Source organism: Cyprinus carpio, chromosome A7, assembly GCF_018340385.1.
Source record: "Cyprinus carpio isolate SPL01 chromosome A7, ASM1834038v1, whole genome shotgun sequence".
Taxonomy (NCBI): Eukaryota; Metazoa; Chordata; class Actinopteri; order Cypriniformes; family Cyprinidae; genus Cyprinus; species Cyprinus carpio.
The window spans coordinates 41,169,474-41,313,652 of NC_056578.1; the positions used below are offsets into that span (position 1 = coordinate 41,169,474).

General features: G+C 35.3%; 6 protein-coding genes across 8 annotated transcripts in view; 4 read left to right on the forward strand and 2 right to left on the reverse strand.

The window, feature by feature from the left end:
- Positions 1-9,446: 9,446 nt before the first annotated feature.
- Positions 9,447-29,364, reverse strand: LOC109092686 (rabphilin-3A-like). Its single transcript, XM_042761203.1, has 16 exons — positions 29,087-29,364; positions 25,530-25,695; positions 24,377-24,506; positions 24,006-24,089; positions 23,774-23,924; positions 22,431-22,616; positions 22,029-22,214; positions 20,620-20,699; positions 20,164-20,238; positions 19,523-19,632; positions 17,918-18,044; positions 17,772-17,828; positions 13,475-13,629; positions 12,688-12,769; positions 11,554-11,650; positions 9,447-10,208 (listed from the first exon to the last, which is right to left on the reverse strand). The coding sequence occupies exons 2-16, from the start codon at positions 25,676-25,678 to the stop codon at positions 10,078-10,080; spliced, it is 1,800 nt and encodes a 599-aa protein (XP_042617137.1). The 5' UTR covers positions 25,679-25,695; positions 29,087-29,364; the 3' UTR covers positions 9,447-10,077.
- A 1,051-nt stretch (positions 29,365-30,415) lies between these two features.
- LOC122145802 (group 3 secretory phospholipase A2-like) lies at positions 30,416-32,829 on the forward strand. The gene is made up of 2 exons (XM_042761399.1): positions 30,416-31,609; positions 32,693-32,829. Exons 1-2 carry the CDS (start codon positions 31,087-31,089, stop codon positions 32,827-32,829), a joined length of 660 nt encoding a protein of 219 aa, XP_042617333.1. The 5' UTR covers positions 30,416-31,086.
- Positions 32,830-33,760: 931 nt separating this feature from the next.
- LOC122145484 lies at positions 33,761-35,894 on the forward strand. Its single transcript, XM_042759243.1, has 2 exons — positions 33,761-33,888; positions 34,954-35,894. Exons 1-2 carry the CDS (start codon positions 33,797-33,799, stop codon positions 35,537-35,539), a joined length of 678 nt encoding a protein of 225 aa, XP_042615177.1. The 5' UTR covers positions 33,761-33,796; the 3' UTR covers positions 35,540-35,894.
- Positions 35,895-40,694: 4,800 nt separating this feature from the next.
- Positions 40,695-117,095, forward strand: LOC109065520 (probable E3 ubiquitin-protein ligase HECTD4). The gene is given in 84 exon segments (XM_042761204.1): positions 40,695-41,250; positions 44,516-45,117; positions 46,332-46,421; positions 46,878-47,005; positions 48,457-48,565; positions 53,659-53,797; positions 54,489-54,659; positions 55,637-55,829; positions 57,470-57,628; positions 57,935-58,048; positions 59,024-59,164; positions 60,146-60,375; positions 60,635-60,777; positions 60,881-60,951; positions 61,076-61,181; positions 61,407-61,527; positions 62,670-62,798; positions 64,583-64,707; positions 64,838-64,991; positions 65,732-65,820; positions 65,928-66,000; positions 66,002-66,133; positions 66,219-66,338; positions 66,801-66,905; positions 67,945-68,108; positions 69,967-70,212; positions 70,243-70,255; positions 71,207-71,386; positions 71,467-71,571; positions 72,359-72,447; positions 73,095-73,264; positions 73,349-73,495; positions 74,411-74,538; positions 74,618-74,784; positions 76,209-76,355; positions 77,777-77,961; positions 78,038-78,191; positions 79,650-79,930; positions 81,183-81,372; positions 81,465-81,546; positions 81,623-81,825; positions 82,960-83,095; positions 83,206-83,382; positions 84,263-84,362; positions 84,365-84,414; positions 85,172-85,341; positions 85,460-85,575; positions 87,126-87,229; positions 87,434-87,595; positions 89,418-89,566; positions 89,696-89,775; positions 90,991-91,154; positions 92,377-92,614; positions 93,343-93,479; positions 93,612-93,738; positions 94,506-94,643; positions 94,817-94,944; positions 96,014-96,174; positions 96,311-96,492; positions 96,872-97,077; positions 98,325-98,455; positions 98,674-98,867; positions 99,810-99,989; positions 100,098-100,361; positions 100,396-100,775; positions 100,777-101,448; positions 102,648-102,701; positions 102,704-102,860; positions 102,973-103,196; positions 103,534-103,679; positions 104,122-104,225; positions 104,350-104,473; positions 104,619-104,809; positions 106,993-107,064; positions 107,067-107,138; positions 108,449-108,568; positions 108,644-108,799; positions 110,389-110,492; positions 110,703-110,924; positions 112,149-112,315; positions 112,694-112,898; positions 113,935-114,087; positions 114,090-114,201; positions 114,524-117,095. Coding segments are annotated over 84 exon segments (13,308 nt in total). The 5' UTR covers positions 40,695-41,103; the 3' UTR covers positions 114,661-117,095.
- A 3,296-nt stretch (positions 117,096-120,391) lies between these two features.
- On the reverse strand, positions 120,392-137,515 carry LOC109065551 (C-Jun-amino-terminal kinase-interacting protein 1-like). The gene is made up of 12 exons (XM_019082511.2): positions 137,090-137,515; positions 135,329-135,440; positions 133,765-134,004; positions 130,755-130,836; positions 128,453-129,307; positions 126,770-126,845; positions 126,158-126,333; positions 125,731-125,834; positions 124,914-125,021; positions 123,188-123,258; positions 122,763-122,861; positions 120,392-121,469 (listed from the first exon to the last, which is right to left on the reverse strand). The coding sequence occupies exons 1-12, from the start codon at positions 137,143-137,145 to the stop codon at positions 121,397-121,399; spliced, it is 2,052 nt and encodes a 683-aa protein (XP_018938056.2). The 5' UTR covers positions 137,146-137,515; the 3' UTR covers positions 120,392-121,396.
- A 4,222-nt stretch (positions 137,516-141,737) lies between these two features.
- The window catches only part of LOC109045923 (equilibrative nucleoside transporter 2-like), a 19,226-nt gene continuing 16,784 nt past the window's right edge, over positions 141,738-144,179 (forward strand). For 2 of the 3 annotated variants that reach the window (XM_042761208.1, XM_042761205.1), the window contains exon 1: positions 141,739-142,116. The gene's annotated coding sequence lies outside the window, so the exon portion shown is untranslated. Of the gene's footprint in view, positions 142,117-144,179 lie in introns of all 3 variants that reach the window. The other variant, XM_042761207.1, reaches the window with a different exon arrangement.

The window sequence follows — 144,179 nt, forward strand, 5'->3', positions numbered from 1 at the left end:
TTATATGTTTTCTAAAATTATATATATATATACAGATTCAACTTACATTTTTAGTTAAAGAAACATAAATTTTAACCCTAGTTGAAATAATTTTAATATCCCAATATACTAAAAAATTTTAACCTGCTGTATACAGTATACTTGCTGTATTTATGTATGCTGTTAGAGATTATAAAATGATTAGTGAAAGTTAAGTGATGGTTTATTTTTCAGAAGATGTGTCTTTTCCACAAGCTGTGTCATAAACACACATATAAAACACAATCATTATAACACACTTAACTCTAAAATAGTGCAATAAACTTTAATTTAACAGTAAAATGTAACATACAACCCTAAAACTAAGAAGAAACAACAATTATTGAAATTATGAAAACGCATCAAATGTAAAGCGTCACATAGGGAATTCTGGGAATGTCATTTTTTACTTTTTCACTATAAATCTTACTTGTTCCTTTTCACTTCCTAAAACTGTAAATTTAACAGTATTTTCTATAAAATTACATCCAATGTCCCATAAGATCTATGACAGTATTTTCATAAGGGAACTTGCCAGGATTTTACTGTACTGTTTTTAGTCTTTTACTGTCATTTTAAAATGACAAAAAAAAAAAAAAATTACAGCATAAAAATATTCAATGTTGTAAAGAAAACAAAGGTTATTAGATTTTTTTTTTCAAGAAAACTATTCTATTCTAGTCTTTTACTTGAAAATTTCATATTAAATTTAATGTGTTACTTACCAATTATTTGCAATTCTGAATGAATTATGTTTACACCAATTTTTTCATATATATAATCTCAAGACATCTCTTAAAAATTCCTACTAGTGACAATGTGTGATATGCATTTTGGGTCAGACTTTATTTTAAGGTGCAATTCTCGTTATTAAAAAACCATTAACTATGACTTTTGACTCAATAAACTCCTAATTTGCTGCTTATTAATAGTTAGTAAGGTTGTTGTTAAGTTTAGGTATTGGGTAGGATTATTATAAATACAAATAAACTTATACAGTTATAAATACTAATAAACAGCCAATATGTTGATAATACACATGCTAATAAGCAACTAGTTAATAGTGAGAATTGGTCCCTATACTAAAATGCTAAATGTAAATTAATTAAATAATGAATAGAATAATAATATAATGAATAACACTTATTGTGCTCACTTGGTGAATAATGTCAGGCTGACATCATTGATCAATGTCAAACTGAGATTATCTAACACAATGCCTTCTTACTATTTAATGGAAATCCTATAATGCCTTTCTTAAGGATTGCTTAACCCGTCACAATAGAAGGCGTAAAACTGGAAAAGAAGGGCAGGGGATTTAAAAAGATCCCATTCTGATCAAACAATCAAGTTCACATGACAGAGTCTGTATTTTCATTTACTTCAGTTAACATATAATACGATATAAGAAAAAGTTGTTGTTTTTTTACCTGTCTGTGTAGCATTTAATCCAAAGTATAGGACTATCCAGTCAAGCATCCATATGACTATTCTGGTGCGTCTCCCCATGCTTGTCCTGTGGATTTGTGGATCCTCCAGGTGTTTGAGGATGGAAAGCGCTTGTGTTTTCTATTTTATACCACCCTCTTTTGTGTGTAGCATAGGAGGGGCTGAACAAGGATATGAGTCAAAATGTCTCTAACCCTCTGAATGCATGAACTCTATAACAATTTACTAGAAATTTCTGAGTGAAAATAGTTTCTTTCTACACACATTTTTTTTTTTTTTTTATTTACTTTTTTTTTTTCAGTGTAGGATTTTATTATTCTCGTTAGGGAAATTACCAAATATCAAATGTGTAGTTAAAGTACAGTGTAATATAACCAAATTGACATTTGTCTGATTTTTCTGACTATGGAGGTTAAAAATAAAAAATTCCACTTGAAAGAATTCACACAAAATCGTAATTAATTAGGTTCTTTCAAAACGATTCACCGGACATTTCTACATGAAAAATCTCTCACTCTTAGAAAAAAAAGGTACAAAAGCTGTCACTGGGGCAGTACCTTTTCGAAAGGTATACTTTTGAACCTTTTAGGTACTAATATGTACACTTTAGGTACTAATATGTACCTTTAAGGTACCAATGTGGACTGTTTAGGTACAAAGGTGTGCCTTTTGAAAAGATACTGCCCCAGTGACAGCTTTTGTACCTTTTTTTCATTGGAGTGTTGTTTACCAATCAAAAATTTTGATTGCCAATAATGATCCTTGTCTTTACACTTTTGCTTGTATTGTCTAATTTCTTCCTTATCAAAAGCAATTTACATCAATAAAAATAGCATTAGGAGGTGAACACAAATAAAAATGGCTAAAATTCTCATTTAACTCTATAATATGCTGTGACATACATAATGCATGCATAAATAGTTCGGCCAAAAATTTTAATTCTATATTTACTCACACTCATGTTCTTCCAAACCTGTATGGCTTTTTTCTTTTGTCAAACATCAAAGAACATGAAGTTGGTGTGAAATGAATCTGTTTGACTTGAGTTATATACTGTATTTTTATTCTTTTGAAGCAACAAAATCACTTTGCATTAAGAACAGATTAAAATCTAGTGTGAAGGACACCACTGGTCCATCCAGTAAAAGCTGCCTGCCAGAATGTAGTAAAGATTTGAAAATAAACCTCAAATTAATCATAGCTTACAAACATGATTATCATTTCTGTTCAATATAGTTTCTGTGGGTCTTTAAGAGGTCTTAAAAGTCTTCAGTTCACCCTTCCATAAATGAAGGCCTAGTTTTTGTGTGTGTTTAAGTTGTGTTAAAAATATTCAAAAAATGACCTACACGCATCAACAGAATGAGAAGAAATAAGGGCGGTGATGTCATTAAAAAAATGTCAAGTTATAGTGCTGCAGAGATATTAACCTTAATTAGCATTAGCATTACTAGCCACGGCCCGACAGGTGTCGTAATACCAGTTTCGGCCATGGGAGGCGGTATGCGGGCAACATAACCACCAGCCAACCTGCAATACACGATTAACTCGCACGGCTTGTGGGCTTACTTGAACCTGATGTCAAGCAGTCGCGCTCGGAATCACAAATCAAATCCGATAAGAAAAGGAGCCAAAACAGAGTAAACATCGGCACTGCTTTCCATCGCTGGAGACAACTGATGGACTTGAAAGAAATGAGCTTCGACTCCGAACTTGCAACATTTCTTTTGGATTGGTAAGTAAGATGCTGTTAGTATTTCGCTAGAAGTTTGTTTTATATGTTTTGCGTATTTTTTTCGGGAAGTTATAACATAGAAATGTATCGAAGGATGTTCGATAAACGTGCTAATGTTAGCGATGGCTAACCGTAGCTGTGTTTGATAGTTAGCTAGCTATAACTTACCCACAGATCCGATCCGGTTTTCACCTGTTTATCTACCAAAGCCCGTCTCTACAAAGCTGATGCTAAAATATAACATTACCTAAGAAGCTTGAAATGTCTTCGATGATAATGAACCGAGAGAGAGAGAGAGAGAGAGATGAGAGAGGAGAGAGAGAGCGGAGAGAGAGAGAAGGAGAGAGAGAGAGAGAGAGAGAGAGAGAGAGAGAGAGAGAGAGAGAGCGCGCGCGCCCCGGCCGCGCGCGCGCGCACTCACTCACTATATTCAGAGCGGTCAAGTTTTTGAAAGCGTGTGAAAAGAGTCAATTGCGTGTGTCTCACATAGGTGTCTCACGGTGAATGCTTGAGAGTTGGCAGCTCTGGTTACGTTGGTTGGCGCTAGCTTGGTCAACATCAGCTGTCTGATGTTGACCAATGATGTTGACAGAATGCTGTCTGTCAAATTAATTTAATTCAAATAATGTGTATATACAATTCAAAATGTAATATGAACAAAACGAATATGAACATATTCACTGGTAAAGGTGAAGGGGAGTAGCTTGAAGATGTCATGTTTTAAAAATCACTTGACATCACCCAACGTTCCTCTGGAGGCAAAACGTCCTTTAGGCTTCGGCTATGGCTCTAGGGTTGTTGTGAAGGTAGGGGCGGAGCATAGAGACTATGCCGTTTCTCGTTTGTTACTCTAGAGTAGACCAATTCACTTTATTGAGGGCATACTGCCCCCATCTGGTATGGAATGTGGAGTATGACTTGATTTTTTTGCCAGACATTACACATGGCTCCTGTTAAATGTAGTTTTTGTGGTTTTTTAAGTGGTTTTAGGAGTCTTCAGTTCACCCTTCCATAAATGAAGGCCTTAAAAATGTCCTAATTCCTCGGTATATTTGCCATGTTTTGCAATACAAATATCTGAACTTCCTCAAAATCATTTACTTGAGATACAAAATTAATATATAGGTTAAGTCTTATTTTCTGAGAAATTGAATAAAATAAAGGGAGTTTATGCTTAAAATAAGAGTAAATATCTGTCAGTGGGGTCTCTGAGCCTATTGGCAGATATTTATTATTTTTTACTAGTAAACTCATTTCTCAGAAAACAAGACCTCTCCAATTAAATACAACTCATTTTTGCTCCCTAGAGAATATATTGACATATTGTGTTCCCTTCAATTTTGTCCTTAAATTTTCTTTACTTGCTCTTAACACCCTAAATTTACCTTCATAAAACCCCAAAAAAAAAAAAAAAAAATTGCACCTATAAGTGTATTTCCGCTGAGCAATACAGAGTTGCCTTGTGTTTCACTGCCCCTTGATGAGTGCAGATAAAATGTGGTTCTGTCTCAGTTTTAGACTTTCTGTTACAATACATTCTCATACTTTCTGTTACATTACAAACAATATCTTCCCAGACGGGAGAAATGGATTGAACCATGGGAAGGTTGTGGGTTTGTCAGCTGTGTATTATTTGGCTGTCTAACAGTAAAATGTCAAGTGTCAATATAAAATGCTATGTTTAGACATTGTTACAATCTGATCAAGCAGGCAGACAAAATATTGCATCAGTGTGTGTGGCTTTCACAAGACAGGAAATATATTTATAGCATAAATTAATGGAGTAAAATTGCAGCATAAACTATGACGATAGAATATGTGGGAGTGTTATTCAATGTTAGGGACTGGAGAACTGGTTACTAGATAGAAAAATCAACACAGCAAAACATGCAAATTTTAATGAAAATTTGCCAAGATATCCCAAATCTATTATTTTTTTTTTATTTATTTTTATTTTTTTTATTTTTTTTGCTTTGTTATTAATTGGTTATGGAGTGCGGATGGTTGTGAAACACACACACACACACACACACACACACACACACACTGTATATATAACTATATAAATGTAACTATATAAATGCAGAAATAGATTGGGTTTAAATATTGCTCTTTTATTGTTTACAAAAATGCTATTAAGGGGATCACATTTACAACCAAATTTTAAAGGAAAAAAGTTCAATTTACACTAATACTGTAGTGCTACTATCTTGTCATTTTGTAGTGTTGAAATGTACATGTTGAAAGTCTTTATGGAAAACTAAAAACATAAAATATTGAGGTAAAGAATATTGATGTGAAGTTTAGAATATGAAATTTTGATACTCAAATTATGATAAATTGTTGGATGTGTGTTTTTGGTTTTATATAAAAATGACATTGATCTTATAATTAGAGATCAGCTTTTGAAATAAAATTAGTCACTAATGAAGTCACTGAAGTACTTGAAGTTTTCTGTTGTTAAATAGTTTTTAAATGTGATTGACGATGACATTTTAAATACACAAACACAAAGAGTAGCAGAACACATTTTATGAACAACTCGAATTAAAATAAATTCTAAGTTTTTCTTGAAAATGTGTAAACTGAGGTCTGTTTCTATGTGCGTGTGTCAGAGAATGGGTGGACTCGGGTCTAGTATTGTAAACAACACAATGAATTGTCTGGCATGTGCCCTAAAATATTTGCCAACGCAATTAGACGTCAGTATGTCAACATTTATGCAGCCTTTTCTTTAGCAAATATTTGAAAACTCCTAAATGAAACGCAAGAAACAAAACAAAAGGTTCTCACACGATGTTTTCATGAGTCCTGACTTCAAGCCAGTTCAGATGTTGTGAGCTGTGCTATCAGGACAACCCAGAAATAGACATTAGACAGGGAAGCGCATTACTCAGTTTTTGACAGGAATGAAATCGAGGCTGTGGATTAAAGTACAGTGTGTTTAATAGATTGTACTATTTTTAACAACATGCCTACTGTTCAGCTGAAAAAGAAAAAAAATAGTAGACAACTTCATAAAACAGTTTAGAAAGTTGTGAGTTGAAAGAATTACATGATCTAGGACATTTATACCGTGTGTATCATTGTAAAGACTGTAAAGCTATCAGAATTTTCATGATGAACTGAAACAGAATTGTGGAGAATTATGGTCCAAAATTGGTCAGAAGTCTTAAAAGCAGCTACGGAAAATGTTTAGTGCACATTTTTCTGTTAAAGGAGGCGCTACAAGAAATCAAATGTGTGGTTGTTTTATGATATTAGCTTCATCAGATCCTGTTTGTCTATAATAGTCCAAAATCTATAATGAGTAATATTGAAATAATTGCAGAAATCTGAATATTCGTGCCACTCCAGATGGGACACATCCAAAATAACAAAAACACGATTACAGTAATTTTCAGTATTCATTCATTCGAAATTCAGTATATCAACATTTCATGATAAGTGAAGCATTATGATTTCATTTATTTTTATTATTTATTAGTTATAAGTGCACATGAATGAAGTCAACAAATGACTGCAGTTTATTAGACTTTTATTGGCCTCTGTGTTTTGAACTCTTTACATGCAAACTTCAGACATACAGTAAACACTTCCCTGCTGTGCAAGTACATGCACTATATATATATACAATTGCATCATTAATGAAATAAGAACAAATTTATACCAATAAACATTCACAAACTAAACTGGCAAATATGGTGTTAAAGTATCAGACTGGTGTGCTATTTTGTTTGTTTTTTGCAAATGACAGATATCATAGATAGCTCTGCATATGAATAAAGTCTCGTGAAAAAATACAGCAAGATCACATTCATCATTTTGAAGATCTTATCTGGACTACAAAATATTATAAGGGTCGTGTCATGCATTTTTTTTTTTTTTTTTAATTCTGACATTGGTTCATTTATAATACTTGTAATATATTATTTATTTTATTTTATTTTTTTCAAAGATGGTCTGAATGTACTAATATGTGAGCATTTTCCACCAGTCTTGACCAAAATGCTCCCTTTTTGGGGACGCTTACCCTTTGAGACTTCAACCCTAGCTATCTTTCAAAATATATATTAATTTCAAGTTGTTGTTGTTTTCAAAGTAGAAACAATAAATGCTCTTTTTGGAGGATGTTTTGTGTTCTTAAACAGTGTATTCATAATACAGTGATCACTTACATATGAAAATATCAAGGAAAATTGATTCCTTGTGGCATGAACCCTTTAAAAATGTCAACAACGGGCGATCACACTTCCAGGTTTTCCACACGAGCAGCTTTAGTGACTGATATGAGCAGTGCTCCGGCTGAAATGAGCTGTTTTAGTATTATATATACAGGTTTAGCTGTGACTCAGAGGATGGTGCGGATCATATTTAAACAGCTGGCTGTAGATTGAGTCTCACACAAGTCATGTCCAGGTCCATTTACTGTGCTCTTTATTCACAGATTTATAGATAGTTTAGTCACTTATTTATTGAACATGTATTAGGATGTTATATTCACACTTCTAAAACCTGAGACATGCAAATAAAAAATAAAAGGTGAAAGCAGATAAGCAATTCATCTTTATTTCTTAAATACACATAAAAATAAATTTTTGTTTTCAGCTTTGAAATGTTTTTATTTGAATATCTTTTCACAGTTATTGATGGTGATTTGGAGTTATAGGACCAAATACCACGTACAATATGAAATATATTGTCACCACAATTATGGTTCAGAAGATTAAATCAGTTGTTTGTAACATTTGCATGATGCCTTGGTAAAATGCAAATCTGTAGGACAACTGGGTCCTATTTCAGGTTTTCTGCATGAAGATAAATTTAACCTTTGGAGAAGCAAAATTACATAAGATACGAAGTCTTGTTTTCTGAGAAATTGATCAAAATGAAGTAAGTTTATTATTAAAACGAGAACAAATATCAACGGGTTCAGGAAAATCATCTTAAATTAAAGCGAAAATAAGTTTTCATGCCTCTTTGACAGATATTTGTTGTTTTAAGCATAAACACTTCATTTTGTTCAAAAAAAAACAAGACTTAAAATGTTCAATTTGCACCTCAAGTAGATGTATCTTGATTTAAGGATGTTTAGATATTTTATTTGTCAAAAAAAAAGAGAAATATATAAATTTTTTATGTATGCAAAATGTAACATTTAATATCATGACTTTGATTTAAGACCTTTTTAAGACCTGTGAAAATGCTGTATTCGAGCCGATGATTTTGCCCAGGTTCAGTGAATCATCATCATTTGTGTAACTGAGTTTGCTAAAATACTTTTAAACTTTTAAACTCTTTTGGAAATGTTTGAGTTTCAACCCAGCACAAATCACTCTGCAGTCTTTTTCAGCTCAAACTGAAGCGATGTAATGTAAAGCAGCTCTGTTTTGAAGTTCCCAAAAAAACCCGGAAGTGTCAGCGCCAAACGTTTGTTGGGGGAGTGAATTATTATTTATCAAGGCAAATGAACTGTACTGACTATGATCAAAGACACTCTCATGCATAAGAGCTGGTTATAATGACAGCAAAGAATAGAAATGTTGAGGTCATTCCATTGTAACTGTGCTTTCCTTTCAGTGTTCACATGTTGTGATTGGACTGCAGTAATTTTTCTTCTTACAGTAATCCTGGCTTGCGTCACAGCCACATGATGCATTGGACTATTTTTAGTCTATCCTGTTTCATTATCCATGAATAGTTGTTAATGGTCATCTTCAAACAAGGCAATAGTATTTTCAACACATTATCGACCATAAATAGGATGCATGATTGAAGGGTTTAGTGGAATAGTGTGCTTACATACAGTAATAGTGTTGTTGTAAATCAGACATACCAAGCAATGTGTTATAAAATCGTATTCATTAGATTAAAAGAACACCTAAGCTAAGTCTAAAAGTATCATTGCTGAACAGATAATGGTTTAAAATGTTCTAGTTTGGACATTCTTTGGATTTAGTCTTATCTGTGCTGTGTAAACATCCCTACTTGTTGCTTCCTATTTGTTGGAAATAACTAGCCAGTTCTTTTGACCTAATATCAGGGTTATTATAGTGAACTAAAACTAAAACCATTAAAAAAATTATAATAATAAATATTAACTTTAAATAAAACAGAATAAAAACTATTATTTCAGCTAGTTATTTCTAATTCACTAGAAGTACTAAAATAACTCAAAGTAAAATAAAATAAAATATTAGAAAACTTAAAAAATAAATAAATAATAAAAAACAGACATTTTTAACATGACAAAAATGCAGCAAAATTCTACAATTTTAACTAAAATGAATGTGAAAACAGAAAATATAAAAATAAAATCTAATTCACATATATTAACAAAAAGTATAATATGTTAAAGGTGTTTAAAAAGTCGCTAAACATAAGTAATTGAACCTGACATTCTATATGGCCTGTAAACATTCTTAGACTGGTTAAAACTGCTTAAAATAGGGCTTATACTTTCTGTATCGGCCTCTTTTTTTTTTAAAGGAGAAAGTCTTTCCTAATGTTTTTTAATAAGAGAGATTGCTAAGAGACGTGATATAAATGCATTCCCACAACAATTAAGATAAATATTTGGAGTTTCTACAATTGTTCTTCAACTATAACTTAATCACAATGCTACTGCGGCCAGATTACAGAGCATGACATATTTGTGCAGTTCTTTAATACTTCAATGCTAACCTATAGTCGTTTGTGTAGGTCACAGTGAACAGAAGAGCTCCAGACATCACATTTTGTTTCTTGAAAGCATATCATGTGTCAGCCAGACAAGAGCAAGATCGGTATAGCTCAAGATATGCAGTTAGTGGAGGGGAATGGAGTTGCAAAAGGGGCCGAGTAGAACTTAAAGGCATGCAGAACGCTTTAAGAGGCTAATCGCTGGAGATGTGATTCTCGTTGAGCAGAGTATGCCAGCGCTCGATCTTCTTGTCTTTGTTCTTGAGGCATTCGTACCAGTGCTTCAAACGCTCACCTTTGGCAGTGATACCCAGCTGACAGCCTCCTGATCGTGAAATATTAGTTGTATTAAAACATTTAATGTGTATTAACAATATACATTTAATATTTTATTATATAACAAACATTTATTCTAAATAGAGGAATGAAATGAAAGTCAGTGATGAAAATATGTGACCCTGGACCACAAAACCAGTCATAAGGGTCAGCTGAGATTTATGCACCATCTGAAAGCCGAATAGATAGGCTTTCCATTGATGTATGGTTTGTTATTATAGGACAATATTTGGTCGAGATACAACTATTTGAAAATCTGGAATCTGAGGGTGCAAAAAATCGAAATATTGAGAAAATCATCTTTAAAGTTGTCCAAATGAAGTTCTTAGCAATGCACATTACTAATCAAAAAATAAGTTTTTATATATTTACGGTAGGAAATTATCAAAATAACTTCTTGGAACATGATCTTTACTTATTATCCTAATGATTTTTGGCATAAAAGAAAAATCGATAATTTTGACCCATACAATGATTTTTTGGCTATTGCTACAAATATACCCCAGCGATTTAAGACTGGTTTTGTGCTCCAGGGTCACATACTGTATGGCAATATGGTCAGTTTGAAGCATAATGACAGTCTGGACCTAGTATCAACATCTTTTCAGGTTTTCAAAATCTGCTAAGGAGTTATAATGGAACAGGAGTTTTAAAAAGTGATTTTTCACTATTGTTTACAACAAGATCTACATTTTCACAGGTTTAAATTAAATAGTTTTTTTTCTAAGAGACAATAAAAACAACTTGAATGTAGCATTTTGTCTGTCAAAAAATAACAAGCGCAAAGCACGGTACTGGTATTTACGAGAAGCATGCATTTGTCCCTTTTCTGGAAAACCTGCACTACCGGGTGTTTTGACTACATTATCGCTTTCCGAGAATACTGAAAAAATGACGGCCTGAGCGGCTTTAACATGCTGTCCGTCAGAGACCGTAACGTACTTTATACATCACGCACATGAGAATATATTTGTTGTTCACTCACTGAAATTGACTTTTTATAAAATTTCGAGTACTATCTTCTCAGTTTTTTAAAAGTTTGAGAAAATTATCACAGTTTGATCAAATTTTGTTTAATTTTCCAAGAGGATAAATTTTTTTACACTATTTCTTTCATTTAATTAACCCTAAGCAGCTTTTGACTAGAAATAAAGTGACAATAGAGAGCTGATGGGATGAAGCATTGTTGAAGGGCAAAACCCAGAAGGAGCATTTTAGCACTTCTGGTTCCATCGTCCTGAAGTAAATGTTTTTTTGAATGGGTTTTTGGTTAAACATGGATTAAGAAATACTGGATAAAATGACACAATATATATAACAATAAAAGTAAATACCTATATAGTCATTGCATTTGCCTATGTCATAGTCCCATACTGAGATGTCAAGAGTCTTTTTGGCCAGCTCTGCATGCTTAATTTCATAGCTGAATTCCTGCAAAACAACAGTTCAAATGGCAAAGCAAGGATAATCTAAGAAATGTGGTAAAAAGATCCAAGCAGAATAACAAGGCTTCAATGTTGGACCAGATTATTTAAATACACAGAGAGGAAAGAGATACAAGTGGAAAGAAACATCAGCATTGCATCGGTGTTGCATGCTCATTTATAGCAGAATGCTTCTGCTTTTTTTAATAAAAGAGCCATTTGAATTTGGGTTGCTATTTTAAACATGAAGATTTACTGTATATTTGCTAGTGCTGTCAGTAGATGAATATATTTCATCACGATTAATCACACGATTTTGAAAGTGCTGAAATTTGAAAACCGAGTATATTCTTGCTATATCATTCTATTCAAGCCATAAAAGCTTGATGAATAAAATTATGTAAAACATAAAACACAAATGCAAACTTTTTTATAGATATAAAAGTTAAATTATTCAATATTCAAAAAAAAAAATGTTTTGTTTTTTTTGACTATTTTTTTATGTCAGGCTTTACATAATTTAGTTTCCTTTAGGTTTTAAGTTAATATTTCATTAATTTAACAACACATTCACATAATTCATGCCCTCAAGCAGCAAAAACACTTTGCAGTTTAAATTTGCCATTTAACTGAATTGCTTATTACATTAAAAACTCTTGGCATCGGAAAAATAAAAATGTGAAGCTTGTTCAAATGCTAGAAATAATGAAAATAAATCATGTTACAACCTTTGATCGTATAAAGAGGTTTTAATCAAATTAGCCAAAAATGAATTATCACAATTAGAAGATCAGGCATAATGTCATATAATCTCAGATGTATTAAGTCAGCTGAGAACGGGATCCTCAACTTAAATAATTAGTAGTTTAGTATAATTAACATGTCAATTCTTGTTCAGTCAAACTGTTTGTATTTGTGTCTGCATTTTTGGTAATTTTTGGGATCATTTTACTCCGATGCAGAGTGCGCACACCTACAAATAAACAACTGTTTGAGAAATTAATAAACAAATGTGTCAGCATTACAAATGTAAAAACAACATACCTCATTAAACTCTGGGTTGAGTGTCTTCTTCTTGATCTGCGTCTTATTCTTCGCTTTCTTCCCCATATCAGGTTTCAGACATCTATATCCATTCATAGAAATATACAATCACATTTTCAAGCATTTGTTTGTCTTTTTAAAATGTAAATTAAATTAAAATTAAACAAAAATCCTTTTATACTGTAAAAATTTTATTTTCAAAAACAAAAATCTATTTATAATAATACTTATCTAGATCATATTACAGTAACTAATGATTTGTTAAGAATTGTATAATGTTTAATATTGTTTGTTAATGATTAAGGGAATAGTTCCCCCACAAACATTTTAATTTGCTGAAAATTTTATCTTGCCATCCAAGCTGAAGATGAGTTTGTTTCTTCATCAGATTTGGAGAAATGTAGCATTGCATCACTGTCTGACAATTGGATGCTTTGCAGTGAATGGGTGCTATCAGAATGAGAGTCTTGTTTTCCCAAAAAAAACAGCTTTTCACTTCTCCAGATGTTAACTGATGGACTGGAGTGGCGTGGATTACTTATGGATTATTGTGATGTTTTTATCAGATGTTTGGACTCTCATTCTGACGGCACCCATTCACTGCAGAGGATCCATTGGTGAGCAAGTGATGGGATTATTTATTTATTATTGTGTTGTTTTTATAAGATTTTTGGTACATCTTAGATCTACAACTTAGACATTTTCAGCAAATTTTCATTTAACTCAATATGAGTTTTTCTAAACATATAATGTATATAAATGTTGAGGTTGACAGAGAGAAACTCACATTTTGACAAAAGGATCAGAATACCCATTCGCATCCATTGCTGCTAAGTGAACACAGCGTATAACACCCACAATGAGACGACTCAGCTGACTGCTGTACATGAGGGATATCAGGATTCGTCCTCTCTCTTCCAGCTCAGCTCCTTCCTTCGCAGTCTATACACACACAAAAAAAAGCAGTGTGGATGATAATGAGAGAACATCTTGGTTACGTATGGTAACCTTCGCTCCCTGAAGGAGGGAACGGAGACATCACGTCGGTGACTAACTATTTGGGATATTGCTTCGATAGACCAATCTACTTCGAGTGTAAACTAAATGAGCCAATGCACATTGGCATGCAATTATTGCATCCAGCTGCCGCTGATCACCGCGTGAGTATAATAAGGCAGCAGGTACAATGCATACCAGGTTTTCGCTGAGGAGGCGAGCCGGAGACCCGGCGGCTTAGCGGTGGTACAGCAACCATGCCGACGGGACATGACGTCTCCGCTCCCTCCTTCAGGGAAACGAGGGATACCATACGTAACCGAGACGTTCCCTTTCAAGTCTGACCGACTAATTTGGATCCCTACCAAAGCGCCATGAGTGCTGTCCCTTCCAGTGCATTGTGCGAGCCGCCTGCGCCCCTATTAGGTGTAGGCCGGGGCTTGGAACAAGTAGTTCCACTCACCATTGTCAAAGCACTACCTCACTGGGTGAGATTAGATAATACTGGGAAAATGTACCCGTTCCGCTTGGAACAGGGATGCTATGGAAGCCCCACAAAATTTCCAAAGGTTTTTTGGGGAGAATATACATATATAGTATGGGTGTGTAGTGGGAACCTTGGGCACATAGCCGGGCCGGAGCCTCAGGATTACCTGGGAGTCAGCTGGCCCAAACTCTAGGCTCGAATCGTCGACCGAAAATGCATGCAGGTCCCCTACCCTCTTGATGGAGGCCAGTGCAAGCAGGAGCAGAGTTTTCAATGAAAGAAACTTTAGCTCTACTGAATGCAAAGGCTCGAATGGGCCCTGCTGTAGTGATTTTAGCACTAGAGTCAGGTCCCAAGAGGGTATAGAGAGGGGCCGGGAAGGATTTAACCTCCTGGCCCCTCTAAGGAACCTGATGATGAGGTCATGGTACACAGCAATAGCTGCAACCTGGACTTTGAGGGTGGAGGGAGACAGCCTTCGCTCCAGACCTTGCTGCAGAAATGAAAGCACGACCGCAATCGGGCATCTTCGGGGGTCCTCTTGGCGAGAAGAACACCACTCGACGAACAGGTTCCACTTCAAGGCGTAAGCGTGTCTCGTAGATGGTGCTCTTGCCGAAGTGATGGTGTTCACTACTTCCTGAGGTAGGTCACCTAGAACCTCCATCCAGGGACCAGACATGGAGTTTCCAAAGGTCTGGACGCGGGACAACTGGCAGTGAGAGGTCTCTGGAGAAGCAAACAGGTCTACCTGAGCGGCTCCGAACCGTCTCCAAATCAGCTCGACCGTCAGGGGATGGAGTCGCTATTCTCCCTGGAGCATTGCTCGAGACAGCTCGTCGGCTGTATGGTTGAGCAGGCCCGGAATGTGACCGCCCACTGCTGCCATCTGGCAAAGGAGGATCTCTGGTGCTTGGCCATCCGCAACTCTCCGTGCCCTCCTGGGACCCGGAGAAAGAGAAATCCGCTCACTCGTCGAGATTTCCAGTTTCTCCACCGGCCCTCCTCCAGGGGAGGGTTGAGCAGGCGGAACACCTTCCCCCAGAAAGCAGCTACCTCCCTCTGGGTCACCTCTTGCTCTTCCGCTCACCGCCAGGATTGACGGGGGCCAGGACGGGTGGGGTGGCCTGCCTAAGCCCAGCTCTACGTTGCTACTTGAGGAGGCTGCTGCGGATGCGGCGCGGGTGGATGCAGGTTTCCACCCTCGGCGACAAGGAGGGGCTGGGGCGCTGCGGCTTTCAGACGGGTGGAGGCAGCAGCTGCCTGCCAGCAGAAGGCTGGACTGCCTCAGACTGCTCCCGAGCACCGCCAGGATTGCTGGGCCAGGGTTCTCGATGGCCTCGCCTAAAAAGGCTCTCTGGGGCCAGGGGCATTAAGGAACTGATCTTTGTCGGCATCCCTCATTTAAACCAGACTCAGCCAGAGATGGCGCTCCTGGACAACAAGCGTGGACATCGCACGACCCTGCGGAACACGCTGTGACCTTCGACGCTCGGAGCGCGAGGTCAGTGGCGGTTCGGCGTTCTTTCAGAACTTCTAAATCGTGACCAGCCTCGTGCAGGTCCTTCAGTGCCTTGGCCTGGTGCACCTGCAGTAACGCCATAGCGTGTAAGGTGGAAGCAGCTTCCCCGCAAGCCATATAGGCACTGCCGGTTAGACCAGACAAATGCCTATAGGCCCGGGAAGGAAGCACTGGCTCTCACGGGTCTCAGGAGGCAGACTTAGGATACAATTGCATCGCTACCGCCCGCTCCACTGGGGGAATCACCGAATACCCCTTCACTGCACCGCCATCGAGGGTGGTGAGGGAGGAGGAGCACACTGGCCGGTTTCTGGCAGTAAAAGTTGCCATCCACAACCTGGTGAGCTCGTAATGCACTTCCGGGAAGAAAGGCACCGGGGTGGGGCGCTGAGATCCAGCGCGAGCCACCTTGAGAAACCAATCATCCTGTCTCGAGGGCTCGGGACGTGGTGGAGATTTCCACTCGAGCCCTACCCTCTCGGCAGCCTGGGAAAGCATAGCTGTCATCTCCGGATCTGATTCAGGCTTTGGCACCATCCTTGGGGCGGCAGCGAGGCCGAATCTTCATCGGACAGCTCTCCCTCCGATGCTGAGATCAACATCTGGTCGGGGGGAGGCCCACTGGATACGGCTGGTATGCCCTTTGAAGAGGGCCCAGCACGTTCTGTGGGTTGCTCCACTGGATCGGAGGTGCAAGAGGAGTGATGGTTCCCAGAGGGTTGGTTCCCTGCGGGGTTTGCCACCACTATGATCCTCAAACCACCTGCGCTACTGCTGGAAGTGGTTCTCGTCTGTCGGCCGCCAGAACGAGCCCCAGATCGCAGCGGCGGCAACGGACCCCCCCCAAAGGTAGCGGTGCCTGGTTCGCAGCTCCGAGATGGTCATCTTCCCACAGTGGGAACATGACTCATCCAACTCATAATTCACAGCAGACACAGTTGAGCAGAATGATACTAACACTCGGCTCCTAAGCGAAAAGCTGGTATGCACTGGTTTGTTTAGTTTACACTCGAAGTAGATCACCGACGTGACGTCGAGAGTGACCGACTCGAAAAGCTGGTATGCACTGGTTTGTTGTAGAAGCACCTTATTCTATAAATAGCACATGATGCCAATTAATTTTGCTATTACGTCGAGAGTGACCGACTTGTATTTGCAGCTGGTAAACATTACAATAAACACCAAAATAGACAGGATGCTCAAATTAATGATACCACTACATGAAAAAACTCTAGTGTGAAATAAATAAATAAATAAAACTCTGGGTTGGGTTTTGTGAGTCACCTGGACTAATCTGGAAACCTGAAACAATAACTTTGTGGGGGGAAAAAAAAAAAATTGGGTGCCTCAGTGTGCTTTGAAACTTAAAGCTATTTCTTTTAAAGCACACTTTTAAAAAGTGCAATAATGTCAAAAATAAAGTCTTACTTTAAAATCATGTTTTCATAAGCTTTTGTCGTTCTTTAAATAAGTAACATACTAAGTACATTATAAAGCACATAAAGTACTTATATAATTTTAACTAATATATTATTCAGTATTACATTTAAAGTTAATACATTTTAAATGTACTGTATTCCAGATTCATCATTACAAATGATATTTAAATACATGACAATGTTATTACTAGACATTACTTTAAAATCTATTTTAGTTGATCATAAATGCTTGCCAGTACATTCAGCAGTACTTTAACCATATTTCAAAGACAATAGCAGTAATTATGAAATCACATTTAAATATGTACTTGAGTCCTAATTGAATTTAATATCAATTTAAACTACAATACTTTCAATATAAGTGCAAATAACATGCAATTAAGTGTCCAAAAACATTACATTCAGTTCACACTTAAGTATATTATTTCTGTAATTAGCATACTTTTAAAATGGTCTTTAAGTTGACTTCTTTTTCACATGGGTATGTATTTAGCTTGTATAGTTTTATAGAATAATGTAAATTATAATGCATCCATGGCACACAAGTGCCAATCTGTAAGGCCAAATATGACATTAATCTTAATATTAATGCAAATATTTTGTTATACCCTTATAAATATTTAAATGTTTAAATGTTTACCTCATCCTCATAGAGGGCAATTCCTCGCGCACCGCCTGCAGTTGATGTTCTTTTTGTCTAAGGAAACAGAGGCAACATTTTTTACTCACATATTTGAAAGGAATATATATTCAGTGATGTTTTTTAATATGACTCAAAACACTCACCTGCACAACCCTCTCTAGACACACGTAAAAGTTCTTCTTCTGATTAAACTTGAGTTTTTTCAGCGCAACTCTGGTTTCTCCGATGAACTCATTGTGGCCAAACTTGTCTTCATCACAGACAGATATTCTGCACAAACAAAATCCCTTAAAAAGGTTAAATATGAATTCATGATTACTGAATCTCCAGCATAAAACATATCACTTGAATACTTTCTTTAGTCTATGATTAATTAATTAACTGGCAGTGTTCTAATTGTTAACTGAAACTAAAGCTGTTAAAATTGTTTTCGGAAATTGAAATAAAGCTGAAACAAAATATATTATTATTATTATTATTATTATTATTATTATTATTATTATTATTATTATTATTATTATATAAGACAAAATTAGAAATGCTTTGGTAACTAACTGAAATAACACAAGTGTAAGTAAGTACTATAAAATAAAATTTAAATTGAAGTTAAACAGAAATATATTTAAAAAATGACAAAAGCACATTACAAAAGCTATAAACTAAATGAAAACTGAATATTAAAAAACTGTAATTCCAAATATTAATAAATATTACTTTGTAAATATTTCTAAGCTGGCAAACATGTAGTAATGCTTCACTAATGTTATATTATCAACTTAATCCATTCCTTTTTTAGCTGTGGGAACAATTTTCTGATGATGATCAATAAGATAAAGACTTCAGTTCAGTCTCAATGCATCCAGTATTGGGCTTTTGGTTTACTGTGGTGGGAAAGTATTCAATTGGACTAAATTTACTTATTTTACCTGTAATAAAGCATGCACACAGGGTCCCAAATTAACATTTGCAAAGCACAAAATTAATATTTACCATAACGTGAATTTCCTTTCCACTAATAGCTAAATCTACAGGATATTTCTCTTCAGAAATGAGAAAGTAATTATATGTGTTTTCCCCCACACTGAACCAAATCATTCATTTCAGTCCGGTATCACAGAGTTTGTCAACCTACTGTTTTAATAACAAAATTAAAATGAGCTAACATGGTTAAAAATATCCCAAATCACACAAATACAGAGTTCTGGCATGAAACTCTGGATGGCACAGTCCAATAGGTCTAACTCAATCTGACCTAATGACATCATTATCACATGGCACAGCTGACTGGTTCTCTCCTGTATCGGTAGCCAATGAGCTCGCTGCTCAACATTCAAATATATGACTAGAGCTTGCCGCAGCAGTTGCAGCTTGCTTCAGAAACCCTCCACCTTCCCCAGCTCCACCTGTATAGATCTGCTACGAGGTGATTCATGTATGCTATATAGGGGTTATTTCATGTGTTATATTTGCAGCGGCAATTGCAGCTTTTTTATGTGTTATTTTTGCTTCGGCAATGTGTATAATGGTCTATACTTTGCTCTGCCGTTATATTTGCAGCGGCAATTTATTTCAAGACTAAATGCATTAACATTGTCATGTACATTACCAAGCAAATCCCTCTGAGAGTTGTAATGACAGAACTTTAATTATGTACTTTAATTATGTTAATTATTTTTTGAGCGTGACTTATTTTAAGTGAAGAAATAACCACGGCAGCTGTACTGGAGTGCAATGTGTGTGACTGAAACCTGAGGGTCTTGCGCTGCATGTCCTCATCTGTCAGCCCGTGGTACACCAGCGTCTCATTCCAGGTTGGGTTGCGAGTGTTGCGTAGGGTCTTGGTGCGTAATTTATTTGACTGCATTGACAGAAAAGATGCTTTGTTTAATTGTCATTGTTTAACCAGAATAAAAGAAGCTTTGAAAAGAAGCTTTTGCATGAATGAGGCCCGTCTCGTGAAGCTAGAGTTGACCAAACTGATCAGGATCACATTGGAATACATTTGTAGACTAATCCTGATCTCTAGTCTTTACTAGATCATTCATATCTGCTTGTTCTCAGTTTTTTGCAGTTAAAGAAATGAATATAATAATATATATATATATATATACACTCAAATAGCTATATATATGAGATATATCATATATATATTAGAAAATATATATATATATATATATATATATATATATATATAAAAACATAAAAATCTTTGCTATGTTTATAATTTCAATAAGTGTGGAAATGCGGCATCACAGTCTGTCAAAAGGGTCCATTACAAAAGTGTTGAATTATTACTTTAATAAACATTACAGGCATTATTTAAGATGATTAATATTTGAGTGGCTCTTGCGTAGGTACAAGCGGCGCATTAAACAGCCCACGATCTCACCTTGCTGGCACCCGGTAACAGATGAAGCTTAACATAAGGATCTGCTAGTCCATTCGAATCCATCGGCTTCAAACCCTTCAAGAAAATATTACAATAACTTAAAATTCTGTCACAACGCAGCATTCAAGCACGGTGCAGTATTACTAATATAACATTTCAAATTCTGCTTATTTAAGAGTAGGCACAACTATACACATTCAAATTGACTTTGATTGTCATTATGGCCTATGAAGAGCATTAAATATCAGCACAATAACACTCATCCAAATTAAATTAAAGGATCAGAACTAACTGTTGCATCGTAATAATTGCATATCTATCTCAATAATATTACAACATAGTTAGCCTACAAATACAATAGGCAAGAATATAATGTTCCTAAAATACTAGATTATTGTCTAGCAATACTTTTACACTTCTTTTTGTTTGTGTGTAAGACTTTTATTATTTAGATACCTTTGCCCTAATAATGCTGCAGTGGAGGCTGTTGTTCCCTTGGTCATACAGTAAAGTGAACTCTAGTGATCCCAGAGTTGCTGAAACAAATGCAATATATTGCATTAGGCACAAGCATTTCATTAAGTTTGAATGCAATCTAATCTAACAGATCTACATTTCAGTGAATGCTATAAATAATGATGTTGCTGTTCTCTGTTGCACTTCATTTAATTGAAACTCATGTGTGCATGCACACACACACACACACACACACACACACACACACACATTTAAGTATTTCAAGTTTAATGCAACAGTGAAATCTTATGGTGTTAAAACAATTTGTTTTGCCAAATCCAAGTTATACCATGGAAAAATCCTTTCCAACATACATAGATTTTTTTGTGATCACCCACACACCAAAATATATTTTAAATATGTATAAGGACATATACAGTAGTTTGCAGTCTGTTTAGGCGAAGGTCTGTGGAATGCAAAATATCAGCAAAAAAAAAAAAAAAAGTAAATAAATATATAAATATACAAAGAAATTAAAAAATAAATAAATAAATATACAAAGAAATAAATACATAATTATCCAGAGAAATGTGAACAAAAGAAAAATAAATAAAATACATAATATACAAAGAAATGTAAAAAAAAAAATAATAATGAATACGCAATTAAGTATACAATGAAATGTAGACAAAACAAACAAAAATAAATATATACATAATTAAATATACAAAAAAAATTAAAAAACAAAAATAAATGAATACATAATTACTGTAAGTATACAATGAAATGCAAACAAAATAAATGTATACATAATTAAATATACAAAAAAATTAAAAAGAAAAATAAATACATAATTAAGCATACAAAGAAGTGTAAAAAAACACAAAAATAAATGCTTAAAACACAAAAAGTAAAATATTAAATGCATGAATATATAATTAAATATGCAAAGAAATGTAAAAAAAAGCATAAATAAATATACAAAAAATGTAATAAATAAATACATACCTAAATATACAAAGACATTTAAAAAAAATAGTACTGTGACATTTTCTCAAATGACTCGCACAGAATTTTATGCAATCAATGTAAAAAAAAAAAAAAAAAAATTAAAATAAGATCTCAGATCAATAAATTCTTTACTCTAAACTCTTAATTAAACTCTCTGCTTAATTATTTCTGGAGCTACACACCCTTAGTGATTAATGTGAGGATAGAGTAAAACCAACAGGTGAACCGTACAGTACTGATTACAGTAGTTAACAACTTCCTATAACTAGATGCCACAAAGGCTGCTTCTTTCCGCCAACAATGAGAAAACTGACAGCGAGTCTCACAATGAATTGATGTATTATGCTTCTTCTAGTCACAGACAAAGAAGAACAAGAAGTCAATGAAAAGCTGCTTACTTGCTTCATCGGAGTCATAGCTGTTGGCCTCCTCCTCGTCGTCCGCTGGCGGAGCGGCCTGATGCTGGACGGGACGAGGGCCGACAGCAGGCTTCTGCTCCTCTCTCTCTGCAGGATGGGCTCTTTCCTGCACATGAGATGCAGTGCTAATGGATTGATAGGCTCCTCTCTCTGCCTCCTGAGCAACTGATAGGAACAAAAAACCTCTTTAGATTCTTTAAACACTCCTAAATTGTATGTATGTGCATCAAATCTTAAACGTGTAGCTGCATTTAATGTAATATTAATTAAAAACAATTAGGCCACTTAAGAGACTTGCACAGAACAAGACATGCAGCTACTGTAAGCTTGAGGCACATTCTTATGCAATACTATAAAGAAATAATGTATGTTTGTTGTTACCCGGCTGGAATGTGCCTGATGGGACTGGTCTGGCCGCGTGGACGTTCACCGTCTTCTTCATCAGCACTGGGGTATTCTGGGAGCTTCCCGCATCGCCATCCTCCTCTGAGTAACTACGAGTTTGAAGGTGAGCAGGTTTTGGAGCCACGGGTGGTTTTTGTGTGATCGGTGGATCCACTGTCGGCTCTGGAGTTTATAAAACAAACACGCAGTCATACACAGGCTATAAACTACCAGTCAAAATTTGGAATAATTACGATTTTTATCGTAAATCATATATTTTATTAGTATATATTTATATTAGTAATATTAGTAATATAGTAATATTGCGTAATATTATTGCAGTTTAAAATAAGTCTTATCGATTGGTATATATATTGAAATGTAATGTAATGAATTTTCAGCATCGTTACTCCAGTCTTCAGTGTCACATGATCCTTCAGAAATCATTCTAATATGCTGACTAACATATTTTATATGTATATGTTGCATAAAATTAATGTCACGTTTGCAGTTGTGCTAATATTCAGGAAAACAGCATTGTATGATAATCCCTACATCATGTATTATAATCATAAAAAAATAAATAAATTACAGGGATATTTTGCCCACACATCTTAAATTTTGGAGGAATTTGAATAATTTTTATGGCATTTCTGTCCTAGTATAGTGTGACAAGTAAATGAATAGTTCACCCAAAAATGAAACATGTTTATGGTTTTAACTTTAAACTGTTGCTTCCAGCTAAAATAAGAGTCCTATATTCATAATAGCACTTCCTTCAGCGAAAAAGTCATCTGTTCTAAATCGGGAGAGAAATCTGCACAAATAAGCACCGTTTACAAATGAAAACAGTCCAAAACAGCTCTAAACAAATATGTGTGTGGATTTTGATGTGAGAGACAACAGGAGATGGACTTTTTCACTGGACGAAGCATTATTATGGTTTATAGACTCATATTTTGGACAGAAGTGACCGTTTCGTAATGCATTAATGATAAAATTTGTTTCTTACAAACACAACTTTTGGCTTCTCAAGACATTAACTGATGGACTGGAGTGGTGTGGATTGCTTGTGGATTATTGTGATGTTTTTATCAGCTGTTTGGACTCTCATTCTGACGGCACCCATTCACTGAAGAGCATCCATTGGTGAGCAAGTGATGCAATGCTACATTTCTACAAATCTGATGAAGAAACAAACTCTTCTACATCTCAGATAGCTGGAGGGTGGGCACATTTTCAGCAAATTTTCATTTTTAGGTGAACTACTCCTTTAATTTTTCTGGGGTTGTAACATGTGGCAGAAACCAGTACATAAAATCACAGTTTGTCCAGCTCACTTGCGACCGGTGCTTGAGTCTGCACAGCCGCTGGAGGAGCTGCAGGGCTCTTCTGGGGACTGGGATCTCTGGCTCTGGAGATGGGCATCGGTGAGGGCAAGAACTGCTTAGGGAGACCTTTGAAGAACCAGGCTCCAGATCGCTTCCATACCTTTAATGGGAAAATACACAAGCAACATTTACAGACAGCTTCATTTTAGATCACTTCCTTGCGATGCTTGTTATCGCCCACCTCTCTCTGCTCACTGCAGATCTTGCAGAGCCACACAGACCGCGGCCGAGCGTTCGCCTGCACTCCACACTTGGTGCACATGTTCTGAGGGGAATAACAGGACATAGTTATGAAGTCAGTTCATTACAAACAGTGAGCGGAATTAAATAAACAGCCTTCACACTTTCATGTAGTATTTTAAGTATAGGATGAATAGCGCTTCTGCGGTGCTGACTATTCAAAACGTGCTTTAATCAAATTCCATCAGCATCCCTTTTACTGTGTTAGTTATCTATTCATGATTTTGGTACATGAATCAAATATATAGCAGTCTCACATGAATTCAAATGTTCTAAATATGAGGTTTCATTTTATTTGGATTAGTTTCTCACCTTTTTACAGTCCTCACAAACCACTGATCTATCACCTCCGGCTCCCAGCTGCTCTCCACATAAAAGGCAGCGCGACACTCCGTCCCCACAAACAGCTTTTTTCATGTTGTCCAGACGATTCACCAGACGTCTATCATAAATTAAACAGAGTGCACATTAGTCATTATGTTAACATATGCAGTGCCCTCTGCTTATATTGGCACTGTGGTAAATATAAGCATATTAATCTGCATTTCCTTGCTGCTCCTTATGCTTCTCCGCATAATCTTTCTTTCAAAATATTTACAATTATATATATATATATATATAGTATTTATATGGATCAAAGATGAGCCAAAAATAATAACTATCATACATTTTTACTAGGATTTAAAAAATAAAATAAAAAAGTCAACCAAAAAGTCTTGTCAGACAAATTTAGAACAACATTAGATGGCATTAAAAGACTCTATTTAGGGATCAGTGCAGCTCTCAAAATAAAAATTCTATTTAAATCTTTACCCATTTTTGACACTATCCTTCTAAACACTATTTTTTACCCATTTGTCAACAAGAAGTTTAAAATATAGTAATATATATATATATATATATATATATATATATATATATATATATATATATATATATATATATAATTTAGTATGATCACTTTTTATTGTATATATTTTATAAGACCAGGTCAGAATAAGTATATTGTTTTATTTTTACATACACATAACTGTTACACTGAATGATAATTGAACATTGTTTCACACATATTATGACATTTTAATTGCACAAAAGTTATTTGAACATAAACAGAAAAGGTAGCTGGCTGCACATTGAGTCTAATGAAGACTGAAAAGGTCTATACAAACATAATTTTATAAATTGCATATTGCAAAAAAAAAGTGCAAAGTGCACGTGAGTAAATGAGCAAGTTGCTATCCTCGGTGCTCAATGAAAAGTTATTTGAAACATTAAAAAGTAGACACTTTACTTGCATTTAATATGCTTAATATGTATTAAAAAATCAGTTCTCGTTTCTTTCAATCATGAAAGAACTTTTGATTTTTCGTATGAAAATAGTCAAATGCATGCTTTATTTAACCTTAACGTATGTCATTACAAGGTGGCGATGACAATCGATAAACATCCATAATCTCTCTCCTACCCAATCCTCTCTTGCTCCATTGCCTCCATTTTTTCGGCCCGGACGATGACGCTGTTAATGATCTCCTTCTCCTCATCAGTCAGCTCTGCACCGAGACACGGTCCAGACTGCACATGGACACCTTTCGTGCCCATCACTGCGTCTGTCATCGTGAAATCACTGGAACCTGAATAACAGTGAATAACAAATTAGACAAATTTGATTAACTAATCAAAAAGTATAAAGAACACAGAGAAACATATATACTGTATATTAGTGTAAAAAATCCAACTTCCAAGCCGTCTTTCCCCAAATATATGTTGCTTAAACCTATAATAATAATTTATGTTTTAGAGCTGCCGGGACACATGTTGTGGGAAATTGCACACATAACCCACTGTATGTCATTCTCTGCGCGTCTGCTCACGCAAAAGCACGACCAAATCAATCTTCATGCAGTTTTATTTTCCAACCACTACAGAGCAAAAAGTTACAGAAAAGGTAAAAAAAAAAAAAAATGCAGTTTTAAAAAATATATATAATATATATATATATATATATATATATATATATATATATATTATATATATATATATTTTATTAATTGGTCACAGTCATGTAATTAAATGTCAAATTGTACTGTGCCTTAATCATATTAACAAGCAATTAGTTTTTGTAACATGCTTAACATTTTAACAAGAAGCAAGGGTATATGCTGGTTGCAGTCGTCTTGTGTGTTTTAGAATTCAATAAAAATACATGAAATCAAAGATTATGAAATGCATGCATTCTTTTATGACTGTATTGTTCAGAGGTGAAGTGCAATAGTTGCAATGCAGCTATCATGATTATGGATTACATAAACTGACATCTAATAAAACAAAACCACTTAACACTCAGTTTAGAGCTTTCAAATATAACAAACATATTACATTTATAATACATGTTTTATATAAGATGCATGGATGAATAATGGCTTATAAATGTATGTAGCTAAATTAACGTAAGGAAATTCCTATTATGTACAGAAATATCTGCTGATGTTTCAGGATGTTCCAAATGGCTAAATGAAGTGAACTTCAAGAGATATCCCCTACTCAGTGAGCAGGCAGCAGTAAACGACACTGCGGTCCCTGAAAATGCAGCTCAGGTCTTGAAGTATCTGCTGATGAGTTGAATCAGATGTGCTAGATGAGGCTGATGTATTAAATATGCAGCCTAGATGATTAAAATTGGTGTAATGGAGCTACTCCACACCACCAATAGAGGGCACTACAACGAAGACGACTCAAATCTGTACCAAAAGTAATTCACAAGGAATTTATGAAACATGATAGAGCTCACCTCGAACTACTTCATCAAGATCAGTTACTATAGATAAAATGAGTTAGTGTTATATGAAGGCCCAAACCTGCAGAAATGAAAAACAGTAAGCATGCTCATCATCTTAAGTTATTCATGTCACTGTATAGTGATGGATATTGAGTTTCTATCACTGTAATATTATCCACATATTCTCACGTCAGTCAGAAATACAGGAACTCTTTGAGTTGCTTACTGTGTTGAAAGCACATTTGGCTGGCAAAAAACAACACTTTTTAATGCAGAAGGCTTATCTAGGCTTATCTGTTTTCTAAAAATGAATTGCAAGCAGCAAATTCAAACACTGCCAACACAAAAAATAAAATGTGAGCCAATTATGCACAATAATCAAATTAACCCATCCAAAGATTGGAGATAAATTCCTAATTATATATATATATATATATTATATATATATATATATATATATATAATATATATATATATATATATAGATATATATATATGCATTTTAATCTAAATATTAAGTTATCAATAACGTGTTTTTTTTTTTTTTTTTTTTTTTTTTTTTTTTTCATTTTTTTTTTTTTTTTCATTTTTTTTTATTTATTTTTTTTGTTGTTTTGTGAAGGTTTTTTATTTATTTTTTTTTTTGTGATTGTTGTTGTTGATTTTTTTTGATGTTTTTTTGTTTTTTATTTTATTTCTGTCCCAGTTTCTATTCATATTGATTTCGCTGCACTAGATAAAGGTTTATATATAGTTATGTGTGTAGGTGAAATTCCAAGCACCATCTCTCTCTCTCTCTCTCTCTCTCTCTCTCTCTCATACATGCACATTAACCAAATGCATGTGCTTTTAACAATTCATTTGTCATCTTTCAACTGCTAAAAGCTGAAAAGTGGCCAGTACTTAAGACACTAAAATAGTAGTGGCCAGTAGTACCTAAAATATACATTTTAACCCCCCACCGAGAGGGGAAAAAAAAAAGTTTAGGTTTATGAATTATGTTTGTATTATACTGGAAGCTGAAAATGTCAAATAATAAAGCAAATGTTCACAAGTTGAAATTAATATTTAATGTATTACTTCTTTAGAGGGCTTTTCATATATGAACAACAAATGGGAACATTACATTACACGGTACAGGAAAAAGTCAAAACTGTACTGGGTCTGCTCTATACAGCCTGTATGCAATCAATCAGTAAATACAAATCTATAGCTACACAATGTCTTTCCACATCACTGCTCTATAGTGACATACAAGATAACTGTCTGACTATTTTTCCTGAAATGTACAAGCACAAGGGTTATTTTGTGGGTAAATGGCTGAAAACGCCTTATCAACAGCAGTCAGATGATGGACATCTCTTCAAACGCCAGTATTATTACAATATGAACAGTCATTTGACTGCAAGAATCCACGCCTTCATCAATTTCCTTCTGAGTTTTACTGCGAGCAAAATACATAAAACCGAAGCGGATCGATATACAGAGAAAACCATCCCAAAACTCCACCCGCAAACAAGCAGAATGACTAAATATGTGATGAGTGGAACTAGGTCATATCTGCGGAAATCTCTACTGGAGACACTAGTTTGGATACCCCTGGAAGCAAGTGCCTGGTCATTCACTCCCATTGAAAAAAAACTATGTTGTAGTCTAGTATTAATTAGCCTACTCTAAAATGCACGAAGCGTCCTGACCGCTGCCTCGCTGCGCAATAAGAGCCGAAGCGCTCGCGATCTCGTCTTTATTTCCATCAGAGCTGAACGCACCTTGCCTCTCTCAACAAAACCCGCATTGAGATGACACACCTTCCTCTTATCTTCCATGAGACAACAGCATGTTGGTTCTTACAGTCCTACAGCAAACTCGAATGCGACCATCGATAGATATTCTTCACCCAAAGCGCACACAGATTCATATTTTTACAGCAACCATTGTTCAGCCATCACGTCGATATAGCCTGTTTATGGATGACTGAGGGCAGAATGCATTCGTACTGACTCAGTATAGCTCAATTATCACCTCATCTGATGTGAAATCAAAAAACACCGTTCTTTTTTTACATGCAGGTTTTTCTGTATTAAATAAATGGCAGAACTCATCAGGTTTGAGACCCAAACGCGTGCGTTATCCACAGAATTCATGACGTTTGTCGATTAGAAAATGATACTTTTTGCATGCATTGTATTAATAAACATGTCTGAAATATACCCAAGTGAGGGAAATGTTATTTCGAGTATTCTTACCTGATAACAACCGCCCACTTCTGAAGCAAACAATGCGGACTATCCGAGTGAGGTCAGTCTCAGCGACTGCGCATATGAGGAGAGCGGCTGGCCGTGTTCATTCAAACGCTCGTGCACATCACAAGCCACACACTCTTTTCCTGATTTTGCCTTCAGCAAACGCCTCTGAGCTTTGCATGGAGCCCTCTTTACTTATCACGTTGTGTCAGTTTTACCCAGGCATCACATATTTACATTATTTCACGACGGAGAACTGATTTTCATCGTATAAAAAAAAGCATGAAATGGATTATACGCAATAAGTGTCAGTGTGCACAGACAAGAAATATATGCATTTAATAGACAAGTGTGGAAAATTCTGGCAAGTCTGCTGAGAATGAGTCACTCCGTGCACAGCGACGGGAGGCTCTTCAGGCAGATCGTTTGAGAAGCTCGAAGTCCCGTGGGAAATAGCTGTTCTTGAGTCTTTTGTCTTTGCATGGATGCTTCTGATGACATTAATTGATGTTATGCTTTCTGCATTGGAGAACATTAACAGCAAGAGATTTTTAGCACCAGTAAAAGAGTGCATGCCAGCTGAGATCTCTTTAATATCTCTAGTGTTTCTCCTTGACAGAAATTACCTTCATGTCCCTTTCTTTCTCAATATCCCATGATCTTAACAATGTGCCTGTCTATTAAGTGCCTACACATCATCACTTCCTCAGTCTTCTCCTTTGGTCGGTCATAGCGATGGATCGCTCTTATCCAGTCGTCTATCCACCATAATCAAAACAGCTTAAGGCTAGGCATATGCTTTGCCTTTGTCATTCTGTGCCGTCTGGCAATGACTTGTATATTCCATAATACCCTGATTTTTACAACAGAGAGACCAACTAGTCAAAATGTATTTATTCAAATTAGGATTGCAGCTCATCATAATTCAATATTGACTATCTAAAATATAATTATGAATAGTCAAACCAAAGCTTTAAATGATAATGCAGCTTGCCATATACAGTGCCTGCCAGATATGAAAGAAACATCATCATACTGTAAAAAAAAAAAAAAAAAAATCTCTTTACTGTAAAATAGCATAGTGGTCATACTTCATTACTACCAATATATTTTTCTTCTGGGAAAAAAAATCCCCCCCCCCCCAAAAAAAAAAAAAAAAAAAAAACAAAAATCAAAAAAATAAAATAAAATAAAATAAAAAATTAATAAATAAATAATAAAAACCAACCAACCAAAAAGTTCAAAGTTGTTTATAAAACCTGGCAACATACTGTAACATATTTTGTTACTAAAATCATGTGCTGCATTGCAATGTAACAGCCATTGTTGGGTGTAATGCATTAATTAGTAATTATTTACTGCTATTTAATTACTTATCCCTTGAAAAAGTAGAAATTAAAGGAGTACTCTTAATTTCATAGCCTTGTATTGTCGAGGTTGATGTGGGATTTAGAAAATAATTAGTAATAAGTAGCCTAATGCAATACTTTAAGAGAGTAATTAGTACAGTAATGTAATTACACTGCTGGAGATATAATTAGTAGGCTAGCTAGTAATTAATTGTTTTTTAGAGTAACTTACCCCACACTGCCAAAGTTATTTAGAAATCTGCTGTAATGAAGAAGTGAAACGAAACGATGCGTTAACATAATTTTAAATTGTGGTATCAAGGGCTTTTTGATTGATTTAATCGGTTAATTGGACTAAAAACCCTCGGTAAAAACAGAGTTTGGATGATTTCGAGTCATGTGACTTATCATTTCAGCTATAGCCTACATCAGTAACAAGTTTTAACATGCAGCTAACCCAAATTTCACTCCGACTGTGAAAGAACCGGTAAAAATACTCGTTCATTTTCATTTGACGGATGATTTTCACAATTCCTTCTTCATGCATGGGCTGAAGCAGACTTGATGGGGTTTATTCGCGTTGTGCATCAGCGTAAATCAAACACCAGCTGAACAATTAGTTCCAAATACGCGTCGATACGCGTCTCTGCAGCAATGTTACTACATCTCCAAGATACACGAATCGGAAGTCTGTTTCTTGCTGTTAATCTTTTAGTAGTGGGATACTGTTGCAGTGCGGTAACAATTCAGAAACCTGCACCATTTTGCATCCTCATTAAATCAGAACAAACGAGTTCTCAGGTGAGCTTTCTCATCCACTCACCGGACACCACAGCATCTCCTCTCTTTTACTGGAGCAAGTGGACATCAGAGAAACGCCTTGAAGGTTGTTTCATGAGTGGCGACGGGACACTGGTTACGCGTTATCGGTCACTCTGCCGTCAAGAGCGCGCACGGGACAATGAGAAACCACTGCACTTCAACTTAAGCGCGCTACTGGAAGATGCCAGTCTGTGTGACGTGAACACGTTTTTCAATTTCACTTTACACAAAGAACACATATCTCAAGGCCAGCAGATGGATTCAAGTGCAAAAAGTCGCCAAAAACGCGCGTGGGTTTTCCCGGGAACATTTTGGTGTGGACGCGGCACCAGCGCCAAGGACTATGAACAGCTGGGTAGGTGTGCATCCCTCAGTAAGCTGCCATTGGTCAGTTCACCACAGGAATCATTTGGTGTACGCTATTCTTTTTCGAAGATGGACATATTGTCCATGTATAAACTAATTTAGTCAAGTAATTTTGCTGTTCAAACCGGTACGAAATAAACCATGCATCCATCAGTCTTTTATTATTAAAATCTTTAATGGAATCAAAATGATTTATGATGAAGCATTTGTAAGAATAGTCATAAAGACAATGCACACGTTTATAAAACAATCTGTCATTTGAAATATTGATGGCAGTAGTAGCTTAAAACTATGTTGCAGGCACATGCAGAAAAAAAAAATCAGTTCAAATGACAGATTATTTTATAAACATGCTCATTTATATAAATATATAAATATATATTTATAAAGACAGATATTGCTATAACTTTCCTATATATAATATAGATATATATATAATATATATATATATATATAGTATATATATATATAGTATATATAGGTATATATATGTGTGTGTGTGTGTGTGTGTGTGTGTGTGTGTGTCCATAGAAACTATTTTAAATGTCAAATATAACAGCATTAAACACTAACATGTCTTTCCATATACAGTATATGGTGGAAAGTTTTACCGATAAAATTATCGGCGTGAAAATAAAAATCAAGGACAACGATAAGACAGAAATTACAAACTCAATTTATAGTAAAATCCGTCTTTACTTTCGTTATTTGCTATAGGCTACTTTCCAGAGATCTATAAATCAAAATGCAATTTTCGTGCCAAAGTGTGTGTGTATAGGCGTGGTGGAAATCTGTGAATGTATGGCGTGTTCACAAAAAGATGTGGGAGGTCCAGCAACATAGCCTGAAAATTACAGTGAGTAAATCAATATGATTACGGAGTGTGTCACAGAGGTCTTTACATGACAGTCAAGAACCGCGGTTTCTGTGCAAAATATCCCAGTGCGCTTTGCACGTGCAGTTTCATTGACAATTTATTTATTGAGATAAGTTGATTGCATAATATGACAGAGTTGTTAAGAATCAATATTTGTTATTATTGCATGTAATTATTTACATGTTGTTGTCTTAGGTATGTTTGTGCACGCAGATCGATGCTGTCGAGATCACGATCACTGTGAGCACATCATCCGCTCGTTTTCTGTGAACTTCGGGGTGTTCAACCCCACTCTGTTCACTCTCTCACACTGTGACTGTGACCGCAGGTGAGCACTGACTCACATTCCACAAGACAGGCATCTTCAGGTCCTCAGGGGAGACTCTTTAGAGTCATAACTCATCATCCTTCTGTCATAACTCATCTTTTCTGTTCATTCACCCCGTGCATTTTATCCCTATGGCACATAGGAGCATTATACTGTTTGTTTTAAGAGATACAGAATATACTGTATCTTTGCCCACATTTCGGTGAGAATGCATGACATTTATACATTTGTCATGTTTGCAACAGTCTTTTGAGTTATGACAATGTATAATGAAATTATGTTCGAACAACAAAGTATATTGAGTTGAAGGAACTTAACCTGTATCCAAACACATTTTGCAGTGTTATAAAGGTTTTAAATAAATTTTCCAATTATACCTTTTCATTTAAAAACAAGCACAGCACATGCTAAAAACTTATTTTGCATGTAAACCCCATGAAGCTTACATATAACAGAAACTTTTTTAAATGTCAAATAACAGCATTAAACACCATGTCTTTCAATTTACTGAGAAAAGAAAAACATAAAATAACATTAATTTAAAAATGTATTCTTCCTATTCAGTCCTATGCAAAGCATATGAACAAGAAATTGACTGCGAAATTTCAAAGTTATCAAGAAAGTTTCATTGCATTGAAAAAAAAAAAAACTAGAAATTTTAGTTTAAATTGCACATAATATTAAGCTGTGGTAAAGATTGATATGTGATATGTCAACAGAACTCATCAAAATAATATTTGCAACATAAAAAGTTAATTAAATCAATAAATTAGTTGCAACCATGCACTTGTTTCAGATTTGATTCAATAAAATTCCTGAATGTATGGATGTAAATACACTGTGTTTAATGGGAAGTAGCTGACATTGAGACAGATTTGTGACACTATAATGCAAATCATATTTATTTCTGTCTTGTCTCTTTTTTTAGATTTAAACAATGCCTTCTCAGTGGTAATGACACCATCTCCAACATGGTGGGCTACAGTTTCTTCAACATCCTGAAGCTCCGCTGCTTTGAGCTGATCCAAAGGAGGCAATGCACACAGTACAACTGGTTTGGATTGTGAGTGCAGTAAATGAAATCATGCATTCCAGAAATTATGCTTCATGCTTTTTTTCCCTGCTTGCATATATTTGTTTGGACATGATAATCATGGTATTGAATTGTATAGGGTGCGTTTCAGTGGGAGGACGTTACCTATATACAGGTTAGAAGCAAATAAATCCTTGAGTCAAGTCTCAAGTTGCAGTGCACAATATAAAACAAGACAAGTCAAGGCTATGGCTCACCTCAAGCAAGTCATGTTGAGTCCTGCGTAGAAAGTCACTTTAAAAAAAACATGCAAGAGTTACATTTTTATAAGAATGTTCTAACAATCAAATAATCAAAATCAAAACAGTCTGAACATGAGCAGAGTCACTGTGTAACAAGTAAAAGTGTCTCTCTTTTTTCCACTCCACTGCCCTCTGTCTTACTTTTTGTTTTTTCACAGCGCTGCTTTAAATTGTTTTTCTATATAAATATGTGCTAGACGGATGTGTTTGAACATTGTGCTTGCATCTTGTAATGCAGCGATTTTAAAACACACCTGAAGACTTTGTAGTCACCGCCTTTCATCAGCACTGCAGCTCTGCAGTTGGATATTGTGTGCCGTCCTGTGATTTTGTTTTTGTGTGTGTCACTCGGAAGTGAAAAAGACTCAAGCACTTCTCATCTGGACATTTAAAGTTCATTTCAGATGATTGACATCACATAATCCACTGGTATTTGGTGCTGTGTGTGAATAGTAACTTGACAATAAAAAAAGATAGCCGTTGCTTGTGTGCACAGCAGATGATGTATCAAAAAAGATAACCGTTGCTTGTGTGCACAGCAGATGATGTATCAAAACATTTTGTATTAATTTATTTTGTTTTATTTTTGAAGGCTTTTGTTGTGTGTGGGATGATTTTTCTGTCTGGCAGAATGTCAAAAAGATTTTATTGTTACCTTATCTATTTCCCATTCACTGTGCAACTTGTTCATTATCTTTTTTTGTAGTGAATCCTATCTGACACAAATGTTTTGTTTTGTCTATTGGCCTCTAGCCCAGAAATACACTTGTGCTTTTTCGATCTCTTCCTGCAGGTGCACAATGGTCCAGACTGCACCTGTGGCAGTATTGAAAGATTCAACACCGTACAATTCTACCAGTCTGACTAATGAGAACAGCGGCACCATTGACCTTTCATGCAATGAAGTGCCAATCAAACGGTCACAAAGTGGCAAACAAAGAACCTCTAAACCGAAACGAATTCAATTTGCAAAGGATCGAAAAACCTGCGCTCCAGTGGACTATGCAAAAGGGGAAACGTTTCAGCTAAGTCAAAAGTTGGTGAGCCAAATTGAAAAAAGGAATAAACTACAAACAAATGGAAATGGAAAAGGAAGAAAGAAGTCACTCGTTTCCCAAAGGAATGCATCCAGAGAAGAAAAGAAAATGGTAACTCAGAAGTTCAAAATGGAAACTACTCTTCAAAGCACCCACAGAACCCCAAAAGCAAGTGTCACTCACTCCCCCTCAACCTCATCTAAAACGAAATTACTTACGGGCACTCGGTCCAAACAAATGTCCATAGCTAAATCAGAAGCAAGGACACTTCAAAATAAGAGAAAAAGAGGAAAAAAGAAAAAGCCCCACAAGGAAAAACGAATTCAAACCCCGAAACCATGATGAGTTAAGAGACAATTCTTTAATGCATGAACAGACTGAAAAGTGTGCATTAAATGTGCATTAAGTGTCAGAAGGTCACAATTATCAAGTGAGATCATTGCTCTTTTATACACAGTCTGTAGTGACTTTTACAATGTAGTTTAAGCAGGTGCCAATTAATAAAACAATACTAAGCAATGATACTTAATGTTTTTAAATGTATATATTTACCAACAAACTCAGTATATGCACATACACTTATCTGCATGTTCTAATGCTGTTATTAATAAAAAGCAAATGACTCAATGAATTGCAATAGCTTCTGTATTATAATTTGGACTTATTTTACAAATTAAATGTAATATATATATAATTTTATTGTATCTGCACAATTTAAATATTCCTAAAACAAGAAGAAATCCAGATTGTGGTGGGCGACACTACTAAATTTATGGTGGCTGCATTTGAACCACAGCCCAGATTTGGGTTTCACTGGCATACAGTATTTCAAAATTAAGTGTTTAAGAATATATTGTGTAACCCAGGTTACTAGTACATCAAAGCAGACACAGAAATAACATCATTAATTCTGTCTGCTTCTATCTACTAGTAACCTGGGTTACAATGGGCTCAGTGATATTAAACAAGCTCACAGTTGCTACAATAAAAGGCTTGCAGGTAAACTGTAAAATTACAGAATACATCTGACAATATTAATGTACCAGTTCTGTGATTATGCTGTATGTGGTAATTCTGTGAGGACAAAATTTGGCATGGCATATTGTCAAGGAAATAAAGGTAAATAAAGCATTTTACAAGCAACACTGCAAACATTCTCTCAGAGTTTCTGATACTGAACAGTTACACAAGCAATAAATAACACACAGCAATTTACAGCTGAGAATACTATACTTTTTTTTTTTTTTGATTGTGTCATGTAACCCCTTTGTTTGATATTTATAGCCTACACTGTACATGTTTCATTGTCCATTGTCTAGCTTTGTTCCCTGTGGTGAGTTTGTTTTCATGGTCATGGTCATTTCATGTTTTTAATCAAGCCAAGGTTTTTTTTTTTTTTGATTGTATTTGTTTTTGTTTTGATTGTAATGAAATTTTTTTCGTTTAGGCTAGGTTGTTTGGATTGTTACACTTTGAAAGAAGATGACCAAACAAATACACCCCAAATGTTTTTTTTTTTTTTACCAAACAAATTTTTTTTTTTTTTTTTTTGCAAACTGTGCATTGTTTGCAGGTAACGATGAAATCTTTAAATGAAAAAGAAATGTGGCAATGTATTTAAAATGTACTCATGTTGTGTTTAAACTGTGCATGTGTTTTTGTGTGCAATTGTGCAAAAAAAGTTTATCGTGCATCACGTCTGAGAACTGCATCTATTCTTTCCACAAAGTCTAAACTGCATTTGCAGTTTGTGGAATCCTCCTGCAGATGCCATCAAAATACATGTTGTAAATCTAAAGTAACAAAACCATTTAATTAGTCTAGTAAGAAATTGGTCTTTTTTTAGAGAAAGGGGAAAAAGCATTAAAGTCAAAAAAGTTTAACTGCATGCTTGTTTTTGTTTGTTGTTTTCAAGAGCCACACAATACTAATTTAAATAATAACTGTGTCCTCCTAAAATGTCAGTATCATTATATTTTTGTTATCGTCTTGGGTGAAAAAGTGAATGTAATAAAAGAGTCAAGTACATAATGAAGGTAATGTTAACTGAAAGGTTGAACTTTGTTCTTAGGAAAAGGGCATTTATCATAAACACCAAGTCAGGGAAATGAAGTCACATTTTTATTACAGTATACAGCTTGCCAATTATTAACTTATTACCATTTCTGCAATGGTTTGATAAAACAGTGTTTTGATAAATCTATAAAGTACAAGCAACTGCTGGAGCCACTTTAACTTGACATGAATAGTTCCAATGCCTAATTGTAGAAACCTAGAATATTAATACACTGTAGAATTGAAGAATTAAATGTATATTATAAAATGAATGTCAAAATTTTTCTAGCTCAGGTTTAGATCTCTTATACCAAAAGTGCTCATTTGTTAACAAAATTATAACAGACCATTGTTATAACAGTAGATATGAAGCAAAAATAATTCCAGTTTGTGTTAATATTTCATAGGGACAGACATTAATGAAACATCCAGTACACTCATGCTGCTGTCTAACATTTACCAACCTCGCAGCAGTTTCCTTCTGCTAAAATATTTGATACTTTTGATATGCTGTCTGACAGAATCTTGGCATGAAGTAGACTACTATGAGCATAATCCTCGCCTGAAGTGTCAGGAAATAAGTGTTGCTGCAATTTACTGCGGTATGCTTGGTATCACTCATACAGCAGGATAAACACTTCGTTCATTTGAAGTTCTCGCCAGACGGATTTTCTCAAAGACAGCAGAAGATAACATCACAGTATTACATTCAATGATCAGCTTCATTCCTTTACTGCTGTAGAATGAGCTTACAAAATGTGTTACAGCCTCAAAATTATCAACATCTTCTAAAATGTGGCCTTTAAGTCACTTAAACCTAATTTGAGTTAGCAAACCCATTCCATACATGTCAAAAAGTCCAAGAAAAATCTGACTGACCGCTAGTTATTTTTACGAGGTTTGCACTAGAAATGTAGTAAGACCGTGATATTTAAAGGCCAAGTTCAGTATCCACCTTATTGATTATGCATACTTTGCACAGGCAAGCAGATGAACCCAGAATATAAACGCAGTGCGCAAAGTTTCACATTAAAGGGGTCATATGATGCGATTTCAGCTTTTCCTTTCTCTTTGGAGTGTTACAAGCTCTTGGTGAATAAAGAAGATCTGTGAAGTTGCAAAGACTGAAGTCTCAAATCCAAAGAGATATTCTTTATAAAATTTAAGAGTCAACCACGCCCCCCTGAAACGGTTCGTTCTAACTCGCCCCCACATCTCTACGTCACTATGTGGGAAGATTTACATAACACCGCCCAGATGTTCACGCAAATTAAGGAGGCATAACTTTTATTCTCTCTGTTGCCGCCGGCGCCATGTTGTTGAGACGCGGTTTTGTTGTTAAAGCAAAACTACTTTGTTTGGTCTTCCAAAAGAGGACACAAGTAGAAATCAGTGGTTAAGTTGTATTTACAACACTGTTCCAGAATAGTTCAACCCAAATATTCCGATGTGTGCTGCGCATTTTATGGAGGATTAGGACTGTTTCCTGTGAGAGTAGCCTACAATGCTTCTGTGGCACAACGGCTGTTTCTATAAAGTTGGGTAGTACAAACTTTGCTTCTGACTCACAGCCTGTAAGTACGTTTTTTATATTTAAATAATTTACCAATGATGATTCACACGTGAGTTTTGAGCTGTTTAGAGTAGGCTTGTTGTTTGTTGTTTCTCAGATCACAAATGCAGACATGGTTTTATGTTTACGCAGCACGATATGCAATGCAACGCATAAAAAGACAGTACAAGTCATTATAATCAGTAATTATGTCCCCACTGGATGCAACAAATGCCTCGTTTGTAATGGGTTTTATTAGTTTTGTCTTGTCTAGTGATGTCCGGATCACGAACGAATCTTTCTATTTAACCGGATCTTCTTAATGTACCGGTCGAACCAGTTCACCAAATCTTTCTGAATCGTTTGAAATGGTTCACGTCTCCAGTACAGTTATTCGGTTTGTAAACGTGCCTTACACTCCCTCTTACTCGAAATAAATCAATATCCCGAATTATTCAGTTAATATGAAGGTACATTGACTGAACTGCTAACAGAAAGCGATGATGGGATGTGCTCGAGAGGAGCAGCTGGACTGAGTCTCGTGCTGCTGGGACACGCGTCACAGTACGGTGAGGGGCGTAACATTTCCGCCACATGCTTGAGGCGTTCGGCCAATCACAACGCTGTGGATAGCTGGCCAATCAGAGCACACCTCGCTTTTCAGAGCGATGAACTTTGTAAAAATCAATACGTTTGAGAAGGCGGGGCATAAAGGAGAAAATATAATGTTCATTATATAGAAAATAATGTTTTTTTTTTTACCTTAAACAGCATAAACACATTGCATTACACCAAACACACCAAATAATGTTCTTTTTAGCAGCATCATATGACCCCTTTAAATGTTTTCCCGTAGCAAACCGTTATAAAGAAAATACGTAACCATTTAGCGCATTGCGTTCATATTCCCAGCTCATCTGCTTTGCCTGTATAAAGTAGGCCCTATACGCATCATTAAAAAGGTGAGCATTGAATGTGACCTTTGTTTTAAAGGCGCTTAAAGTGTTTTCACATAAAACGCTTTAGAATGTCACACAATTTTTAATGGAAGTATTGTGGTGAGTGTTTTATATGTATACATCTGAAAGACATGTTTTTTTTTGGAGTGTTTGCTCATCTGCAAAACGTCAAGTGTTGGGCGTAACACATTGCAAGTAACATAAGTTACGTAATCGGATTACTTTTTTCAAGTAACTATTTAAGTAACCCATTACTTTTTAATTTACAAGGAAATATCTGAGTTATGTTTTCATAAACTGTCTATTGACTGAGAACACTCCTGTCCTCATGTAGAGAGAAGTCTCGAGTCAGCGCAGAAGCGTTGTGCACGCCGTGCGAACATGACTACTGTATTTCTACACTAAATGTGAACATGCATTACTCATAAACCGATTCAGTATTCCTCAAAATGAATAAAAACAGTGAAATGCAAACTCAGCATAGGAGCAAACCTGGAATAATTAAATATATGCCAAATAAGATCTCACTTTATTAACCAGTGTCTTCGCTGCTGACCTTCAATGATCCAATTCAACCTTAATAATAAGCGAAAATGACTTTAGATAAACATAACATTTGTTTCCTTTTTTTTATTGCTGAAAAGAGAAAAAAACGAGCCCGGCCCAGACGAGCCAAAGTAACGCAAAAGTAACGTAATGCATTACGTTCCATAAAAAGTAACGCGTTACTTTTAAAAGTAACATTTTCCCCAACACTGTCTATAGGACGTTTCTATAAGTGTCTGCTAAATGAATAAATGCAAATGTTTCCTATCAGATGTCAAATAGATCTTATTTAGAATGCATGTAAAACTGACATCTATTATACAAAGCAGATGCTTTCCAGATGACGAAGACACCTTTAACAGACATCTTGAAGACGCACCTGCCGGTGTTTATCTTATATACGCCGCAGTGTGACTAAATTGGTTTAGTATCGCGTCTGACTGACAGCTGGAAAAGGTTTGTGCCACTGAAGCGCCGTTAATTCGGTTCCGGTCAGCGGATATCAGTTCAGGAACTGTCTGCGAAATTGTGTTAAGTTTGGAAAGAGCGACATTCGTCCCGGTGTCACGCCCACCTTTCCGAAAACCCCGGAGCCTATCGAGCTGAGAGGCCGGCGGATCGATCCGCAGCGAGGCCTCGCACACATCTGCGCCCCGTAGTGCCCGAGCGCGCCCAGTGATGATGCGTTTCTCAGGGAGCAGGACATCTGTCGCCGGCTCGCGCTGAACCAGATTCCGTCGCGCGCCCAGTTTGATGTGTGACCACTTCGCCCGTTTTCCTCGGAGGAGAAAGCGATGGGATCGGGCGCCGTGGATTCTTCCCAGTGGCTGTCAGTGAAGGAAGAGACTATTTTCCTCCACGACGGACTGATTCGGGTCACGGACCTCGCGGAGCTGCCCAGCGAAATCGGAGTAACCGAACAAGGCGAATCCGAGCAGGAGGTGTGCATTCATCACAGCGGTTTTACGATTAGCCTCGAACTTAATTAGCTTAACGCCGAAGTTAACTCGGCCCGCCCGGATAGCTAATATTCTGCAGAAACACGCTTGTCAGATAGCAGCCTGCTAACGATAAAACGTATTTTCGGTGTTTATTCAAGTCGTTTAAAGCGCATCTCGAGGTTTTCCGGTCGTTCGTTGATGTAAACACGCTCAGCCTGTTATTAGCCGTGTCGAATATTAGCGCTACAAATAACGCCCAGTCGATTCGCGTCGATGTCAGCGAAGCTTATAAGGTTGTTAATGTACATGTTTATGTCGGATATCACGAGAGGCGCACAGTTTTTGTGCGTCTCCGGCGTTAGTTTGACGCGTTAGCATAGCTTCGACAGACAGGCTAATGTTAGTAGCAGGAGTTGAATCTCTCGCTGGCGTGTGGCAGCTATCGACCCGCTCTCTGTATACAGGGTTCATGTTACACTCTAAGGTGCAAACCACATGTGTTCAACACAATGCTCGGAATACGACAGCCTGTAGACATATAGCCTCGGCTAAAGGGCGTTGTTAGGCGACATACTCTCTGTGTGTCCCAGCTCGCACACCATCCACCCTAAATAGTCTCCGAGATTAGAATTAGTGTGCCCCAGATAGTGTAGTGGCTTACTGGGTTTGTGTGGACTAATACGATTCTCGTATGATTCAGACACAGATGTTTCCTTTAATGTCTTGTGTATTGTATGCATCTTATATTGGAGGAAATGTCACAGTGTCACTTGAGTCTCTAGCTGACACTTATCATATTTACACACCTAAATATGATCATCCTTGTACGAGAGTCCCCCATCCTGAAATTTAAAAGATCTCTCGATAGTTTCTCCCACGAAGATCCAGTTTATATCGTGAAATATGCATTAAATATTACTTTGCAAATGAGTTACGTTATCATGTTTTACATTATTACTGATTATAGTACTTTACTCTACCATCTGGTGCACACTTCGATTTTTTTGGTTAATTAAGTGCACCATCCAGGTATTGCATAAAGTCACACATTATGCATACTATGAAATAGCATAGAATAATGCACAGACTGAGATGCATCTGCTGTCGGGGCCCGTCTCAATACCACACTTGATCACTTGTCTACACACACGCTTTGGTTTCCCGATGGGACACACTTACAGTGTTGTATGAATGCAGGTAGTTTCTTACAGCGCTATTATTTGCACATTTTGGTGTTCAGAACTTTTCACTTTAAATTAAATAGCCATAATTATGAATTTAATGCTGCGTTCAAGTGCGGGTCTCTGTCATCACGAATCACGGTATGTCATGCATTCATGTCGGAAACATAACGTTGGAGTCAACAATAAACGCCAAGTACCTGGTACTGTTTTTTGTTTGTTTTCCTTCTCTTTCTTTAGATCCATCTGGTTGTTGTTCCTCTTGTTTGTTGGCTTCTTGCTGTTTCAGTGTTTGTGTTTCATATAAATGTCATTGTGCACTTCCAGTCTGCTGCATGTTTTGATCACATACAGCTTGTCAAATGCCAATTATTTTATCAGATTTTTTTTAAACGTCTGTGTTTTAATTTGAAAGGTGGAAAAGCACACGTGTAGCAACACTGAATCTTTTGATTCAGTTTTTTTTCTTAAAGTGAAAAGTTCAGAACATCAGTGTGACATCAATGAGTCTAAAGTTTGATGAATGAAAACAACGCAGTCTGCAAGATTAGAAAGCGCCATTATATGTCCCTGGACCACAAAACCAGTCTTAAGTGTCAGTTTTACAAAATTGAGATTTATACATCGAGATACAACTATCTGAATATCTGGAATCTGAGGGTGCAAAAAAAAAAAAAAAAAAATCAAAATATTGAGAAAATCGCCTTTAAATTTGTCCAGATTAAGTTCTTAGCAATTCATATTACTAATCAAAAATTAAGTTTTGAAATATTTACGGTAGAAAATGTACAAAATATCTTCATGGAACATGATCTTTACTTAATATCCTAATGATTTTTGGCATAAAAGAAAAATCTATAATTTTGACCCATACAATGTATTTTTGGCTATTGCTACAAATATACCCCAGAGACTTAAGACTGCTTTTGTGCTCCAGGGTCACATATACTATGCAATTGCTCTATATTCAGCATAGATGTCGAACCACTAAAACACAAACTACTAATAAAATATCTAAACAATGGATCTTGCAGCTTAGGGTGAAGTTGGCACATTATGAATCAATGTTTTGGGACAAATATAAATCGAAAACTGTGACGGTGTTCAGTGTCATTTGTTGTGGATTGGACTAAACCGGTTGCTTTTGTGTGCAGCTTGGAAAGGGAAAGACGTGTTGTTTTGTGCTGTTCATCAGTGAAGAGTCAGATGTTTATTGAGTAACGGCATGGACTTCTGATTCAGTTCTTTCAGTTATGTCCATCTTGAAATTAAGCAAGTTTTGCGTCCTACTTTTAACCGCAGCCAGTCAAATTTGTCATTTGTCATGGGATTTTTTGTTTTACTAGTTCGATAGAACAACTCTTATTGTGAGATATATCATTATTAACCAACATTTTAAGAATATTGTGATAAAATTAATAATGGTTTGTCTTTTTAAGTCCATGACGTGATTTATACGATTTATGTTTCACAGAATTTCTGTTAAGGGAGCATCTGTTTATTCAAGTACTACTGAGTGTCACACTTTCACCCTTTTTTACTGTTTTTAATCTATGCTGTTTAACTTTTAAAATATTGCAGGATATTTAAAAAAAGGTTAAGTATAACTATTATTGTAATAATTGCAATTGAAGTCACTTACAAAATTATTATTTATCTGAACAAAGGCTATTATTTAGATCTAAAACATTATTTATACAGTGGACAAAATTATTTTTTATTTTTTATTTTAATCAATTTCTGTGTGATTTTTATATCTATCTATCTATCTATCTATCTATCTATCTATCTATCTATCTATCTATCTATCTATCTATATATATTATTTGTTTTGGCCAATGAATTAATAAATAGCATTAATAATTCCACTAATAATTTTGCGGATGTGTTCCCATTCTAGCTCTTAAAGGGGGCCCACATACTTAGTCATTTAATTTTTTTTCACAAGGTGTCCACTTGAAATGTTAGACACAGTCCCTGAATTTGACAGCATTGAAGCGAGTAGCTAATTTTAGATGAACCTGATGAAGGTCTTGTGCCAAAATAGGCTTCAGGTTTTTCTGTGCCATTCTGTGCTCTTGCAGATCTTGACGTTTGAGACCAAGAACCCAGTGGAGCTCGCAGAGCGCCTGCGAGCCGTCTGTGGAAACCAGAGCAACGCTTACACCAGACTTTTGGAGTACCGTCTCAATGCTCTGCGTGGACTGTGGGGGGCGCAGCGGCAGCTGGCCCTGGAGGAGCAGCAGGAGCATGACGGGGGGTCGTCCCGGGGGAGCGCCGGAGGGGCCGACGACGAGACGCTGGCCCTGCTTAAGCGACAGGGCTTCCTGCAGCCTCAACATCACCACCATCCTCACCACCCTCCGATGGCCGCCGGCACCGATCAGGCGCCGTTTACCTCACGCGTCGGCCTCCTGTTGGTCTTTCCACTCCTGCAGTCACAAACTCGGCACGACCCTGCGCTCTGCGGCGTCACCGCCGAGGTCCTGCTCGCGTGTCTGCGTGACTGCCAGCCGCTCAGCCTGGGCAAGGAGCCTGCAGACTGCCTTAATGGCCTGGAGAGGCTGCTTTGCTCCTGGTTGGAGGAGAGGAGTGAGCCGGAGGGAGCGGCACAGGCGAGACCACTGCTGACCCAACAGCAGAGGCAGAACGCCGCAGCTGCTCTAGTGGCTCTGTCATGTGCAAGGTGAGCGCAGTACAACGCCTACTCGTTTCTAGCCTTTATGCAGAGCCTTTAGTCTCTTTGCAATACTTTGCAAAATCAATGTTGGCTGTCAAAAAAATTCTAATTTTGAATATTCGTCGAATTTAAAATAAAAATCCACATTTTTTGTACAAACATTTAAATTGCATATTGTTTCAACTTTTTAATGGCAGTTATGTTTCTACATTAGTTTGTTGTTGAAATATAAACATTTAAAATATAAAACTTGTTGCCAAATTTATTCAAACATACATTAAATAATGAAGACAACGGGTTGAGTAAAAAGATAATGAATATGTAATATAGTGCATATATTTACCAAAATGCATCTCTCTAGAGTTTTATTTTTTTCTAGCGGACTATTGCGTTTATGTTTTAGTTATGGACGTTTAATGGTATTGGTTTGTATTTTGTTATATTACTAAACTGTGGGTTATGTGGTTAGTGGTGGATATATGTCACCTGTTTTCAAATGCACCGGGAGTTAATACACAGAGCCGTAGTTCACTGACAAGCTATGCAATATTCTGTTCATAATTGAGATTAATCGCATTCGATTATGAACACGATATTGCGTAGCTTGTCAGTGAACTACGGCTCTGTGTATGAACTCCCGGTGCATTTGAAAACAGGTGACGGATATTTACCGCTAATCACAGAACCGGCTTTACTGATGAGACACGCATGACAAATGCATGCGATTAATTGTGCAGCCCTATTATGGACAGTGAATGTCTTTCTAAAGGTAAATGTGATGTGACATAACTTACTGATGTCTTTCTGTGGCTGAAACACTGATTGAGTGATTATATGAGACATGATTGATTTTAGTCAATTGTTCTGTTTCTTTCAACACCTTCTGATACCCATGTCATGTTTATTTGGTGCTATAACTAATAGTAAAGAGGAAGAGATGATCGACATTTTTGTGTCTCAGTCCAGTTGCCCCAGTTGTCAAGTATGGTACTCTTAATGTATGTTTGGCTCTTTTAAACAATCAGATTATACAGTCGATCATAAATGGTAAGCTGAGACACACTGGCACTTTACTAAAGTGTCTCAGTGCCTCTCCTTCAAGCTCTTTTGATCTGATATGTCTAGGAAGGAGTCTCTTTTGATTTCATGCCTTTGTGCATCACTATATCAGTCAAAAAAGGAAGGAAAATACAGCAAGGAAACTCTGTCTGTGTTTGCAGGGGTTCCCTCAAGACGTTCATTCACACTGTCCACCTGCTGCAGAAACAGACAGACCTGGGTCAGCTTCCAGTGGCGGATGTCCTCTACAGGTACGATTACTGTCTGTGAAGACACATTAAACTGCTTCTGTTAACTCTTACGAATGGTGCAGAATAAACAGGGTGAGGAATTATTAACCCGTTTTAAAACTGTAACTTTACTAGACGGAGTTGTGTCTTCATGTCGAATGTGTTTTATGAAAGGATTTACTGGTTGCTTGATTGATATGATTTTTCAGGATGGCAAACAGTAATTAAACTGCTTTGGTCATGTGACTGTTTACACCAGCCATATACAGTAGTACACTGCCGGTAAAGAGCGATTACAGTAATGTTGTGAAATATTATCACAGTTTAAACGAACTGTTTTCTATGTCAATATGTCTTAAAATTTTATTTAAAAAATCAGCATCATTCCTCCAGTCTTCAGTGTCACACGATCCTTCAGAAATCATTCTCACATGCTGATTTGCTGCTCATGAATGCGTAATATCCTCTCACTTGCAGACTGCTGCTTCTTGAGGGAGGTCCAGGCTCACCGTCCTGTCTGTTAGGGGCGAAACACAGTGTTTCGTGGGGCTTTGAGGACATGCTGCCCACGCCAGAGAGCAGCGCCGCTGGAGCAGAGAGCAAAGGTGAGGGAGAAATGATGGCTGACCAGTGTTTGTACCTGCGAGATGGCTGTAACATAGCTGAAAGCACTCAGTTCTCTAAAAAGCCATTGCGTGCAGGAGCATTCATTTAAATGGAAATGACTGGAATTGACAAACCCATTAATTAGCAGGGGTGTCCACATACGTTTACTGTGTTGCTGCTTTTTTATACTAAATTCCTGCTTGGGAATTAATAAAATATGTGGATCCTTCAAAGGATGGGGACTTTAAAGGCCACACCTTCGAAGGGTGCGAAGCTCGGACTGAGTGTTGTGATACGGGACGGTCTGGTCTATGAAGAACTGATCTTGTCCCGTTGATCATTGGCTTTTGTACTGGACTTTTTTGAAAAAGATTCAACAGTCTAAAAACTAAACAGGGTTCACAGCCTTTGAAAATATGCTCACTTTGGTCCATTTATGTCTGTAATAACCAGTTTCAGAAATGCTGCTACACACAGTACGTGGTGCCGTATGATTTCTGCAACGTGGATGCAATCACGGGATCCAGTCACAGAAATGAGATTTACAGTTAAACACGGAATGTCATGGAATTTGGCAAATTTTGGATGAGAAAAAAAAAAAAATCAGAAGTAGGGCTGTACACTTAAGTCGCAATATGGACTAGTGCCAAATTAATAGTTATAATAATCATAATAATAATAATGAATGTATTTGTATTTATTTTTGAAGGAATATCACAATTTTTTTTCTTCATATTTTACTTTAAACAGTAAATCTCTGTTGTACAGCACTAACTGTTATTTTTTTTTTATGCCTCAATTTGATAACCAGCGTTTTTGGTAATAAAGATGTAATAAATCATAATCCCTGGAACATTAAAAGAGATAATTTAGAATTTGCTGGAAAAAAACCCCAAAACAAACAAACAACATTTTCTAGCGCCCCATTATTGTAAACATTTTAAATTCTTAAATTCTTAAGTTGTATCAATTCAATTGATTAGACATGCTTTTTGATTATTAAAAATTGATTAAACCATTAAAGTGGAGTAAAACAAACAGAAAGAAAACCAAATGGTATTTGTGAAAAATAAAACTGAATGCGTGAAAAAAAAAAAAAAAAAAAAAAAAAAGATTTCTTAGGCCATAAACATATAATTTTGGTTTAACTTTGAATGAATTGTTGTTAAATTGTAGAAGCTTAATTAATTAAATTAATTAGACATGCTTTATGATTATTATTTAGTTTACCATTAAAATAGAATTTAAATGAAAAATTTAAATGAAAAAAAAAAAAATTTTATTTTTAAAAAAAAAAATCTTGTGTAATAAGGAAATAAGAAAGTTTTGCTGTTGACTGGAAGTCATTTTTCCTGTCAAAGTGAATTTGTGGTGCGTCTCCCAGCGCTGCTGTCTTTTGCCTCCTCTGATACTCTCTCTCATCTCTTTCTCTCTCTGTTTGCCGTCTCAGACACAGACCTGGGCCGCAGCCTGGCTACAGATGGCTTCTATCTCTACTCGACAAACTCTTTTGGGAAGGGCTTAAGCAAGCTGGGCTCGGGGCAGCACGGGACGCTGAGGTAACTCTAAAACCACACAAACACCACTTTACCTCCGGCCCTGCTCTTCTGTTTGTGCCAGTGACCTCCGGGCCACTATTGTGCTCTTTCTACAGCTCCTGCTTTGTTCTGCTCTGTGAGCAGCTCTGTTTGTTACATGTATAGACCCTGTGAAGTTCTGCTGTCGGTGAACGTCAGTGTTTCATTCCTCTCTTAAATGTCAACTTCTTGCACTTCCTCAATCGTATGGGCGAATCTCATGTAGAAATGTCTTGGACATGTTTCAACCCAAATCTCAAAAATAAAAAATCATATTTTGCTTAAAGGAACTTTTCAACATAACAGCGGAGACGGGGATGTTTGTAACCGCTTGGAAATGGTAATCCTCCTGAAGTTACACTGGAAGTTAGTTTCTGTGTACAAATATAATTTATAAGGATTTCAGGACAAAAACTATAGCAAGGTTTCTGAATTATAATTTGATTTGCAATCAGATTAATACAGTAAATAGCAAATAGTGTACATGTATCTGTATCAGCAGATTCTCGTTTCATTAGATGTATAGCACTTCAAACATTTATATAAATTAATATATAACAATTACTTGTTTGAAGCCCATACAATTCTAGAAAGAGTTTAGAAAACAAATAGGAAAAGTTGGTAGATTTTGTGCATTATTAACTGACCAGGATTTTGCAAACCTGCTGGACTATTGTGTGATTTTTTTATTATTATTATTATTATTATTATTTGCATTATTAACTGACCAGGATTTTGCAAACCTGCTGGACTATTGTGTGATTTTTTTTTTTTTTTTTTATTATTATTATTATTATTATTTATATACTATATTATTATTTTTTATTATTTTTTTTTGTATTTTTTTTTGTTTTTTTTTTTTTTTTTTTTTTTGATTTTTAGTTTTGTGCTTTTTCTTCATTTGTAAATATTTATATTTATTTCAGTTCACGGTAACACTTTACAATAACCTTGTTTAGTTAACCTTCGTTAATCCATTAACTAGTATTAACTAACAATGAGCAATACATTTGTTACAATGTTTATGAATATTCAGGTTCATTAAATAATATTAGCGGATTAAAATTAATGACGAATAATGCTTTAGAAGAATTATAATTATGTAGGTTGTTAGAATCCCCCCCTTTATGCAATGGAATAGGGCAAAAGGCACCTCACAAGTAGTAAAAGATAAGTTAGGAGAAGAAAGGACATGGGATGCCAGCTTCAGTGCCATCTAGACCAGCACCACTGTTTGAGGAGAGTCCACTTATAGCCTGCTGCACATCAGTTGAACTGACCTCTTTAAAAGAAAAGGAGCTCCCAGCAAGCTGGATTGGAGGAGACATAACTGAGTGAGAAGGAAAATGTACTTGAGGTGTTAATGAGAAATGCGACTAAAGGCATTAGCTATAACAATGAGATCATTGACATTTCATTATTGATTAACATGTTAATTGGTGCACTATAAGGCTTACCTAATAAATTGTTAATATGCTTCCAGAATGGTCTAGGTTTATTAAAATTATTTGATAAGCTGTTTTTATAATAGTTTGATTTGGCGTTCCTAGTTTGAGTTGTACAGGTATTTCTTAAGCGCTTGTAAGACTCCCGGTCAGCTATATCTCGTTCCAGGCCCTATCTCTCTGTGTAAAGAGCGTAATCAGTTCCCCACTAACTCCAGGTGAATGATTGCCTTTCACCTTAATAACTCTCAAGAGTGAATGTTTATTAATAATATTCAAAATCTCAGTGGAAAATATTCCCATGCATCATTAACAAATGGTATTAATTTTAATCTATTCCAATTAATATTAAGCAGATCATGTATAAAATGATCACTATTAAATAATTTGGTGGGACGTACCTTGATGAATTTAGGTGGAAGATGAGGAGTTCTGATTTTCCAGACACAATGGATAATGCAGTGGTCACTGAAACGGTTTATTTATTTAGTTGTTTATTTTTATAATAGTTTAGTTAACAATAACAGCACTGGAATAGGAGCTTGCTTACTGAGAAGCTTGACCATTTAAAGCTGTATAAGTAATAAGAAGAATTTAGAAATGCATACAAAACTTAATAGGTGATGTACACACACACACACAATTTAATAATAGGTGATGTCACACACACACACACACTGTTTTTTGTTTTTTTGAGTAGTATCTGACTAATTTTGTTTTCTCACTCTCTACACACACACACACACACACACACACATATATCTATTAATTAGGGGTGGAGCGGAACTTTTTCACGGTTTGGTTTGTGTCACGGTTTTTTTTATTATTTACACACACACACTATAATTTAAAATTATATTTATTAATATAAGAATATTCTATCTAACTACAAGCAACAGCACAAATAAATACAAACGAGTAAAGATACAAATAAAATAAACAGTGACTTTCAGTTTTTTTAGGTAGGTCTAGCATTAGTTTTTACGTGCAGAAATTGAATAAAGTAATCAAATGTAATACAGGATTGCATATTTGACTATAAATGAAAGATTAATCTTTATCCGAGTTACAAAAGCTATCCAATCAAGAGCAGTGAGTGATTTCTTTGTTGCTGTTCGAATAATATTAAGACTGTCACTTTAAGAGAATGCACTGATACAGTGCACTGATACACTATGTTCAGCTGGCTATGTCTGCTACAGGATACTTACCAAGACGGACATTTTGACATAATTTTTGTGTGAATTTGTCCATTCAAACACAATACTTCAGAGAGAGCTTAATATTTGCACGTGTTCCAGGACGCTGGTTTGCGCGCTTCGGATGAGTGCATGCACAAATCTTCTCACTGCTCACACAAGCTCGCATCCTCTGGCTCTTAAATGTTTAAACTGGCAAAGCTTACATGAGTTTAGTTTCAACACAGAAATCAGGTCTCTCCTGTGCACCCGGGTAATAAAGAAAATAAATGACTGCTAATTTTCCAGCATACAGCATTCGCATTGAACAAGAGTGAATGATTTATCCAAGGTTTTTTATTTATTTTTCTTTTTTTTTTTTTTTCTCATCACTGTTGTTGTACTGGGAAGCCAGAATGCACATCCATCAACAGAAACATACATTAGCCAAACCCTGTTTTTTCATGTGTTATTTATAAGAAACCATAGTACAGATGCGTTGTCAGATTTAAGTTGAACCGCAGTCCTACCGCGTGCCGAACCGTGTGTGGAGAACCGGACCGTTCGATTTTTTTTTTTTTTTTTGTTTGTTTCGCGAACCGTCCCACCCCTAATATATATAAAATATGAAGAGTTCATTTGCAAAAGGAGAAAACTTCATAACAATTTTCACAAATCATGCTTTTTCATTGTGCATTCCAATTTATCTCAATCAATCAAATTTGCAGTTGATATATAATATAATATAATATAATATAATATAATATGTAATAATATAATATAATATAATATAATATGTATAAATATTAAACATTAAAAAAAATATATATGTAAATAGGAAACCAGAATATATAGGCTGCATCAAACCTGCAAAAAAGTTTGTTTTCTTTACCAAGAAAGTTTCAAGATGAAAACCACTATTTTCTGTTTCAAGCTTTCACATAGTATCTTTAGGTTATAATAACATTAACATTTCAAATCCAGATTTTGATTTTCAAAGATTTATTATAAAATGTAATGTTTTCCCCAAAATGCAATAAATCCATGACAGGTTTTTTGTTTGTTTGTTTGTTTGTTTGTTTGTTTGTTTTTTGTTGTTATTTTTCATATTGAAACTGATGAAAATACACAACATAGTAAGCTGATCCACATATGACAGCCTCTGAACTTGATCAATACTAATCTTATGTACAGGCACTAGACTTAAAATACTTTCAATCAGTCATCGCTTCCAAAATGAATTCAACGGATCATCTTGTTAATGCTATAAATTAATTACAGCAATAAAATGAAATTTCATTATGAACAAGAACATCATCAACAATATCACATTAGACCACAGAAATTCCTAAATGATATTTCCCTTACATTCAACTGGCTTCCAAAAGTGCATTCATCTTTGCCATGTTACATTCATTTAGTTGACTAGTGCTATGTGCTGTATGAACAGAAACCTAAATGGCATTAATAAAAACACTAACATTGACAAGCTGCGCAATATCACATTCATAATCGAATGCGATTCATCTAATGAAGGCCATATAGAGCAGCTTGCCACTGATCTACAGCTCTGTGTATTAAATGCATCTGAAAGCACGTATTGGAGATTTACCGGTACTATTAATCACAGAACCAGCTTCACTGACGAAATACGCATGACAATTAGGGCTGGGCGATGTATCGCATGCAACCACTGATCTACTCATAAAGCAGCCCTGATTACCGCTAAATCGCCATCACCTGATTTCAAATGGAGCGGCATTTAATAGACAGAGTCGTAGATCAGAAAAGCTACGCCGGGCGTTCATATAAAGCGCCCCATCTTCGATAATGAACGCGAGTGCGTAGCTTTTCAGTGATCTACGGCTCTGTCTATTAAATGCCGCTCCATTTGAAAGCAGGTGATGGCGATTTAGCGGTAATCAGGGAACCGGCTTTACTGACGAAATGCGCATGACAATTGCATGCGATACATCGCCTAGCCCTAATGACAATCACATGCGATTTTATTGTGATGGCGATTTAGCGGTAATCAGGGAACCGGCTTTACTGGCCATCAAAGCACCATTACTGTCTATAGTGCTCTGCGATTGGTTGTTAATACATCGGAATTTTGCGTAAAATTGGAAAATGGTTGTTACTGTTTACAGTGCATGGAAGTGCGCCATTGGTTGTTAATACAATACTGATGGTGCGCTGTGATTTTGGCATTAAAAAAAAAAAAAATTGAGTTTTATTGTGTTTTTGGAACATGACCTAATAACTCTGCAAATATCGCATTTTTCATATACTTTTTATTGACCATCTCTGTTTAAAAGCACTCCTCTGCATATATTTAAAAATACTAAACTCCATATTGCATCTCTGTTTAAAAGCACCAATTTGTTGAAAGTACTTTGTTGTTGCACATCTCTTAAACATCTAAAACTTCTTCCTCTGCTCTTCCTCCCAGGGGGTTTGTGTACTGTCGGAATGAGGAACTGGAAGCAGGATGGTTGGCGCACAGCAGTGGCTTTTTGCTCCACCGTCCAGCCTCTTTTGACACCAAACCTCATCAGCTGTGCCAGGTCATCGACCCCTTCACACTGCAGGTACGACAAACCATCATTTACATCACATGTATGCGTTCTGTTATTTCTAATCCTATAAATATAAACAATTGTATTTTTTCTAAGTATGCTCGAAAATAAACCAGTCACATTTGTGCATGCTTGTTCCGTTATTACTGATGCAATATTCATTTAGGAAAACTTCTAATTGTGTTATTACTGATGCAATATTCATTTAGGAAAACTTCTAATTGTAAGAGCTGTAGTTTCATTTTAATTTTGGATTTTATTAACATATGTTATGCATTTACTCCTGTGTAAATCCCCTCCAGAGTGTAGTTTCTTTTTGTTTTAGGATTTTTTTTAATTGTGTTATGTGTTTTTTAGTTTTATTTTTGTTTTTTATTTTATTATGTTATGTTTTTAATTTTCTCCTGAAATTTTAATTTCAGTTTTTTTCTGAATTCTGCAAGCAGAGTTTTATAGTATATTTCAGATATTATCCATTTTATGTCTTGTATCCTGTATGAAAGGCCTTTACGAATACCTGTAAAGAAGAAAGTATAAAATAAAATGCGATACATATGGCATGTTCTGGCATGGTACCTTTATTGAATCGTATCAGATGTGTAACATTTTTGATGAACCTCTGAGATGATGTTATATATTGACTTGGCCCTTACAAATGCATTATTCGTGGAAGCTTCTAGTTCCCCGTTTCTCTCTGTTGAAGGTTTCTCAAGTGGTAGCGATGCCGCTTCATCATTTCCCAGTGGGCAGCAGCTTGACCAGTCTGCGTCTGTGTTCTGATGGTACCTACCTCTACTGGGTTTGGTCACCTGTCAGCATCAATGAGAAAACGCAGAAAGGCCACTCTGTCTTCATGGATGTCTTCCAGCTAACAGTATGAACTTGAGACTTACCGACTTACTGATTTCAATATGTACTCTGTGCAGATTTATAGTTGCATTTACAGTTTTCTGTTGCATGCAATAACTGGTAAACCTTGTGGAACAGAAGTTCACTGTGGCAAACTTATAGGAAAAAAAGTACTTATTATATAAAATAAAAAAATGCTTTAAAAGAAAATACTTAAGTATGAACTGAATGCACTTAATTACATTTGCAATTAAATGAAAATGTTTTAGTTCAAATGTATACTAAATGCAATTATTTAAGAACTTAAGAGTGCTTTTTTGACCCACTTAAAACAAAAAGTAAATTTGTATATGTAATTTCATGATAACTTCTATCGTCTTTGAAATATGGTTAAAGTACTGCGGAATGTACTGACAGCTAAAATATACTTTAATGTTATTTCTATTGATACGAGTATGTCATATATTTAAATTATTTGTAATTACCTATTTGTAATGATGATGCTGCAATTTAGTACATATATTAATTCTAAATGTTATATTGAATAACAAACTGCAGTTAAAATGAAAATCAACTACTTTACATGTGCTTAAGTACGTTAGTCAACCCTTTCAAATAAGTGTACTTCTTTAAAGTAGGACAAAAATTATTAAAACATAATGATTTAAAAATGTAAGCTAAAGTAGAACTTTTTTTTTTATTTTATTTTATTTTAAATTTTTTTTTTTTGTTGTTATTTGTTTTGTTAAGAAGTAGTAATAGTAGTGTATCTCAAGTCACTTAAGTGGCCTTTTATTTCATGATTATTATATTACCTGCAACTCCAGTTTTTTTTATTTATTATTATATAGTTTTAAGATTTGAAGAATAATAAAAGTGCACATTCAATACAATTAAGTGCACTTAATTATCATAGATGTTGCAAGTAAACAAGTGTTTGATAAACCTTCATTGCACAAGTTCCCACTGTCTGTTTTTTGTGTGTGTGTGTGTGTTTTTCAGACTGAGTCGGGTCTATGTGTGGCCAGTCCTATACAGGATCGGGTAATCCTGTCGCGAAAGGAAGGCGAGTCATCGAAGTGTTTGAATGAGCTGCTCCTGAGCCGTATGTCCCGCTTTCGTGCCTCGCACTCGTCCACGCTGGCTGCTCTCACCGGCTCCGCCATCACCAACCCCGTCAAAGAGGAGCAGTCGGGTAATGCTGCTGAATGTTCTTTGTGCCTCGCCTGTGCCCAAGCTCCGACTTCTTTGCCTTAGTTTCTACAATAATGGGAGCTGTTGTGAAAGAGAAGTGCACTTAATTTTATTGAATTTATGTACACTTGTACCAAAACACTTGTAAATTAAAATAAATATTAATATATGCAGATATATTCATTAATATGTAATATTTTTTTTTCATATGGATTATGAATACAATAAGCTCTAAAATATTTTGTAGAATTTTTACTGCTCCTTTGCTTTAGACCATCTGTTTAAGGTTAAATCCACAAATACAATGTTAAGGTTTCATCTGCATGTCAAAAAACATACAAACAAACAAACAAAAATAAACACTGCTGAGATTGATTTTATAATAGTTATTTTAAAGATTTCAATGTACTGTCTTAAAAAACAAAGAACTTTAATAATATTTTAGTTCTAACAAATACATTTGTGCTCAAAATTAACCAAATTGAAAAATAATTTGTTTAACATTTCTGCACAGGTTGGATTTTGCCGATATTTTTCAAAAAATTTCAGCCGACACCCAATGGCGATATACATACCGATATTACATTTGTGATTTATCGGCATGTATATCGGCATTGGGTGTCGGCTGAAATTTTTTGAAAAATATCGGCAAAATCCAATATCCTAATTAAAAGTATATTTTTATTGATAGATTATTGGCATTTTTCAAATATCGCCATCGGTTGATATGTTTTTCTGTTTGGCCAATGTTTTTGAGGTGGGACTTTTTTGACGGTGCTGAGAGCGGTTTGCTGTCGCCATTTAACAGTTCTGTCTAATACGCATAGAAGTCTGTCTAATAACCAGATAGAATTGTTAAATTTAAAATTTAAAATTAAAATAATTAGTATACAACAAAGTATTATAACGTTTGCCATTATATTATTAGTGATAGATAGGCAAACAGTATAATACTTTCTCCTTTACCGTCAGCGTTCAGCAAGTGTATATATATATATATCTGAAAAACTGCCCAAGTGTAGCTAAGAGAGTTGGTGCTGTTTTAAAGGAAAAGAGTGATCGTTATATTGATTTGATGTCGCTTACAATCAGCAGGCGTTCAAGTGGATGGCAGTGTTATTTTAGTGCCTGATGAACACACGACCGGTCGAAATGTTGCATTGTTTAATTAAATCATTTTTCAGATCTTGAGTTCAGTATGCGGACATTTATTATTATTTTTTTTCAGATAATGTGACCAATTTTGGTGTACAACAACTCTGTATTTTTCATGTTATTTTAGGATCATTTAGATTCAATTAGATGCCATAGACTATTATAGTTTTTATCGGTATTATATATATATATATATATATATATATATTTATGAAGTAACATTTTCTGTTTTGATTTTAGTTATTCTGTTGTGTGTCTTTGTCTTTTGTAAATATGTCTATCTAGTTTTTATACTTTTTTTTTTTGTTTTAGTTGTTTCAGTACATCAAGTTAGATGAAAATAAGAAATGTTTTTTTAGTTAATTATAATAACCCTGGCGAATGGGAAAACAGAGAAAACATCCACAGCTGCAGGTTCATGTCTCTGCTGTAATGCCTCAGTGTTGATCATGGGCTCTTATTGCTGTTTTTATCTCGTCCCAGTAGTCAACACAAGCTGTGGTCTGTCTATAAAAACCCTGAGGAAGACGCCGATGTACGTGTGCGGGACATACCTGGTGATGCTGGCGCCCACTCCAGGTGTAGCTGGGAGCTCGGCCACCCGCTCGCTGTTCGGTGGCTCCAGTGGCCTTTCTTCCCTTAAGAGTAAGCTCTTTTTACCCTAAACAATCATTTTAATTAAGCACGGTCTCATACTGATCTCTATCATGGATAGTGTCAGAATGGTGATCAGTCATTGAACATTATCCATTCTTAACACTGCTGTTACCTAATCAAATACATAACAATTAAAGGGACCGTTCACCCAGAAATGTTGTTCCATACCTAGTGAACTTTAATAAAGCATCAAGAAGTTCATGCAGTCCAGGAGTTATTCACATTGGAGCTTTTATTAAACATTCTCCAGCTCTTGTTACCATTTCATTCCCTGCCTTGTGTTTTCTTTCCTAGTCTTGGCGTCTAGTTTGGTGTTTAACCTGGCTGACGGTCAGTTTAGCAGTCGGTCTGATCTGGTAGATGCTCCAGGAAGCTCTCTGGGTCGCGGAGCGCAGGTTGCAGGACTGGGTAAGGATCAGGCATTTCCACACATTAAGATCCTTTCACACTTGACATGATCAGAAAAGCAAATCACATATCAGACTAATTCACCGATATGCACTGGGACTTTAAAACGTTGTTGATCTACTTTGTTACTCTTAAAAAATCTTTCCCTTCTGGAAAATTTACCAAAAATGCTGATGACTCTTCCTGTTCATTTTGGGTAGTAGAATATATGGAAAAAACATCACTTGAAAGACTTCATTTGATCAGAAACAACAGAATAATTAAGATTTTGACCAAATTCATTTTTTTTTTTTTGATTGTTTGTATAATCAAATAAAAATGATTATAAAAATGATTGTGACACTTTCTATGAAGCCTGTATTTATAATGCATTGTAAGTTATAACCACAAATAGGTGTATACGTGTGTATTTATATATTTTTTATATATATTTGACGTTATACATGCATTATAGTGCATTAAGAATACTATGATGATACTCAAAATGCAGGCTTTATCTACAGTTATAATGCATTGTATTATTAGAAGTTATAACCACAAATAGGTAAGTATTATAATGTGTTGTAACTGTTGTTATGATTATGTATCAGATGATACAACATATTATAAGGTTATTTATAAAGCACTATGCATGCATTAAGAATAGCCGTATGTATTATAAATATACAGACTTCATAGAAAGTGTTACAAAATGACAAAAGCACATAACAAAATTACTAAAATGTATCTAAAATAAACTGAAAATATAAAAGTAAACGCTAGATTAAAATATTAATAATACTGTTATAGTATAAAATAACACTGCGTCACATATAGGTTGTTATTTTTCCATGTTTTATGTCTTTGATTGATTTATAGTTTTAATCTGTATTTTTTTGCTGTTGGGCTTGTTGTCCATTCTTCAGGTGTTCCTGAAATATCTCTCTTAAGTGTTATATGAGTACTGATGTTATGTTTTGATAATGTCTGTTCCAGGGGCCTGTTATGATGCACTTAACAACTTGATCTGGACGTGCTCCAGCGACTACATGGACCAGTGGTGTAATCCTGGGAACCAGGCCTTCCATCATGTGTGCCAGCGCCTGGGCGTCAGTCACGTCATCAGTCAGCCCAAAGGTACTGAAACTGTATGCCTATGTAAACAAAAAGTACGAAACTGTTAGCTGGAATAGATTTTTATAAGGCGTAAGATTGTATAACACAACATTTTCGACTTTCTAAACATCATACCATGTCCTAACCAGGCACAGTTTCGGGCTGTTAATAGCGATGCATACTTAAAAGAGCACTTATTGCAGTAATATATACTTTGAAAGAATATACTTCAGTGTAAATGTTTTCAGACACATAATTGAATGTTAATTGCAGTTTAATAGAAATGTATTATAAATAAAATTTATATGCAATCAGCTGAAATTTAGTGTGTTTTTGACCGACTTAAGTAGGACTTAAGTACATCTTTGTCATTTCATAATTATTTCTGTTGTCTTTTTGAAATATTAATATTAAAGTACTGCTGAATGTACTGTCAAGCATTTGTGATGAACTACAATATGTATGTCTTGTGTTTTTAAAACTATTTGTAATTACACATTTGTAATGACGAAGTTGCAATTTAGTAAATATAAAATATATTTTAAATGTAATATTACATAACGCTTTACAGTTAAAATTATAATCAAGTGCTTTACATGTGCTTTAGCTTGTTAGTCAAAACATCAAAGTGTACTACTTTAAAACATGACAAAGGATTATTATTATTATAAAGATCACTTCTTAAAAGTGTACTTAAGTGTGTTAAGAAGCAGTCATGAAAGAGTCACTTAAGTGGCCCTTTATTTCATTAACATTAACAGTTTCACTGTTTTTTTTGTTTTTTTTTTAAATATACTTTTAAGATTCGAAGTACACTGTCAAGTGCACATTCAATACAATTAAGTGCACTTCTTTTTCCCAAGGGTTCATTTTTCAGTGCTCCACTGGAGTGCTTATAGGCCACTTGCTCTGTAAAGTAAATATTTTTAGATGTGCTGATATTTTGTGCAGAAATGATCTGTATCAGTTTTCCAGTAATATGTTTTTGACTCTTTATGACAGAAGAAATGATAGACACATCCAGAGTGATAAGCCAGCTGCTCCATCATGTTGGCGCCATGTGCATCCATCAGCTCAACCTGCTGGCAGCCAGCAGTAATCTGCACCTGGGAACCTTCATAGGAAAGCAGCTCATGGAGGCCTGTCACTTCAGCTCCATATGTGACGTCATGGAGAAGGCCATGGTCAACGGAGACACCTGCATCATCCGCTGCATTCTAGTTGTCTTTCAGGTGGGGTTTTTCTAAAATATTTGGTAACACTTTATTTTGATGGTCCCTTTTGGACACACTGTTGATAATAAATGATGTTGCACCTACATGTCTACTAATTCACATTAGAGTATTAGAAGACTTTCTGCTTAATATCTGCTAACTCTTTATTGTCATGGTCTCCTAACAGACATTCTAGTGACTATAAGTAACTTTGCAAGTACTTTGCAACTCATTCTAACTGTTTTTTTTATTATTATTATTTTTTTTTTTATTCCAGGTTGTGTTCCAGTTTTTTAATCTGAATGCAGAGCAGAACCGAGACGGTGTGAAGCGCTCTGGACTGTTGCTGTGGCAGTTACTCATGGCTCCTCACGATCAGATAGAGCCGGACATACAAAGAGAAGTGTGTCTCGCTATCAGGTGAGCCTAAAAATGAAGTCAGAAAATCCAAAAAGTCAAAGAATATCTCAATATCTGGAATGACTATAAACCATTTTTTTTGTTTGTCCATTTTTCTCATTAGCTCAGGTTTAAACACTTTGTACCAGAGCGAATCTGAGTTGAACAACCTGCTAAAATTCGTTTTCACAGAGGGTGAGAATTGCAAATAGATGCACATAGTACAAAAAACATACTTAATTAGTCAAGTTAGCATGGGTTTACTGAAATTGCACTATTTCAAATTGATAAGTAAGTTGTTTTTTTGTTTTCTCTGCAGGGGAGAAGAACAGTGGTTTGTCTCAATTGCGTGATGTTATATTAAACAACCTTGCTAACCAGTTACAGAAGAACCGCTTTGGTAGTGAGGATGATGACCACTACAGGTAACACGTTTCACTACTCTTCAGATAGGAAGTGCTTGAGTTAAATTTAAACTGCTTGCTCTGTTCACTTCTGTATTTTACTCTACTAGCACAAATTACATCAAATATATTCATGCATTTTCTTGTCATTTTAACAAAAATGTTTTGTTATTCACCTTGACAGCTGACTGTAAACGTGGTTAATATCTGTCATGTGCAAGCACTTTCTCCCATCTTCCCCTGCAGGCTGAAAGATGAACTGTTGCAGTGTATCTTGAAGACTGTAGTGCGTGAGTCGTGTCTTCTCATCACTAAATGTCAAACCGTTTCCAAGGAAGACCTTCAGAAGCTTCTCTCCACTGTACCTGTATGTGACTTTAAGAATTACTTTGATAAGATATACTTTTACTTTTTATTTAGCTTTTAAGTGAACTGAATTAATGTTGAAAGATGCAGTTATACAAGCTGTTAGCTTTCATAAGCCTTGTGAAAAAGTATGCTTTTAAATAAAGATACTAATATTAAAAAGAGTGCTATTACTAAAATAATATACTTAATACATACTTAAGTGTAAACTGAAGGTAATGTTTTCAGATACTTAACTGCATGTTAATTGCAATTAAATGAAAAAAATGTGAAGTTTAAATTTATATTAAAAGCATTTAGCTGAACTTTAGAGTGTTTTTTAAAAGCATTTATTAAAGTACTGCTGAATGTAAGTACATCTTTATTTAATATTTGTGATGAACTTGATTTTTTGTTTATTTAATTGTTATTTTATTTAAATGTAATTTGTAAAGTTTAAATTTATATTAAAAGCTGTACTGACAAGCATTTATGATCTTAAGTCATATTCATAATGACTTCTATTGTCTTTGAAATATGGTTAAAGTACTGCTGAATGTACTCACAAGCATTTATGATATACTAAAAATGCATCATGTATTTAAATGTAATTGTGATTACTAATGTGTAAAGATGAAGCTGCAGTTTAGCGCATTTTAAAATATATTAATTTTAAATGTAATACTGAATAACACAGTGTAGTTCAAATGATAATCAAGTACTTCACATGTGCTTTAGTATGTTAGTCAACATGTCGAAATAAGTGTACTTTAAAACATGACAAAAGATAATTAAAACAATGATTTAAAATGTACTTTAAAATAAAACAACATTATTTCAAGTACACTTTTTAAGTGTACTTAAATGTTTTTAGAAACATAGTCATGAAAGTGTCTCTCTTTAAGTCAATAATTGGCCTTTATTTTGTTAATATATTATCTGCAAGCACTTTTATTTTTTTAAATACACTTTTAAGATTTGAAGTACACTACTAAGTGCACATTCAATACAATTAATGCACTTCTTTTTCACAAGGGAAAATACATCCATAATTTAAAATTATATTAATTAAATATATATATATATTTTTTTTTCTTTTTTTTTCTGTATAAATGATACAGTTTACTATGATCTCATTAACTGGCAGCACTTCCACATCAACAGGTAGCGTCACCAAGCTTGCGTTATTTAATGGCTGTGCAGAACCATCTGCTCAGCAACACCATCCTGCTGCACCCGGACGACATTGATGATAGTGACAGCTCCCTACAAGGGGAAACAATGAAGGTACAGGTAAACATCCCCTTTAAAACCCTACCTTCTCTCTGATTGGTTATTGTGGACTGTGGTGTCTCCATCCAGGAAAGGAGGAACATACAGGAATGCATTGCATTGGTATTAAATCGGTTGTATTGTATTTCATTGGTGATGTAATGTAGGTTTCTTTAGAAGGATAGGATTGTCTCCATCCAGGAAAGGAGGAACATACAGGTTTCTTTAGAAGGATAGGATCTGTTTTTCTTTCGTTAACACATAGTAGTTGTTTCTAAAATCTACTGAGCTGCCTTGCTGTCTACATAAACAGCTCCCTTCTAAGTGATAATATGGTTAATATGGAGCATGATCAGTGACCGATTTGAGACGCACAGTATGGGCAGCATCTCTCATAATGGACACTTACATGTGCCATACAAAAAAACAACAACAATTAAAGCATAAAATACAACAGTAGCATACGAATGTTGGGTTAAATTAATCATTTTTAATTAGATTGAACTATATTTATCACTATATCATGAATTGGTGTTTGAATGAATTTATTTTCAGTTTCAGCTGGAAAGATGTCAAAAGATTGAGGAAAACTGTGTTAACTCAAGGGTTACAAAAGAGCCACTGTAAACAAGAAGTGTGCTAAATTATTGAATGTGCACTTGCAGTGTACTTCAAATCTTAAAAGTATGGCAGCTAATATAATTTTAATGAAATAAAAGGCCACTTAAGTGAGAGAGAAACTTACATGACTGTTTCTAAACCCACTTAAGTACACTTTTAAAAAGTGCACTTTGTAACAATGTCAAATTAAAAGTTTTGCTTAATTGTATTTTAAATAATAATGTCAATCTTTTTTTCGTTTTTTAAAGAAGTGCACTTATTTTGACCAACATACTAAAGCACATTTAAAAGCACTTGATTATCATTTTAACTGTAGTGTGTTATTTGATATTACATTGAAGTTAATATATTTTAAATGCACTAATTTGCATCATCATCATTGCAAATGTTTAATTGCACATATATTTAAGTACACTTTAACCATGTTTCAGAATAGAAGTAATTATGAAATTACATTTAAGATGTACTAGTAAGAAAAAAAAAAAACACTTTATTTTTAAGCACTTTATATTTAAATTGCATTTAATATAAATTTAAACTGTAATATATTTTCATCTTATTGCAATGAACTTGCAATTAATTTTCCAAAAACATTACATAAGGTGTATTCTTTTAAGGTATATGTGACCCTGGAGCACAAAAGCAGTCTTAAGTCACTGGGGTATATTTATAGCAATAGCCAAAACCACATCGTATGGGTCAAAACTATTGATTTTTCTTTTATGCCAAAAATCATTAGGATAGTAAGTAAAGATCATGTTCCATGAAGATATTTTGTACATTTCCTACCATAAATATATTAAAACTTAATTTTTGGTAAGTAATATACATTGCTAAGAACTTCATTTGGACAACTTTAAAGGTGATTTTCTCAATATTTTATTTTATTAAATATTAGATTCCAGATTTTCAAATCTCGGCCAAATATTGTACCGTCCTAACAAACCATACATCAATGGAAAGCTTACTTATTCAGCTTTCAGATGGTGTATAAATCTCAATTTCGATAAATTGACCCTTGTATTGACTTGTTTTGTGGTCCAGGGTCACATATTGTTTCGTATTAAGTACTCTTTTTTTTAAAAAAAAGTATGCTAGAGTGTACTTCTAGTTCACAAGAGTTCTGTAGCAGCTGTAGATGTTCTCTGAGAAATGTGTGTGTTTACTGAACGTGTTCCCATCAGGAGCTGCAGACCAGCATCCTGTCACTTGCCTCTAAGATCCTGGTTGGATGTGATGAGGTTCTGGAGACCCTTCAGCAAGTCACCAGCTCCCTCATCAACAGCAGCGTCAGCGATCGAGAGGCCAGGTGCATTCAGATATCAGCAACACTTCTTCGATGATGCTTCACTTGTATTTTGTACATGCACTTAAGCACTTTCTTTTATTTATAATTTTCTCTACACTCTATTTTTTTTCTTTTTTCTTTTAATATCAAGACTGAGAGGACTTGAACAGGTAACGAAGGCCACGATGTTGGGTCACTTGCTGCCGGTCCTCTTGACGTCACTGATGCACCCGAACCTACAAACCCTCACGCTAGCTGATGCTCTCATGCCACAGCTGGTCCAACTGGTCCTTTATACTAGTCAGGTGTGTATCACAATCAGAATCAGAAAGTGTTGATCTGTTTTTGTTAGTCTGGTGTTTTTTACTATTCAGGTGTGTATCACAATCAGAATCAGAAAGTGTTGATCTGGATAGAAGGTATGATTGTGTCAGGTTTGTATTAAGATAGTGTTGATAAAGTGTTGATCCTTTTATCATTTGGAAAAGTGTTTGACATGCATAACACCTACATTTTTTATCTATTTGCTTCCAAATACTGTATGTATATATTCAGTATATTACCTAATGGATGCACACAGTTACCATATGCATTTATTTGATCAAAAATGCAGTAAAATCAGTAATATTGCAAAATATTATTACAATTTAATATAACTGATTTCTGTGTGAATATATTGTAAAATGTCATTTATTTCTGTGATGCAAAGCTGAATTTTCAGCATCATTTCTGGTTATTTTCAGTGATGTGCTGCTGAATATTTTTGTGGAAACTGATGCATTTTATTTTTCAGGATTCTTTGATGAATCGCATCAAAAGAACAGCATTTACATTATTTTTTTGTAACATTATAAATGTCTCTACTGTCACCTTTGATGAATTTTTAATGCATGCTTATTGAAGAAAAGTATTTGTTTAAAAAAAAAATCTTACTGACCTGGTAGATTTTTTAAATTTAAATATAATAAAAAAAAAAAAACTTGGATTTTCCACGTTAAAATAATAAATCATGACCCGTTGCTCTGTGTCTCTGTCTATCCAACAGACTGCTTTGCTGCTAAAGACACATTCACCATTATTTGTTGAGGATTCGCCGCTAAATCAAAGCTCCAGTCCACCCTCATTAAATGACAGGTACATTATTTATACATTTTTTCAGTTTTGTAGTTTTTTTATTGCATCAAAAGAAACACGTTGGACAAAAGCATCTAGATTATTTATCTAAGTTGTTTTTATTTCAGTTTCCAGATTCTGGAAGAGAGAGAGGAGCCGGGCTTTCTGACCGGCCTGAAGATCCCTGCCCCATGGGCTGCTGGGGAAAACAGTGGAAACCGCTCATCCGGTGCGAGACAACTACAAGTTTAAAGAAACCGTGCACATCCCTGGAGCTCGCTGTCTCTACCTCCGCTTCGACCCTCGCTGCTCCTCACAATACGACTATGACAAGGTTTCACGTTCCTGCTGTTCTCATTCACACTGGAATGAAAGTGTTACGTTGAATAGTCACACTCACAGCTTCTCTTGTTCTTCAGCTGGTGATTTACGCCGGGCCAAACACAAATAGTCGTAAAGTGAGCGAGTATGGAGGAAACACCATGGGTTACGGTAGCCGCAGCGTCTTAGGAACTGGATGGCCCAAAGATCTGGTCAAGGTGAGGATATCTGATGCAGTGCTCAAAGGAAAAGCCTGCTGTGCTCTCAATGAAGTCCAGTGCTTGATGTCATTAATGAAAAATGTCCACCTCTCGACGCGCTGTGTACTAAAATGCCTTTACTGATTTTGATAAAGTAACGTCAGATATGCCGTTTATTTTTAAAGAGATGCAAAATGTAACTTTTGTTGATCAAGGTTTAAATTAATAGAAAAGCTTGAATTTAAACGCAATACGAAATGCATTTCAGTTAAACATTTGTGTTTGTTAAAAGCCTTTTTATTTTTTACAGGACAGTTTGTATTTTACAATATAAGATATATCTTTTAATGTGCTAAAATATATATTTTTAATAATGAGTGCTGGGGGCGTGGCTTGTGGGCGTGGCACATTCTGATCCATTCAGACCATCTACAGATATTAAGATATTAAATATCACTGCTTCTGTTTGTGTTCTTTCAGGTGGAAGGAGACACTGTGACGTTCTCTTTTGAGATGAGAAGCGGGCGCGAGCACAACACCCCAGATAAAGCCATGTGGGGTTTCTCCTGCACTGTTCGAGCGCAGGTACCCACTCGAGGCTTACATGAGCTTTTAAATACATCCCAGTCATAAAACTTACACTGCAAAGATAAACACCTACTAGAGGTTTATTTACTGTGCTCAACACAACATCCTGGTTGCAGGGGTATTATTATAGACTGAAACTATACTGAAAAAAAAAAAAAAAAACTATAAACCTGTATTAAAACTTTAATGTATATGAAACTATCGAGATTGTGCTAATTATTTTATTGTCATGTAAACAAATGCATCTTGAAATGTATTAAGGACTTTTAAGGACCCATTTGTTAATGCTTAAGCTAACGGTGACTAATATATTTTACTAATATCATATATTTAATTTTGTAGTTTTGTGCACATCAGAAACAGTTTTTGGGGTTTGGAGCTCAGCAGAAGCATTCAATTAAATTTTTAAGAGAAATTGAAAATAAAATTAGGGCTGTTGTGTGATTAATTTATTTAATCTAATTCATTACATGATGTGCCAGTTAATTAGTCTAATTAATGGCAAATTAATCACAGATCAATTCTGGCTGAGAATAACCCCCTAAAAGATTATTTTAAGCCATCATTGCGTTTTAAAGCATTGAATAGACAAATAATTATAATAAATGGGTATTCATATGAATAAGTCATTCAGGTATTTATGCAACCATTTCATTCAAATGATAATTCCTTCACTGTCTTTATTAATGGGTCGCACTGAATCATTTGCTCACTCGATTTGTTCAAAACTGCTTTTAATGAGTGGGTCACGGAATCATTCTGTAACACAGCATTCACTTATTTGTGACCCTGGAGCACAAAACCAGTCTTAAGTGTAAATTTTTCAAAATTGTGATTTATACATCATCTGAAAGCTGAATAAATAATCTTTCCATTGATGTATGGTTCGTTAGGATCAGACAATATTTGGCCGAGATACAACTATTTGAAAATCTGGAATCTGAGGGTGCAGAAAAATATAAATATTGAGAAAATTGCATTTAAAGTTGTCCAAATTAAGTTCTTTGACCTTGCTTGTTTGCACTGATTGTTTCAGGAGTCGTCTGAGGATGTGTCCGGCGGCCTGCCCTTCCTGGCGGATCTAGCTCTGGGTTTATCAGTGCTGGCCTGCGCCATGTTACGCATCCTCTATAACGGCCCTGATATCACACGAGAGGAGGAGGCCTGCCACGACCTGCTCTGCTCCAAACTACTGCAGAGGTGTGCTGCTTCACCCGCCGCACATAAACACTGCATCAGCTGCTTGTCAGTGCAGCGCTCCGTAGTGCTCGTGAATGTGCGGGACAATCCAGTGGATGCAAGCTTCCCATATCAGCTGCTTTTTTGTCCCTGTAGGGAAAGCAAGTTTGCAATTCTCACTTGAGATTTGGAGCCAAATTACGCGGGGTAAAAATGACTTTAGAAAGACAGCAGCAGCATCATGTTATTTTTACACAGAGAATGGAAAGTTTGTTTGTAAAATAGGCTGACTTTATATCCTTCTAGATTTTGATTCTTAACTCTTTCCCCTAGAATGGTTTGACTTTTATTCATTGGTTTTTACTTTTTTATACAATGTTTTTTGAAATATTATGAAAGATTACGAAAAATAACGAACGTGAAATGGATGTGGAATGGATGGATATCTTGTGTAAACAGATGCATATTACAAAATTTGCATAATGTTATAAAGTATGCAAATGTTGATCCAGGAAGTTGCTATGCTATATTGCTGTGCAAGCTTTGCAGGTGTTGATGGAAGCGATTTACTGGATTTATGCTTTGATAATCGTGCTGAATATTATCCAGATGTAGTTTTTGATAAAAATGGGATTTTCTCACCTTTTTGCTCAAAATTTTAAATTTTTATGAAACCTACCTATAGTCAAGTGTTGATTAAAAAAAGAACACTTTAAGCTAGAATAAAACTGATTTTTTTTTTTTTTTTTTTTAATTAGAGGCTTTGATCTTTATTTTGGTGTATTGCACATTCAAATATTCATACAGCTAAATATACTGTATGCCATCAAATTTGAGTGAAAATCATCAAAATCGCTGGTGGTGGCTGGCAACTTTTTTCAAAAATGCTGGCGGGGAAAGAGTTAATAAACTTTTATTTTGGTATCTGCATTTTTAAAGCCCTATATGGTTCAAGCCCAGAGATATGGGGATCTCAGTGTGGCTAATATTGGGATATGTGTGTGGTTAATGATGTAAAGAATGTTGTGGGTAAATTTGCATAGAGTTGATGCTTTTTTTAATTTTATTTTAAGGAGGAATGTCTGAAGAACAAATGATGTTGAAACTAGGAATGTATCTTATGTCCTCTATCAAAACAATTGAATGGAACAAAATTGTCAGAGTGCCATAAATACATTAATATTATTATTTTTTATGTTTATGTGCATGCAACTCAACAAGTGATAGCTTAATATTTAGTTAGATTCTGGTTCTTAACAAACTTTTATTTTGGAATATTAATTCTTAAGGCCCTGTATGGTTCTGTTGCATAAGTGTGGGGAACTGAAAATGTGTAGAATTGAACAATTTGCTCATGGGAAATCCCCATATCTCTAGGAACCATATAGAGCCTCAAAAATTAAGATACCAAAAGAAAAGGAAAATCTAAAAGGACATTAAAATATCGTGAATACTTCTTGAGTTTCTGCCGTGCAAACTTGTGCTTTTTTCTGTTTTTGAACAGTCACCATTGGCTCATAATGCAACAAGGATTGCTGAATCAACTGAATTTTCTAAAAGACCTACAGTATCAATCTCTGTGTGAAAATAACATGATGCTGCTCTCTGAAGTCATTTGTCTCAAGTGAAAAGCCCCCTCTACAAAATAGTGGATTACTCAGTTAATATACATCCGTGACATTAATATTTTGGCTTTCCTCACTATTTATGTTTGTTTTTCTTCAGAAAAAAATAACAAAATAAAAAATAAATAAATTGTAGCATTATAAATGTCTTTACTGTCTCTTTCGATCAATTTGATGCATATGTGCTGACTAAACAGTATTTCTTTCTTGCTGTTTAATAAATGGTTCTCCATCTTTTTCTTGTTGTGTGTAAGGTGTCAGTGGCAGGTGGAGGCTAATGGTGCGCTCTCTCCTGCCCTCACGCCGTCTCCGTCTCCTCTGCCTCTGACCATTGATGAGGAGCGAGAGTTCACCTATCCTTCAGACATCCTCGTCCCTCCTCCAGGCCCCATGCCCGCCGCTTGCTGTGAGCTGCCCCGCATACACTTACCCCCGGGCATTATGGGCCGCCTGAGGGAGCTGTCTGGAAGAGGACGGCCTCAGTTTCGCCCCAGCATCAAGTGAGCACAGCCGGAGTCTAAATATTAGAGGAATGTTATTCAGTGATAGCAGAACATTTAACCGTAAACAGAAATGCTTGAAATCTTGAAATGTATGGAGTAGAAATCCCACTACCTAGAAGAAGGAGGCAGTTATCAGATCATTCGTTTAAAAACAAAAATATCAATAAAATACTTTACAAATTGACTAATATATTGAAATCTATATATATATATAGATATATATAGATATATCTATATATATATCTATATATATATATCTATATATATATCTATATAGATATATATAGATATATATATGAAGTTAAACAATAAAAAAGTACATATTTTCATTGGTTGCTTCCATATGATGAACTGCAAAATTAAGTTGAAATTGTAGATGGACTACGAAACCTGTTAAATAAATAATAAAAAGTATTATTAAACTATATATATATATATATATATATATATATATATATATATATATATATATATATATATATATATAATTATCTTTATACTACAGATCTAAACATAAAATCAACTATTTTAAATTTCAGCAATGTTTTACTATAAGGTCTCATTTGTTGAGATTAGTTTCTTTAGCTAATATGAACTTACATTTTATATATATGTGTGTGTGTTGATGTATCATAAATATTTTTTGCAAGATTTATAAATTTTTGTTTATGTTAGTTAATAAAAACACAGTGCAAATGGCACCTTATTGTAAAGTCTAAGTAATGTCTATTTGTGTAGTTCGTTCCTTTCCTTTCCTTTCCTTTCCTTGTTTATGTTAGTTAATAAAATTTCCTTTCCTTTCCTATTTTTTTTTTTTTTTTTTTTTTTTATATTTTTTTTTTTTATATTCTATTTTAAGGCGAACCACAAAGTTCTGAATTATCTTTAGAATGATATGTATTGTATTTTTAATATTAATATTCTATTCTATTCTATTATTTTTGAATTATCTTTAGAATGATATGTATTGTGAAAAGCGCTATACACACTTCCTGATGTGATGGAGGAAGTGATCGTGTCGTGTGTCATAAAGCACTTGGGTCTGGTGGATGCGCTGCAGTCACTGGTGAACTTCCAGTACAGAGAGATGCACAGAGAGGAGCACAACCTGCTCTGCAAAATCATGGCCGAGACCTTCAAGAAGATCAACGCAATGGAGAGACAGTTACAGGTGTGTGTGTTACAGCAGCCACAGATGCAGCGCTCCTCGAAGCGTGCTGTGATTGTATCCTGCGTCTGTGTTTGTTTCAGAGTGTAGCTGAACTGGAGCAGAAGTGGCAGAATGAAGCAGAAGAAGCTCAGCAGGGCAAACTGGAGAACAACTCTCCCTTCTTCCACGACTATCACTTCTTTGAGGTCAGTAATCTGAGACACGTGATCCAAACCCTTGTGAAAAGAAGTACACTAGGCATAGCTTTAAAAAGAGCACTTATTATGGAATAATATACTTTAAAAGTGTGAATTGAATGTAATGATTTTAGACACTAATTGTATGCTAAATGCATTTAAATGAAAATGTATTATAGTTTAAATGCATATTAAATGCAATTAGCCGAACTTTAGAGTGCATTTGACTCAATTCTGTTGTCTTTGAAATATGGTTAAAGTACTGAGGAATGTGCTGACTAAAATATACTTTAATGTAATATCTATTTAAACTTGATTTTTATGTATTTAAATATATTCGTAATCACACATTTATAATGATGAAGTTGAAATTTGGTGATTTTGTGATATATTTAAATTATATTTAATTTAAATGTATTATGTTAAAATGATTTTAAGTTTTTTAAAAGATTTTTTAAAATGTACTTTGAAGTAAAATTGTATTTACACTTTTTAAAAGTGTACTTAAGTGTGTTAAGAAACAGTCCTGAAAGTCTCTCTCTCTCTCTCTCTTACTTAAGTGGCCTTTTATTTCTTTTTTTTTAATTATCTGCAATTACAGCTTTAATAAATGTACTTCTAAGATATAAAGTACCCTACAAGTGCACGTTCAGTACAGTTAAGTGCGCTTCAAGGTTGTTCAAGAAACATACAACAAGAATTTCTAGTGCGTTCTTAACGTTACTTGCTTCTACTGTATTGCGTTTCGATTGGTTTATCAAAGATTGATTTTTTTGGTTTGTCTTGTGGCCCACAGAACAAAATGAAGGAGCTGGAGCTTCTGTGTTCGCTGAAGGAGGTTCCTCTGGACTGCACAGATCCAGAAAACGCTGTGATGGCTTTAAGGTATGATGTGAAACACATAACGACCTCCTGTAGTGAAGCTACATTTATCACAGAGCATTTGGGTACACCTACACTACTGTTCAAAAAGTTTGGCATTAGTAAGAAATGAATGGTTTTCCTCAGCAACTGATCAAAAGTGAGAGTAAAGACATTTAAAATGTTATAAAAATATTTATATTCATTAAAGAATCCAGGAATTACGAAATGAATGGTTTTCCTCAGCAACTGATCAAAAGTGAGAGTAAAGACATTACAACTATAAATCAGATTAAAGAGACCTGGGTTTTTGTCTTAAAGGGGTGATATGCTGCTAAAAAAAATTTGGAAATGAAAAATGTACTTTTAGAATATATCTTTGGATTTGAGACTTTAGTCTTTGCAACTTCACAGATCTTCTTTATTCACCAAGAGCTTGTAACACTCCAAAGAGAAAGGAAAATTTGAAATCGCATCGTATGACCCCTTTAACTAAAACTGAAATTAAAACTAAAATCATAAAAACATTTCCGTTACTTGAAATAAAATGGATATTAATATTGGATATTATGGATATATTTTTTTTATTCCTTCTAGTTGTTTTTGATTTGTGTTTATTTATGTGATTGTTTTTATTTTTTTTGTTTGTTCCTGTGTTTTGTTTCAAACAGAGAGAAGTTCTTCCACGAGGTGAACTCCACGCAGCAGCAGAGGAGCTCCGTTCCACTGACTAAAACCAAAGCGCTAGTGAAGAGCCTGATCAACCGCTCGGAGCTGCTGCTGCATGTCACCATCGCACCGCAGTGCAAGAGTCTGTCTACAACACCGACATGCACACCAGGTGACTCGCATGTGCATTTACACATGCACACGCCTGCAGAAACATACACATGTGCTCAACGGCCCTTTGAACTTCTGCTTGCAGCCTGTAAGTCTGTGTCAGACACCAAATCCCATCCCATCGTGAAGCAGCCTGTGTTCCTGCGCAGTATGTCCGCTCCCTCGGACTTGGAAATGATTGCCAACAGTGATGTGGAGTTCACTCATGGAGCACAAAGGTACCTCAGACTCAGCAGAAGCACCGAATCACGGTTAAAGAATGAATATATGCACACCTGTAAGCACACATCACTTGAATTTTACGTGAATGCACCAAGTGTCTATGGTGCTGGCCAACCACAAATAGCCTAAGCTAGAATAATAAACTACATTGTTACATAAACAGCTAAGAACTGTTTGTTATGATTATTATCATTATTAAAGCTGAATTTATTTATTTATGCATTTATTTATACATATTTGCATTTATTTATGCATTTATCAATGCATTTATTTATTAATAAATTTGTGCATTTAATTATTACTATATTTATTTGTGCATTTTTTTTTTATGCATTTATTTATATTTTTTTTTTGTTAAAATACTTTCTCCTATGGCAGCTTAATTTGCAGAGCCATTCAAAGTTCAGTTTCTCCAAAACATGGATCTGTTTGTTCAGATGAGGCAGTGATCAGTAAATCAATAATTTGTTATAAACCATTTAGTGACAATTGTGACTCAAAAATTACAGATGCTATGTTATTTTGATTAATTTTTTTATTTATTTTTTTTACTTGGCTTATTGTTGTAATAGGTCAATTCAGGTTTATGCATTTGTTTCCTTATACATTTATTCATGCATTTATTTATTCATGTATATATTTTTATTTATGCATGTTAAAATACTTTCTCCATTCATGGACTGTTCAATAAATCAGTAATTTTTATAAACGATTTAGTGACATTTATTGCTCAAAAATGACACGTCTTTTTAATGTTAAAGGTTTTTTTTTTTCTTAAATTACATGTTGGTTTTAATGTGTTTTTTTTTTTTTTTTTTAATTGGGCTATTGCTTTAATAGGTATATTCTAAATGTTGCTACAATTTTTTACTAACTAATTACCTGTCTGTTTGCTTGTTTGTTTGTTGTATTTTACTAAATCCATCCAGTCACCGGAGCAGCTCTTTTACTCTGCTGCAGTCGTTGACCATTGAAGACAGCAAAGACAAGCCCACGTACAGCGTGCTGCTGGGACAGCTGTTCGCCTTCATAGGAACCACTCCTGATCAGACCGTAAGATCAGACAGTCGCATTGCTCCCAGACAAACATCCCTGTGGCCATTCAGCTCTAAAGTGCGTCTTCTGCCTGCAGGTGTCCAGCAGCAGCTTCCTGTCCGCGGCTCAGACGCGCTGGAGGAGAGGCCGCACCCGGAGACAGGCTCTGGTTCACATGAGGGAGCTGCTCACTGCTGCCGTTCGGGTCGGAGGAGTCACTCATCTGGTCGGCCCCGTCACCATGGTGCTGCAGGGCGGACCGCGGTACATTTAACCTCAGATATTTCAACATGCGCTACACTCTTTCAAAAAACCACTATTACTGACCCCAAACTGTTGAGGTCAGTAAGATATTCATACTTTTATTCAGCAAAAGTAACAGTTAAGACATTTCTAACGTTACAAGATTTCCTTTTCAAATGAATGCTGTTCTTTTGAACTTTCTGTACATCAACGAATCCTGAAAAATAAAATGCATCACGGTTTCCACAGAAATAAGAAGCAGCACAACTGTTCTCAACATTGAAATTAGTCTGAAGTTTTCTTGAGCATAGGGGTGTGCCTAAATTTGTCATCTATGAAAATATCATAGACCTATCAGATATCATTAAGGCTATGAAAGCAAAACATTTGTTTTGTTTTTAATGTGTAAGATATGATATAGTTAAGCAATATCACACAAGCAAGAGTACTGTTTTCCCGAATATCAGCACGTGAGCTTGATCGCAAATGTGGTGTTGATTTTATACAACAGTTCAACAAAAAAGAAGTTAATATTGAGTCACAAAATGGTCAGTTTTTTTTCTGTTTCGCTAACAGAAACAGTCCCAAACAAAGCCGTAGCAGAACATAGTGCATCACAGAGCTACACTGCAGTGTTTCGTGCCTGAATGAATCAGTTTTTGAATGAATCATTTGCATCAATGATTCAACGATCACTTGCTTCATTTCTAAACGAATCAGCTGTTTTGAAGGAATCGTTTGAATGAATGGTTCAGTGAATCGCTCATTAAGACAGGGACTTTCCGCCACCTATGTGCCATTTTAGTGTCATATTTATTTATCCGTGACGGGCCTAAACCAGACAACCACAAAAACACACTTTATTTTAAGGTGTTGTTGTTGTCCGAGTCTTTACTCATTTTCAAAAATCTTTCCAAAAATGTTAAAATGTCCTTGTTACAGTTATTATGTTTAGTATTGGGTAATGTTAATTAACTAACTATTAATTGTTATTATAATAGTAAGTGCATGTAACGTGTAACAAGGACACCTTAAAATAAAGTGTTACCAAATAATGTTTAATTATAATTACTGGAAAAACTCCCAAGATATGCCATATCGCACACTCTTACTCGAGCAGCAAATCAGCATATTAGAATGATTTCTGAAGATCATGTGACACTGAAGACTGTGTAATGATGCTGAATATTCAGCTTTGTGTCACAGGAATAAATTACACTTTACAATATATTCAAATAGAAAACAGTTATTTTTAATTGTAATAATGTCTCACAATTTTACTGTTTTTACTACATTTTTAATCAAATAAATGCAGCCTCTGTGAGTAGAAGAGACGTCTTACCAACCACAAACATTTTATTTTTGTTTTAAAATTGGTAGATCGATCTGCAGATTGTTGCATCTCTGCTGTGAAGCTTCAGTTGTCCCTGTGTGTGTGTGTGTTTAGTGGAGGAACTGACCTGCGGTGGCATGATGGAGCAGGTCCAGGAGGCCTTTGGAGAGACCATGACATCAGTGGTGTCTCTCTGCGCTCGTTACCCAATCGCCTGCGCCAACAGCATCGGCCTGCTGTGCACCATCCCCTACACCAGGCAAGCATTCAGCCCTTACTTCATCAAATCAAATATGGAATTCTGTCCATATGGAGTTATGTAACATGACCTCGGTGACGTCAACAGAACAGGAAATTATTTCTTCTTAGAAATAATGTGCTCTGATTTCTATTACAGCAACCCTTGGAAAGTATTTGAAATATTGTGTTCTGGGTGCCAATATTGATATAATGTATAATATATGAGCAATTAGTGCCAATTTTGATATTAAGTTCAATTAAAATCCTAATTTGTTTTTTTAGTAAAAATTAAAAAGTGCTATTTTTGTGTATTTTATTTTGTATTTTAAATTTTTAATTTTTTTTTTTTATTTTTTGATTTTTTATTTTTTTTTTTTAATGTTTACAATATTTTGAATAGTGTTACATTAAAAACTCCAGCTTGCTATTACAGTTATTTTAGTATTGTTTATATACAGTTATGGTTAGCTTTTATCTTTATATTTTCAGTTTTCTTCTCTTTTTTTTGTAATTTTATGTGCTTGTCATTTTTATTCTTTTTTTTCATCATTTCTATTTAGCTTATTTATTTTTTCATTTAAATTTATTTAAACTTGCTATAATAGTAGCAGTGTTATTTTAGCATTTTTTTTTTTTTTTTGCATGCTCTGGTAGTATTGATTAACACTTTAAATAAGCTTTTATTATAATATTTTCAGTTTTCATGTTAGTTTTATACATTTTTTTGTGTTTTTGTATTTTTTTTTTTCTTGTAATTTTATTTGGGTTTTAGGTGATGAATAAGGTTCTCGTTATGATGTTATAATAATATTGATTTTAAAATCCCAATATCAGTGTAATTAGCAGTTAGTATTATTTATATACTATTATAGTATTTATTCATATTTTAAATTAGCTTTTATATTTATATTTTAAGTTTTCATTTTAATCTTAGTTGAATTTTGAGTAATTTTTCTAATGTGCTTATGCCAATTTATGTTTAGCTCATTTATTTTTATTTCAGTTTTAGATGATGAATTTTTTTTTTAATTTTGATGCTGAATAACATTAAATAGTTTATTTTATATTTTCAGTTTTCATTTTAAATTTAGTTTTTAAATTTAAATTTTAAATTTAATTTTTTATTAGTGTTTTTCCTTTTCCTTTATTTTTATTTAGCACATTTATTTTTATTACAGTTTAGTAACTTTAGTACATTAATCTAAAATTGATTTTATTTCAGAAAGTTTGCAAGGCAACATTTCTAATTCTCATTTAAATTTTTCAATGAATATATAGATTTTATTTAGTCTTTACTAGTTATAGCTAATGATAACAACGCTGTACAACAGAAAAAATGTCAACACTAGCCAGAGCATCGGATTTTAATAGTACTGACCGTAGGTGATAATGAGGCAGATTCAGAGGTGGATGTAAACAGTGCTGTGTTGCTGTGGTCAGGAGCGAGGAGCAGTGTCTGGTGCGCAGCGGTCTGGTTCAGCTGATGGATCGGCTGTGCAGTCTCAGCAGTCAGAGAGACAGCAGCTCCAGTGAGAAACAAACCAAAAAACAGAAAGTGGCTACGATGGCCTGGGCTGCTTTCCAGGTGCTCGCCAACCGCTGCATCGAGTGGGAAAAAGTCGAAGGTGAGCAGCGTTTGCGGTTGGAGAAGTATCACAGAAATCATGTTCAGTGTTAACTGACGCTCACTGTTGTTAATAGGCGGCTCCACAGACGCGGTGCATTCTGGGCTGGCACGACAGGTGTCTAGCTTGCTAACCAATCACCTGGCTCGCGCCACAGACTGCTGCGGCAACCAAGCGGCGGGAAACGACGCCCTGCAGGATGTGCTCAGTTTGCTCAACGATCTGTCAAGGTACTTCCTGTTTCACCTGAAACTGTTCACAGTGTTGTTAAATTCTCAATTCCTTTTGTTTCACACACGTTTCAAGGATGTTCACTTTCTGCATGTTTATAAAAAGAAGTGCACTTTAGCACACTATTTATAGCACTTTTTATGGAAGTTATGCACTTTAGAAGAATATACTTAAGTGTAAACTGAATGGAACGCTTTCTGACATTTAATTGCATGTTGATTACAGTGCAATGAAAACGTAGGATAGCTTCAATTACATTATATTAAATTATTATATCAAATGCAATTAGCTGATCATTCGAGTGCTTTTTGAGCCACTTGAGTACATTTTTATATGCAATTAAATTTTACTGAAATATGGCTGAATGTACTGACAAGCATATACTTTAATGACATTTCTATTGGTATTTGGATGTCATGTATTTAAATATATTTGTGATTACACATTTGTAATGATGAAGTTGTGATTTAGAATATTTAAAATATATTAACTTTACATGTATTATTAAATAGCACACTAAAGTTTAAAATGATGATGATTAAAATGATAATCAAGTATTTTACATGCGCTTTAGTGTGTTAGTTAACACATCAAAAATAAGTGTACTACTTTAAAACACGACACAAGATTATTAAAGCAGATTTTTTTTATATGATCAAATATTAACATGATATAAAATGTACTTTAAAGTAAAACTTTTAATTTGACATTATTATAAATGTCACTTTTTAAAAGTGTACTTAAGTGTGTTCAGAAACGGTCATGAAAGTGTCACTTAAGTGGCCTTTCATTTCATTAATATTGTATTATTTGTAAGTACAGTTTCTAAAAATGTACTTTTTAAGATTTGAAGTAGCCTAAAAGTGCACATTCAGTACAATTTAGTGCACTTTTTGTTCACAAGGGCAGATTTGTCTGAAAACTCATGTTTTGTACATCAGTAAATTAAGACGGTGCCCAAATGGTTAACTTGTATTTACTGTTACGGTTTATCCACAATAAATATATTAAAAAAATTAGATTTTATTGCATAAAAATAATAAATGAATAATTAATATTATTAATTTTTAGTTTTGTTTTAAGTTTTTTATTATGTTTGTATTGTTTTGTGTATTTTTTTTTATAGTTTGGTTTGTAAATAAGTATTAGCTTAAGTTTTGAGTTTGAGTTTTGGTGTGACTCGTGAAATTTTAGATATTCTGCCGTTCAGTAAACCAAAGCGATTCATTTTGTGAATCATTTTGATTAAATCAAAAGAGTCATTATGAAACGCACCACACTGGAGATTCTGCATGCAGCTAATACACACAACAAACATTTATTTTAGTGTTTCAGCAGTCCAGGCTTGATTAAATTGTGCATAACTTTCAACTTTTTGCACACTCTGCTTAAGTCGTAATGGATTTGGCTGATTTTACCCGGTTTGAACTGTTGCATCGCTCTTTCTCCTCTTCCAGGAGCCACATTGGTAAAACCATCCTGAGCCAGCCTGCCTGTGTGTCTAAACTGCTGTCTCTGCTGCTGGACCAGCGGCCCTCGCCCAAACTGGTGCTGATCATCCTGCAGCTGTGCCGCGCTGCACTGCCGCTCATGAGTGTGGAGGATTGTGGGAATGTAGCGCTGCCGTCCTGGAGCTACTCGGCGTATGCGCTGGACGCAGAGCAGCAGGAGGCCAGTGACCCTGCCTTCCGCATCGCGTCGCTGCTGCTGGCCAAGCTGGCGGACTACGTGGTGCCAGGTGCGAGGAATGCAGCTTGATTCTAATAAAAACTAATGTAGAGTATTTCTTTAAGTGCTTTTGTCTTCAGACCAAAGACTGTAACCTTCACTCTATAACTGGCTTGTCAGAAAAGTTTGTGCTCAGTACAATTTTTGAACGGATCAAAGACACAGTACAAATGTTATTATAATTTAAACTAACTGTTTTCTATGTGAATATATGTAATTTATTTATGTGATGCGCAGCTGAATTTTCAGCATCATTCCTCCAGTCTTCAGTGTCACATGATCTTCAGAAATCATTCTTATATGCTGATTTGCTGCTCAAGAAACACTTCTGATTATTATCAATGGTAGAAACAGTTGCGCCGCCCCATATTTCTGTGGAAACTGTGATGCAATTTATTTTTCACAATTATTTGATGAATAGAAAGCTCAAAGAACAACGTTTATATTAAATTGAAATTTTCCACAACAATGTATTTTTACTACTTTTTCCAGTATTATCATTTTTGATCATTTAAATACATTCTTGCAACTGAGGGATGTTATAGTTGACTAAAACTAAAACCATAAAAAAAATTTTTGTTACTTGATATAACTTAAAATAAATTAAACTTATTTTGTTTCTGCTAGTTTCACAGCATTTCTCAATGTATTTTTATTACTTTTTCCAATATATTTACTGTCATTTATGATCATTTAAATGCATCCTTGCAACTGAGGGATATTATAGTTTACTAAAACTAAAACCATAAAAAAAAATTTATTTGAAGTAACTTTTAAAATATCTTTAAAATAAATAAAAATAAAATCTAAAAAACTTAAACTTATTTTAGTTCCGCTAGTTGCACAGCACTTCTCATTTTTTTTTACAACTTGATCTACTAAGATAATTAAAACAGTTTATTTCAGTCTTAGTTTATATTTTCTATTGTTGTAATTAAATTCTCATTTTTTTTTACAACTTGATCTACTAAGATAATACATATGCAACAAAATTACTACTTAGGGTTGCAAAGGGGTGGAACATTTCCAAAAATCCTGGAAAGTTACCAAAATTTCTGGAATATTTCTGAAATTTACTGGTTATTTTTTTCCATTTTGCAATTTCAATTTTATGCATTCTTTTTTTTTTCTATTTTTGTCTTTGTTTGATCATCTATACATTTTGAGTCATTTATTTTATGCTTTAATAATTTACCTACAGTAGTTATAATATGTATGCTTTATCAACATGCTTATTTATATATTTTAATCTCCCCTCCTAGGTTGCCAGACGTTGCTGTCCCCCAGCGCCTCTGAGGCCGACACCAGTCTGACACGGACCTGTCCGAAGAGCAGCGCTAAGACCGACAGAGACGCTAGCGAGGAGGGTGAAGCCGTGGATGGCAAGCTGTCCATTTTCATCCATAAAAGAGAAGACCAGTCGTCCCATGAGGTGCTCCAGCCCTTACTCAGGTAAAAACACTCTGACCTCATTGAACACTTCCGTTCTGACACGAAGCTGTAGAAGTTATGGCTGATGTCAGTGTTTGCACGACACCTTGCAGCAGCTCAGAGGGTCGTCCCTTCCGCCTCGGCACCGGAGCCAACATGGAGAAGGTGGTGAAGATGGACCGGGACATGACGAAGGTCAGCTCGGGTTTAGTGTCGATGGGTTTGGGGAGCAGAAAGCAGTGCTGCTTGAGTGAAACGCTGTGTTTTGCAGAGCGGCTGCTGTGAGGTGATCACGGAGGAGGCTTCCTCTGCTCTGAGGAAAGCCAATAAGTGGGCTCAGTCTGGGCTTATTGTTAGTGTGGGTCCTCCGATAGAGAGCACGGGTCAGGAGAATGCTGGGATATCCACCACAGGTGACAAGAAGAAAAGCGCCCAGTCTACAGTGTGCAGAGAGAGGAACGCTGAGCTGGCTCGGTAAGAGTATTTTACTGTGTCTTCAGAAGGTTTATATGCTGCATACCTGCAAACTCAGTGCCTTTCGGTGAAATGTGCCGTTCTGATATTGAAATTCAAGTGATTCATGCAAATCAGAGGAGTTTTTATATCTGAAGGGGAAAGGTTTTGTCTTTGGAAAGGTTTTGATGGCATTTTCTTTTCATTTTACCTCCTTGTTATACCTAATAAAGCAGGGTTAGTTTAGTTTCATTGAGATGCTATTATAATTTTTATTAATATTTAGGGTTGGGCACCCCTTATATTCTGTTTTCATTTTAATTTTAGTTTTAGTAATTTTTTTCCCATTTTATTAGTTTTTTTTTTAATCTATTTAGCTTTAATTACATTTTTGTTTATTTAGTAGGTTTTTTTTTTGTAACAATAATTGTTTTATGGTTTTAGTTTCAATTTACTATAATAATCCTGTAATAAAGTAATGTTTATTAGTTTGCATTAAGTACGGTGCAGAGTGAAAAATTTAAGACATAAATATTAGTACTGTGACTTGCAGTTTAAAATAAAGTAATTATTATAATGATCACTTATGTGAGTTAAAACAACATATTTAATACTAATAATAATAATAAGCCCTAAATATGTGTTGTCAAACTGTACATATAAATCATTTTAAAATAAAAACAGTCCAAATAAAACACAAATATGTAATATTTTATCAATTTATTTGCATGTCATGAAATCAATAACCAACATCAGAGAACTATGAACATGTTAATATGTCGTTAAATTATTGAAATATTCACTTAAAATCTTAAAGTGTACTTTAAGTATGTATTTTATATCCAAGGAGTTCGGCTGACAAAAACGTTGAGGAATTCCTGACATTATCATGTATTAGGCTGAAATGTGAGGTCTGTCAATTTGTAAATAGTTTTATTTTTGTCAAAACTTGTGTTACTTGAACTCTAAACTTTGTTAAAATCCTAGTTTTTCCAGTTTAGGATGTTACTCCAGGCATTATGACATTTCAAACCAACATCGCTACCTAAACAACAAGTAGTACTAATACCACAATTTTCCAAAATGATTTAAACGGCTGATTCCAGGAAGTTTCTAGAAGGAGAAATGACTGAAACTCTTTGATTTGACACGCAGCTCAGATCCGGTGCGGCCCTTCATCAGCGGTCATGTGGCTAACAGCATGGCAGCGGAGGTCATCGCTCTGCTGCACAGTCTTCTGACCGCACCAGAGTCCAACACGGCTCAGATATGGACCAGCACCGCAGAAAAGGTGCGCCGCACTCTTTCGTTCCAGCGCAGTTACCGTTATCGACAGTTCTTCATGGAGCGCTCGCTAAAACAGTTTGTGTTTTGTGTTCACGCCATACTCCTCTCCTTCAGGTGTTGTCCAGGGCCTTGATGTACATCCCTCAGTTGGGCAAGTACGCTGAGAGTATTCTGGAGAGCGGCAACAGCAGCGGCAGGAAGTTAGCCAAGCTGCAGGCCATTGGCCGACAGGCCGTAGCGGCTCTCTGCGCGCTAGGAGGATTCAAGGAGACCATCAAGATCGGTTCTGAAGTGCAGGTGAGCCATTACTCTAAATTAGAGCCCGACCAATATATCGTTTTGGCAGTTTTATTGGCCGATATGAGCCTGTAGCAGATATATCGGTATCAGCGAATATGCCACCACTGTTTGCTCCTGGCGACCTGGATGAAACACTTTAAAGCTTAAGTCTATTGAATAGCATTGAAACTTTGAATGGCCATATCTGCGGATCCGCACCAAATTCGGGGGATCCCTTCAGCTCGAGGAACCCTCTCGAACACCGAATCGAGTGTACGTACCTTTCGAATGCGACCACATCTAGTAAGTTTCGTCTGTGTGTGAAAACAGTAGCGCAAATCCGTGAATGAATGTTCCAAAGTGAAATAAACTTCAACGGAATAAACTTGAATGGAATTGAATTGAAATAAAGTTGAATAAACTTCAGTGCACTGATGTCAGACTCATTTTGGATAGTAGTTTATTAAATTGTTAAATGCCCTGCCTCCATTACATATCTCTGTCAAGTCCTTATAAGTGTTTGATCACCACATTTGAGTGATCATTGCATAAAATGTGTTTATGTATACAGTATATATTCTGTTTATGTTTATACTGTATTCTAAATATAGTCCCAGTCAAAAGTTTGGACACACGAATGGGAAAGTGTCCAAACTTTTGATTGGTACTGTACTATAATATTCACAAAGAATATCTGCCGATATATCGATATCGGCCTTGTTTTACTCCCTAATATCGGTTTCGTTATCGGCCTCCAAAAAACCCATATCGGTCGGGCTCTACTCTAAATACACAAGGTTTTTAGCAGATGAATGTTTCAGTTGTTCACATGACTAGTACCTTGCTAAAGTGTTTGTTTGTGTTTGTTTTGTTTGTTAGGTGTTTGTTATAGTTGTGTTTGGTGGTTTTGGGTTTGTTGTATAGTGTTGGGGTCGTCATATCCATTAATGAGCAGGAGGGAATGGCCACGGTCAGGTTTCCTTCCTGCGAGTGTCTGATATCCTCACCGTGCCCATATCCCGCCTCTGCACCCCTCGCTCTGAGGTAATCGCCTCTGAAACGTCTGCAAAATGAGTTTCATGTGTTTTGCACTGAATAATGAAAATGTTTTCTGTCACAGTTTCATTGCTTGTTATTATCTACCTCATATGACATAGAATTATTCATTTTTACTCATAATACTCCTTGTTTTTAACTTGTGAAAGTTGAGTAAACTTTAGTATACTTTTAAAAAAGTAATTATTACAGAAATAATACACTTTAAACTATATGCTAAAGTGCGAACTGTATTGACACTCAAGTGTACATTTTTTATTTTTTTTATTAAATGCATTTAGCTGAACTTTAGTGTGTTTTTGATCCACTTAAGTGCATTTTTATGTGCAGTTTTATAATTACTTCTGTAGTTTATGAAATATGGTTAAAGTACTGCTGAATGTACTGACAAGCATTTATGACTAAAATATACATTAATGTCATTTCCATTGAAACTTGTGTCATGTATTTAAATCTACTTCAAATTACTCATTTGTAATGAAGTTGCATTTAAAATATATTAACTTTTAATGTAATATTGAATATTATGTATAAATACATGTGCTTTAGTCAACACGTCAAAATAAGTGTACTTCTTTGAAAGTGAAATGAAAGTGTATTCTCTTCACATTTGAGTTATTTTAGTACTGAAATTTAAACTTATTTTATTTCAGTTAGTTGCCAAGGCAACAATTCTAATGATTTGTGAAGCAGCTCAGATGTCTGCTGTCATGTCTCTCACGCTGCTCTGTGTGTTTGTGCTCAGGCTCTGCCGCTGCACAAGCTGTCCATCACAGAGAAGGTTGTTCAGGCCGTGCAGTCCATGCTGCTGCCGCAGGAGGGCAGTCTGTCCATCCACACATCTCTGCCTGCGTCTGGAGACGGATCCAGTCCTGTGATGGCTGTGGTGCGTCTTCTGGCTGAGATCAGAACCAGGTCAGACCCTCAAGAATATGGAAGTCACACACAAACCGTTGCTCTTCTTGTTTGTGCATGTCTTGTGCAGTAGTGTTTGGGATCTGGGGTGTTTATTCTGTGTGTTTGACTCCGTCAGGGCGTGTTTGGTGATGGCGCAGCTGCTGGAGGACAGCTCCTTCTGTGAGGAGTTCATTCAGCAGTGTCCCGCAGCAGTGGAGGTGCTCAACCTGATCGCTCAGGAGTGCAGTCCTGGTGAGAGCCCACACCGATTTAAGACCTGACATGAATGCAACATCCTGTTTTATTTTTTTGTACATCCAAAAACGGTTACCATAATGGTAAAACAAAATCTTATATTTCATATAAATTTACATTTTTTATACAGTTTGTATAATTAATATAAAATATAAATGTAATTATATAAAGCATAATCAAATAATAATATGATCTTTATTTTTATTTTATATAATATTTTTTTAATTCTGTTTATTAATTCTTATTATAATAACAATACATTAACTGGGAACAAACCTTGTTGGTTCTCGAGCTTCTAGCAAACGAGTGTCTAATGTGCTCTATGTATGTGTTGATCAGTGTTTATATGTGAAAGGCTTAAATTAAATCTGTTTCTCATATGAAGTGATCATATCTTTTCTGTAGCATTGTTGTTTTGTTAACTAAAAAAAAAACAACTAATGAAAATTTAGAAAAGTCCCCTTGGCAGTGAACTTAAAATAAGTTCTAAAACTACTAAAATTGCTCAAACTAAAAAAGAAAAAGAAAAAGCAATTACTAAAACTGAAAATATAAAAATTAAAGCTAATTCAAAATATTAATAAATACTATAATAGTATAAAAATAACACTAAAATAGCACTGGCAACAGCATTTTCTTATTTTGTTAGCAAATTACTTGTGTGAGTGAAAATTAGAAATATTGCTGTGGCAGTTAAATTAAATTATTACTAATATTGCAACTGAGATAAAAAATAAGTTAAAGCCAAATTATAAATATAAATATATATATATATATGTGTGTGTGTGTGGGTTGTGTATGTGTATATATATATATATATTCTATATATATATATATATATATATATATATATATATATCTATATATATATATATATATATATATATATATATATGTATGTATGTGTATATCTATATATATATATATATATATATATATATATATATATATATATATATATATATATATATACATATATCTATATATATATGTATACATATATATATACTATATATATAGTATAATACATATGTATATATATACATATATATATCTATATATATATATATATATATATATATATATGTATGTGTGTGTGTGTATCTCTCTCTCTCTCTCTCTCTATATATATATATATATATTAAAAAAACTAATGAAAATGACAAAAGCACTTAACAAAATTACTAAAACCTAAATAAATATTAAAATGAAAACTAAATATAAAAACTAAAATATGTATAGAGAAAAATAGTGAGAGAATATTAAAAATATCTCCATTTGCGTTCTGAAGATAAAGGAAAGTATAAGACTAGTTTGGAATGTAAATGATGAGCGTGTTTTCATTTGAACAAACTCTTTAACTCACCTCTTAATGTCTATTTAAATGTTTAATCTTGCATGACTCTTGCATGAACACTAAAAAGAGAGGTTTTACAGCTGCGCTTTCATACAGTGAAGCATAAAGTAGCTCATATAACTGATAGAGTGATATCTTCCTGTAGTGTAACAATGTTTATTGGCATGACTGGTGGTGTGTGTGTTTGCAGGAGAGCGTTTAGTGATGGTTGAGGCTCAGTGTGAGCGGGTTCGGATGCTGTATCGAGACTGTGCTCGTCCTCCACCTCCTCCAGTGCAAACTGATCAACGACAGGTGACTTGCTTTATTTAATGTGATCAAGAAGAGCTTTTTGTATTTTTTTTATTATTAAAGATTTGTCTACTGTCATGCTTCCTCAACTTCCTGCTGCTCAGTAAACACACAGAATGAGTGTCAGACATGAAGCCTTCAGATTGGCTGAACAAATAATCAGACCGGAGGTGTTAATAAACCCAGATCTTCTTCCTCTCTCCGCAGCCGAAGGAAATCACGTGGTGCCCGTCGCGCGTCTTCCCTCCGGTGCGCGCCTGCATGTTCTCCTCACACTTGACCTCCGTGACCTTTCTGGCCGATCCGAGCGCAGGTGGAGGTCTTCCCAGAGGAACGTTCATCTACGCCACTTCACCTGTGCCTGTCCAGGTAACTACAGCCTGTTTGTGGCTCATACACTTTTGAAGAAAAAAAATAACTTCTGTTCTGCAAGATCCTATGCTATTTTGGGTTTTATTTTTTTATTTTTAAAGTCTATAAAGTTTTTTTTGTTTGTTTATTTAGTTCCAGTTATTTTAGTACATCAACTTGAACAGAATGAAAAAAAAATTCTTTTTTTGTTTGTTTTTTATTTCGTTAATGTTTTAAACTAAATTAAGTAAACAAATTATTTTCTTTTTTTATGGTTTTAGTTTTAGTGTATGATAATAACCCTGCCAAGGATGCATTATTTTGATGAAAAGTGAGGGGAAAGACATTTCTAATGTTAGAAAATATTTATTTTTCAAATAAATGTTGTTCTTTTGAACTTTCTGTTCATCAAATAATCCCGAAACAAAATTGTCACAGTTTCCTAGAAAATATTTAGAAGCTCAGCTGTTTTTAACATTGATAATATAAAAATGAAACAATCAGAAATGTTTCTTGAGCAGCAAATCAGCTGATTAGAATGATTTCTGAAGGATCATGTGACACTGAAGCCTGGAGGTCGATCGATAGTGGACTTTACCGATAGTTAAGTTGGCCCACACTGGCCGAAACCGATTAATCAACCGATAGTTTTTAAAATGGATACTGAATGAAAACTGAAAAAGTTCTTTACTATAAAATAAAATAAAAAAAATACTGTACTGAACCCTACTTTGTAAATTAATAAAAATATTAATATTAAATATTAATTATATATTGATAAAGTTCATAATTCATTAACTAATGTTAACAGAAGCCACTTCAAAATTTTAAAATGTATTGCAGATGTTGAAATTCACACTCTAACTAGATGGCCGTCTACACAAAAAGCCATAGCAATGAAATAACAAGCATATGGATATTGTATGTATACTCTCACACTTTAATTGCTTCTGTCCTAGAACATGTGATAATTATCTAATTAAAATAGAAAATATGGCAGTCACACACCGATCAGGGTTCATGGATCACGCACACCGGACGCGTCACATTCAGTTCAAGCGGTAGCCTAAAACAGTTCATTTAATAATCACCAAATGGACAAAAGTTTGCTTGAAGAATGATCCAAAAAAAATGGCATAGATAAGTTTGAAGTTCAGTGTTTAAAAAAAAAAACAGAGCAAACGGAAAGAAAAAGTGCGAGCTATGCTATAGCTCTCTATATGAAGCACACAGACTTTATTAGAGGCACAGAAAAACAAAAGTTTCACTGAAAAATGCACAATACACAGTCTTTCAGCCCACCGTGAAGTCTTTATGGACATTTAACAATGATTTGGGACAAATACAATGTAATTTAATGGAAAACTGAATGAATGAATGAACATATCGATTTTGCTTTCTCACGTCACAGCTTTAAATCTGCAACTTCACTGGCTAACAAATACATTAATGTGACCAGCTGGATATAAACTAATGCAAATAGATGGTAACAATCGTGACATTAAGCATTTGCGTCAGGCTTGTGTGTGTTTTGGTCAATTATCGGTGCCGATTAATCGGCAAAACCGATACATCAGTCGACGTCTACTGAAGTCTGGAGTAATGATGCTGAAAATTCAGCTTTGCATCACAAAAATAAATCACATTTTACAATATATCCCCATAGAAAACAGTTATTTAAAATTCTAATAATATTTCACAATGTTGCTGTTTTTACTATATCTCTCATCAAATAGAAGAGACTTCTGTCAGAAACATTAGAAAATCTTACCACCTTCAAACTTTTAAGCGGTAGAGTTCTCTACGTCTAGCTCACATTTTCTCTCTTTCTGGTTTCCAGGCTCCTTCCTTTTACTGGGAGATCGAGGTTGTTTCTTTCGGAGACTCGGAGGATGACAGCGGCCCTGTAGTGTCGTTCGGTTTCTCCCCGGAGGCCGAGAAGAGAGACGGCGCTTGGACCAGTCCTGTGGGCACCTGTCTATTCCACAAGTACTGACCCGCTCCATTCAACATGTTCACTGGACTCTTATCTTGTTCTTTCTGTTCCTCTCTCTGCTTCCCATCCTAACTCTTTTCTTTTTATGTGTCGTCCTTGTTTGTTGTCTCTCTCCTGCTCAGTAATGGGAGGGCGGTACACTATAATGGCTCCAGTTTGCTGCAGTGGAAGAGTGTGAGACTAGACGTGGCTCTACTTCCTGGTGAGATAGGACCGACTTTATTCATTCAGCCATTAACTGCAAGCACATTACGTTGTTCAAGCCAGCTTTCGGGGAAGCTATGTTTGAAACTGTTAAAGGGACAGTTCTTTCCCACGACAGTCGGCCTGGTCTTTTCTTTAACTTATATAACTAATGCTTTCCGTTTGCCTTTTTTTTTTTTTTTTCTGTTGTCAAATTGTTCTGATGAACTTGAGTGATCATTGTTGAATCTTAAAACTAATGTTAGTTTAAAGAGCTGAGATTGAGTGTTAAGAATATGTAGGAGCAGGATGATTATTGATGGATAATTGCTTCAACTTCCTCAGCTCTGAAGCTGTGTGCAAAAACAAATGTTTTCTTTCTCTGTATTTCTGTCTTGTATTTTTGTTTTCTACAAATATTGAAACATTATTAAATCAAGATACATTTACTTGAGAGGCAAAATTACCAATTAAGTAACACTTTACAATAAGGCTCCATGTGTTAAAGTTGGTTAACTTAATCAGTTAACATAAACTAACAATGAAAATACTGCTAAAGCATTTATTAATCTTAGTTAATGTTGATTCCAACATTTACTAATACATGATTAAAATCAATAGTTGTATCTGTTAATGTTAATGTATTTTTATTAACTAATGTTAACTAAGATGAATAAATACTGTAACAGTGTATTGCTCATTATTAATTAATGCAAAAAAGAAAAAGTCTTTTCCCTTTAAATTATTAAGCTTATATTTCTTGCCACGTTGACTGATTTATTTTTATTTTTTCTTATTTTAAGCATAGATCTGCTTAATTTTGTTACATTTTGGAAAACAAGTCTTAATATCAAATGCCATTTTGCTTCTCAAATAAACACACATTGATTTAAGATTTAAGAACAAGACAGAAAATACATTTTTGCAGTAAAAACCAATGTTCAAAACAATGCAGTGTTTGTCAGAACAAGCCGATACTTGAAAAAGTAACTTGTTGCTAAAAAAGCTGTACTGTTTTTCTGTTTTTTCAAGAGAAAATGTTAAAGTTGAAGTAGTTGGGTTCAAAGTTTTAGTAACTAACACCTCATTGCTGGTTGGCAAACATTTGACGTTATAATATGTTACAATATGTCATCGCTCACAAAATTATATGAATATTTTTTTTTTGTTCATGCATGTGTCTGGAGAGTCGTTGAGCTGCTGTGGTGATGGTTTGTGGTGTGTTTGGACACAGGTGACGTTGCAGGCATCGGTTGGGAGCGTTTGGAAGGCACTCCTCCTCCCCCCGGCCAGCCTCCCAAAGGAAGGGTGTACTTCACCTACTGCGGGCAGCGTCTCGCTCCTTATCTGGAGGACGTGGCCGGAGGCATGTGGCCCGTGGTCCACATTCAGAAGAAGGTTCGCACACAAATATGATGCATTATAAGCAAACCAGTGGTGCTCATAACTAAGTTCAAGGTGATTCGTAATGGTTTTAGTCCATTTGTAAGTTATACTGGATATTCCTAGGAGGAAAAAAGTGCCTGAAAATGTGCTATAATTAATATTATACTATAGTAGTATTTATTAAAATAGTATTTATACCATCAGTTTAATTTCATTTGAAGTTTTAGTGATTTTTTTCTTCTTCTTTTTTATATTTCTATTTAGCTTTAATTTATATTTTCTTCCATTTTGGTTTTAGTTGTCAGACAAGTTTTTTTTTTTTTTTTTTTTTTTTTTTTTTTTTAAAGTTAAAGCTTTTCAACTAATATTTATTTTAACTTCATTTCAATTAACTTATACTCAGTATAATAACTAATTGATACTAATGTATAATACAATTTTAAATTTAAACAGTTATTTAAAAATAAAAAAACTAAATATACTAATTTTGAATGTAAGATCGAATAATACACTACAGTTAAAATGAAAATTAAGTACTTTAGTATCAAGTGCTTTAGTATGTTAGTCAACACATCAAGATAAGTGTACTTTAAAACATGACAAAAGATTATTTTGTATGTTGGTTTGGTTTGTTAGTCAAAATGTACATTTTTAGTGTACTTCAGTGTGTCAATACTCATATAATTAATGACACAATATCAAAGTAAGTGTACTTCTTTAAAACACGACAAAAGATTATTAAAACAATCATTTAAAATGTACTTAAATGTCAAACTTAATTTGACATCAATACAAAGATCACTGTTTAAACGTGTACTTAAGTGTGTTCAGAAACATTCATGAAAGTGTCTGGCTGATATACCCAATAAAACAAGAAGAGGTTATGAATTAGATGAAACATTAAATTAGGAACATAAAGATGTATGTTACATTGACAAATTTCAGAAACATTCATGAAAGTGTCTGGCTTTACATAAATTGTCCCTTTTAGATGAAACATTAAATTAGGAACATAAAGATGTTTTTTTGATTGATAATTGTTTTAATTGGTATTATTTAGTGGAATAGGAAATTTCATAAATTGAGGAGTTTAAATCAATTTCCCTTAGGATGCTGTATGCTTATGTATTTGCTGGGGGTCAATGTCTTTTTATTGTACAGTGATTTCTTTTTTTTCTCTTTAGGCCTGCTTTTTTAAACATCTTATTTGTTCCTTGTGATTCTGTTTTTTCAGAATACGAAGATTCACGCAAACTTCGGCTGCCGGTTGTTTGCTTACGCAGAGGGACAGGCTCACCGAAACGCCGCCGATCTCTGCATGGACCTCTCAGAGGAGATCAGCGCCAACTTCGAGGCTCTGCCCTTCGCCATGGCCTCTGACAGCGACAACGACGCCGGCACGAGTGTGGCGTCTGACTCGGGGTCTCACGGCCCCCCGTGTCGCATCGCTGCGGTCGTCACAGCACAGCAGCGTCAGTGTCCACTCAGCTGAGTCCAAATGTGTTTTATATGTGAATATCTGTTCCTGTGATCAAAGCTGAACTTTCAGCATCATTACTCCAGTCTTCAGTGTCACATGATCTTCAGAAATCATTCTAAGATGCTGATTTACTGCTCAAGAAACATTTCTGATTATCATCAGTGATGAAAACCATTGTGCTGCTTTTTTGTGTAGTTGGAAAATGTGGAAACTGTGATGCATTTTTAATGTTTCAGGATTCTTTGATGAATAGAAAGTTCAAAAGAACCGCATTTATTTGAAATAGAAATCTTTTATAACTTTATAAATGTCTTTGATGTCAATTTTGATCAATTTAATGCTAAATAAAAGTATTGATTTCGTATAAACCCTAAACTTTTGAAAGGTAGTACATTTTGTGGTTTTGTATTTGTTTTTTATGTAAATTTTGATTTTTTTATGTGTAAATAATCATCATATTAGAATGATTTCTGAAGATCATGTGACACTGAAGACTGGAGTAATGATGCTGAAAATACAGCTGCACATCACAGAAATACATTACATTCAGAAATATATCACAATATAAAAAAATCTTAATTATTCCAAACTTTTGATTAGAAGGTTTTGATTTTTTTCCCTCCTACTATAGAATAAAATGAATTCTCTGACTGAATCAGTAAGGAAGATGCTATTTAATGTGGGTTTAACCTTGTTCTTATTATTTTGTTTTGTTCACAGAGTACAGTAGTGATGCCTCTTGTCACTACAAGTTGGAACTGAGTTATGAGAATCTGGTCGTCTCCGGGCCAAACGCTCATCCGCCACCGATTGCTGATGATGAGAGCGATGATGAAGACGATGAAGATATTCCTAGGGTATGAAGAGCTCATCACCGGGCCCTTAACTTCCTCACGAGCCATTTACACACATTATACACCACTCACACAGTGACTCCACGCTGTCTTATCAAAGAAAACGTTTCTTTCTCTTGCCCTCTCTCTGTAAAGGAGGATCATTACGCTCTGCTGGTGAAAGCGTGGGAAAGCAAAGTTTTTCCAACCATTCGCCGTCGTTTCAGGAACGAGGCAGAGAGGAAGTCCGGCCTGGACCAGATCAAAGGAGCCCTTCAGCTGGGTGAATGAACGCAAGCTTATGTTTCATTTCCAGTGGCTACGGACACTTCAGCATGCTTTTAAAAATAGTACTTATTATGTACTTTAAAAGAAAATACTGAATGCAAAATGATTGTAATGTTTTCAGACACTTAATTGCGTCTTAATTGCAATAGATATTATAATGTAAAATTATATAAAATGCATTTAGCTGAATTTAAAATGCTTTTTGACCCACTTAAGTAGGATTTCAGTACATCTTTAGATGTAATTTCATAATTACTTCTTCCACTTGAAATGTTGGTAAAGTACTGCTGAATGTACTGTCAAGCATTTATGATACACTAAAATATAATTTAATGACATTTCTATTGGAACTTGTGTCATGTATTTTAACCTATTTGTGATGATGAAGTTTCAGTTTAGTACATTTAAACTATATTAGCTTTAATATTGAATAACACAGTTCAGTTAAACTGGTAATCAAGTACTTAACATGCTTTAGTTTGTTAGTCAACACATCAAAAGAAGTATGCTTGATGATTACAATGATTTAAAATGTACTTTAAAGTAAACCTTTTGACACTATTACAAAGGTACACTAAAAGTGTACTTAAGTGTGTTCGGAAACAGTCATAAAAGTGTCTCTTTAAGTAACTTAAGTGGCCTTTTATTCCATTTAAATTGTATTATCTGCAAGTACATTTTTTTAAGACACACTTTTGCACGTCCAGCACACTTCAAGGTGACTTCTGTGTCTAATATGAATCACGCTCTAATGTCTGGCAGGAATGGTGGATATCGCACGTCAGACTGTCGAGTTCCTGTACGAGGAGAATGGAGGTATTCCTCGTGACCTCTACCTCCCAACCATCGAGGATATCAAAGATGAAGCTAATAAGTTCACCATTGACAAAGTCCGTAAAGGTCTGTTTAAAACACACATTGTCTGAGATTCTCTGCACTTTCCTGTGTTTTGTTTTTTAGTCAGCGTTTAGCATTTTTAATGACTTCTAAAAATAAAGCTTAAATAAATGATAGTTTAACATTCAGCGTTTCTGCCACAGTACCAGGTTACCAGTGTCACTGTTTCCCCGCAGGTTTGACGGTGGGCATCCGCTGCCCGGAGGGAAACAACAGCAGTAGCAGCACAGCCCTGCCGAAGTTTGCCATCCGGGGCATGCTGAAGACCTTCGGCCTGCATGGAGTCGTGCTCGATGTCGACTCTGTGAGCATCTGCATCAGTCAAATCAGGGTTTACAATTTAGCCTGTTTAACAGAATTAGCAAACTCCACAAAAAATAAGAAATTGTATATTATATACATTGAAATTATATAAGTAAATTAAACCTTATTTAAATACTTTTTGCATATTCATGACAATTGACTCTATGTACGTTTTATCTAATTTTATTTAGTATTATTTTTATCTATTTTGTTCTTTTTTTTTTTGATAACATTAGGGTATAATGAAAATCATCCAGATTTCTAATGAAATGTGAATAAGGCTTTACACTACTCTCATGATTTAATGATAACAATGCAGATTTTAAACAGTATACTTTTAAATATATAAATGTAAATATTTTTTCATAACATCGAAATAGTCCAGACATGTTTTTGCAGGCTGTGAAATTATATAATAAAAATAATTAAAAAGTCCTAATTTCACATTAGAATAACAATAAAAATTATATTTGAATATTATTTAAATAATTTTAGCATATTCATGACGATTGACTCTTGTATGCATTTGGTGTATTTATTTATTATGTTTTTGAGCTTTATTTAATTTTTTATTATTTAATTTTTTTTTAAATATTTTTATTATACTGATTTTAAAAAATCTAATTTTAAATAAATTATTATTAAATAAATTTTTATTGAAATACTTAGTTTTGATTCTGTATGCATATGGTTTTGGTATTTTATTATTATATTATATAATATTTATATATATATATATATATATATATACATTGGCAATTTTGCAATTTGGATCATTTTAGGACTTATAGGCAATAATGAGAAGCATCCTTGCACAACAGTTTTTTTCCTAGAAAAATCTGCAAAAGTCAATAAAACCATGATTTAATGATGTATAAATACTTCACATTTTTAAATAATATAAACACATACATGAAAATATTTTTTAATGAATTTTTTCCCACATTGAAACAGTCCGTGTCTGTTCTTTGTAGGCTGTGATAATCATACATTCACCAGCCTTTAACCTGCTGTAACTGCACCTGTTTCGAATGCAACTTGACTGACTTGATTGATTTGTGTGTATTCAGGCCAGTGAGCTGGTGCAGGTGGAGACGTATCTCCGCAGTGAGGGAGTGTTAGTTCGGTACTGGTACCCCATTGAGATGCTGGAGAGACCCCCAGCAGGGTCCCGCAGGGCTGCAGCGAACGGCCTGGTGTCTCTGGACAGCAGCAACATCCAGATTCACCGGTAATGCATTTATAGAGATACATTTCTTATTGTAGATTCAAAAATGTCAGGTTTTTACTGAAATAGTTCTCATTTTTAAGCACCATCTGTCATTAGCATTCAGTACTGTGTGTGTGTGTGTGTGTGTGTGTTTCAGGGAGCTGCTGCGCTGTGAAAGTGCTCTGGCGCGTCTCTACTGCCGCATGGCATTGCTCAACATCTTTGCTCCCAAGAGCCCTCACACATTCACACGTCTCTTCCACATCCCCGCCGTGCGCGACATCACACTCGAACACCTGCAGCTCTTGTCCAATCAGCTGCTGGCTCCGCCTCTGCCAGGTGATGTCATACGAATTTAAGGAACACTGGTTGCCAACTTTTTTGGTCCAAAATTAGGAAAAGTTCACCCAGAAATGAAAATTAGCTGAAAATGTGCTCAGCCTCAGGCCGTCTAAGATGTAGGTGAGTTTGTTTCTTTATCAGATTTGGAGAAATGTAGCATTGCATCACTTGATAGAAGTGATAGAATGATACATTTCTCAACTCAGCTCCATCTTGGATGGCCTAAGGTTGAGTAAATGTTCAGCAAATTGAAATTTTTGGGTGAACTGTTCCTTTAATGCATACTAGGGGGAAAAAATCATAAAATGACTGAAGTGCATTCATCATAATAAAACTCACTTTTCTGTCCGTGTTGATTTCCCTTTGGTGTCTGTAGATGGCAGAATCAGTTCAAACTCTATTCTGCTGGCTCAGTCCGTCCTCCACGAGCTGCAGGGCGAGAGCTGCTCCCCGACCGAGCTCTTCTATCAGGGGAACGCTCAGAGCATCCGCGAGTGGCTGACGGTGGCCATCAGCAGAGCCCTGCATCAGGGAGAGGACAGCCTCCTCGAGCTCACGAAGCAGATCTGCTGCTTCCTGCAGGTACGAACAGTAAAAATTATGATTTTTGTTTTATAAAATTGATTGACAGAAGAGAACAGTGTTATTTAGTATGATTTGATATAGTTTTTGTTAGTATTTTAAATCAAAGGTTATTTTTATATTTTCTGTTTTCATTTTAATTTTAATTGAAATTTTTGTAATTTTGTTGGTTTTTTAAAGTTTATGTCTATATAATTTTCAAGTTTTTATTTTCAGTTTATTTTAGTACTTTAAACGAAAATGAGAAATGTTGGCAGCTAGTTGAAATAAAATATTTTTTTATAATATTTATTTGGTAACACCTTATTTTAAGGTGGCTTTGTTACACATTACATCTAATTACTATTATAATAAAAATTAATTATGCATAATTACATGCAAGTAACCCTTAAACCAAACCCTAATCCTATCCCTAACTATATATTAAGTGCATGTTGTTAGTTAATATTACTCAGTACTTAAATGTATAATTACACTGTAACAAGGACACCTTAAAATAAAGTGTAACCATTTATTTCAGTTAATGTTTATTATATTTCAAATAATGAAAATGTTTTTAATGGTTTTAGTTTTAGTTAACGGTAATGAAGAAAAAAAAAACATTTACTTTTCTAAAGCTCCAAAAAGTAAAACTTTTATTTTACTCTTAATAGTAATTTCTCTTTATTTCTGATCAGAAAGACATCTGTAATTTATATTAACAATCATTACCAAGAACATTATAAATTACTTTTTGCAAATTAAACATATTCTGTGACATTTGAATGAATCCAACAGTCAAATTATTACGTGTTATTAACCATTATTAAAAATATGATCAATATAAGATAATGACACTAACTTTGCAACATCAACATTGCTACTGACCTGAATTGAATCAACTTTGACCTGATTTGAGCTGAATAATGACTCTATTGTCTTCTCTAGAGCTGATTTACAGCTGAATTTGATGAATTTGTTTTCATAATTGGTGAATTTTACAGCACTAACTGCTATTTTTCTGTTTATTAATGTAAAGAAGCTTTGAAACATGTATAAAGTGCTGTGTGTGTGTGTGTGTGTGTGTGTGTGCGTGTGCACGCGTGTTTGAGGTATTTATTTTTTTGATTTTTTTGCAAAGTGCACTTTTTAAAATTGTGTTACACAAGTATGTTAAGAAACATAGTCATGAAAGTTCAATTATTTTCTGTTAAATTATTATTAGTTGTTTTTGTGGTTATATATTTTTATGATGGCTAAAATTTCAGAGCGCTCCAGAGCAGTTCACACTGGAAGAGTTTCCCATCACAGAGTCCAAGGTCAGCATGGACGTGAACTTCCCTGGTGCTGCCTTTGTGGTCGTCTCTTGCAAAGAGAGCCAACTCAGCTGCCGTAAAGAGTGAGTTCTTACAGGTTATAATTTTAGCTAGTTATAACTCCAAATACAAGACAACATTAGCTGTGTTTGGATGTCATAAGCACTTAAATTATTGAATGACCTGTTTTTGAATCTCGCTTTCATTAAGCAGTGAGTTTTGCATAGTGCAAGACTACTTATTTTCAAAATATGGACGATTTCTCTCTAAATGTTCTGTTCACGTGTATTTTTCCTCTTAGTTCCTCTCTATATAAGGCCCCTTGGACTCGTGTAATGGTGTATGGACTTGGTCATAAGGGCCAGCTGAATCTGATGGAGGCAGTGTGCTACCCGCTGGACGCCTCCCCGTCCAATACAGGACTCACCCCTCCACCCACAGCCAACCAGTATCCCAGCATCATCATCCCCACGGACAAAGTGCATGTCAAACTAGGCATGTCAATTACATGTTACATTGTTAGATACATTTTTTGACTTTAGCTACTCTTAAGGTTTTACTCAGTATGTTCAATACACATACAAATATTTCGTCTTAGATAATACTCTATACAGTAGTTAGCAAAGTGGCCACTTAAATCGGCATCTGGGGAATCTCTTGTGGAAAAAAAAAGTGCTTAATTGTATTGAATGCACACTTTCAGTGTATTTCAAATCTTATTAGTGTATTTAAAAATATATATTTACTGATAATTTTAAATAAAACGACACTTAAGTGACTTAAAGTGAGACACTCGTGACTTTTTCTGAGCACACTTATGTACACTTTTAAAAAGCATACTTTGTAATAATGTAAAATTAAAAGTTTTACTTTGAAGTATTTTTTAAATTGTTTTAAAAATCTTTAGTTATACTTTTAAAGAAGTACACTTATTTTGATGTTATGACTAACATAAGCACATGTACTTGATTATATTTTTTCAAGATTACATTTAAGGTTCATATATTTTAAATGCACTAAATTGCATTTTCATTGTTTTAAAAAACAAATATATTTAAATACATGACAAAAGTTTCCGGTAAATTGATTGTTTCTTATTTCAAAGACAATAGAATAAAGATGTACTTGAGTCCTACTTAAGTACAGTACAAATAAAAAGCAGTTTAATTGCATTTAACAGAAACTTAAAAACTATTTTTATTTATTTGCTATTAACATTCAGTTGGCACTTAAATATTTTCTTTTAAAATATATTATTTCCATAATAAGTACTCTTTTTGGAATTATGCTAAAGTGTACTTTTTTTCACAAGGGTAAGGCTGAATGCTCAAAGTCTAGTGTGACCGCAGCATGTGATCAGTAAGATACACTTAGAAAATAGAGGGTGAATTTCCTTTTCATGGCATATTTACCTTATATTCTGGTCACTCTCTGCAGGTGTATCTCCCCCTCCTGGTGCAGTGCTGGTATTGCACTCGTTGCCTCTTGAGTTTCCCTTGGCTATGGCCTTTGCTGAACAGCTGCTAACCTACACCATAGGAGAAGCTATTGACCGCTGTGAGGACGAGCTGGACACTGTGCCCACTTCTGTTCTTATGCAGGTTGTGGAGTTGCTGGGTAAGAAATGTTCATTTATTTTACTCCGAGGTGTCCCATGAAGCATACTATTAAAACTTCCAGTGCAGTTACACTTTTCAGGGTCTCATTTGCTGTGTCTGTGTTTAGGTGGGCTTCTGTGGACCACCGATCTTGCTCCGTGCATCAAGGAGCTGATCTTCCACTTGCTTGCAGAGCTTCTCCGCAAGATCCATGCCTTTGAGCGTCGCAAATCCCCCTCGGGTCTGGCCAGCCACATTACATTGCTTCTCAACCCTTGCCTAACAGTCCTTATGGTTCTTCAAACAGAACTACGGAAACTTTATGACCACGAGACCCAAAATTGGGGTTTGGTTATAGGGTTAGCTTAGTTTACTGCTCTTCAAGGGGTGGGTGGGGGGGGATTGCGTTGTGTTCTGATGGGGAGCGGATTCTTCGACCTACTTCCACGCCCTGATGGAGGTGTGCCTGGCAGTCGCCGAAGTGACTCTGCCGCTGAGTACAGGTGCAGGGATTTCGGTGGTAGGTGCCCCTTCGTCCACGAGCACCGCTAACTGTAGCGATTCCTCGTCCTCTTCATCGTCCTCTCCGGGCCAGACGCCCCAAAGTCCAAGCTTGCTTTCGAAGCGCAAAAAGGTGAAGCTAAAGCGTGAACGGGATACTTCGGGAGCTGTCGTCTCAGGGAAACATGGTTCTGGAAGTGGAGCGAGATCATCAGAATGTGAAAGTGCTTTACTAAATATGGCTGGAGGGAAGCCAGAGGACATGTTGTGGTTTCACCGTGGGTTGACGTTACTCTTGATTTTAACGGCACCGCTTGCTAACCAAGGACCCGCAAGGTCTGGGCGTCACTGAAGATGCGGTTGCAGATGCTTGCCAAGCCTTGGTTGGCTGCCACCGCTCATACAGTCCTTTTTTGCTCGTGCTCTCAGGAATCCCAACTCACTTGGAGGAATCCGTGGTGCGCAATGCAATCCGAAGGGCTTGCAACGCACACGGCGGTCTCTTCAAGGATGAGATCTTCATTCCGGTTCAGGAGGAGGACCCTAAAAAAGCCAAAGCTGAAACTTCAGGTATTCCCCAAGATGCAAAGCGAGATTGCACTGCAGCAAGCCCAAATAGCAACAGCGCAATGCCAGCAATGAGTGCCTCGGCTTCAGCGAGCCAGACGTCGGTCTCCAGCTCTTTACAGGGAGCGTCCAGGGCTGCCGGTGAGCTGCTAGTGAACCAAGAGCTGGTAACCCCTCAAATAGCACCTTCCCAGCCACAAGCACCACTGGACCCCCCCACGGTCTCCAGTCAGGAGAGTCTTGATGTGTCTCTTTGTAGCACAGGAAGTCAAGGTAGTCTCGGCAGCATTGGGGAGCAGCTGGATAGTGGTGCAACGTCAGTCTCAGATGGGAGCTCCATGTACACAGGTGCCTCGCCAGACATCCAAGCCAGTGTGACACGACCAATCAAAGGCTTTGCTGTCATAGAGGTAGGCGGGACTGACAACATTAATATAATATGAGTGGTGTTTGCAAGCATCTTTATTACTATTGTTCATACGTAGTGTTAAATTGGAGTTGTTTTTATTTCTTTTGTGTTATATGATGATGTTTTTTAATTTTTTTTTTTTTTTTTTTTATTTATTATTTACTTTTGCACATAACCACATCATAACACAAGATGTTTGACAATTTTTATTTTATGGAAAATTATGGAAAACTGAAAATGCACTGTTCCTGTACATGTGTATTGATCGACTGTTATATTGCAAGGCCGATATATCGGCTGATATTTAGCCTACTTTAATTATCAATATCACTTAAGTTTTTGCCAAAGCTGATATATCGGCTAATATTTAGCCTTTTTAATTATCAGTATCGGTTGTTAATTTTTTGCCAAGGCTGATATATTAGCTGATATCTGGCCTTTTTTAATTATCCGCATCTGTCTTTTTTCGGTTTCGGTTTACCTATACTTTGGATTGCATGAGACATGACAATGATATCCAGTATTGATTGACTGTTATTTTGCAAGGCCGATATATCAGTTGATATCTGGCATGTTTTAATTATCGGTATCGGCCATTAGGATCTGGCTTGGTCTTATTTTTTGTATTGTATTTAACTTTTTGTTATTATCAGTATCGGTCATTAAGTTTTTGCCAATGCGGATATATCACTGATATTTGGCATTTTTTGTTAATTATCAGTATCAGCAGTTATGTTTTTGCCAGGGCCATTATTCCAGCTGATATTTAGCCGTTTTAATGATTGGTACCAGCCATTAAGTTTTTATATCAGCCGATATTTGGCCTTTTTTAATAATCAGCATCGGTCATTATGTTGTTTTTGGTGGGCTGATAAGCGTCAGAAGCGGGACTTTTATTTTGACAGTGCTGAGAATACCAGTGCTTGCCACCTAGTGGTACAAAATATAACAAATTATTTAAATATGCTTAGCACTTTTTTGATTAATTTGGCTAAAGCTTTTACAAACTCTTCCTACTGCGTTCATCACATCTTCACCAGACATCAGACAATGATAAAACGCATCTAGGAAATATGTAGCAATTGCAAATGAATAGATTAGCATTAGCTCAGAGCACCTTTGCAGCATTAGAAGCGTTTTCCTTTTCGTGAAAGAAATTAGATATCAAATAATGTTACCCTTTTTGCCTTTGTCTTGTAGGTAAGGGCCCGGGCCCAAGTAGAGAAGATTCGGGCCAGTCTTTTTAACAGCGATATCAAATAATGGCCTTCCTTTCCAATCTTGAAAGAGAGGAGGAGCTAATGGAGATGACCAATGAGGAGATCCTCACCGCCTCCAGTGTAAATCAGAGTTTATTTGACACACAAGGGAGTTCAGTCCTAGAGGAGTACTTCCTGGATAAATCGATCAGAGGTTGGTTGATTTCTTTATCCCAGAATGTTAAAAATGTTATTCTGTAATTCTTCTTGCAAGGGTTTGCTTTAACTTGATATCAAGTTTAATTATTTTTTTTTTGTTCTTGAAGGAGATAAATTGGTTCCTGAAGCACGTGATGTGCTGACAGACATCTTTAAGAGCTGCATTTATGCAGAGCAGGTTCTGAGTCCTGTACCAACGAAACCAGTCAAAGTATCGGACATTTATCTGAGCAAAGAGCAGATGAACTCTCAGACACCAGGAAACCTGCTCCACGTGTTTTTTACACATGTGCGGCCTCCCAAGAAGGTGCTTGATGACCAGCTCACACAGGTGAAATCCTCAGAACAGTAATTCATTTATTATTATTATTATTATTAAATGACTAATTTATCATGAAACATATTTATTAATAGTTAATTTTTTATAAAAAAAGAAAAATCCACTATATGCACATGGTCATTTTAAGTCTTCCACATGCATTTCACAAAATGATAATTGATTATTGTTATGATGTTATCTACTTGTAATCCACACATATGTTATTATACTATTAACTTTTTCTGTTTTTTTTTTTGTTAGCATCAGTATTAAAGCACAATTGAACAGACACAACGTATTTGACTGGGTCAAAGCATAAATTACTAACCTTTTCTTATTGTACATGTAGATTCTTCGTAAATATGGCACAGTAAAGGCCAACAAGAACAAGCACAGCAAGGCAGGCAAAGAGCAGCACCAAGGCAAAGTGGTCAGCACGAAAAGACCCATCACCAAACCCCCGGCCAAAGAGAAGTCCATGCTGAACAGTGTTAGGTGAGAACTCACATCAGGCTCGTCCGGGCATTCACTAGCATTTCAGTAGTCAGTTTCTTCTATAAATATTCAATATTTAAATATTTATGTGAATACAGGCATACCTTACCATAAAATAAATTATAATTAACCATTGTTTTTCATTTGAAATATATAAAATAAATTCATCTGCTCTCATAAGATGCATGCTACCAGTGTAATTTTTTGTATCATTGAGATACTATTATTTTTTTATTAATAAAAAAAACTGTTCATTTTTAGATTATTATTTATTTATTTATTATTTTAGTTAAAGCTTTAATAATTGTGATTCTGGCATATATAAAATTATTATTATAAATTGAATAAATGTATATATATTAGTAATGTTGCATTGGCAAGTTATATTTTTTATAGTTTTAGGTGACTATAATAAATGGTATGGTATATGGTGTTTTTCCAGAACTGTTCTAAGTGAGAAAAAAACAGTCCTTAAGTCAAAATCTCCTGAGAAGACCAAGCCTGATGAAAAAGACCCTGAAAAGTCTCCCGCCAAAAAGCTTGAAGGTTAATATAACAACTGAATTTATTAATTTATTATTTATTAGATGTCTGCATTTATTAACACAAAAACCTTATACATGGTCTGTTTGGGTGGAATCTCATGGATCTAAACACCTCTGTCCATCAGTGCCAGAAGAGAAGTTTCTGACCCTGGAAGGTTTCTACAAGTTTACTCTAGACAGAGCCAAGCAGGATATTCGCAGTGTTTGGCGGGCGATCCTGTCGTGCGGTTACGACCTGCACTTTGAAAGGTTTGTACCTTCTCAAGACTAAACCTCATTCTGTAATGCTTCATGTTTCCACATCTCTCTTATTCTAGTGTCTAAGAAAAGTAATGATTAGAATAATGAATGCAAGTCTCTTAAGATCTTAATGGTGGTTTTTTTGTTGTTTCAGATGCACATGCATCGACTCCCGACATGCTCAGAAAGCCAGTAGAAAATGGACCTTTGAAATGGACTTTGCGTTGGTCCAGTTTGTTAACCGTCTGTGCCGACACCTGGCCATCACTCCTGCCCGCTTGCATCCTCATGAAGTTTACCTCGATGCCAAGGACACCCCCGACCCCCAAGTCGCATGCTTAATAGGCGAGTCCATGTTACGTTATGCTGTTAGATTTGGATTATGTATGGAAGCCAGTTTCCGTCACTAAATGAAAAATAAAACGAGGTGATTGCGACATTTTATCTTACAATTCTGACTTTTTTTCTCAGAATTGCGATTTATAAAGTCAGAATCACGAGATAGAAAGTCGCAATTCTGAGCTTTTTCTCGCAATTACAAGTTTATATCTCTCAATTTATGTATTTTTTTGTAATAATTGGGGTTTACATCTTGCAATTCTGACTTTTTTTTCTTGTAATTGTGTTTACATCTCGCAATTCTGACTTTTTTTTCTTGTAATTGTGTTTACATCTCGCAATTCTGACTTTTTTTCTCGCAATTGCGAGTTTACATCTCGCAATTCTGACACTTTTTTTTCTCGCAATTGTGAGTTTACATCTCGCAATTCTGACACTTTTTTTCTCGCAATTGTGAGTTTGCATCTCGCAACTCTGACTCTTTTTTTTTTTCGCCATGTGAGTTTCATCTCGCAATTTCTGACACTCAATTTTTATTTTTTTTTTTTTTTAATTGTGTTTATTTTTAGTTTTTTTCTCGCAATTGTGAGATACATCTCGAAATTCTGACATCTCGCACATCTCGCAATTCTGACTTTTTTCTCGCGATTGAGAGTTTACATCTCGCAATTCTGACTTTTTTCTCGCGATTGAGAGTTTACATCTCACAATTCTGACTTTTTTCTCGCAATTGTGAGTTTACATCTCGAAATTCTGACACTTTTTTTTTTCCTCGCAATTGTGAGTTTACATCTCGCAATTCTGACACTTTTTTTTTTCTCGCAATTTTGTGAGTTTTGCATCTCGCAACTCTGACTACCTTTTTTTTTTCTCGATTTTCTTGCAATTCTCGCAACTCTGACTCTTTTTTTTTTCTCGCAATGTGAGTTTACATCTCGAAATTCTGACACTTTTTTTTTTCTCGCAATTTGAGTTTGACATCTCGCAATTCTGACTCTTTTTTTTTTCTCGCCAATGTGAGTTTACATCTCGAAATTCTGACACTTTTTTTTTTCCTCGCAACTGTTTACATCTCGCAATTCTGACACTTTTTTTTCTCGCAATTGTGAGTTTACATCTCAAAATTCAGACTTTTTTTCTCGCAATTGTGAGTTTGCATCTCGCAACTCTGACTCTTTCTTGCAATTGTGAGTTTACATCTCGCAATTCTGTCTCTTTTTTTTCTCACAATTGCGAGTTTACATCTCGCAATTCTGACACTTTCTCGCAATTGTGAGTTTACATCTCGCAATTCTGTGCAATTGCGAGTTTATTTGTTTTGCATCTCGCAACTCGGGTCTCATTCTGACACTTTTTTGTGAGTTTACATCTCGCAATTCTGACACTTTCTCGCAATTGTGAGTTTACATCTCGCAATTCTGTCTCTTTTTTTTCTCACAATTGCGAGTTTACATCTCGCAATTCTGACACTTTTTTTTTTTCCTCGCAACACATGCGCAGTTCTGACAGTTTTTTTCTTCTCGCAATTGTGAGACAAAATTCAGACTTTTTTTCTCGCAATTGTGAGTTTGCATCTCGCAACTATGACTTTTTTCTCGCAATTGTGAGTGTGTTTAGATATTGTGATTCTTTTTTTTTTTTTTGTTTTGTGTTTACATCTCGAAATTCTGACACTTTTTTTTTCTCGCAATTGTGAGTTTACAGAAATTCGAAATTCTGACAAACACGATTTTTTTTCTCTTTTTTTCTCGCAATTGTGAGTTTACATCTCGCAATTCTGACTTTTTTTTCTCACAATTGCAAGTTTATATCTCGCATTTCTGACTTTATAATGTGCAATTCTGAGAAAAAAGTCAATTGTGAGGAAAAAACTCAATTGCGAGAAAAAAAGTTTTAGAATTGCGAGATGTAAACTTTATAACTCGCAATTTTGACTTTATAACTCAGAATTGTGACTTTATATCTTGCAATTCTGACTTAATTTTTTTAGAATTGCGTGTTATAAAGTCAGAATTGCAAGATATAAACTCACAATACTGAGAAAAAAAGTCAGAATTGTGAGAGAAAAAGTCACAATTACCTTGTTTTATTTTTTATTCAATGGCACAAACGGACTTCCATAATTATGAGATGTACAGCCACCAAGTTTTTAACCCCAGTGTGCACTGCACGTCATTCTGATCACACAGGCGTTCCAGTGGAGAGTTTGCGTCTGCGGTTTGCTTTGCTGCAGTCGCTCAACAGCACACTGGAGAGCTTCTTCTGCCGTTAGTCGAGCAGAGGCTGACACAAACCTATCAAAACAGCATCGCGGCGCTTCTGTGCGAAGCCAAAGGTCAGTCATTGCATAAACAGGCACACTGGTTTCGGTCAGGATTGTTTCTTTAGTAGCTAGATAGAAGAATACTAAAAAGTACCATGTTTTTTTGGATAGGCTGTGGAATATATAGATTATTTTCAATATATACTGAATATTTGTGATCAGTATTATTTTCTTGGCAGTATGAAATGAAGCAGCATTGTGTATCTTGTAATGATTTTAAAGCACTTTTTTATTTGGCCAATAAGTTTCCTGAGCTTTCCATTCATTTGTGTAACTTGAAAATGTTTGTGGAAGTCCTTGTGAGGCATTTTACATGCTCTAATACCGTGATGATATCATAGTATTCATTGAAGCACTTTGGAGACTCTTTGTTTGTGAATTTTTTGTGTGTTTTAGATGTTAAGTATAGAATTGTATTTTGTTTGGTTTTAATTTTTTTTACTTTTGATGTACTTATTGAATGTACTAAATTACCGCTTAAAGTGATTCATAATTTATGTGTTTTTTACATATATGAGGGATATTTTGTAATTCTGAGAAAATTTTTACAATCGAATTGACAAAAAAAAAATTATATTCCCTTGCGAAAAAGCTTTTAAAAAGAGTATTTATTACAGAAATAGTATACTACTTTAAAAGAAAACACTTAAGTGTGAACTGAATGTAATGATTTCATGCACTTAATTGCATGTTCATTGCAGTTAAATTAAAAGGTATTGTTGTTTACATTTATATTAAATGCAATCAGCTGAACTTTCGAGTGTTTTGACTTAAGTACATCTCCATATGTAATTTCATAATTACTTCTATTGTCTTTGAAATATGGTTAAACTAATGCTGAATGTACTGACAAGCATTTATAATACACTAAAATATACTTCAATGTCATTTCTATTGAAACTTGTATGTCTTGTATTTGTAATTACACATAACATTGAAAAATTAAAATATATTAACTTTAAATGTAATATCAAATAACGCTACAGTTAAAATTATGATCAAGCTCTTTACATTTTTTCATGTTAGTCAACACATCAAAATAAGTACCTCTTTAAAACATGACAAAAGATTATTAAAACAATGATTTAAAGTGTACTTTAAAGTAAAACTTTTAATTTGACATTATTACTTTTTAAAAGTGTACTTAACTATGTTAACATAGTCATGAAAGTGTCTTTTATTTCATTAATATTATATTATCTGCAAGTAGTTTTTTTTTTAAAGATACTTTTAAGATTTGAAGTACACTACAAGTGTGCATTCAGTGCAGTTAAGAGCGCTTGTTTCTCACAAGGGTCTTTTTCTCTTGATCTCATCTGTAGGCCTGATTTTTTACGACACCAAAGTGACTTTTATGAACCGGGTGTTGAACGCAAGCGTCCAGCGCACAGCGGATCACGCCGCGCCTGAGATCACACTCGACCCGCTGGAGATAGTGGGAGGTAAACCAGTGCAGTGTCACTCACACAGATGAGGGTCTGTGTGTCATCTCCTCATGTTTACTGTGTGTGCTGCAGGTGAGACGCGTGCAGCAGAGAACACGTACTTCTGCCAGGCGGCGCGTCAGCTGTCCTGCGTGCCCTCGTCTCAGCTGTGTGTTCGGATCGCCAGCGGAGGAGACCCCACTTACGCTTTTAACATCCGCTTCACCGGGGAGGAGGTCCACGGCACCAGTCAGTCACACACCACTTTCATGCACCAAACACTACACTTCCAACAAAACAGCTGCTGCTTCTGTGGTGTACAGTGTTGCATTATTTCTCGTATAATTTATATAGTATTTATTAGCATTTTGAATTAGCCTTTCTATTTATATTTTCAGTTTGCAGTTTAGTTTTAGTCATTTTGTTATGCAATTTTACATTTAACAGATGCTTTTATCCAAAGTGACTTACAAACGAGGACAGTGGAAGCAATCAAAATCAACGAGAGCAATGATATGCGAGTGCTATAACAAGTCTCAATTAGCTTAATGCTGTACACAGAGCAAGTTTTTTTTTTTTAATCATATAATAAATAAAAAGAAAACCGAGATGAAAAGAGCAAGCTAGTGTTAGAGGCCTTTTTTGCTTTTGTTAATTGTATAATAAAAAAAAGAAAACAGATAGAATACAGAAAGATTTTAAAAAGCTAGTGTTAGTTTTTTTTTCTATTTTGTTGTCATTGTTCGGGTGGTTCTATTTATGTTTTTTTTTCTATTTTGTCATTTGTGTGTTATTTTAGGTTTAGTCATTTTAGTCACTTGAACTTTTATTTTATAACTTCAACTTTTTTATTTTATTTCAGTTTGTTGCCAAGGCAACATTGATTTTTTCTTTTTAAAAGTTTTTCATATAATATTTATATTTTATTTCAGCCTCATTTCAGTTAACAAAATGATTTTAAATTTAGTTGCAGTAACATTAACAAATATAATAACCATAACACTGTTTAGGGAGAAAGTTGACATTTTTACATTTTAGAAATTAGTTTTAATAATTTTGTAATTTTTTTTTTCAAGTATTTCTATTTTAAGTAATTAATTTATTTTTAATTTTAGTCATTTTAGTTCTTGGTGTTTTTTTTTTTAGTTTATTAATTTTTTAATTTTTTATTTTCTTTTAATTTATATTTTAATATTTAATTTAATATTTATATTTTATTTTACGTAATTAGTTTTAATTAACAATAACAGCACTATTTGACAGGTAAAATAATAGGAGAAACACTATAATGTTACGTTTACTATTTGCAACTTTTTTTAATCTTTAAATTATAAATTAATGAATTTTATAGTTAGATCTTCTATTTATAAAGTAAAAAAACCTTTTTGTTAGTTGCTTATAGTGTAGTATGCCATGATGCAACTGTTTTGTGACCCAGTTCAGTATTATTTATATACTATTATAGTATTTATTAATATTTTGGAATTGTCAATATTTTATATTGTTTAGTTTTAATCTGAAAGTTTAAGGTTTAGTGATTTTGTTGTGTGCTTTTGTCATTTTAATTGGTGTTTTTTATGTGTGTGTGTGTGTGTGTGTATATATATTTTACTTTTCAGGTTTAGTGATTTTGTTGTGTGCTTTTGTCATTTTAATTGGTGTTTTTTATGTGTTTTTCATTTTTTTGCCATATTTTTATTGGAGCTTTCATAATTTTAGTACTTCAACTCAAACTTATTTTTAGTTGCTGTTAAATTTATATATTTCTTTTTTTAGTTTTGTTTTTAATAACAATGACATGTATCCAGTTTATGTGTTTCTTAAATGTGTTTTCACAGGTGGCTCATTCAGGCATTTCTTGTGGCAAGTCTGTAAGGAGCTGCAGAGTTCGGCGCTCTCTCTTCTCCTCCCGTGTCCCAGCGCTGCGGCAAATCGCAATAAGGTGCACCTGCATGATTGATCTGCTGGATTTCACTGCATTTTTCCACGTTGCTTTAAGAGCTACAGGATGATTGCACATGCTCTCAGCTTGACTCGTGTGTGTGTGTGTGTGTGTTGTGTGTGTGGTGTGTGGGGTGTGTGTGTGTGTGTGTGTGTGTGTGTGTGTGTGTGTGTGTGTGTGTGTGTGTGTGTGTGTGTGTGTGTGTTGCAGGGGAAGTTCGTTTTGACGCCATGCCCCATCACTTTCGCTGAAGAGCAGCTGCTGAACTTCTTCGGCCAGCTACTGGGGATTGCCATCCGGGCGGATGTGCCTCTGCCTCTGGATCTGCTCGGATCCTTCTGGAAGGGTCTGGTCGGGGAAGCACTCGACCCAGAAGCTGACTTTCGAGAAGCCGACCTGCTCACATACAACTACATCAAGAAGTTTGAGAATGTAAACTATAATTAATATCATACAGCGAATAGCCTCCATTTTCTTTAAGCAAAATGTGATTGTTTTCTGTCTTTGTAGCAAAAATGTGATTGTTTTCTGTCTTTGACATATCACATGTTATTGCTTTTAACATTCCAGGATCATCGTTTCTGCTTTTATCCCTTTAATACACTTGTGGGGAAAAAAAATTATGTAAAAAAAAATTTTGTAGCACGATAATAACATATATATATATATGTATATATTAGTATATATATCCGTATATATATATATATATTATATATTGCAGATCCGAGTTCTTATAGTAAACTAAAATTAAAACCATTGAAAAAAAATAATAAAATATAATAAAATAAAATAAACTTGATTTACTTAGCTGAAATAACAAAAACTGAAATAAATATGGAAACTATATAGACTTATATAAAAAGCAAACAACTAAAAATGACAAAAAACAAAATTACAAAAACTTAATGTAAAACTTAATACAAAAAATATAAAAACTGATAAAAATAATATAGTTTTTATCTCAAATAACAGCAGATAATTTAATATTAATGAAAGAGGCCACTTAAGTGACTTAAAGAGAGACATTTTCAAGACTGTTAACACGCTTAAGCAAATTTTTTAAAAGTGTAGATAATGTCAAATAAAAAAAAATAAAAATAAAAATAATTGTTTTAATAATCTTTTATCATGTTTTTTAACAATTGCACTCATTTCGATGTGTTGACTAACAAAATAAAAGCACATGTAAAGCACTTGATTATAATTTAACTGTAGTTTGTTATTTAGTGTTACATGTAAAGTTAATATATTTTAAATGTAATAAATTGCAACATCATCATTACAAATGTTATTACAAATATATTTAAATGCATGTCATATAAGATTCAATAGAAATGCATTAGTGTATTTTAGTGTATCATAAATGCTTGTCAGTATATTCAGCAGTACTTTAATCATGTTTCAAAGACAATAGAAGTAATTATGAAACTGCATATAAAGATGTACTTAAGTGGGTCAAAAACACACTAAAGTTCAGCTAATTGCATTTACTATATTAATTATGCAATTGACATTAAGTGTCTGAAAGCATTACATTCAGTTCACTATTAAGTATATTATTTCCTTAAGTCCTCTGTTTAAAATTACGTTAAGTGTGTTCTTCATCACTTTCTGCTTTGATCCTGAACCCGTTGCGTTGTTCTCGTGTGGTCACAGTTGGCCGATGAGGCGGAGCTGGAAGCGCTGTGTGCTGAAGTCTCGTCGCAGAGCCACATGGGCGAGAGCCCGGATTCACCGAGCCGTCCCTGCTGCACATTCACCTACATCACCATGACCGGAGAGGAAGTAGAGCTGTGCCACGGAGGACGTGACATCGCCGTCAGGTAGGAGCCATCAACCAACCTATTTAAAGGGACTGTTCACCCAAGAATAAAAATGGTCATCATTTACTAACTCTCAGTTTGTTCCAAACCTGTTTGAGTTTCTGTCTTCTGCTGAACACAAAAGAAGATATTTGGAAGAATGTTGGTAAACAAACAGTTTACGGTAGACATAGTACAGAAAAAAATACTATGGAATTCTACTGCTACTGTTTTTGGGTGAATAATCCCTTTAATACTATTCATGTAGCTGAAGCTAGAGATTTAGTATTTTTTCTGTAGGGATGCTCAAATAAAGAAATGTTTGGTGCGTCTTGAATGTGTTTGGAGTAGATGGATGATCTCTGATGCATGTAGTTGTGTGTGTGTGTGTTTGTTCAGCTGGGAGAATAAGGATGTGTACGTGCGAGCGGTGCGAGAGCTGCGCCTGCGGGAGCTGCAGAATGATGAGTGTATGTTCGTTCTTGGACCGTCCCGCGCCGGTCTGGGCTCCATCATACCCCTGCAGCTCCTGACCTTACTGAGCCCCGCTGAGGTGGAGCTGCGCACCTGCGGCCTGCCGGACATCAACCTGGAGTTCCTCAAGGTCTGACAGTGAACTGCTCAACCTTAAGAGTTTGAAATTTTACCGCTTGCAATCATCTTTGTTTACTTTATTCTTGTCCCTCGTGAAAAAGAAGTTTGCGCAAAAATGAAACTTTCCTGTTCATTTACTCACACCTCGGGCCATCTAAGATGAAAGTTTCTTTTTTCTTTTTTTTTGTGTAAGAGTGGTGAAGGATATTTTTATGTGAAAATGCTCCTTTGTGATTCATAAAATTAAGTCAGTGGCTGAGTCAAAAAAGCATATCAAGAGACACAAAATGAATCCCTGTGGCTCCTGATGATATATTGAGGTCTTATGAAGTGAAACGATCAGTTTGTGCAAGAAACTGATCATTATTTACAACATTATTACCTGTAATCCAGAGCCTCAGGGAAACAGTCCGGAGTGATGTCCGGTTCACGAGCGAATCATTCTTTCGAACCGGTTCTTTTTAGTGAACAGGATGAACCAGTTCATCAGATCGCACTGAAGCGTCTGAATCAGTTTGTGGCTCGAGCAGCACAGATCTACTCAGTCAGAACTCACTTTCGGACGCATATCTGATAATGTAGTTGCATATATGTTACGTGATTGCGTGTTTACTTAAACGAACTGGTCAATTGTTATGTGAATCAGTTCATTGAAACAAACTGTCCGAAACAACCAGTTCACTGAAAAGAATCACACTTTCCCATTTGCCCTGAGGGTCTGGATTACAGGTAATAATATTATAAAAGATGTTCAGTTTCTTGCACAGACAGATTGTTTCGCTTCATAAGACCTCAATATAACTTCAGGAGTCACGGGTATTAATTGTGCGTCACATGAAAGGCTTTTTTTTTTTTTAATATTGAAGTTGACGGTGGCCATTGAATTTTTTTTTATCACTGAATCATTTTATTTTTTCTTTACTATTCGACTGAAGAAAAAGACAGTTCAGCTAATTGCATTTAATGTCAGTTTAAATTACAATACATTTTCATTTATTTGCAATTAACATGCGATTTAACTAACCGAACCCGTCCTCCTGATCCAGGCTCACACCATGTATCAGGTGGGACTGATGGAGACGGACCAGCACATCGAGTTCTTCTGGGCCGCGCTCGAGATGTTCACACAGGAGGAGCTCAGCAAGTTCATCAAGTTCGCCTGCAACCAGGACGCGAATCCCCTTCACTTCACACACTGCACCCCTGTAAAGACGGCGGCCCCGACCGACAACGGCTACCACAAGACGTGCGACCCCCTACATCCCATGCGTAGATCGCCCCCATGAAGATCGCCCCCCCTGATGGGGCAGTGGGTGAGTGTTAAACCATCACGGTACATATAATACAGTACGCATTATATTATAAATAACATTTTTAAATGCATTAAAACAGAAACCAGTAGTACTGTATTTTTGATCAAATAAATGCATCGTTGGTTGAACATAAGAGATGGCTTTCAAAGACATTGATGAACTATCCTTTTTAGGACTCATAATTGTAGAGTAAAAAATGATACAATTTATGGGAAAAAAATACTGATAGCGTTCAGGTCTGGTCATATCGCAGAGTTTCTGAATGCAGAAAAAGTCATGTAAAGATAGTTTTGAAAACTCTTGGTGTTCCCATCTGTTTCAGGCTCAGCAGATCTGCGTTACATTCGCGTGGAGACCTGCATGTTCATGGTCAAGCTGCCGCAGTACTCTTCCCTCGACGTGATGCTGGAGAAGCTGCGCTATGCTATCCACTATCGCGAGGATCCTCTCAGCGGTTAAACGTGATTTCTCAGATCCCCGTCGGCCACCACACAACCTTAATCAGTTCTCACTTCTTCTTCAAGAAAAGTCATGAAGGAATTTGATCAGACCAGTTTGCCTTCACGGAGACTAGCGCTTGTGTGTGTTTGACGGAGGGCGGCGAGTTTGACAGCAGCTCGAGGCGGTGAAGAGTAATCCACAGTTTTAGAAATGATCTACATGTGCTGTACTTCAACAAATGTGAAAGAAATGGAACTGTAACTGCTTAAACATTTAATCTCTCTCTCTCTCTCTCGCTCACTCGCTCTTCCTCTCATTTAATCAGTCTTTCATCATTGCATTCCCTGTGTGCCTCAACACCTTCTCTCTGTTAGTGACAGTGATTGTTGACGCACATTCATCTACAGAGATGCCGAATTTAGCTTTCCAAAAGGCTCAAAGTTATACTTGCATCTTTCAATATACATTTGGGGTGAATCTCACGAAACCAGTCAAGAACATGTCCAACAAAAGTAACCCTTTTTGTACCATGAATGTATTCATTTTTTTCTCCTTTTTGCATCTTCACCCTATTGCACCCCAATGCACATTTTTTATTTTTTTTGTATTCACCAATTGTCATTGCCGTAATGCACCCTTTGGGGAAAGGTTTTTTATTTTTTATTTTTTTTTATTGCATTTTCACTCAGTTCTCATTACCCTAATGCACCTGATATTATTTCTATTTATTTTTTTAATTTTCATTTTCCCTCAGTTACCCTAATGCACCCATTTGTTGTATTTCTCCTCAGTTCTCATTACCCTAATGCACAACAGATTTTTTTTTTTTTTTTTTTTTTTTTTTTTTTTTGCCATTTTCATTAAATTATCATTACCGCAATGCACTGGATTTATTTATTATTATTATTATTATTTCCCCAATTTTCATTACCCTAATGCACCTGGGATTTTTTATTTTTTTATTATTTCCCCTTAGTTCTCATTACCATAATACACCTGAATTTTTTTTTTTTCACCCAATTCTCATTCCCCTAATGCACCTGGGATTCTTTTTTATTCTTTTTTCTTCTTTTTTTTTCTTAGTTCTCATTACCATAATACACCTGAATTTTATTTACATTTTTTTTTCACCCAGTTCTCATTCCCCTAATGCACCTAGGATTTTTTTTGCAATTTTTCTAATTCTCATTACCGCAAAACACCTGATATTTGTTGTGTTATTAATTATCATCATAAGTGTAATGCCAGAAAATCTCAATGGTCTTAAATTAAGCTTGATTTTCTTTACGCCAGGGTATGTTCTTGACCGTGTTTGTGAGTTTTCCCCGATTAGAGGCTTGAAAGGGTTAACGCGCTCAATAATTCAAACACTTCAAGGAACTGTTGAAGCTACAGGCTCTGTCCGGGAACTACAAGTATGCATGTGATCGAGCATATTTAAGAACTATAAATGGCAAGACCGCTTTATGACACAAATATCTGTCTATATTATTAAAGGTACATCTGCTATTCAGGTCTGTAACTGAGGTAAGTCATGTACAGAAACAAGCTATAGTAATATAAAGAGCGCTGAACTGTATTCATTGCATTTCTGAGTGGTGTCCGATGCGGAAAAACGTTTGCTGCAAAAAAAAAAAAAGCGGAGCAGTGCTAAATTTATGATTTTGGTTGCCAGCTTCATTTCTGAATGGCACTGCTGCAGTCAACAAAGTTGTGTTGCTTATGAGGGATGATTTTGCACCCAAAACTCTAGTGCATGAAAATCTTCATTGGAGAACCCAACATTTACAAATCGCTTTAGTTTTTTTTTTTTTTTCTAGGAACGTCCATATTTGATCACCTCCCTCCCAAAGAGAAAAATGTTTTTAAAAAGCTATTTTCATTTTGATTTGATTTTTAAATCACATTTTTTGTGTCTATAAAGATACTACTGTTTTGAAACTGAAATATAAATGGGATGTTCTTTATAGGATTTCCTGATCTGTCGGATGTGACATTTCTGGTGAAACATTTAATTGCGTTGCGAGTTCTGTAATGTACAGCCATCATTACAAACACACTTGATGCTACCATAGATGTACTTCATTGAAAAGATCAGCATTTCAGCACTATAATCGGGTTTTGTGGGTGTGTGTGCGTGTGTTATTATTATTTGATTTTTTTGAGATGGTCAACTGCTGCTATCAAAGATAGTCCCTTCATTTTTTTTCTTGCTGCCTCTTTGGAGAAGAGTAGGAGAAGTCTGTGAAAAGACATCTGCACAAAAAGCTGAATGCAGTGAAATATGTGTTGTACATTTACTTGATATTTATTACAATTATTTATGACTGCATTAACTTTATCCAGTCTTACCTCTGCGCATCTGGAACAAACACTGGTGTGTGAATGAATCTACAGAGGTGTTGAAGTTCAGGAGTTTCTGTGTCACAAAAATAAAACATTGATGTATTACAGAACAGTGTTTTTCTCCGTCTTGTGTGCATATCCTTCCTGTTTAATACTGTGATTTGAATCAGCGGTTTTTTTTTTGGTTTTTTTTTTTTTAACTCAAGGATTGTTTCAGTGTCTGTGAATTTCATCTCCTCTTTCATTCGCTTCCAGTTATTTTTAGCTGTTCATAACGGTTTATTTATTGAAACTCAGAAGTTATAGAAAATTATTTTTATTTTCATTAAACAACAAGATACAATAGAATACAATAATTTAACCCTTTGGTGTTGTGCAGTCATTTTAGACAGGGAAAAAAAAGTTTTGAAATTGAAAAAAAAATTGCAGTCGCTATGTGACCATAAAAAAAAAAAAAAAAATACAATTGTGGACTTGATCCGAAAAAACGATTAACGGCAGAGGGTTAAATAATTCATGTCATTTATTCATTAAAATGCATTATGTCATAAGGAATATGGTCTTTACAACTCAAGTCTAAATTCAGGGAAACCAGAAAACTAAAGAAAGAAAAGACCATTATTTAACGTCTCCGTGTAGGACAGACTGCACTCATTCCTTAAGTATTATTGAAACATGAGTCAGGTTTATGTAATAATTGTAAATAAAAAAATAAATAAAACAGACAGTAGAGCACGTTATGTTAGAACGCACCAGATATAAAAATGAAAGGTTAATACTAGAAAAGCAAATCAAGACAGTAGGTCTAAATGGTTTGTCAAATCAGAATGTATTAAGAAATTAATTACATGCTTTAAATATATTATTAGAATTTTTAAAGGTGTGTGTGTGTGTGTTTATGTGTATATATATTTATATATGTGTGTGTGTTTATGTGTATATATATATTTATATATGTGTTTGTGTATATATATTTATGTGTGTGTGTGTGTATTTACAGTGGGGCTCGAAAGTTTGGGCACCCCTTGCAGAATCTGTGAAAATGTGAATAATTTTCATAAAATAATAGAGATCATACTAAATGCATGTTATTTTTTATTTAGTACTGTCCTGAGAAAGATATTGTACATAAGAGATGTTTACATTTAGTCCACAAGATAAAAAAAATTGCTGAAATTATTAAAATAACCCCATTCAAAAGTTTGTGAACCCTTGGTTCTTAATTCTGTGTGTGGTTCCCTGATGATCCACGAATGTCTTTCTGTTTTGTGATGGTTGTGCATGAGTCCCTTGTTTGTTCTGAACAGTTGAACTGAGAACTGTTCTTCAGAAAAATCCTCCAGCTCCTGCAGATTCTTCAGTTTTCCAGCATCTTTGCATATTTGAACCCTTTCCAGCAGTGATTATGATTTTGAGATACATCATTTCACACTGAGGACAATTGAGGCACTCAAACACAACTATTAAAAAAGGTTCAAACATTCACTGATGCTCCAGAAGGAAACACGATGCATTAAGAGCTGGGGGGTGAAAACTTTTGGAATTTGAAGATCAAGGTAAATTGTACTTAATTTGTGTTCCGGGAAACATACAAGTATCTTCTGTTGCTTACGAAGGGCAGAACTAAATGGAAAAAAAATTATATTTCAACAAAATAAGAAGAATTTGTCCATCTTCATCGTGTTCAAAAGTTTTCACCAAGTATCTCTTAATGCATCGTGTTTCCTTCTGGAGTATCAGTGTGTTTGGACCTTTTTTAATAGTTGTGTTTGAGTGCCTCAATTGTCCTCAGTGTGAAATGATGTATCTCAAAATCATAATCACTGCTGGAAAGGGTTCAAATATGCAAAGATGCTGGAAAACTGAAGAATCTGCAGGACCTTAAAGATTTTTCTGAAGAACAGTTCTCAGTTCAACTGTTCAGAACAAACAAGGGACTCATGAACAACCATCACAAAACAGAAAGACATTCGTGGATCATCAGGGAACCACACACAGAATTAAGAACCAAGGGTTCACAAACTTTTGAATGGGGTTATTTTAATAATTTCAGCTATTGTTTTGTCTTGTGGACTAAATGTAAACATCTTTTATGTACAATATCTTTCTCAGGACAGTACTAAATAAAAAATAACATGCATTTAGTATGATCTCTCTTATTTTTTGAAAATTATTCACATTTTCACAGATTCTGCAAGGGGTGCCCAAACTTTCGTGCCCCACTGTATATATATATATATATATATATGTGTGTGTGTGTGTGTGTGTGTAGCAGCAAGCAGTGATTATCAGGGTTCAAACGCTTTAAGGCTTTTAAGCACATATGAAAAAATACATTGCGTATTATTTAGCAAACCTGTAACCACCTAAATCATTAAGAAAAGCTTCTTTTTTTTTTTAGCAAATCCCGTTTATTTACCATAGAAAAATGATATTTAACACTTATGTCTAACTTTGTATGCTTGTTTAGAATCACCTGTCACATGTGCTCATGTAGTTTCCTGAAGTTTTGAGGTATTGTTTAGGCTTTTATAGGGTTTTATAAACGACCCAGTTCAACTTGACCTACAGAGTCCAGAGAATTGTTGCTGCAGTTTTTTTTTTTTTTTTTTTTTTTTTGAGAAAACCCTAGGATTATTTTTCAAAAAGATTTTTTTTTTTTTTTTTTTTTACATATTCTCAAATATTTAACAGATGATTTGATTGACAGCATCAGAGCAGAGTTGTTTGGAACGAAGAGGTCTATCAGATGATACGAATATTGTGAAGAACCGTGCAATATACAATCATTTACGCCCTTGAAACCTTTATTACCTTTATTTATTTATTTATTTTTTAATTCAGTTATTGTTAATAGTAGCTCTTTGTTTAGCTAAGGTCAGCAGTGAAAGTTAAAACTGTGTGAAAATTGCTCTTAAATGATGTACTTGACACTAAATTTCTCAAAAATCATTTACAATCAGAAAGACAGTGATTGTAAATATAATGAAATTGACTTCTAGTTGAATGGCGACAAAAAAAAATCAATGAACAGGATACCACGAGTCTCTAAAAAGCATGCCTTAAATTCTGAAATCGCATTACAAAAGTCTTAATTATGGAATTTTTGGAGAAAGAACATTTGGAGATGCTTGTAAACGGTAAAATGTTTGCAAAATGATCTTCTTCAGAGTTGTCTTTCTAGCATTGGAAGGTCTTCAGTTGAATTCCGTCAAACGGGAATAATCATTAAAGTAATTACTGCTGTGATCACGTCTGTTCTTCTGATACTCAGCCGTGATTTAGTACAAGTTCACGCTACAGTCATTGAGAAAACCGAATCCTGGCCAGTGGTTCACATGAGATTCTGGAAGAGACATCGATTCCAAAGAAAGAGAAGTATGTTGAATTATTACTCCTAAAATAGAGGTTTAGTCTTTTATTGTTTGACATTTTTCACCAGTGCATTGATTCAACAATTTATTCACACCTGTATTAACTTCATTAAATAGATTTAGTTTGTAGCATATTGGTATCTAAATAAAACAAGTGACCTACAAGTGTTCCTTGAACAAGCCTTTAATGAGCACGTCATTTGTACATAATTTGCTTTCACAGGAGTTTATTAAAACCAAGCCAAATGCAGCTCTTCCAAAGTCATTTAGCTTCTAGCATTAACAAGAACTCCATGGCACTGATATTTATTATTATTATTCTGTTAACCATTTCCATTGCACTTATAAGAGGGAATGTCATGATCCAAAAAGTACTGAAAGTCCTACAACATTTTCTGATCAACTGTTAGAGACTTCTATTAATATGATCAAATTGCCCTACAACTCTTTTCTAGATATTTATAGATCTGTCTTTCATTTGGAGAGGAACTGATAACAAAGGAGTCCTATTTTACAGTTTCAGATGAATAATACTTAGGAGCTTCACTTTACAGGCAGGTTTTAGGAATGAATTATGCTGGTATACCTGTAAAACGCAACAGACATCAAGACATCACGAGGAGCTGAAATGCCAGATTTGTTCGTCTCATTAAACTGGTCACCGTTAAGTTTTACTAATATTTCATGAGAATGCATGGTTTTGTGCAATAAAAAATATCCTCTATGAAGCCTGAAGCACAGCGTAGCAGCAAGAGCAGAGAACTGGATAAAAGCCTCATCCAAAGCATCCAAATTCCTCAATATCTGGAAAATAATTTTAGCATTTTATACTGTACAATTTTTGTTTAAATCGGTTCTTCTTTTGTGCATCCGTCTGGTGAAATTCAACACAAAATCAGGTCATGTGCATCACGTTACAAGCCTCAGTCACTCTTCATTTCATTTGTCAGGTGTATTAGTCTTTAAAATATTATTATTTCTCATATACTCATGTAGCACAGTCGTAATATACACTGCTGTGTTGCAGTCAGGGATTATTCCAGGTAGATGTCTTCTGTTGGACACGAGACCTCCACAAACTCTTTATAGTACAAGTGGAAAGCTTTCCTGTGAAAGAAGACAGAGAATATACTAATAAACACTTTCTGAGCCAATGAGAAGTCCTGGAATAAAAGAGTTGAGTCACAGAAGAATGCAGTATATGATGCGTTACATGAGTGAAGTTTGTAAACAAATGTTAATGTTGGCCCATAAGCCTTGTTTGAAAGTTTAAAATAACTTGCTAAAAAAATATATAAAAAACATATTTTGAATATTTCACTCAAAATGCTATTAAGATGTTGTCCTAAACATTGATAAAACATTTAAACAAGTTGCTAACATGTTTTAGCATGTTGATAGTATGTATTAGCATAATGCTTGCAAGATGTGATGTTTAAAACGTCTCTAGCTTGTTTTAACATGTTGCTAACATAGTTGAACACATTGCAAGCATGATTTAACATGTTTCAACACGTCTAGCATGGTTTAACATTGCTAGCATGGTTTAGCATTTTGCTATCATGATTTATTACATTTTAAGCAGAATTTAACATGTTTTTTTTCTAATATTGTTGTTAGATTTTTGATGTTGTGATTTAGCATGTTTACACATGTTTCCAGCAGGATTTAACACATAAATAGCATGTTTTAACATGTTGCTAACATAGTTTAACATGTTTTCACACATTGCTAGCATGTTTTAACATGTTGCTAACATGATTTATCATGTTGCTAACATGATTTATCATGTTGCTAGCATGATTTAACATGTTTTAACATGTTGCTAACCTAGTTTAGCATGTTGCTAACATGATTTATCATGTTGCTAACATGATTTATCTTGTTTTGCTAGCATGATTTATTATGAGCATGTTTTAGCATGTTGCTAACATGTTTTAACATGTTGCTAGCATAGTTTAGCATTTTGCTAGCATGATTTACCATTTTGCGAGAAAGATTTAGCATTTTTTAACATGCTGCTAACATGATATAACTCATTGCTAGCATGATTTAACATGTTGCTATCACAGTTTAACATGCTGCTAACATTAATTCGCACATTGCTAGCATGTTTTTGGCATGTTGCTAACATGATTTAACATGTTTCAGGAGTATGCAAGCGTGTTTTAAAAGAAACTCTATATGTGTTATTGTACGAAAGTTTTGACCCCCTCAGTTAAAGTCTATGGGACTTTTCTGTAGTTTTGATCGTTCGTTTAACGAAATCCATAATTCTGAGTGAGCCGAGTTTTTTCGTTTGTAGCTTGAAAACTCTAGTAAATTTAGTCTCAGAAGCAGCAGCAGCTGAAATAGCAGCTCAGTATCAGCTTAGTAAGCCAGCATGAGACTCAGACTGACCTGACGGACTCTGCGAGCGGTTTAGTGGAGTTCTCCGACACAAACACATGACAGGCGAACCTCTCATCAGCTGGATGTTTGGTGATGAAGCCAAAGTACCTGCACAGATATCAGTTGTGCTGATGAATATTTTTGTGGAAATGGTGATATCTTTTATTTTGCAGGATTCACAGATGAATAGAAAGTTCATTGAGCAGTATTTATTAGAAATGGAAATCTTTTGCAACATTATAAATGTCTTCAGTCACTTTTAAATAATTTAATGCATCTTTAATGTCTGAATAAAATAATTTTCTTTCTAAGAAAAAAAAAATATTACTAAACCCCAAACATTTGAAAGGAAGTGTATATGTAAATTAATAATGATAAAATCCATCATCATTGTCACTGAAAATTGAAAGGTTGCCAGTAAACGCTTGACTTACTTCTTGTTTCTGGGATGGTAGCCGCAGAATGAGACATTTTTCAAATGGAAAAAGTGACTGTATTGGCTGCTCTGTGGAAACACATTCATAACACAATAAGACTGCAAGCCCACAAACCTGACTTCAGGGCTGCCGCACCTTTTAACAATGAAGTTACACTTTTCTAGATTTTCATGATTACTGGATACATTCAGAATATTTGTAAAAGTTATTCTTGACATGCTAATGACATACTGTACTACTCACTTGCTAATCATGCTAGCAACCCGCTTGAAGCATGCTAATCATGCTAGCAAAATGGTAATCATGCTAGAAACATGCTAGCGACATGCTAGTAACATGTTGATCATGCTAGAAACATGCTAGTCACTTGTTAATCATGTTAACAAACATGTTAGTAGCATGCCAATCATGCTAGCAAAATGCTAATAATGCTAGAAACATGCTAGCGACATGCTAGTAACTTGTTGATCATGCTAGAAACATGCTATTCACTTGTAAATCATGTTAACAACATGTTAGTAGCATGCTAATCATTGTTAGTAAAATGCTAGTAACTTGCTAATCATGCTAGTGACATGCTAGTAACATGCTTATCATGCTAGCAACATGCTAGTAACATGCTAATCATGGTAGCATAATGTTAATCAGGCTACCAACTTGTTAATCATGTTAGAAACATGCTAGTCACTTGTTAATCATGTTAGCAACATGTAAGTAGTATGCTAATCATGCTAGCAAAATGCTAATCATGCTAGAAACATGTTAGCGACATGCTAGTAACATGCTATTCACTTGTTAATTATGTTACCAACATGTTAATAGCATGCTAATCATGCTAACAACATGCAAGTAAAATGCTAATCATGCTAGTAACATGCTAATCATGCTAACGAAATGCTAGTCACTTGTTAATCATGTAAGCAACATGTTAATAGAATGTTAATCATGCTAGCATAATGCTAATCATGCTAGCAACTTGTTAATCATGTTAGAAACATGCTATTCACTTGTTAATTATGTTAGCAACATGTTAGTAGCATGCTAATCATTATAGCAACATGTTAGAATAATGTTAATCATGTTAGAAACATGCTAGTGAAATGCTAGTAACTTGTTAATCATGTTAGAAACATGATGGTAGTTTGTTGTTATTTTTGTTAAATGTTTGTTGGTTGCTTGTTATTCTTGCTAGATGATTGTTAGTTGCTTGCTAATCTTGATACATGTTAATGAAATGCTAGTAACTTGTTAATCATGCTAGTAACATGCTAGTAACATGCTAATCATGTTAGTGACATGCCAATAATGCTAATGACATGCTAATATCTTGCTAATCATGTTAGTAACATGCTAATCATATTAGAAACATGCTAGTGACATGCTAGTAACTTGCTAATCATGCTACTGACATGCTAATAACTTGCTAATCATATTAGAAACATGCTAGCGACATGCTAGTAACTTGCTAATTTTTAAACTAGTTTTAAAAGGTATTTCTTCTTTTCTAGCCCAGTTCATGTGTAATTTTGTAGATTTCATTATTCAGCTAAATATTCGACCAATAACCAACAGTATTATCCTTCATTCCTTGCTTGAAGGTCTTAATTTTTAAGTTGCAAGTATAGAAAATTAAAATACAGCATGGAGAGAAGATGCTCGATGCAAAACCATGCTTGAAGGCGATCATAAAACAAACATTGGTAATGCGTTAGATGGCTTTTACCGTGTGGAAATCATCCTGCACCGTGAGTTTCAGTCCCTTCACGTTGATCTCCAGGACGCAGGACGAGGGAGGATTGTAAAGTACAGTCAGCCTCCTGTTCATCGCAATCTGGAATCAATAACAAACAACCATTATCAGTCTAAGCAAGAATATATGAAGACCATCATTTTTCTATGATTAAGATTTATGTATTTGAATCGCAACTTAAATGTGCACTCATTTGGGTTACACATTTAAACAAACTAATAAACCTAATGTGATGCATATTTTTCAGTCAGGCATAAAGTTACAATTTCAGCACAAAAAATAAAGCAAAAAAAAAACAAAAACAATGGCTTGATTTATTATTAATTGTTTGCATCTTTTTGATTTCACTTAAATGGTAAACAAAATTTTTTTTTTTTTTTTTTTTTTTTTATTTAAGACGATATTTATTCAAACAGCTTAGAATCAGCATAAACCTGTTAAAAAGTATGGACATGGTTAAAATTATGAGCAATATTAAAATGAATGAGATCATGTGATCAGATGAGAAATCTGATTTATTGATGATAAATATATTAAACTGATTATTGTGTATTTAAAACACATTCAGTTTATTAGCACTAGTACAGAAATCTGATCTGTTTTAAATATGCATCACATTCAGTCTGATTATGTTAAAACTGTTTTAATTTATGTTAACTGTTTTCATTTAATTAATATTTTAAACCAAGAATATTAAAGTTTGCCAGTCGCATGCAAGTTTCACATAAAAATGCAAGATTTTTTTTTTTTTTTTACATACAGTGAAATGTAATGTAAATCTTCAACAAACCTTTTGCATAGCTGCACACAAAACATCATTGCCTTTATGATTCAGCACTTGAACCGAGCCCAGGAATTTCATGCTATATTTCTCCATCCATTCAGTACTTTTCACTAATGAGAACAAGACAGAGACATAAAGACCACTCAAACAGGATTAAGTTATTAAAGCCAAGACACATTTGCTTCTATATTATGAAATCAATAGAATTTCAGCTGTAAAGCAGCTCTAAAAAGATGAAAAGATTAGTCCGATGTTGTTTCATTTTAGTTCAGTAACAGTGCAAATGTCACAAAGTTCATTAGTTATGGACCAAACTCATAATGCATCTCCACAGAAGACAATTCTGTCATTATTTAAGACACAGTGGAGTCACCTGAGAAACTCCAGCCCTTTCACGAAGTCAAATCATTCCATCTGAATCTCCAGCTCTTACCATTTGAAGTAAGCTCTTGCTCCTTGAAGACCTCAGAGGCGTAATAAGCGGGAAAGATGCCGCGTGCTCCGCTTCTCATGTTGTAGCCCTCGTACCAGTGATCCTCGTCCTGCAGCTCCACCAGCAGAGGGTCGTTGACCTCCAGCTCCAGCTCGTCATCATGACGAGGGACAAACCTGACAAAAACACTTTGCTTTTCTATTCGGTTTGATCTCTGATAATGAGATCTGTGTCTCATTTGTGTCGCAGTGACTTACCACTCTCATAGTTACCAAGACACTAAATGTGTTTGCATTATCTAACACAGCACACTTAGAATACAGTGCAGAAACAGGGCATTAATAAACAAACCTTTATTTTTTTTGCATATTAACCAATTTGCACGTCCCCACTAATCACTGACACATTTGGGTTGTTATTTTGTTAAGCAGCATTGCTGAGTAACTTCCACCTTTAAAAAATAGTGGTTTGATCTTCCTGAGGTCATATTTTAAGGAGTGACATCATTAAAAATAATAATCATATTTTGACTACAAACACAAGGTAACTTTATCTTATGATCACTGATCAGACATCCCCCCAACATCATGTAACAGTACCAGTCTGCTTTACCTGTAGACGGCTCTGTGGGTCTGTTCTCTCTCTTCTCCATTAATCATGCAGGAAAACAAGCCAAAGGATTCTGTACCTAAAGACATCAGCAAACAGTGTGTTTTAGTCTATTAATACAGCGCATGCTAATTATGGTCATATCCTGGTCTGTTCTTACACACCAACTTCCCATAATCGACATACTAATTTAAGATTCGATACAATTGCAAATAATACCTCAGAGGGTAGCAATCTACAACCGAATCAACTCAACTAAAAGCTCTAAAGGGTTATTAAGGGTCTTTATGCATTTAAAGAAATCAAACAGTTTCGAATTAATTATTATTATAGTTTTGTCTGCATATTATAATGATCATAAATTACAGTTTCAGTTTGATGTTTCCACTGTTTTCAGAACAGCATTTGCCTCACACTATCAACAAGCAACCAACACAGTTATATTAATATTTATATTTTAACATAATTTATAAAATAATTGTTAATTAACCATCATGCTTCAATACAATAATGCACGAGTCTTTTAATTTACTTTTTAATTTGATTCAACATTTTATATTATTATTAATATTCACCTTGGTTTCAGACCGTAAGTCAATAAATAATTTTTTTTTTCTTCTGAGATTTCTGCATGCAAAAAATTGCACAGTAATGTAGTCTGATTCTCACTGATTCTCTTCAGTGCATTGTTCTCAACTGTTCCATTTAAACATTGGAATACACAAAATGTGTGATTCTTTTTTTTTTTTTTTTTTTTGCTTAGTGTGTATATTGTGATGTATTGTTATTAAAAAAAATTGCAGTATTGTGATATGCATGTTTATAATATAACCCATCCCTAATTCTCCTCAAAGATTACTGATTAAAACAATTTCTAGCAGTATGTTGGTTTAACCAGTATGTTTTTTTTTTTTTACCGGTACATTGCCCACCCCTTGTAATAATGGTTGCAGGTGTAATGGTAATAATAATTATGAGCTGAGTGCCCCTTAAAACCAGCTCTCCAGCCAGATTATAGAACTTTCTACCAGAAAGCATTGTCTCCTCCATTTTCGCCTGTATTTCCCTTTGCCTTTCTCACATTAACACCACTTAACCTCAGTAAGAACACAAACTCTACTGATGTGGTTGTTGGATGATGGGACTTGAGCAAAAAGGGTGATTTTTCACTATTTAGAGTTCATATACTTCTTGTTTTGTTTTTGTAGTGTAGATTATTTTCTCATCCGGAGCTTTTCGGGAAGGCAGTGGCCCCTTGATTCAAAACGCTCCTGACATCCAGGAATCCAAGGACTACTTAAATAAACTCTGACCTACCACGTCACATCACGGCTGCAACCAGAGCTGCTCATTTGGAAAAATTATGCACATTCATCATCATTCAACATCAGCAAAACAAGCAGAAAACCTTTTCAAATGCAGCAAGAAATGAGTTTCGGTATCTAGAGATTTCATCTAAACAAATTTAGAAAATTCAGCATTGCATCACAGGAATAAATTACATTTTAACAGATATTCACATAGAAAACAGTAATTTTAAATTGTAATAATATTTCGCAATTTTACTGTATTTTTGATCAAATAAATGCAGCCCTGGTGAGCAGAAGAGACTTCTTTCAAACACACACACAAACTTAATTATTCCAAACTTTATAAATGATAAAAAGTATATAACAGGTCACTTACTGGAGGAGCGTGAGCAGCCGTTCATGAAAACATTAAGGAACTTCCGAGAAAACTGCATGTCGGCTTCAGGCGTGGAGTCCTCTGACAGACACGTCGAAGCATCCTGTTTGATCCCGCTTTGTTTTCTTCCCCCGTCTTCATTCTCATCCTCCTCATCCTCTTTCTCAAGAGCCGACTCGTATGGAGAGCAGGCGCAGTTATCGTAGATGGTGGCCGAGTCGCTGTCATCACTGTATCCACGATAACACTCTCTCAAGCTGACGAGCTCCAGCTGATCGTGCTCGTCCACGACCAGTGTGTATTTGACAGAATCGTACGAAAGTCCGCTCGCGTCCGAGTTGCTCACGGAGGTCTGCAGCATTCCCGACAAACCCTCGCCAGCGCCGCAGTCTCTGTAACACAGCTCTTCGGCTCCAGTTGCTTCTTCATCTTCACTGTCAGGCTCCACAGCAGCCAGAACCTCCACACAGGAGGAATAGGACGGCGGCTGCAGATCATGTTCGCTGTACGGAGGGGGAGCTTCATTGTCAGAGCTGTCTGGGATTACTTGGGAAAGCGCCGGCATTCTCTCGTGCTCCGGAGCCTCGGTGCAGCGCTGTATGGGCGTCAGAAAGATCTCCTCCGTAGGCTCAAGCCGGACGTCTGTGTGATAACGGATGCGCTCGCAGTGGCCCGCTTCTCTGTGCACGTCTCTGGCTTTGTATGGTGGGGCCGGAGCTTGAGTGTGTTTGGAGCGGCAACTGCTGGGCTTGTCAGTAGAGGTGCCACAGTCTTTCATTTGAGTCCGACTCTGTCCCGGCTGGTGCTTCTCCTCGTCGCTCAGACACGTGTGTTCACGAGAAGGCGCCAGCTCACCTGGTTGCAGGAGGATCATGCACGAAAAAGTGAATTGATAGACAAGTCAATGCACACACACACAAACACAACATAAATATGGAAGTGCATTTGAATTATTCTGTAAAAATAAAGTTTTTAGATCAGTGGTAATGATGTAAAGTAAAATGCTGGGTGATAAAACTAAAATGGCTTGTTTTAATTTTGAAACAGACAGATCAAGATGTTAGGTACGCCTGAGTGGCCCATTGTTTGGCTTGACTGCACTTGCAAACGTGTTTTTGTAGATGACTCGACTAAATCAAATTCACATGAACGCAGTTGGCAGCAAATCATGACTGGCCTTTTGTCACTGAGACAACAGAGCGAGGAAAGTTTGGCATACAGCTGATTAACTGTGTCAAACTACCTACAAAATTGACTAAAAAATGCAACTAAAAAGAACACACTTTGTACCAAAAATTCAACTTTTAAAAGTACATATTTTGGCAAAAAGAAATACGCTTAATCATACTGATGGTGAAATTATGAAAGTGTAAAATTCAAATTATAAGTATATAAAAAAAACATACTGAAATAAAAGACCACTTAAGTGACTTGAAAGACTTTTAAAAAGTTGACTGTCAAATTAAATGTTTATGTATGTTTAAAATGGTTGTTTTAGAACTCTTGTTCTGCTTTAAAGAATAATTATTTTGATCTGTTGTCTAACATACTAAGCACATGTAATGTACTTGATTATATTTTAATTGTAGTGTTATTTTATTTTACATTTAAAGTTAATGTATTTTAAATGTACTAAATTGCAAATCGGTGTAATTACAAATATATTTAAATAAATTGCATATCATAGAAATTATATTTTAGTGTACTTTTACCATGAACGCTTATCAGTACATTCAGCAGTACTTTAACCACATTTCAAAGACAACAGAATCGTGAAATTATAAATGAAAGTGTACTTAAGTCCTACGTAAGTGGGTAAAAAAAGCAGTTCAGCTAATTGCATTTATTATATATTTAAACTACAGTAGATTTTCATTTAATTGTAAATAATGTGCAATTAAGTGTCTGAAAACATTACAGTTACACTTTATTTAAAAGTGTCCTTGTTACAGTGTAATTATACATTTAAGTACTGAGTAATATTAATTAACTACATGTTCTTACTATATGGTTAGGTTTAGGACAAGGGTTTAGCTTAGGGTTACTTGCATGTAATTAATTGTTATTATAATAGCAAGTACACATAACATATGTAACAAGGACACCTTAAAATAAAGTGTTACCAACATTACATTCAATTCACACTGAAGTATATTCTTTTAAAGTATTTTATATCCAATATAAGTACTCTTTTCTGTTTTAAGTAGAGAACACTGTGGTTGCTGTTGTGACACGTCAAGCCAACTTCCCAAATAAGACTTGACTTAAGCACTCACACGTAAACAAAGATCACTCCACTCACCTGTTTTAAGAGGGGGCAATGTCTGGGAGATTTTCTGCTGCCAGCTGTACTTCTTCGCAAATGAGTTGTTGTTTAAAGTGTCCTGTTGATGGGATGCAACAGACAGGCTATAGCATACTAATATAGAGCTTCTGTGGTATACAGCATGCAAACTATGCATAAAGTGTAAATTTTTTGTATGCATGGGGTAGCCAGATGCACTGTGCACTGTATCCCACAATGCAATGTGCTCTACTTCAATTAACTGAAGTATTATAAATCTTTTCATTATGCATTATTTGATCAGACCCAAGGGGTCAAGGTCTTACTGGGCAGCTTGGCCAGTTTTTGCACTAAAAGCAGTCACATATTTTCTCAGGGTAACAGAACAGGCACTATTTCTGCATTGAATGAGGACTGTGAGAGGCGAACGTGTCTCTTTCAGCGTTTCAGCTCGCGCTCGCCTCGACTCCTCGCTCACAGCGTTCATTCAAACACATAATGACAACCAGATATCAAGCCACTGAATCACAATGACACGCTCATACTTTATTGTGCAGTGGGGCCCAAACCACTAACAAGTTACAATACAGGACTGTGTTCTAGATATAAGAGCTTTGTGGAAAAACAAAATCGCTGCTAATGTTTCCTACATTTTCTTTCAGACAAAAGCCATTAAAGGGAACACAAACTGCAGTTTGTAAGCTACATTTAGAAATTGTGTTGTGCATTTTTTACAACTACATTTTTGGGGAAGTAATAGTACATTTATTTAAGATGATTTTTCAGTACGCTTTCAAAAATGTTGAAGTATTTAGATACTCCCATATCATTAAAAGTTGATTCATAACCTTTTAATATATAATATATATATACACACAGTGGTGTGAAAAGTCCTGATGTTTTAATTTTTTTTATGCTTGTCACACTTTAATGTTTCAGATCAAACAAATTAAAATATTAGTAAAAGATAACACAAGTGAACACAACATGCAGTTTTTAAATGAAGGTTTTTATTATTAAGGGAAAACAAAATCTAAAACTACATGGGCCTGTGTGAAGAAGTGTTTGCCCCCTAAACCTAATAACTGGTTGGGCCACCCTTAGCAGCAACAACTGCAATCAAGCGTTTGCGATAACTTGCAGTGAGTCTGTTACAGAGCTGTGGAGGAATTCTGGTCCACTCATCTATGCAGAATTGTTGTAATTCAGCCACATTGGAGGGTTTTCGAGCATGAACCGCCTTTTTAAGGTCATGCCACAGCATCTCAGTATGATTCAGGTCAGGACTTTGTCTAGGCCACTCCAAAGTCTTCATTTTGTTTTTCTTCAGCCATTCAGAGGTGGACTTGCTGGTGTGTTTTGGATCATTGTCCTGCTGCAGAACCCAAGTTCGCTTCAGCTTGAGGAGATTCTCCTTCAGGATTTTTTGGTAAACAGCAGAATTCATGGTTCAATTTATCACAGCAAGTCTTCAGGTCCTGAAGCAGCTGAACAGCCCCAGACCATCACACTACCACCACCATATTTTACTGTTGGTATGATGTTCTTTTTCTGAAATGTTATGTTACTTTTACGCCAGACATAATGGGACACACACCTTCCAAAAAGTTAAACTTTTGTCTCGTCAGTCCACAGAGTCTTTTCCCAAAAGTCTTGGGGATCATCAAGATGTTTTCTAGGAAAACTGAGATGAGCCTTTATGTTCTTTTTGCTCAGCAGTGGTGTTGGCCCAGTCTCTTTCTTACGGTGGAGTCATGAACACTGACCTTAACTGAGGCAAGTGAGGCCTGCAGTTCTTTGGATGTTGTTGTGGGGTGTTTTGTGACCTCTCGGATGAGTCGTCGCTGTGCTCTTGGGGTAATTTTGGTCAGCCGGTCACTCCTGGGAAGGTTCTCCACTGTTCCATGTTTTTGCCATTTGTGAATAATGGCTCTCACTGTGGTTCGCTGGAGTCCCAAAGCTTTAGAAATGGCTTTATAACCTTTTCCAGACTGATAGATCTCAATTACTTTCTTTCTCATTTTTTTCTGAATTTCTTTGGATCTCGGCATGATGTCTAGCTTTTGAGGATATTTTGGTCTACTTCATTTTGTCAGGCAGGTCCTATTTAAGAGATTTCTTGATTGTGAACAGGTGTGGCAGTAATCAGATCTGGGTGTGGCTAGAGAAATTGAACTCAGGTGTGATAAACCACAGTTTTAACAAACACTTCTTCACACAGGCCCATGTAGTTTTGGATTTTGTTAAAAAAAATTAAAACTGCATGTTGTGTTTACCTGTGTTATCTTTGACTAATATTTAAATTAGTTTGATGATCTGAAACATTAAAGTGTAACAAACATGCAAAAAAATAAGAAATCAGGAAGGGGGCCAGCACTTTTTCACACCACTGTATGCATATATATATATATATATATATATATATATATATATATAGTTATATAATATATATTTTATATATATATATAGTTATATAATATATATTTTTTTTTTTATGATTAAATATTTGTATTAATATAAATAATATTACATGACTTGCGTATGTTTATAATTACACAAAATGGGTGTTATGTACTATTTTATACAATGCAGACCAGAGATGACAACATCCTTTTGAAAACGAAGTGTGCTTGATAGTATCAAATGTGCACTTGTAGTGTACTTCAAATACATAAAGTTGTACTTGCAGATAATATAAGATACACTTACATGTATTATTTTAAAGCATATTATTTCCATAATAAGTACTCTTTTTTTAAACATATGCTAAAGTGTACTTTTTTTTAGTTATAATTCGTTATTAAATCCATATGTTACATGACCAATTCAGGCCACTTTTTGCTAGCTTGATTGACGAGCATTATTGCATTTACATGATTTAATACCATAATATTACTCAATAATATTTAGTTTTGCACTGTCAATTATTTTCTTTTCTGAAATGTTAGGAGGCACTGCTTCCCTTGCCTCATCAGAGAAAATGCACCAGCAGTATTTCTACAGTGTTTCATATTTCATATCTCATTACCTGAGTCCGCGGCACCTGTGGGAATAAGTTGAGAGTGGTGGGTCTTTTCGGACGGTAGGCATCCATGCTGACAGGAACGACAGAATCCATCGGCGCTTTGCCGTCGTGTCGACAAGCCACTCTTTTGCTCCTATCAGCAGCATCAGTAAGATGTGAAGGATGTGTCTCTGCCTGGATCTGACCCGCTGCGCCTGCCTCCACCTCGTCCAGGCCACTGTTGGGTGCCTGGGTCACATGATCCTGCAGGGATTGGAAAGATCGGCTGTCAGTCAGAGAAGAGAGTGAATGAGAAAATAAGAGAGGGGAGATTAGACCTTTAGAGCAGGCAATGACATCAGACTTTGGCTTTTTCAGTGCCGGCGAAGCCACGAAAACAAGAGCCGGGGAGGGGTTTGTACAAAGACTATTCATATGGGTGTTTACTCACTGCATTACAATGAGACTCATTAACACGTAGAGCTCGGCCTGCTCTCAGCTGCACTTCTGTGCAAAAGTTTGCCAGATTTGTACAGATTTTGATTTAGATGGAACTGTAAGAAAGAATTGTGAAGAAAAAAAAAATCCTGGAGCGGCAATATGAAAACAACTAAATAATAAAGTACTTCATCAGTTAATTATGTATTTTAGTGTAACTTGCCAATAATTGACATCACTTCAATGGCCTGGAAAACATGACTTTAGTGCCATAAATGTAATGAAGCCCATAAGCTGGCTGCTGAAAACTCAGCTTTGCATCACAGGAATAAATTACATTTTAAATTAAATCAAAATAGAAAACCGTCCCTTTAAATTGTGATAATATATGTAATACTACAGCCTTTGTGAGCATAGGAGACTTTAGAAGAATATAATATTACTGAAACCAAACCCTGTAACAGTAGTCTGTGCAGAATTATAGTTGGAAAAACAAAAACAAAAAAAAACCCTTTTACACAAAGAGACACACCTGCAAGCCAACAGCACTTCCATTCTAGAATAATGAGAAAAAATAAATAATGAAGTGTATCTCATTCCATGTCATTAAAAGTATTAGGTCATTTTAATTGATTTTTAAGTAATGCAATAACATAATGTATTACTTTAGTATTTTTAACTACTATTTGAGGATAAATTAACAAACATGCATTGCACAGCAGTGTGATATAATTTAAGAATTTTTTTAAATATATATATAATTCACCAGCACACAGTTTTGTGAACTCTGCTATTTTACATATGGTCCTACAATCCATTATCTTCTTTTAATTCATTGTGTGTTTCCTGACCATAATCTTTTCTTCTTAAAATACCTAAAAGACCTTTTTTACTGGACGGTATTCGTGAATGTGACTGAGTCACTCACTGGGCACCACCGAGAGGTGTAACGATGTACTGCACGGGAATCTCACTTCCGGGACAAAGAATTGGTAAACAAGTTATTTTTATTTATTATTTATTTCAGATTTAAAAGATTCACTGGGAATATGAACAATAATAATTATTAATAACAGCAGCAAGATGAGATTGCAGTGTCTGTTAAATGATGTTCAGTAAAATTCACATGTTAAGCAAGATCTTTTCTCACCTTGATGTCAGAGTCGTTGCGCCTGGGCCTCAGTACAAACTCATCAGCGATTTCTGTGATTTCAGACAGGTCCTCATCTTCAAATCCATCCAAACCTATGTCCTGGGTCAACCTAGAAGAACCAAAGCATTTATTGATAAAGGGGGCGCTAGTGGGCTTGTTTGTGTCTTTGTTTTTAAATGTACTGCACAATATATAATGTTGTGACAAAGTGCGCTTTATTGTATTGAATGTGCACTTGTAGTGTACTTAAAATCTTAAAAGTATATAAAAAACTGTATGCCAGATGATATAATATTAATAAGAATTAAAGGCCACTTAAGTGACTGAAGAGAGACACTTTCATGACTGTTTAACACACTTAAGTACACTTTTAAAATGTAATATCAAATTAAATGTTTTAATTTAAAGTACATTTTAAATCATCATGTTTTAATAATCTTATGCTATTTTGATGTGTTGACTAACATAATAAATCACATGTATTTTATTATAATTTTAACTGTAGTGGGTTGTTCAATATTACAGTAACGTTAATATATTTTAAATGCACTAAATTGCAACTTCATCATTACAAATGTGTCATATGCAAATATTTCAATACATGACATGATTTTTAATATAAATGACATTAAAGTACAGTAGAAGTAATTATGAAATGACATACAAAGATGTACTTAAGTCCGACTTAAGTGGGTCAAAAAACACTCTTAAATTTAATTCCATGTAATTAAAATTCAAACTATAATACATTTTCATTTAATTGCGATTAATATGCAGTTAAATAAACGAAAACATTACATTCATATTCTTTTCAAGTATATTGCTTCCATAATACTTATTTTAAATATATGCTAAATTGTACAACTGTTTCACAAGGGTTTTAATAGAATAGTCTTATGTTAAACGTTATTCTTGCTCTGTATTAAGCAGCACATGAAGTACTGAATGAAAAATGTTTCCGTTGCTGCATGTTAAATGTCTTTTTATTTGGCAAATAGAAAGCAAACACTGTGTAAAAAAACAACTTCAAGAAGTTATGCCAATGTTATATTTCAGTTCATTACAAATCTGTGCTCTGCTTTTTCATTATAAGGTTTAGACTGTAGATTAATGTGCAAAAATAAGTAAAGCTTTGTAGCATAAGGATGAGACGACAAAATGTGAAAAAAGTGTATATTTGGGGAAAATTTTCTAAATGCATTCATGGCAGGAAGCAGTGACTTGGCAAACGTCACAGATCACCTGACAATGACACCGTGATGAATGAAGTTCGTCTGCATTTTATTTATACTCCACACATGCATGCTTATTTTAGTAACAGCTCTCATCAAATGCAAAACACACATGATTTCGAAACAGCTTGTGTATCTGTGTGAGATGAAAGAGCCCGTGGTGTGCAACATGCACATTCTCAGCACCTTTCAAAATAAAAGCATTTCGTCTGACACTGCAATGAATAGAATCTGTATTATAAAATGCACTAGATAAAAATACAGCAGGTGAAGACAGAATTGTGCCCATACAGATTCATATTAATGTCAGTACATGAACAAACCATTGGCAAAGGACAGGAATTCCACTGCAATACTGAAAGTAACATTGCATAAATATTGGCATAACAGACTGTTGCTGTGCAACAAAAACAACTATCTGCGGATGCTGCATCTGCAGCTCATCAAAACACATGCACTGACACAGCAATATTTCATATATTCTACCACTAAAAACACAAGCTTGAAGAGTAAATGAACCTCGTACCATTTCTCCCATTGCTCCTCTGTCCATTCCTCTTTGCCGTCATCGTTGGAGTCCATTCTGTGAGCAGTGCAGCATGGGATTGTGTTGACATCTGGTCAAAGCTCGGCGCCTGCCATTCGTGCCGCTCTCTTTGAAGTCAGGTTAGACTGATTTCAGATGACAACAGCACATGTGGCTCCAGCATCCTTCATTCACTGCAGAATAACAACGTCTTGACGGATGCTGCATTTTTCTCACTGTATCTCTCTGCCCTTGCTCATGTGTTTACCTGCATCCTCGATCTACAAGCGGAGTCAGAGAAAAATCAAAGCTTTGCAGAGTCAGAGCCGAGAGAGATGCTGCATGACAGTGTCCTTCTGTTTATACATAATAATAATCATGCAGTCCATCCAATAGCAGTCATGTGATTTACAACATCACCCCTCCTCTCTGCTTCTAGTCTCCAATGACACCCATCCCCCACCTCTCTCTCTCTCTCTCTCTCTCAGTGTGTGAGAGAGATATTAGGTGTTATATTGTATATGTGTGGTTGCAGCATTCATAAGCGCCCTTCAAGGCCAAATATTAACATGCTGCAGAGAGAAACTGAAAAAAAAAAAGTTAAATATTTGGAAACAATAAGAAAGTAAACAATGTGACACTGTACGCTATTAAAAATATAGGTTCCAAAAGGGTGTGTTCACAGCAATGCTACAGAACAAAAATTATAAAACAGATAGATCCGGTCCTTGATTCTGATTGGCTGAGCCACGTTCGAAGCTGTTGTAAATTGCTCCACAAACATACACCTTTGTTTCCTTCTGTGTGTTGCTTGGCGACCACTTCGTTGCAACCATAACTGATTCTGAGGAACTACTTTATTTGATGGAAGAATACTGTTTTTATTATCATTACACATTATTTGCTCTGTTTTATTTTGTGAAACCTTGCTACGTATATGGAATAACTGTTTTATAAAAGCCATAAGCCCTGTGAAGACGTGGTTTACAGTGAATTTATAACAGCGTCGTGCCTAACAACGCCTCTTAGCTGTTATAAATTCATTGTAAACCACGCCTTCTTGGGGCTTATGGCTTTATTTTGGAACCATTAGAACTTTTCAGTGATCGGTTGTTTTAAATTAATAGTTCACCCAAATAAGAAAATTTGACCCTCGAGGCCAACCAAGATGTAGCTGAGTTTGTTTCTTCATCAGATTTGGAGAAATGTAGCATTGCATCACTTGCTCACCAATGGATCCTCTGCAGTGAATGGGTGCCGTCAGAATGAGAGTCCAAACAGCTGATAAAAACATCACAAGAATCCACAAGCAATCCACACCACTCCAGTCCATCAGTGTCTTGAGAAGTGAAAAGCTGTGTGTTTGTAAGAAACAAATCCATCATTAAGACGCTTAAGTCTATAATCCCTAAAAACGCTTCCTCCAGTGATAAAACCCCTGTTGTCTCTCAGCCACATATCTGTTTAGAGCTGTTTTGGCTTGTAAATGGTGCTTGAGCTCTGCACATTTCTCTCCGGATTCAGACCAGACCACTTTTTCACTGAAGGAAGCGTTATATTTACATTTAGACATTTAGCAGACGCTTTTATCCAAAGTGACTTACAAATGAGGAAAATGGAAGCAATCGAAATAATCAATGATATACAAGTGCTATAATAAGTCTCAGTTAGCTTAACGCAGTACACATCACAAGGGCTTTTAAATAATATAATAAATAAAAAGAAAACAGATAGAATAGAAAAATAACAGAGCAAGCTAGTGTTAGAGGTCTTGTTATTATGGATTATAAACTCATATTTTAGCCGGAAGCAATGCTTTGAAGTTAAAAACATCTTAATGATGGATTTGTTTCAGCTTTTGGCTTTTCAAGACATTAACAGATGGACTGGAGGGCTGTGGATTACATGTGGATTATTGTGATGTTTTTATCAGCTGTTTGGACTCTCATTCTGACGGCACCCATTCACTGCTGAGGATCCATTGGTGACCAAGTGATGCAATGCTACATTTCTCCAAATCTGATGAAGAAACAAACTCATCTACATCTCGGATGATGGGTGAGGACATTTTCAGCAAAGGTTCTTTTGATAATTAAAATGTTCTTGACACTAGGAAGAGAGAGAGAGAAAAAAAAAGAGATTATTTTAAGAACGTTTTTTAAAGAATGGTTCTTCAAATGCTTCTGAAACATTTATTTTTATATTAAGAACAGTTTAAACTGAAGATCTATTATAAAGAACCTCTTGACCAGTGGAAATGCTCCATGAAAGACCAAAATTAGGGATGCACCGAATGTTCGGTAACCGGAATTATTCGAATTATTCGAATAAGCGAAAAGACCGAATAAACTGTACCGAATAATGACGTGACGCAACCAGCGCGGTGCAACAAACATGTCAGCGGTGCGGAAGCATTTAAAACTGTCCGAGAAGAACGCATAAATCATTACAAGCACCGACAGCGAGAGACTGTTTAGTGCTGCAGCGCATGTCTTCGATGAGAAGAGGAGGGTGGTTGTTGCTGGTTACTGTATGATGACTGAAATCGCGAAATGGCTTTAAACAATTAGTAAATAAAATACAGAACATGTTTTCTAATACACGCATGCATTCTGACAGCGCTGCGCGCTCGCGCCGCTATCTGCTAGTTAACAAAGTCCAAAGCGCGAGGAAAATCTGCGTTTAAACAGTGTTACTCTTCAGCTGTGTTAAACACTCACGAAAGTCAGGTTTTTTTTTACAAGGCACGTTTACAAGGCGTTTCCGCCAAAATACAAACTGAGAAAAAGCAAGAACTCCATCATCAGCGTTCATAAATGTTAGTGTTGTAATTTTACTGTTGTTCGGTAAAATAAAATAAAAAGTAAGACAATAATAATGATAATATTTACAACAGCTCTGTTAATACATTTATTATAACATTCACACACAGTGTTCAAACTCGGATCTGTTATATTTTCTAATGTTTTAAAAGAAGGATTTTCTGCTCAGCAAGACTGCTTTTAATTTTATAGTAAAAAATAAAATAAAAAGCATGCCTGATTCAAGAAGGGGTCTGATGGCCAATATATATATATTACTTACTTATTAATTTTAAGTTAAATTGTGATTTGTTGCTGTAATGTCTGCTAGAATGTTACATTTTTTCAATGTTAAATATTTTTAAATAGCTACATGAGGAAAAAAAAACTCGAAAAACCGTGTTCGGTTTCGGCCAAGAATTTTCATTTCGGTGCATCCCTATAATCATAATATATCAGCAGGAGCTGTTTCTTGTTTGCGTCTGAAGCTCACTCCTCCAGCAGAGGATCAGAACAGCAGCAGGTGCAAACCACTGATCTGTAATATATAAGGCGGATCGATCACTTCCGGTGGCTTCACTGCCTGTCTGCAGTTTAATACGCGATGAGAGATCCAGTCATACATAAATATATATATATAGATCAGTGGTGCAACCATAGACTGTATGGGTGCAACTCCAGTCCATGGAGGCTACGTTTTGATCATTTCATTTCCTGTTTAGAATGCAATATCGAGAAATGGAAAAATGGCTCGTTTATTAGTTTTTCCGTTTAGTTTAACAAACGGAAAATGAGATTTTGGCTGGATTTCTCATTTTTCGTTTGAGGTTTACAAATCGGTTTATGGCTTCAGTATTTCATTCGCACTTGTGGGCGGAGCTGAAACGCTCCTCTCATCTGATTGGTCGAATCGCTCCGCCTTCAGCTCGCTCTTCTCATTCTTTCAGACAGAATAAGAGTCAGTACTGTAATGTCTGAACCACCACTCACTGTTAATTAACATAATATCTGAATCAGATGATGCTGGGCTCATAATTCGTGCTGCTGCTTGCAAGTAACCCTTTAAATTATTTCTATTGTATTATTGTATGAATATTGTCCCATTGATAAATACAGCTCAAATAGTTCTGTCTCTATGGATAAAAGTGAAGTGGAAATAAAAATCAATAATAGACTGTTCAGTTCCATGATAATCAGTCTGTAACATTTACCACTCTCGTCTTTTAAGTCAAAAGGCACTAGGTATGTGTGTGTGACTTTAATAAATAGTAATTGTGAAAATGAATAAAGTTAAATTTATTCAATAAATTAGAAATAACGTTTAAATTTATGAATGTAAGCATGTGTAGCCAACTCAGTTCACATGAAAAGAATGAGATAGGAGAAGGTAGAATACGATGTATATTTTAAGATGTATAGGTGTTGATAAATCACATGCACTGAATGTAAAGAGTTAATGTCAGGGCTCTCAGTCCTGCTCCTGGAGGGCCAGTGTCCTGCAGAGTTCAGCTACCCCGAATAAACACACCTAAGATAAGCACGGTCTTCAGGATCAGGATGTCCAAGCAAGTGTGTTGGAGATGAACTCTGCAGAACATGGTTCTCCAGGTTCAGGACTGGCTTTTAAATCTATAAATGAATTTGTACAGTTGTGTGTCTGCATGCAGAGGTGTACGTAAAGCATTATGAGCCCAGCAACATCTGATTCAGATATTATGTTAATTAACAGTGAGTGGTGGTTCAGACATTACAGTACTGACTCTTATTCTGTCTGAAAGAATGAGAAGAGCGAGCTGAAGGCGGAGCGATTCGACCAATCAGATGAGAGGAGCGTTTCAGCTCCGCCCACAAGTGCGATCAAAGCCACAAACCGATTCGTAAACCTCAAACGAAAAATGAGAAATCCAGCCAAAATCTCATTCTCCGTTTGTTAAACTAAACGGGAAAACGAATAAACGAGCCATTTTTCCATTTCTCGATATTGCATTCTAAATAGGAAATGAAATGATCAGAACGCACGCGGACGCAGGTGCACGCTCCAGTCCGGTTGGTAGCAGTACTTCACCAAAAGCTGGTTTGCCAACCAACAAGAAAACCAGCAAGAAGAGGAGCATGCGGTGATTTGCTCGTCCTTCCTGAGACAAGGATCTGAGTGAGTGCGTAGCAGCGTTTAGCGGATACTGTGCAGAAGAAATGACAGAATAACCGAGAACATCGTGTTTACAGGTGAGTAGATGAACGAAACCACGACTGACCTTCATTTCTCTATATGAAGCTCTGTCACTGTGAACGCAATTGACTGTGATGACATCTTCTTCATCATCTTCATCATCATCATCATCTTCTGTGTCGCGCTCTGTTTCTCAAACCGAATTGAATTTGCTCGTGTTTACTCCAGTGATTTATAGCATTATCCCCCTGCGGGGAGGATACAGAGCAGCCTTTGTGTCACAAAGAGTCAAAGAAGTCGCTGTTTGAAAGCGTCTTTCACATCCGCAATAAAACAAAAATAACACTCCATTTTAAAAAAACAACAACAAAAATACAACGATAATATTTCTAGATCTGTATGTAGATATGTTATAGAAATGTTTATATATATATATATATAATTGCTGATTCTTGAGATAAGGGGAAAACATGTTTTAAAATGTGAGTTTTTATTATTTAATGATACATTATTTATGCATGTTTATATTTGTAGAGAAAGGTCACAGCTAATGAAGAATAACGGTAATGGAATAGGTTTTGCTGAAAATGTTTTTTTTTTTTTTTTTTTTTGTACATTTATTCACTTCATAAATTAATTTGTCAAAACTCCATTAGCTGTATTGAAAAGCATGATATTTTAATTTGTTGCACCCGATAACAAAGTCTTCAGTTGTGTGATAATGACATGCAGTGAAGGAGCTGAAGTGATCAGAATCAGGGTATCTTCAGTCCAGTAGTTTTTCAATTTAATATTGAAATCTGAAAATTTTCTCATTTTTCTTTTGTTCAAACAAAACAAAAAAATCATGAATTTGGCTTCATTTTTCATTTTTACCTTCAGGGATAGAAAACAAAACCTGAATATTTGATCTGTACAAGTGGGCAGGACTGAAACACCCCTCTCGCTGATTGGTCAACCAAACATTACAACATCATAATATTACTTACAAAAATAAAACAAAATAAGAGTCCCCTCACTCTATGGATTCTTAACATGTTTATTTCTACTACATTTTCTCTCTTTCTCTTCATCAAACAGACAGATTAATGAATGGCTAGAAGACAGAGCTTTCTTTTGTGTAAGCATAAATTCTGCAACAGGTTCTATATCACTGAATACTGATTTAAGTGATAACAGCCTAATGTCATATTATTCTAATGTATTCGATGTAAGAATTTAACATTAAAGAGGACATACAAAAGGTAAAAGGTAAAAATAATATTAATAATAAAAAAATGGGCTAAATAAATAGAAACCTGAAAATCAGGTGCCTCTTATGGGAAAGTTAATTTCTGACACTGATGACACTGGTTTATTGTTCGAAGTGTTATTTCAGGGTTTGGATATGTTCTTGTAACTCAAACGGGTTCAAATCATGACGTCAAATTCATATTTCACTAAATTCAATCACTGAAACAAGCACTCTGAGGAACAAATAGCCTCATAATATTAAATATATAGCCTATAGCCTGATTTCCTTTGATCTTTAACATAAAGAGGGCTTTTGTGTGTAGGACATGTTCTGTTCCTTATCTCAAGAATCAGTTGTATATATATAAATAAATGCATAAAGCAATATTTTTAATTTTTTTTATATCCGGCCCTAATATATGCACAACTGCTAAAAAAAAATATTTATCTTGCATAATTTTTACTATTAACCACTAAGGGATTTAAAGCAGAGTAAAGTAGAGACTTCTGGTGAATTGCAATTTTTATACCCTGACTGATATTACTAGTACGTATGACCTATATTTTAATATGCAAATGGGTTATTCTCTACATGACTGAACATAACGACGTGACCTTGAAAGAAACCAGTGTAGCAACAGAAAGGAGAGGCCTTGGAGTGAAACAGAGCTGTGTTTAGATCCAGACGATGTTTCTGAAGAAGGGGTGGACAAGTGGAAGACGGAGAGACGTGTTTGTGTTAAATCTGTTCAGTGAGGTCTGTTTACGCTGGAATGGAGCATCAGACAGTATATAAATGGGTCCATGACAAATAAGAGCCTCCACAATAAAGAAAAGCACAAGGCTTTCAGATTTATTGATTTGTGAGAAGAAGATTTTGTTGGCT

Coding starts and splice junctions, on each gene's coding strand:
- LOC122145802 (XM_042761399.1), top strand. CDS start 31,087: ATGTTACTACATCTCCAAGATACACGAATCGGAAGTCTGTTTCTTGCT. Junction 31,610..32,692: donor CAAGGACTATGAACAGCTGG/GTAGGTGTGCAT, acceptor TTGTTGTCTTAG/GTATGTTTGTGCACGCAGAT.
- LOC109065551 (XM_019082511.2), bottom strand. CDS start 137,145: ATGGACTCCAACGATGACGGCAAAGAGGAATGGACAGAGGAGCAATGG. Junction 126,846..128,452: donor CGGCTGCTCACGCTCCTCCA/GTAAGTGACCTG, acceptor TGATGTCTTTAG/GTACAGAATCCTTTGGCTTG. Junction 125,835..126,157: donor GCAAGAGCTTACTTCAAATG/GTAAGAGCTGGA, acceptor TGTTCTCATTAG/TGAAAAGTACTGAATGGATG.
- LOC122145484 (XM_042759243.1), top strand. CDS start 33,797: ATGGTGGGCTACAGTTTCTTCAACATCCTGAAGCTCCGCTGCTTTGAG. Junction 33,889..34,953: donor CAGTACAACTGGTTTGGATT/GTGAGTGCAGTA, acceptor CTCTTCCTGCAG/GTGCACAATGGTCCAGACTG.
- LOC109092686 (XM_042761203.1), bottom strand. CDS start 25,678: ATGACAGACGCAGTGATGGGCACGAAAGGTGTCCATGTGCAGTCTGGA. Junction 22,617..23,773: donor GACTCAAGCACCGGTCGCAA/GTGAGCTGGACA, acceptor TATAAACTCCAG/AGCCGACAGTGGATCCACCG. Junction 12,770..13,474: donor TCTGATCCTTTTGTCAAAAT/GTGAGTTTCTCT, acceptor GAATGGATATAG/ATGTCTGAAACCTGATATGG.